A 122,029-nucleotide genomic window follows, 5' to 3' on the forward strand; every position below is an offset into this window, starting at 1 on the left:
GGCAGGACACCCCCATGCATCTGAGAGCCCTTCGGGAGACTTGGTGATAAGAACCCTCCTGCTCTCTTTCAGCCCCCTCCCCCTGCTTCCGGAGCCCATGTGTAAATGGGGGCACCTGTGAGGATCTAGGCACGGATTTCTCCTGTCACTGCCAAGCAGGGTACACAGGACACCGGTGCCAGGCAGGTGAGCCATCCAGGGGACTGGGCTAGGGGTCATGCCAAGGGTGGGACCGGGCAGAGACGGGAAGGAAAAAAGGAAGGAAACCTCAGAAACTGCCAGTGCCCAAAAGTCCAGCACCTTGCTGCAGAAGGGTGCGAGCTGGGCCTTCTCAGACCCTGGCCCAGCAGAGGAATGGCAGCTCTGGACAGGCTGCTGTGCTCTTGTTCCTGCAGAGGTGGACTGTGGCCGCCCAGAAGAGGTGAAGCATGCCACCATGCGCTTCAATGGGACTCGCCCGGGCTCGGTGGCTTTGTACACCTGTGACCATGGCTACAGCCTGAGTGCCCCCAGCCACACCAGCATCTGCTTGCCGCAAGGTGTCTGGAGTCAGCTCCCCCAGTGCTTAGGTGATTTCGTGGGCCCTCAGGGGAGGGTGGACGGGACACACACCCCCACCAGCCAGCTTCCTCCTGTGGAGGGACACAGATCCTTGGCCCAGCTCCAGCTTCCCTGTCTCCTCTCTGTGCATTGAGGATGTGGATCCTGTCAACTTTACTGGGGAACATCCTCACGAAGGGCTTCCCTATCCTCAGAGTAGCTCAGAACAGAGGGTCAACCACCTACAGGCCCACTCTGCAGATGAAGCTGCCAAGGCCGAGACGTGGCCAAGTGCAGGGTCCTCAGGAGCAGACCCAGGCTAGGACCTGCCTCGTACTCCCACCCACCCAGACCTGTGGTGTCAGAATATGTGTTGGCACAACATCCCCCACCCCCACCCCACCCCCCACAACACGCAGGGCACGGCAGAGGGCTGTCCCAGAGAGCACTGCCTCTGGGTCCTGCCTGTGTCTGTTCCGGAGCTTAGGGTGCATACCTGGAGGCGGCCTCAAGACGCAGAGGCTCTGACACCACGGCAGGAGTGTTGCACCAAGCCAAGGCATCCAGGTCTTCCTCCAAAAAGCTGCATGATGTTTAATGATTTTCATAAAACAAGGATTTCTAAGCCACAAGCTTAGGGCTGGTGGTGACATCATCCAGACAGGAATGGGGCACATAAGCCCATTAATATCTCCCAAATGTCCCCAAAGCCCAGCCCACCCTGTGCAGCCCTACCCAGGTGAAGAGCTCTGTGGATGCCTGGTTCACAACCATCTGTCCTCTACTCCTGACCTGCCAAGGCTCATGCCTGACTGTCAAGAGACCTTTCCAGTGCTGCTTCTCCCCAGCTTGTTGCCAAATGAGAGGCCAGTGTCCTCAAGAGAACAGGAGCTCACCAGAAAGACCCCGAGGCCCCCGAGAAGCACAGCTACTCCAGAGTAGGAAAGGAGGTCCAGACAGCATGCCCCGGGGGTGGAGGGCACAGAGAGCAGACTAACAGCACAAAATAGCAAGTACACTGTAGATCATGCCTGCTTCATATGGTACAGTACAAATACAGGATCCAAGTCCCGCTGTAGAGAGAGAGGCCTCAGTGCTTACAGCTACCGCACTATAAATAGTACAGAGTGACGCACAAGCTCAACTTGGCGTTGCCCCTACAAAACAGGATCAATAGTTTTTAAGGAGAAAGTATAAATCAAAGAATTTAAGACTACAATAGTTGAAATAAACATAATTTAGTAGTGGAAATAGATGAAGAATAAGTTGAAGACAGTTGGAAGAAGAGGGAAAGACTGTGCATCAAAAGGAGGGTGAAGCCCAGTGCACCCTGGATAAAGGGACCCAAGAAGAAGAGAGCTGTAATGTGTAGAGAAATATAGATATACAGAGAAGATGAATACAAGAGAGAAAACTCCTAGCAGCTGTGAGTTAAATTCCCAGGATTACAGAAGAAGGATGAGTTGGAAGGACTCATGGCGCATCCCACAGGAGGAAAGGGAGCCCAGCCACATGACAGGGAAATGCAAAGGTGCCGTGGGATGAGAACATCTGCACATCTGGAGAGAAGAGCAGGTTACAGAGGAAAAAGAACCAACAGCAGCATCAGAAGTAAGGCCATAGGAGGTGGTTTAAACCCCAAGGAGACACATGGATCATATGGACACTGGCATTCTGGTGTGACTTGGAAGAAACACTGCCAAGCCTAGGATCATGTCTGCTGACCTGTCCAAGATCTGGGGTGCAAGCACTTTGGGCAAGCCCTTCGCAGGTGAGAAAGACTGCAGGTGTGTCTCTCCCCACCATGGGCAGGTGCCCTGGGGAGCAGAGCAGTCCAGCCAGCACTCGATACTGTGGGCAAGCACGGTGGAGCCGAGCACAGGCACAGGGATTCAGGTCCCACCGGCTCTCCCCACATGACCTTCTCAGGTGCACAGCCAGGATCCAAGTCCAGCTCTAGAGAGAGAGGCCTGAGTGTTTACAGCCACTGCAAACTGAAGCCACTTGGACGGGGGCTGCAGCCCAAGCCAGCTCTGCTCCTGGGAGCATCAAGGAGAGTGAGAAGCTGTTCAGCCCACCTGCCTCACCCAGGATAGGACTCGTGCCAGGGAGGAGTGGTCACCCGAGTCTCCACTGGCTTTGTGTGCTGCAGGGCTGAGAAGGAACTCAGCCCTCACTGTGCTGTGAGCCCCACTCCCAGGCCCTGCTGTTTCTGTCCAAACTGTGTCTGAGAAGCAAGGAATTATGACGGTAATCTAGAAGGAAATAGTCAATCGAAATAGGCCTACATGCGCCCCAGATGTTGGAATTCACAGACAAGGAATTTAAAACGCCACTGTAGCCCAGAAAACAGAGGGGAAAAGAGGTGAAATGAATGAAATAATAGAGAACCCAACCAGGGAAAAGAAAGATTTAAAATGTAACAATATAGAAATTCTAGAACTGAAAGTGCAATCTGAAAGGAAGACTCAGCTGGACTCAAAGCCAGGACCACAAAGCTTCTTCACCTGTGGACCAGAGGGGAGATGACGGAAAGCAAATAATGGAAAGATGAATGCTGAACATCAGGCAGAGATCAGATGTCTGTGGGACAATCGCAAACAAGTCCACAACTGGGCCCCGGTAACAGATGACACAGTAGATAAAAGAAATATTCAGAGAGAGAATGATTTTTTTTCTAAAAAATGAAGAAATATGTCAACACAGAGATCCAAGCAGCTCAGCAAATCCCCAAAAGGATAAATATTAAAATAAACTTAAAATTTAAAAATGTGTACCCAATTGGTTGGTTGCAGGCTGAGGAGACAAACAGCAGAGAGGTAGAAGATTTGAAATGTTATGCAGGTGAACACCCAAGATACCGCATTCTCTGAACAAGCAAAAAAAGTTAGTAGTAACAAGGAACATTTTAAAATCTCCATGCAGATTTGAGCTACTGTATTCTATTCTTTGGTACCAGGGATTAAACCCAGGGGTGTTTTACCACTGAGCTACATCTCCAGCTCCCCCTGCCTGGCCCTTTTATCACTGTTAAGTGACTTGTTTTTTAATTTGTTCTTTTCTGTATACACGAAAGTAGAGTACATCTTAACATATACATCCGTGGAGTACAACTTCCCATTCTTCTGGCTATAAATGATGTAGAGTTACACTGGTCTTATATTCATACATGGACATAGGAAAGTTATGTCCAATTCATTCTACTATCTTTCTTATTCTCATTTCCCCTCCCTTTCCTTCATTCCCCTCTGACTAAACCAAAGTACTCTAGTCTTCCCTACCCACCCCCTATTGTGTGTTATCATCCACATATCAGAGAGAACATTTGGACTTTGGTTTCTTGTTTGGGGTTCGCTTATTTCACTTAGCATGATGGTCTCCAATTCCATCCATTTACTGCTGGCAAATGCCAAAATTTCATTTCTCTTTACGGCTGAGTAATATTCCATTGTGTATACATCCACATTTTCTTTATCCATTCATCTGTTGAAGGGTACCTAGGGTGGTTCCATGACTTAGCTATTATGAATTGAGCTGCTATAAACATTGATGTGGCTGTGTGACTGTAATATGCTAATTTTAAGTCCTTTGGGTATAAACTCAGGAGTGGGATAGCTGGGTCAAATGGTGGTTCCATTCCAAATTTTCTGAGGAATCTCCATACTGCTCTCCAGAGTAGTTGTACCAATTTGCAGTCCCAATGTATAAGTGAACAATGTGTAAGTGAACCTCTTTCCCCACATCCTTATTAACATTTATAGTTATTCTTGATAATTACTACTCTGACTGGAGAGATGGAATCTCAGTGATAGTTTTAACCTGCATTTCTCCAATTGCTAGAGATGCTGAACATCTTTTCATATATTTGTTGACCAATCATATGTCTTCTTCTGTGTAGTGCCTGTTCAGTTCCTTTGTGCATTTACTGATTGGGTTATTTGGGGGTTGGGGGGTGTTTTTGAGTTCTTTATATATCCTGGAGATTAGTGCTCTATCTCCCTAGCCCTTTTGTAAAGTTTATTTTGAGACAGGGTCTCACTGATTTGCTTAGGGCCTCCCTAAATTGTGAGGCTGGCTTTGAACTCATGATCCTCCTGCCCCAGCCTCCCAAGTTGCTGAGATTACAGGTGTGAGCCACCATCCCCATATTTTAAATGATGTTTTGAAATAGCTCATGAGCTGGTACCAAAACGAAAACAAAATCTATATAATTGTGTGGGTAAAATATAGGTAAATATCTTTTTTACTTTTGGGTAAGGAAAGCCACAAAATGCACTAAAAAAGAAATGAATGGACTAACTTGTTCCTGCAAGAACTAGGAACTTAAGTGAGAAGTGAAATGTCAGCTGGAACCTCAAGAGGGTACAGAGGCACATGCCAGTACACATGCGCACTGATGAGGGGCTGTTTCAAGATGGAGTGAAAAATGTCAATGTGTCCATAGGAGAGAACAATCAATCAGTATGGAAACAGGCAGGACACACAAACAGGCCTATGGTGGAAGAAGAGACACGTGGACAACGAACATAAAAAGTCGACTTCATTAGTAATTAGGAAAATGCGAATCAGAAGTACAACGAGACATTCTGTTGGCAAAATTCCGAAGTCTAAGAAGCCCATCTTGGTGAGAATGTGGGCCAGCAGTGTTTTGCAGACGGCTGGCGGGATGAGAGGAAGTCAGTATGAGCACTTGGATGTGGTGACTGGCCTGTTGAGCTGGCCTCAGCGACCCCACTTGGAGGAAATCTGGAGAGACTTGCACATCTACACTGGGGGCAGGTGGGGTACTTGCTGCAGCATCTGCTGTAATTGCCAGAGTCTGGAACCAACACGAGTGTCCACCAGACAAGGAAGGATGAGTCTGAGGTGGTCACACACCGCAGAGACCACTGTCAAAATGCTGGGTGGGAAAGAACTTCACACACTGTGATATTCTGCTAGTACAGGTCACAGGCAAAAGCAGAACCACCCATTGTCTAGCCATTCACAGGGTTTTTAAAAGGCAAAGAAATCATACTTGCAAGCCAGTTCCATGAGGAGGGAGGAAGCCCAAGTGCGAGAGCACTGAGCGCCCAGCTCCCAGGCGGGTGCTGGCTCCCGCCCCCCAGGCCGTTCCTGCTCACTTGCTTTGTAGGTGTTGACATGAGACTTTCCTCAGATTGAACATCTGAACTCAGGAGCACAACTCCCGGTTTCACCATACAGATTCACCACACAGAACCAGATTGGCCTCCAAATACACTGGTTCCACACAGGACTGTTGTATACTGAAATGGCAAAATTTGACACGGAACATTTTCTGCCAAACCTCGTATGTTTTGGACCTTTCCAAAATTGGAATTAAGTCCGCAGTGTCTTCCGTGAGCCCTTAAGATGACCACGATCATCCCCATAATTTCATAGCCATGGCCAGGCTCTGAGTCCTGGGGCTTCAACCTGCCCCTCCCTCCGAGGGGCTTGACCCCTGGTGGGCCTTTCCAAGAACTGCAGGGGGCATGGACTCTGAACCCTCGGCACTAGTCTGTGTTCCTCTGAACCTGGCTTAACTGAGGGCAATGGCTTTCTTCTTGGGGTCTCCCTCCCTCAGAAGTGGACGAGTGTCGGTCTCAGCCATGCCTGCACGGGGGCTCCTGCCAGAACCACGCAGCCGGGTACCTGTGCCTCTGCAGCAGAGGCTATGAGGGAGCCCACTGTGAACTGGGTAAGAGACTCCTGGGTGTGACAGTTGGAGGCACTGGGGCCCTGGCACAGCCTCCTTGCCCTAGTCATTCCTCCCCTGGATGGGTCTCTGTCCAGATGGCCAGCTGGGCCACCGCTTGCTCCCCAAGTTCCTGCCAGCTCCAGTGTCCAGGACAGAGATTTGCAGACATCTCTGCCTCCTCCTATCCTGGGGACTCAGAGCTCAACTGAGAGACACTTGCCTGAGGGCAGGCGGGGATGGCCTCACCCCTGTCCGGTGCTGCCAGCTGGCAGAGGTGGGAGGCCTGCCGAGCGTGGCTGGATGAGCACTATGCCCCTTATGATTCTGACTCTAAGCCCAAACAGAGACACTGGTCCCTAGGAGGAGGGGCAGGCAGTGGAGGTGGTGCACCTAGGAAGGGAGCAAGGGCTCAGTGGAGAAAAGGCCAAGATGCAGAGTGGTGACCCTGGGGCTGAAGGCTCCTCCAGGAGCAGCCAGAGTCCTGAGGGACATGCTGGTGCCTGGACTTTGTCTTCAGAGACAGATGAGTGCAGAGCCTAGCCCTGCAGGGACGGGGGCTCCTGCAGGGACCTCCCTGCCACTTGCGAACCAGTGCTCCGCAGCTTCACTGGAGTGCACTGAGGGACAGGTGGGGGCTCCTGGGAGGGTCCCCAAACAGAGCCTGGCCTCTGGAAGATCAGGGGTGGTGGGCTCCCGTTCCCTGCTGGACACCCAGGGCCAGTGACAGCCAGGGCTCTGGCCACCTGGGGAGGGAAGTTGTGGGGAGGGCTGAGGGGGATTCCCCAGGAGCCCCTTCCACCCCGTGGGCTCCCCACACCCTTCTCTCGGCCTATGCTCCTTCCCCCTACCCCTTCTTCCTGCTGTCCTCTCCTCCCTCCCCCAGAGCCCCCCCTGCTGCGCGGGCCAACCCTCTGGGTGTTCTCCAGAGGTGGATGCCTGTGCCTCCAGCCCCTGCCAGCACGGAGGGAGGTGTGAGAACGGCGGTGGGGCCTACCTGTGCGTCTGCCCCGAGGGCTTCTTCGGTTACCACTGTGAGACAGGTAGGGTGGCAGGCCTGCCTGGGGCCCACTCCCTGGGAGGTCCTCCTCCGTCCTTGGGCAGGTGGCCCTTCCTCTGACCTCCTTGGCCCCCAGACGGTGCTTTCCAAGAGCCCCCCCCCCCGCCCCCATGGGTGGCCCTCACCTTCACCATAGTCCTGGTCACCCTGAGCACACACCCACTCTGTGGCCTCATGTCCAGCCCTGGCCCTGCAGTCCCTGGACAGGCCAAGCTCCTTGTAGCGCAGACCAGACACTCTCTGTCCCTCCTAGTTAGCCCACACAGGGACCCTCCAGGTGATGCTCTCCCTGGCCCCTGTCTGCAGGAGCCCCACTGTCCACTCTCCTCAGCATTATCTGGAACGCCTCTCCCTACCTGTGTTGAGTTTCCCCTCCTGCAGGAGCTACAGTGTGGTGGCCCAACTCAGGGCCAGGCGGGGCCTGACCTCCACCATCAGCTCTGGGGAGGCAGGTGCTGTCCCTGGGCCAACCCTGCCACACCCATTCACCTGGGAGCAGCCCAGGTCCCAGGAGCAAGGGGCCCAAGGACACTGGGCCTCATTGCTGTTTCCCACCTCAGTGAGTGACCCCTGCTTCTCTAGCCCCTGTGGGGGCCGCGGCTACTGCTTGGCCATCAATGGGTCCCACAGCTGCACCTGCAAAGTGGGTTTCACAGGCAAGGACTGTGCCAAAGGTGAGCAGTTAGGGGTTCAGAGGGAGAGACAGGGAGCTGGGGGTGGGGCGGCCATCTCCTTCACCAGGGGGCAGGCAGGGGACCTAGAGGCCCCCAGGGCAGAACGGGCCACTGCTTACCCAGGCTCCTCTCCTGAGAAGCAGGGAGAGGGGTGTGACCCTCCAGGAGGCCAGTGCAGGCAGGAGCCAAGGACTGCAGGGGGAGGGCCAAGGGTGAGGCTCCCTGCCACAACACCTTGCTGTCCCGGCCCAGGGTCCGAAGAGGGGTGCCTGACAGGGACAAGGGTTCCTGCAGCAGCTGACCACTCCCTTCTTTTGTGTTTTGGCCCAAACCCTGAAGAGCTCCTTCCACCAACAGCCCTCAGGGTGGAGAGAGTGGAGGAGAGTGGGGTCTCCATCTCCTGGAGCCCACCCGAGGGCCCTGCCACCAGGCAGGTGCTCGATGGCTATGCGGTCACTTACGTCTCCTCCGACGGCTCCTACCGCCGCACGGACTTTGTGGACAGGAGCCGCTCCTCCCACCAGCTGAGGGCTCTGGCGGCAGGCCGGGCCTACAACATCTCCGTCTTCTCCGTCAAGCGCAACACCAACAACAAGAACGACATCAGCAGGCCTGCAGCCCTGCTCACCCGCACACGTGAGTGCCCGTCAGGCACGCCTCCGCCCTACACAGGGAGTCAGCAGGCAGGGGCCGAGCTTCCCACAGGAGCAGGCGTCAAAGGCAGAGACCAAGGCAAATGCAGGAAAGAACAGGCCCCCAGACTGAGGGCAGGGGGCAGACGGGTACTGAGGGCAGTAGCCCTGCGCGGGTTTCCAAAGTGAAAGCTGAAGGCTTGGGAGGGTCTGGGTAGGGGACATGGCCAAGGGGAGGGGTTCTGTCCTGTGGGAATGAGGAGTATCTCTGCTAGGACACGCCGGGGAGCCGTGTGGCCCCTTCTTCTGGTGGTGTCAGCTCAGGGCACTGATGGCTGTGACCAGTGGACGAAGCTGTAGAAATGGGCTCTCGGCTTGTGGGCGGGCGGAGGGGGACACGAGAGTCTGGGGAGCCAGACAAGGGAAGTTCCAGAGCCCGGGAGGCAGGAGCTTGAGTGGTGGCAGTGATGGACCAACAACACTTGAAAGAGGGGAGGGAGGCTGCAGGCCACTGAGGGTGGAAGAGGGAGCCTTCCGGAGCTGTCAAGAAAGGGTGTCAGACAGTGTCCACAAGGAGGGTGTGGCTATCAGGGGAGTGTGACAGTGGGTGTCGAGGTTCAGCTCCCTTGTCTGCTGCTGGAGACCATTCAGAGAGGAAGAGGAGTCCCTGTAACAAGCCCATGGGTGGCTGAGGAGTGGGATCTGCTACAAGGCCGAGGGCTGGCCCTCTACCAGGTGACCAGCATCAGCTTCAGCAGGAGGTTTGTGTCCAGATGGGGCCGTAGCTGATGTGGGCACTGGCTGTGCAGGCCACACCTGTGTACTTGAGAGGCAGGAGCAGAAAATGGGGAAGGGGTGCTGGAGTCTTAAGGAAGGAGGGAAGGGCTAGGAGCTTGGACCAGGAGGGGTGAGGGTGGTTGGTCCAGCATGCAACCGAGCACCTGCTGGAGTTCCTGCCGCTGGCCCAGCAGGCAGTGAGAGCCAGGGACCTGTCTCGTGGACTGTGATGGGTGAGGTGGGAAGCAAAGTGGCAGGAGCTCAGAGGCTCACACCAGGAGGCACAGCTCAGCCACGCTGGACTCTGGCAAACAAGGGACAGCCCAAGGTCCTCAGGACACTGTGCCCACTGCAGGGGGCCCATAGGACCTATTGTGCAGAAGGTGGCAACCAAGGCCAGAGGTACCCACACACTGAGGACACAGTACAGTCTATTCAGAGGAGGAGCCCTGCAATGCACACTTGGGTGGTCCTGAGCAGGAGGCCAGCAGGGCCATCAGAGGGCTGGTGGTGGGTGAGCTCGTCTTGAGCACAGTTTCAGAAAGATGCGCGTGGGCGGCTTCCCAAGATGGAGTCTGCCCTCCAAAGGCATCTGGAAGAGACTGCGTCTCTCCCCTGCCCCCACTGCAGTGGGGTCTCCGTCAGGAGACCAGGGTCCTGTGGGAAGGGCCACTGTGCACGCCACATCCACCAGGCTGGGCACTGTGCCAGGAGCCCGCAAGTCTCTCCTGGCCTCTCAGCAGCAGCTCTCAAGCTTCTGAGGACACAGAAGGTGAGGAGCTGAGCTCCTGAGCTTCCCTCCCTGTGGTCACTGCAGACTCTGCAGCCTACATCCCCTGGGCCCAGCACTGCCCAGACGTTAACTGCTAGACCAAAACGGCACAAAGGAAAGAGAGGGTGCCCTGGTCCACTGGGGTCAGGAAGGACCCCCACCCTCACCCCATCCTCTGCACGTCACTGTCACATCTAAAGAGGGAGGCGACTCAGCCTGCCTCTAAGGGCCTGGCTGGCTCAAGGTGCCCACAGTGGGCCCTCTGCAGTGGCCACCCTGGAGGTGAGGAAGCTGGGCACCTCCCCTATCCAAAGTCCCTGCTGGGCTGCTGAGGGGACGGTTCTCACCAGTGGCCTCTCTGTGGCCCCAGCACCCTCTCAGCCTTGTCTCAAGCCCTGCTTCCCCAGAAGCATGAATGTGCTGGTGTCTGCTGAACCAGCAGCTGTTGCCCCCAGGCCCCCGCCCCATTGAGGACATAGAGGTCACCAACGTGTCAGCTGATGCCATCTCAGTGAGGTGGGCTCTGCACAGGATCCATCATGCCACCGTCAGTGGAATTCGAGTGTCCATTCTCCACCCTGAGGCCACCGAGGCCCAATCCACCGAGGTGGACAAGAGCGTGGACCGACTCACATTTGGGTAAGAGGTGGCTCCTGGGGGACACGAGGTCTCCGCTGTTCTGTGTCTCTGCACCTGCTTGTCCCTTGCCTGGGAAGGGCTGGGGCCCGGGAAAGCCAGGCTGGGGCCCGGGAAAGCCGGGCTGGGGCCCGGGAAAGCCAGGCTGGGTTCTGGGACGGGCCCTGCCTTGCTTCCTCACAAGGACATCTCAGGAGGCCTAACGGCAAAGTGCCCAGAGAGCTTCAGGGTCCTGGGGCAGCACCTTGGCTGCCGGAAACCAGTCATGGGGGGTGGGCAGCCAGGTTCCTTCCAGGGTCCCAGGGTCCACCTGCCAGAGGCCAAGTTCTGGACCCCTGCTCCGGCAGTGCTTGGGGAGGCAGAGAAACTGGAGGGGCACCTGGCTGGCAGCTTCCTGTGGCTCCTGTGTCCACAGGGTGAAGGGCTTTCCTAGGGAGCAGCTGGAGGCCTCTCAGCAGTGCCCAGCTCAGGGGGCTCAGAGGGGCCATGCAGAAGGTGAGCACTGCAGGGCAAGCTTGGGGACCATGGCCAGGCCAGGTGGCCTCCAGCAGCCCCACTCCTGGGTGCCCTACCCGGGTACCTTGGAATCACCTGCACTTATGTGCCAAGACCCTTCCCCAGTGTGTGCTCCTTCCCAAGCCAGCAGACAGTCCTGGGGCTCAGACCAGCCTCCTGCTCTCCCCAGGCCGCTGGTCTCTGCGGAGCCCCTGCTCTGCCCTCTGGTCACAGGGCTCCCTTCCTCGCTCCACACCCCCTTACTTCTCTCAGCTGCTCCAGGGCTGTCCCTTCAGAGTCCTCCTCTAGTAGAGGTAGCCATCTTTTTCAGGGAGTTTCTGTTTTCCTTTGAATGTGCCGTGTTTCTTGATATACTCTGATTTGGTGGTGATTGTTGTTGAAACTGAATTTGAATCAAATGACATGGCACCCCTGGAGCTGATGTCCCCTGTTTTTCCCCACTGCTGGGATGGAACCCAGGGGCACATCCCCTTTTTGTTTTTTATCTGGAGACAGGGTCTGCTGAGTTGCAGGTCTGGCCTGGACTTGCAGTCTTCCTGCCTCAGCCTCAGAGTGGCTTGGGTGGCAGGCCTGCGCCACTATCAGGGCCCTGCTCTTTTCATCTGGCTGAGACTCCGGTCTCTTGTTTTGTTTGGCTTTGCTGCCAGGACAGTCTCTGAGGAGTTACCTTCCCATTTCCTGCCACCAGCAGTTGCTTTCGAATATCCTTGAGGAAAAGGACAAGGAAGCAGGAGGGCACTGGCCTTCAAATCACACAGCGCTGTCTCTGTGTCCCACCTCTGAGCAGAAGCAGCATCGTGGTCCCTACTATTGGGGAGAGGATCTTCTGCCTCCTGGCTCCTGTGGGCTGTGTGCAGGGTGACCCAGGAGCACAAGGCGAGGTGGGAGGGCAGGGCTGCTCTGCTGAGCGCTGAGACTGACGGAGAGCCACCACAGGCTCTAACCCCACCTCCTCAGGAGCTGCAGGCCCTCGTCAAAGTCCAGAGTGACAGGAAAGCAAGGCAGCCTCCCAGGGCTTCCTGCCCCACATCTGCCCAGATCCCTCTCCTGTTCACTGTTTAAATTCTGCTGTGATTTCTCTTGATTCACACCCCAGCTTCTTCCAAAGAATAACCCCATGTGGCTTATGGAAGAAACACAAGCAGGGCCCAGGTGGGCACTTGCTGACTGTCCTAGGACTGCCCCTAGCCAGGTTCACCAGGGGGACTGAGCACAGAGTAGCACTGGGAGCTAGGACCCACTCAGAGAAGGGACACGGGGAACATCAGCTCTCTGACCACAGTGTGGCTGCTCTCAGCACAGGACCCTGCTCAGTCCCTCACTAGACCAGACAGTGGAGGGCTTCCCACCAGAGGAGCACCTAGGACTGCCAGCCGCAGTAGGCCCCACCCTTGGTTATCAGAGCTGGCCACAGGCCCTCACATGTCCCTGTCCTCCTCCCCCCGGCAGGGCCCTGCTGCCAGGAAGGAGATACACCGTGTGGGTGGCCACCCTCAGTGGGCCTGGGGGAGCAGAGCAGCCTACAGAGAGTCTGGCCTCAGGGCCACTGCATGTGTGGACACGTAAGTAGGCCAGGGTGGCCTCTGCCCCACAGGCACCTTGGAGAGGACTGCTTCCGGCCAGCCTCCTCAGCCCTCTCCAGAGTGTGCACGGCACCGAGAGCTCAGACCTGGACTCGCTGAGGCCTCTCCACTTAGACCATCAGGAGGGTCCCTGCACCAGGCGGCTCTGGGTCCTCTGCTGGGGACATGTCCAATGTTGCCCTCAGCACCTGGCAGCCCCTCCAGGCAGTTTCCCACTGAACACTGACCAGAGAGTACAAGGATGCACACACAGTCCAGGGCTCCTGGACCACGTGACCAGCCCACTCTAAGCTCCCTGGTGTCACTGGCCCCCAAGTCCAGCCCCAAGTGTGGAGAGCACAACAGCCACTACATGGGGAGGGCAGGTGGGCAGGGTGGTGAGTCTGTGAAGGCCTGGCCCAGCAGGGACGACTCTGCCTCCCCGGGCCCTGAGCTGCTGGTCCACTGTCCATGGCCCACCTAGTGGTGGCTCTGGCACTGGGACCCCAGAGGGTGGCGGGTGCGCTGCCTGTGCCTGGTGGCAGCGGTGGGCTCTGACGCCATCTCAGAGCTACACCTTTGTCCCTAGGCACAGGCCTGGCTTCAGGTAAGGCTTCCGTGACCCTCTCAGACCCCACATGGCGTCCTTGTCAGAGCCCCCCCACCCTGCCCACCACCTCCTTCTGCTGCCCCTGCCTTGTCCAGGTCCCCTGCCTCCAGCAAACCTCACCGCTTCCCGAGTCACAGCCACCTCTGCCCATGTACTCTGGGACACGCCCACTCCAGGCACGTTGCTGGAGGCATATGTCATCAACGTGACCACAGGCCAGAGCACCAAGAGCCGCTACGTCCCCAACGGGAAGCTGGTGTCCTACACCGTTCGGGATCTGCTGCCAGGGCGGCGGTACCAGCTCTCGGTGACGGCCGTGCAGAGCAGCGAGCAGGGCCAGCTGCATAGCGAGCCCGCACACCTCTACATCATCACGTGTGAGTGTGCGGCCAGGGCCAGAGGGTGTGTGGTCAGCCCCGTGGACACAGTCCTTGTCCAGGAAATGTGGGTGGTCATCAGTCCCCAGGCCCCTCACTGGTCTGGACCACCTAGAAACAGGTCCAGTCTGACACAGAGGAGTCTGCGTGATTGGAGGCTTGTCCTACCTCAGGACTTTGAGGACAGTGACAACAAGTGTAGGAACCCCATCTCGCACAGCTCCTGGCTGAGCAGGAAGGAGAGGGAGTCAGCTGCACCACAGGGGCCACCCAGGCCTAGCCCACAGTCATTCTGGACACAGCGTGGGAGAGAGCAGCAGGAAGCGCCCTGAGGAGGCGGCAGAGCTGCTGGGGTGTGGAGGCTCAGGCACCAGGCCAAGGACCGGGTTTGTTCCTGGTGCGGAGGGTCCTGCCAGGGGCCATGGGCCCCACTTGTCTGGTGCTGTTGTGGGAAGATGGGTTTCTGGGGAGTGCAGGTGCAAGGTGAGACATCAGGGGAACAGGGAGAGAGGGTTGCAGACCCCAGCTTTTCTTAGACCCTCCCTCCGCCTCCCGGGCCCAGGAGATGCTTTGCAAACACAGCACAGGCTGTGAGGTTTCACACCCAGCCCTGCCACCCTGTCTGGCTCTGGGCACAGCTGCCAGGTAGGAAGGGCAGGCCAGCTGTGCACTGGGACCACGTCACAGCCCTGTGGCAGACAGAGGCCCTGGCGGCCTGGAGGTACCTGGGCCTGAGGAGGTGGGTCAGGAAGGCAGCCGGAGTCCACTTCCGGAGCCCCGCATGTCACATGTCAACATGCGGTCCTCCTCAGAGGCTGTGGGCAAGGGCCTTCTCAGGCCCACACATGCCTCTTGCCCCTTCCCCAAGCTTGGCAGTGTGAGCTGCCCCGTCGGCAGCAGGGTCAGATGCAGGGGGCAGCGTGGCCACTCCCCTTCCTCCCTCCTGCTCTGCAGCCCCCAGAGATGGCACTGACAGACGCTGGCACCAGGGAGGACATCACCCACGGGTGCTCAGAAACAGACCGCCCCCGGTGCACCTGCCAGAGCTGCGTCTGCTCCACACCCACGGCGCCCCCGGAACACCAACCCCGCCCCCGAGGTACCTGTCCCAGTCACCACCCCAGGGTGCCCAAGGGACACTGCAGCCCTGTGACCCTCCCACCCTCTGCAGCTTCTCGGAGCTTGTGGACGGAAGAAGAAGAGTAAGTGCCAGGTTCGGGGTCCTGCCCAGCACCTCAGCCACCGAGAGACCACGTGAGTGCTACGCTTCCCAGCACCAGCTCAGGGGCAGCTCGAGTGGCCACCCGGCCACTCTCACCCACTCCTTGTCCCACAGTGACAGTGGCAAGGCCTGGTCCTAAAGACCCCCAGTACCCAACCCTGTCTCCAGCCAGGGCCTCAGCCCCAGCCATGAGCAAGGCTCTGGGCCCTGGGGTCAGCACACACTGAACACCATGGAGGGTTGGGCTGGTGGGGTCTCCACGTGGTCAGCCTGTGGGCTGGAGGTGCAGGTTGCTGACGTGCCGGAGAAGACGTCAGCCATAGGTCTAGGACACTGGGAGCTCTGCTTGTCAAGTGTGGCCTGCAAGTTCTGCTAAGGAGGCTGGGTGCTCTCGTTCTTTGCTACTCAAAACGTGGTCCCTGGACCAGCAGCCTTGCCCGGGAGCTTCCAGAAGGATGGACCCTGCCCAGAACTTCTGGCCACACTATCCTGAAACAAGGGAAACATGTCCCTGTCCCAGGAGTATGCAGCTACCTGGGCCTCTGGGCTCCTGCTCAGGCCTGACGAGCCTCCGCCTCGCCCAGCACCACAGGACTGGGCACCCCTACAGACCGTCCCTTGGAAGGTTGGCCCAGCAGCAAAGAGGCGTCTGAGCCTAGACGCCCTGTGCTCTTGCCTTTAGCCCACAGGTGAAGGGGTCTAGGAACCTGCCTGAGGCAGGCTTCCCGTGTGACTAACTCAGAGCTCCCTGAGATGCTGCAGGACCTGCTGAGTAGAAGAATCCCCATGGGACTCTCCAGCAGACAGCCTCATCACTGGTTCAGTGGGAATCTCCAAGGAGAGGGAGAGGAGGGCAGGGCACGGGGGCCCAAAAGCAGAGGGGCAGCAGAGGGGCCACTGCATGTGGTGAGCCAGGTGAGGGAGAGGCCGGGCCAAGGGCCTGTGGGGACAGGCAGGTCGGGCTAACCACAGGATCCAGGTGGTGGGCAGGGGAGGTCTGGGGTATAGAGGCAGAGCTTATGGGACTCTAGCCACGGGGACAAATGTAAAATGCTCAGGGGCACAGCGAGAACACTGTACGGAGGGGACATCCCACTGTGGGCCCAGAGCACAGACGGCAGAGCAGGGCAGACACAGAAGCAGGGGAGGGGAAGGAGCAGGCAGAGTCTGACACTGGGAGGCACAGTGCCATAGTGCCAGCCGTGAGGAGGGTGAGGCTCCTGGGGGAGCAGTCACTGGCCTTCCCCAGAGCAGCCTGATGGGGCCTGGGAAGTAGGAGCTGGGCCCTGCTGAGGGGCAGAAGGAGAGTGGGGCCTGAGCCCATTGGGATGCAGCTCTGGGGCCGCAGGGCTGGTGCCAGAGCTGGGGGAGCCAGGGGTGGATGGGAAGCGGCTCAGAAAGCAGCCCTCTGGGAACCTGCGAGTGAAGCAGGGTGCCATGTGGTCGCCTGGCTTCTCCTAGAACCCACAACCCCAGTGCCACTCGGGAACACAGAAGAGGCCCCCCAGCAGACCCACGTGGTCCTCCAGCTCCCCAAAGACAGCGACAAGGATGCTGAAAGTAAGTCGACAGTGGTGGAGGGGACCTAGAGCTGACTGCTGCTGGGCCCCCAGTGAGGGGTCCACAGGGCCTGCCTAAGGGACAGCCAAGCACCCCAGCCTGGACAGGGCAGGGCAGGGCACACTACACCACCTGGAGTGGTGACTCATCCTGCCACAGACAGCGAGGAGACCAGGGCCTGTGCTAGAAGGGCTGGCCCTGCCTCCAGCAGCTGGCCTTCCCCTCCCCAGGCACCACTGCCTTGCTCCTCCACAGGGGAAGCCCAGTCAGCAGAGTGAGAAGGGCGGAGGGAGTCACACCGAGCCTCGCTGGTGGGGTGCCTCGCCGGTGGGGTGCCTCGCCAGCCTGGGCAACATGCGGGCCACACAGCGCCTGGCCTGCCACTGTGCCTGGTGAAAGCCACGGCCAAACACCACACAGGGCAGGGACAGGACAGATGCCAGTTCCTTACACTGACTACCACTCTGCTCCCCGACTTCTGCCCTCTAGGACAGTCCTTTCTCTCCTAGTCACACTATGGACTCAGCTTAGGCTCACCCATCAACCCCACCCCAGAGAAGCAGGTCCTTGATAAAAATGTGGCCTCTGTGGGTGGTCTCACATCCAGGCCCTGCCCCTGGGCACACCTGTTCAGGGCAGCTGCAGCACAGAGGGTGCCTTCCAAGCCTACATCTAGCCCAGCACTGTCTCCTCACCACATGAGGTCTGACAGACTCCTGGGCTGTGAGCACCAGGAGGGCGGGCTTGTGTGTCAGTGGCCAGCAGCGAGGGACACTGTTTTTGATGGAGTAAAGCAAACTTTCCATCACAGGGTTTGTGTATGTCAGCCCTTTAAGTACCAGATGTTCCATTCAGTAAAACCCAGAAATGAGAAGAGCACAAGCTGGCTCATCTGGCTGCCCCCACAGGGCTGCCCCCAGGCCACTGCCATGTGCAATGCTTGTCCTGCTGAGGTGCAGGAGCTCAGCTGTGCAGGACTGGTCACCATCCCTGGGCTTCCCTGCACTCTCCTGTGGCCCCTTTATCATTCCCGGTGTGTCCTGATGGGGTTTCTTTGCAAAGACAAGAGCCTTCTCTGGGCTTTGGATAGGGCTGGCTAGACCCTAATGGGCGGTGCAGTGTCCTCACATGCTGCGGAGCATGGCGGCATGGAGCGGGCTCCCGGGTCTCCCCACCACTCCCTGCGCCCAGTCCTGCGGCTTGTGAGTGACTGGCATTGCCAGAGGTGCTGTGGATGCTCCTGACCAGGTTTCCCAGGAGTCCCACATCAGGGTTCCTTCTCCACATGCCAAAGAGTAGACACGCTGGATCTTGGTGTGTGAGGACATCAAGCTGTCTCCTAGCAGTGACGGCTGCCCGTGGGCACTCAGGCAGGGACTGCCAGTCCCCAGCACTGGTCTTGCTGGGTCAGGAAGTCTTATACAGAATACAGATGTGTGTCTAGGTATTACACAGTTTCAAATTACTATAAATAGTAGTTTTCAAATTGCATTTCCCAATTATTTATTCTTGGAGTATAGATATTTATTTGGCCTTTACATTGTGACCTCCCACCCAACCATCCTGCCAAATGCTCTGATTCTTATCATAGATTCTTGGGGTTTTCTATATATACAATCATATCACTTAAAGCTTAATTGTCTGCCTTTTAAACTCAGACCTATAACTCACTTGATTGTCCTACTGTCAAGCACAAATCAGGCTGAGCGTAGTGGCACACACCTGTAACTGCTGCAGCTCAGGAGGCTAAGGCAGAAGAATCACAAGTTCAAAGCCAGCCTCAGCAACTTAGTAAGACCCTGTCCCAAATTTTAAAAGAAACCAAAAAACAAAACAAATGGCTGGGGATATAGCTCAGTGGTAAAGTGCCTCTGGGTTAAATCTCCAGAACTGGCCCCCCCTCAAAAAAAATAAATAAAAACAGTATAAATAGCTCTTTTTATGGACATCTGTCCTTCCAGGGTCCTTTCTTGACTGTCCTTCCCATGCTGCCAATCAAGGGTTCATGCACACGAGTCCATGCTGCCCTGGCTCCTCTGATCCACTGGCACTCTCTGAGCCAGTCCACCCTATTTAATATTGGAACCTGACATCTGACTTGCTAGACTCGGCCAGTCTTCCCACCTTGACCCTGGAGAAAGTCTCAGCTATCCCTGACCCTTTACACGTCAGCTGATCAAGTTCTACAAAGCACTTGTGGGGACTCCGGAGACCCTGTGTACCCGAGGTTACTCTCATGAGCCCCCACACATGCAGTGCAGTGTGGTGGAAGTGGAGTCCCACGTCAGGGTTCCTTCTCCACTGCCACCCCGGGCCCAGTTCTGTTACCTCTGGTATCCATCATGCTCCTGTTTCTTTGCAAAGCAATTTGCTCCTTCTCTCTCAAAGCTGTTAGACTGATTTCTCAAGAAAAGGAGGACCCCAGAGAGCCCCCACCCACAAAGCACAGTTAATATTCCTAATGAGCTTGCCCTCGCCAAGCAACCATCCTGTCCCGGTGCACCTTCCAGCCTGAGAGGGGACCTCATTGAGAGGAGCTGGGTTCCCAAGACCAGAGTCAGTGACCCTGAGGGTTTGCAGGTGCAGGAGTCAAAGAGTGCTAAGACCGGTCAAATGATCCCCTCCACCCCATTCGCCCCAACTCCACTCGGGGGCTTCTGGTCTGTTCTGACTTTATCACCATGGACACTATCCCAATGGTCTGAATAGATGCCACCAGAAGGACAGGCAGGCACTGCCCCTAGGTGACACCAGGCAAGGGACACTGTCCCTAGGTGAAACTAGGCAAGGGCAGGGACTGAACTGCACTGCTTGGTCATTCGTCCTGCCTGGGAGCAGCTCAGTGCCCAGCCCCCAGGGTACATCCACACCCTGTTCCCTACCCAGTTCAAAGCAGCCTTCTCCCTGTTTGTGTATGAGGGTGTGACAGTAAATTTGGGATGTACTGGAGATGGCCACAGGGAACAGGATGCAGGGTCAGCTCTGCACCCTCCTGCCTTCTTGTGGCCACACAAGTCCACAGAGGAATAAGTTCAAGCCTGGTCTCTGTAGTCACACTGTCCCATTCCCGAGGGCTACAAATGATGACTGTGTGAACTGGACATTAGGTGTCCTCCCCAAAGCTCATTCTAGACAATGCAGGAATGTTTAGAGGCGAGATGATCAGATCAGGAGCACTATAAACTCGTCAGTGGACTACTCTTTTGATGGGTTAATAATGAGAATGGACTACTGGATGTTAACTACAGGCAGAATGGGCGTGGCTGGAAAGAGGTCACTGGGGCTGTGATCTCAGGAACCAGGTCATGTATGTCCCTGGCTCCTCTCCCTCTGTGTTCCCTGGCTCTGCCATAAGCTCAGCAGCTCTTCTCCAACATGCCCTTCTGTCAAATGGGGGCCCACGTGGTCTGTGGACATCTCATTAAAGCTGCCTCATCTCAGGCCAGAGCACAGAGCTGACCAACCATGGACCCACCTTCTGAAACCATGAGCCAAAATAAACCTTACCTCCTCTAAGTTGTTTTTATCAGGTATCTTGGTCTCAGCAATGAAAACTTGACTAACACAATGACACAAGCTTGTAGATTCTTAATACCCTACACACTGCCATATTCTGTAGGGCTGCTGTAAAATCTCTCTAGACAATTGTGTATAGTGTCTAAAATTCAAATGGAATTGCAAGGGAAGGAGGGAGGGAGGGAGGGAGGGAGGGAGAGAAGGAAGGAGGAAGGGAGGAAAGGAATGAAGGAAGATGGAGCTGAAAGATTCAGAAAGTAGAAGGACTCCATTTCTAATGTCAAAGCTGACTATGAAGCCGCAGAATCAAGTCAATGTGGTCCTGCTTCATGGTGAGCACTTAGGTCCATGCTCAGGTAACTGGACGTCCACACGTGGAGGTGAAGCAGACCCTCACCTCACACCCATGACCTAAGGCCCTAAGTCACACAGGATGGAGCCATGTGTTAGAGTTGAAATCGAAACTCTTGGTAGAGTGGGTGGGGGTGATGGTGCTGGGGACTGATTAGAGCAAATTATATTCCATACTTTAATAATTATGTCAAAATGAACCCTAATGTTATGTATAACTAAAAAGAACCAATAAAAAGGAAAAAAGCAAAACTCTTAGAGGAAAACAGGAATAAATCTTCACCTTAGTTCTGACAGAGGATTCTTAGATAAAACACCAAACATATAACAACAAAAGGAAAATAGGACTTCATCAAAAATCCAAGACTTTTGTGCTTCAAAGATCACCACCAAGAAAGTGGAAGACAGCCACAGAATGGGTAAACAAGGGACGTGTATCTAAAATACATCAAGAACCCAGTTTAAAAATGAGCAAAGAAAATGAACACTTCTCCAAGGAATGCACATAAATCACCAGTAAGCACAGGAAAAGACACCTCATGTCCCTCACCAGAGGACAGCTGGCCCCAGGACAGCAAGCACTGGCAAGGGTGTGGACATGGCACCGGCTGACCACTGCCAGGAGGCCAGTGCTGTGGCTCCTCAGAGGAGTCAACCAGAGGGACCATACGGCCAGCAAGCCCACTGACACCTGCCCCCAGGAGAAATGGACACTGCACGCACACGAGGCTCACACGTGGATGGACACAGCAGCAGCAGCAGCACCACCACCACAGGCAGAAACACCCATGCCTGACGGCTGCTGGAGGGAGGCCCCCACGGCACCACTCCAATCAGAGGACAACGCTGCTACACACCACCACCTGGGTGTGTCTGGAGACACGCTGAGTGGAGGGCCAGCTACAAAAGACCACGTGCCAAAGGCTCCTACGTGCAGCCAAGTCCAGAAGGAGAGACTGTGAAGACACAAAGCCGCTCAGGGGCTGCTTAGGACAGGGTGGAGGCTCAAGGTGGACAGGGGGAGCTATAAGCCACACCTTCTTTCTGGAGGGGACTGACTATGGTGACAAGGCACTGCACAGGTCAAATGGAGGCCCACGTGGTCTGTGGACATCTCATTAAAGGTGCTGTAAAGCCATAGGCTGCAGTGGGTTTGGTGTGCTGTCGTACGGGAAACAAGAGGGGAATATGAATACATGTTTTTATTATGTTTAGGAAGAAAACTAACAAAGAGGGTGAGCTATTCATGGAAGGAAAGAGCAGGGAAAGGGATGGAGAGAGTCTAATCTTCTCTGAATATATCGACCTTGTTGCATAGTTTTGACTTTTGAACCAAGAAAAATATTTTTAAACAATAAAAAAGAAAAGGCAGGGGGCTGGGGCTGGGGCTGAGTGGTAGAGCACTTCCCTAGCAGGTGTGAGGCCCTGGAAATACCAGAATAAATCCACGACTTGTTTATTTTTTAAAACTTGTCCTATTCACTGGAAAGCCTGAGACAGAGGCAGCTCAGGAGTGGTGATCTCTCAGAACACCTGACTGTGGGTCCAAACCCATCTCTTTGGAGGAAGGGGCTCTGGAGAAATGGCTGATTCCAAGACTGCAGCAGGATGTGGACAAAAGTGACCAGGCACAAACCGTCAGGCAACAAGCGCACATCCAAAGTCAACAGGCACCTTGCCAGGGGCTAAAGAGCCAGCCTGAAAGGGTTCCCACCACCCAAGACAGGATGGCTTGAGCACCAAGAAACGTGACAGCACCAGCCCGAAGCAACAGCGGCATCCAGAGCTGAGTACACCAACACTCAGGAGGAAAGACTCACCAGTCAGCATGGACACAGCCTCAGTCTTCCACGCTAGAGAGTTCCTGGTGACTGGTCATGCAGAGCACTGCAGTCGACATACAGACAAGCAGCAGAGGGAAGACAGGGTTGAGCACTGGCCCTTCTTGCAGGTGTGAACCTTCGTCTCAGTCCTCAGGGCGGTGAGGAAAGCACATCCTTGCAGGCCCCTGGCAAGCTGGGAAAGGCAGGAGCCACAGCCAGTGCAGACAGGGCTACCTGGCTTAGGAGGACCTGGGTCTCCAGGGAAGGCTGCCAGTGCCCAACTGTGATCTGTCGCACACCACTCAAGTGGGCCTTGGCACCTGGCTGGCCTCCTACATGTCCAAGGATGACAAGCACCCTGCGGAACAGTCCTGCCAAGGGCATGGAACCTGAGTCCCCTTGCGCCCTTCTCTGATGAAGAGGGTTTGTGGGGTGAAGAACAAGTTGGTCCACTAAAAGCAGTAGGTCAGATCCAGGAGGGCACTTGAGGGAAATGGCCTTGCTTCTTTTAACAGAGGTAGAAGACCAGGGGTGCAGACGGAGACCCGAGACATATCAGGCACAGGCAGCAGGCAGGCCCTCACAAACCCTCGTCTGTTAGCCCAGCTGTAAGTGGCACTTTAAGGTGGACACCGCCCCAGTCTTCCACACTAGAGAGTTCCTGGTGACTGTTCACGCAGAGCACTGCAGTCGACATACAGACACTGCTGGCTGTCCACAGGAGAAAGGGGACATGAGAACGGCCCTGCGGTTACTCAGGGTAACAGATGAGTGTGAAGCGGAGGGGCCCAAGCTGAGCGCCTGGGGTCAGTCTGGAAAGTTCATTTTAAGTACATCAAGAAGAACATAAGGAAGGCCCAGAAGACAGCAGGGGGAGGGAAGAAGGCAAAGTGGATCCAATGGGGATGGAGGAGGGGGGCAGTGACCTGCAGGGGCAGCAAGGTCTTCCCACGGCCATGAACCATGGGATTGGAACTTGGAGAAGCCTTTGAGGAACATGCTGCAAGTGTCGGGCAGGTGGGGCTCCATTAGATGGTGCGATGGAGACTGAGACTCCTTCAGGACCAGACATGGGGGAAGGCCAATTCTTACTCTTTTGTGCTTTAAGTTAAAATAAAATAACAGGTGTCTTTAAAAATAATGACAAAAATGGGGCCAGAGTGTATTCAGGGATGGAGGCGAGGCCAGGCCAGGCCAGCTCCTCCCAGGCAGCACTGCTGACCACCTTGGCCTCCACTATAGCAAGATGCGACATGCTAGGAGGTGGGCAGCCAGCACTCACAGGGCACAGGTGCCAGTTCTGCACACAGGGCTGTCTGGGGCTGGGGATGTGGTGGAGAAGTCTCTGCCAACTGGGGGCAGACGCTCAGAGACAAAAGGGTCTTGAGTTCCAGGCAGAAGCAGCCGTGTGTAGGGGTGAAAGCAGAACAACCTGGGGGTGGCCGCAAGCCAGGTGGCTCACCAGGAGGCCGTGGGCTCTCTCCTCCCTGCTCCCTGAGTCATGAGGTCAGGGCCAGCACACCGAGGCCCATGTTCCCTTCTCTGCTGTCTGTGTCACGAGCCCACAGCAGCAGGGCACAGAAGGCCACAGCAGGAGGGAAAAGCCTGTCACGGCTGCCGTCGAGCACCCAGTCAGGTGCCAGCAGGCTCCCTAGGACTGGGGTCTGACCTCTCCTGGTCTCTGTTTCCAGGCGCCCCTGAGAGCTGCTCAGAAGGTGCCTGTCAGAATGGAGGCACCTGTGTGCCAGGTGTGGATGCCCACCACTGTGACTGCGGGCCAGGCTTTAAAGGCAGGCGCTGTGAGCTTGGTAAGTCAGGGCTGGCCACCCAGCTGGGAACTGGCCTCCAGGCGCCTCTTACAGCAGTTGTCACCAGGCCCTGGCAGGCTGGGCACAGGTGGCTTTGTCCCAGGCCTTCCAAATTGAAGGGCCAGAACAGAGGCCTAGAGCATCTAGGAACAGAGGCTGACAGGCAAGGAAACCGAGGAATGATCTGTGAGTCCCAGGGTGAAAGGTGGCCCTTGGCTGCAGGGGCTGAGAAAAGTCAAGAACGGCAGCCATAAGCAGCAGCCGTGCCACAGTGGGGTGAGGCTGCAGGAGACAAGAGAGTCCACGGGAGGGACATAGGCTCCTTTGGACTGAGTGTCCAGGTTGGGGGCAGAACCCCCTATACGACTACACTAGCCTGCAGACTACGAGGTCACCCCAACCAGGGCAGTCTCTGCAGATGCTGGGCAGCCCTGGGAGGAGGTCACTATCCCAGGGGGAAGCTGGCACAGATCCCCAGGCCCAACAGGGTCTAAGAAAAGCTGCTTGGGTCTCCCTCGGGCAGGGGTCTCTCGCGAGGACAGGAAGAGAGTTCCTGTGGCATGGAGCCTCCTCCTAAGCCTCTGCCCTTCTCCTTTGTGCCGGCAGCCTGTAAAAAGGTGCCCCGCCCCTGCACTCGACTGTTCTCGGAGACAAAGTCCTTTCCAGTCTGGGAGGGAGCCGTCTGCCACCACGTGTAAGTTGGCTGCCGATGATGCTGACAGGGTCTTCACTTTCCAGAGTGCTGTCTTACTAACCCCGAGGGACGGAGGCTGCAGAAGACACTGCTTGGATGGCTCATGCCCACCACATAGCAAACCAGGGGCTTGAGGCAGAGGAATGGGCCTAGGCCCCTGCGGCTCAGGAACAGTGGCTGAGAAGAGCTGGTCCCTGTCTCTCAAGCCCTTGGCTCTCCTCTACACCCCCTAGGCCCCAGTGGACAGAGGGTCCTATGCCCAAGGATTCCAGGACCTGACCTCCCTCTCTTCATCACAGTCCCTGGAAAACAAATGGCACATGGTAACTTTTAGTCCAGCACTGCCACTGACTCATGATGTGGTCTCAGACAAGTCACCCATGTTTCCGTTTCCTCATTTGTAAAGCTGGCTGTGGAGGGACAGTTGCCTCATTCATCTCTTGGGACCTCCCCCTAAATCCTGTGACTCTAGGTGGTACTCAGTCATTTAGGCACACCCTGACAGCACTGTGTGTGCCAGGGTGCTGCAGGCACAGTCCACCAGGGACATGGGCATTCAGGCTGACAGGGTGCTGCAGGCACAGCCCACCAGGGACATGGGCATTGGTGCCATGCAGTCACAGAAGGTGGTGAGTGCTAAGGAAGGAAGGGAGAGAGGAAGTGAGCCTAGGGGAGCCAAGTGAGGGCCATGCTACATCAGACAGGTGACTAAGGTGGGCCTCAGGGGTGAGATGACACTGAGCAGAGGTGGAGGCAGTGGGAAGGAAGAAGGTTCCTGAAGGAGCATCCCTTTCTGGCCCTGCATCACGTATGCCTGGCATGTCTGAGGACAGCAGAGGAGTGACACGAGGACACCCCATAAGGATGGTGGTGTGGGTTGTCCATGAAGTGAGGAGTGACTGAAGGTCACTCAGCAGAGGAGGGACATGTGACAGCACTTCACAGACTGCTCTGGAGGCTCCACAGAGGAGGAGAGGTGGCAGCCAGGGCAGAGAGCTTTGTTGGAGCTGGACGTGAAACCAGGCTGAGGACAGAACAGAGGCAGTACCAAGCTGCAGGGCACAGAGGCTGTGTGATGCCACTGACCTGGACTCTGTGGGGGCAGGCCCCAGCTGCTGGACTGGGCTGGTCTCAACATTGCCTGCAGCCTTGTCATGTCCCCAGCATGCCTACAAGAAAGCCTTCATTCCCAAAGGCCTTCTGCCCTTTCATTGGGAACCTGCCTGTACCTTTGAAGTGACCTTGTTCTGAACATACGGCAGCCCTGCTTCACATCCAGGGTGACATCTCTGCTTTCTATCACTGTTCAGACCATTCACATCATTCTTAGATAATGGCGATGTGGCTGTTGGCTGCTTTTTTCTATTTATCCCATCTGTTCTGCATGACTTTTTCTTCTTTCCCTCCTAGTTCAGGATTAATTGTTCAGGGTTGCTGGTCCCTCCTCTTTGGCTCATTGTTACTCAGGAGTTGCTGCAAGGTTTTCAATATGCACCTTCAACAAGCCAGGACCTGCCTTTCCTGTCTGTCACCGATGGCAGCTTAGGGGAGATCCTGCAACTGTCATCCTTTGAATCACCCTCAGCTTCTTCCTTCACACACACCACCAGCTGCTCTCAGCACTGTTTTCCACATGCTGAGTGAGTCCTCTACAGCCAGGGCACACCCACCAGCCCAGCTCACGGTCCTGTGCATCACGCCCTCAGCCTAAACAATGGGACTCTTCTTACAGCACAGGTCTGCTGGCGACCAATTCTCTGCTTGTTTGTCTGAAAAAGTTATTTCACCTTTTTTTCTGAAGAAATGTGGTTAGATACAGTATTACTGTTTGATACAATTTTTCCTCCAGCACTTTAGCTGCAGAGACACGGCCCCTCTCACCGGGGCCCCACTCCACGCAATGTGTCCTACCCCCTGGCTCTTTCGCACTCTCTCGGGGACTGTCTTTGGCCAACCTGATGATGTGGCTCTCGGTGTGCACTCTCTGGAACTGTTAAGCTCTTGCATCTCGGGTGTTCACTTCTGTCACATCTGGAATGGGTGGACCCTCTTCTCTGTGCACTCTTCCTGCCCCTTCACTTCTCTCCTGTTAGGACAGTGCTGGGCTGGTGCTGTCACCACATTCTTCCCATTGTTCAGACGTGCCACTCTGCAGTCAGGGCCGTCGGCTTTGCTTTTGCATCACCCACACAGCTGTGTGCAACTCTAGAAATTCCACTCGGCTCCTGCTCTAGCCCACCACCACTCTCTTCATCACAAGAAGCTTTTCCTTTAGATCACTAAACACATGGCACAAACTTAGATCTGTCTTCAGGGCCGTTTCTGGTCTTTTTCTGTTCAATTCTTTTTCTCCAGGAAAGGGGTCATTTTTTTTTTTAATTCTTCACATGATTCTTTGAACGTCTTATAAATTTTCATAGAATGCTGAACATTAAAAAGGTGCCAAACTGTCTCACGTTTTGTATTTCTTTTCAAGAGTATTTTCTCTGCAAGGTACTTCTGGTATGATTTGGTCTTCCTGAGGCTTGCTGTGGAGCAGCTTTGTCCTGGCATGGTTTCACCCTTCTCCGCTTTGGCTCTCAGGATGATCGGCTCCTAGGTGGACTTGCCCAGCTTCATGGGTACTCTGGCCACACAAAGTGTGACCCTGAGTTGAGCCTGAACCTATCTGCAACTCTGCCTTAGCCCAGCTGCCGGCCAACATGCAGGTGACCCTGTGCCTGTCTCCCTCTTCCCAGGCTTGCTGTTTCCTGATACCTGAAGACAGTTACTTCCTGTATCGATCCAGCTCTCTGGGAGTTCCTTCCATAGCTGGCCACTCTCTGGAGGCCAGAGTGGAAGTCTTACCAAGGCTACAGACTGGTGTGGGCTGCAGCTTTGCCTACACCAGCACTGCAGCTCCTGAGGCCTCTTCTAAAGGGCTCTCACACTAAACACTTTCCCCTCCTATCATCTTCAGATTCCTTGTGACAAGAGGTGGCATAAGTCTCCCAAGAACACAAAATGGGTACGACAGAGTCAAAGAAGCCTGATCAAGGCGCCCTGGCTAATAATGGGAGAGGAGGCAGAAACCAAGTCTCTGGCCCTCCACTGCTGCCTCTGCAGCCTGCAGCCAGGTGGCTTGGCCTTCTCCCCAAAGTCTAAACAGCAGAGCAGGAGGGTCAGAGCCCAGGGACAGGGCCAAGGGGCCTGCCCCCCGCAGTCATTGTGTTGGAACTCATTTCACTTCCGGTGCCACGTGGCTTTGCCAGCAGTTGTGAAGTGCACTCTGAAACGGTATACCTCACATGTCAACTGTGTTCAGTACAGCTGATCTTAAATCACATGGCTTCTGCCTTGGGCACTTTAACACACCCACAGGCAACCTCTAGTCAGGAAACAGTGGTCTTTCCCTCAAACACCTCTGCACTCACAGGTGGTCCACAGCCCAAGTAGGTGGGCAGCACACTCTTCGGCGTCCAGTTTCACAGAATTTTCTTGTGACAACAGGTACAAAAGAGTCTACAAAGTTCACCAAGATGTCTGCTTCAAAGAGCACTGTGAGAGTACCAGCCTCAAGAAGCCCCATACAGGTAACCCGGGCCCAACCTCTGTCCTGCATACGGCTCGCAGGGTGATGGGCAGGGGTGGTGCCATGCACCTGAGACTGTGTGTGGGTGAGATTTGGGCACACACACAGGCACAGTGGGCATGGTGAGTGAGGGTGTCACTCAGCTCCTGCAGGAGCGAGACGCTCTGGGGAGAAGCATAGAGCACTCCTGGCAGGCCAAGTGCACAACAACAGAAACAGAAAAGACCTTTTTAACCTTTGCTCATTTACACCCAGGTTCCGTCCCCAAAGGGTTCAAGGTGCTCACAAGTACTCTTTGGGGTTTTACTGAAAGAAGTGCCTGAGAACGTTATATGCTTTCAAAATCAGAGCCCCAATCTCAGTCTCATTCTTCAAGACCCACTGTGGCCCCACACCTTTGCTGGCTTGGCCAAGGACTAAGCCCCGGCGCTGCTCAGCCTGAGTATGAGGCCTCACCCCGAGGCCACTCCTGCTTCCTCCTGCCCACCCCCCCACTCTCCACGCCCTCCCCAGGTAGGCTGTGTCCTCTCCTTCCACAGCCACGGCCTCCAGACAGGGGCAGGGAACACATGAACAAGAGGGCAGAGTGAGGCAGGACTAGGGGCACAGAAGTCTCCTTCTCATTAAGCCCTTTCTTAGTTGTTTCAGGAAACAAAGTAACCGTCAAACACTGAAGAAACAAAAGGTACCATTCCCCTGTGCCCTGAGAGCTGCTGGGAAGAGGGAGAGGAGCCCGCCTACCCTGGGCCTCTGGGAGCGCGGCCACTCCCTAGGCCCTGCTAAACCTCAGGCCAGGTGGCTTCAGGATGCCCTGACTCAGGCCTCCCAGCAGACCCAGACTCATCTCCAGGAGGAAGTGAGGCTCTGGGCTGAGGGCATATCCTACCTTCTCTCAAGGGAACATGGAGCAGCTGCCACAGGGGCTCACAGAAAGCTGGAAGACCACCCGGCACCAGGAGGGAGGAGACCGCATGGAGGGAGGGCCTGAGGTGCTGAGGAATTCTGGGGAAACCCCAGAATGGTATTATACTGGAAGCTAAAATGGAGGCCTTAGTCAAGAAACATTTGGCAAATCCTGAAGACGGTCTCCGACCAGGATGGTCACATGAGACACTGGAATTCTAAGCATCGTGAACTCTGGGATGGGAGAAATTTTACCTTTGTTCAATCCAGTATTACCCAAACTCTTTTGGCAAACAAATCCCACCCAACCCCTGTCTCCCTCCACGCCACTCTGCTGGTTCTTACGGAGCACTGACACTCTTCACAACACTGTGGAGACACCGGGCCACACGACGAGACCCCATGAAGCTCTCAGCTCCACCTCTCCAGGAGCCCACAGAGCCTGCCTTCCTAGCACTGGGGGACAGGGCGGCTCTGTGGTCATGGGCCCTTTCAGGTCCTGACTTCTGGGCTGAGAAAACAGAACGTCTAAAAAGCCAAGGAACATTCCAGCTGGCTCACACATTGAGGGAAAGACAAGCTCCCCCGGGCCCCCAGGAGACCTCGAAAGCAGCAGGGTCCCATCTCAAATGGGACTTCTCTCTGCAAAAGCAGCCGACAGTGCTGGGCTCCTTCCACTCTGGGCACCACCTCCCCTGCTGACTCTGCCTCTAAGGACACACAGACAGACAGTGGAGGGCTTGCAGGCGGTCCAACCCTGGTGAGGTCAAGAGCCCACATACACCTTCTGGGTGGGAAATATCTGCATGGCAGTAAGTCTCCTGAAATATTATGCATCTTTTTAAAAGCTCACCTAGCAAACCCATTTCCATAGAAACAAATGAGAAACCCCCAGCTAATGATGGATCACCAACTGTGGAGCACACCTGTTCTTACCACACGCTGGGGCAAACACAAGCAGGAAACAGGAGCACACCACTCAGAGGCCACCAGGAACCACATGGAGACTCCTTCAACACAGAGCAGTCTGGTCGGTGCCCTGTGGAGGTGGGTGGAGGGGCAGCCACCTGCTGGTGCCAGTCTAAGAACCCAGTGCCCGCTCAGGTTCCCAGGGTGGGCACAGGTCCTCCCCCACTCCAGGCCCTGCCTCCCTGCACTCAGGCCAGGCTTGGGCTCAAAGGGCAGCAGGGAGGGCATGCCTGGTGCTCTTCTCATGTCTAGATCTGTTGATCCTTCAAAGGACTCGGGACGAGCTCACTGCACTCCACCCACCTTAGGATTTTCCAAAACCTAGGAAGATGAGCTCTAATAACTGGATTGAAAAGCATACAGAAACAAGGCCCTGGATGGGTCAGTTCCCTTTGTGACCTCTGGCCTCAGGCCTCTAGAAAACAGATGGCCAGGCCTGTACACACATCAGCCCCCAAGAGTCACTGAAGCACCTACGATCTAGCGCAGGGTATGGCATCCCTGAGCATGGTCTATCCTCCACACAGCTGGCCTAGCGGGGCCGTTAACATCACTTCCGCAGTGCTTAGAAACCAGCCCTCAGATTCCAGTGTGAGAAAGGTCTCCCGAACCAGGAGGAGGACAGACTTCTACCACAGACGTGGGCAGTGGGGAAGTGGAGACAAGGTGAATCCTCCTACCTGCTGCACATCATTCATGCTGTACATGGTCCATGCATTTGGAGGTGGAAGTGTTCAATACTACTAAAATGGAGCTTGGACAGTTTCAGGCTGCACCGTGATGGCAGACTCCTTGTGCAGGGCAGTGAATGCTTCTGGCTTGCAGATCAGAGGCTCTGTGGCCACTGCTCAGCTCTGCCCCTGCAGCATAGCCATGGATGTGCAGCTGAATGTGCGTGGCTGTGCTTCCCTGAAGCTCCACTCAAAAGAATAGTCACAGGGTGGACCTCTGATCTGTGAGGTCACCTAGGCTTTGGCCTCATGTAGTGGAAGCCATCCCCTGGGTGACAAGTCACCACCAAGGCTCCAAAGACCCACAGAAGACTTACACAGAAAAAAAAAAAAAAACCCTCCTCAGAAAGCCAAGGCACACCACCTTGAAGCAGCAAGGTCTTCTCGCCAGTCTGAAGGTAACAGAGGAACGCTCTGGGCAGGCTGGGCGAGACCACATGCAGGGGTCCTTTTAGTTCATGACCAGAGCAGACCTCTGGGGCCTCCAGGTAGAAACAGCCTACCACACATCATAGAGCACGTGTGCGCCCAGCACCGCCCCACACAGCTGTCTTCTCCCTGCAGTGTGGGCACAACTGGAGCAGTCAGGCCCCCTTTCTCAGTGGAGGACTGCCACTGACACAACCAGAAATGGAGCACAGTCACATCATGGCAGAGGCCTCCTTCCTCCTGGGGTCTATCAAAGCATTCTTTGAAGAGGTGCATTTTAGATTTAACTGAAAAGTGTGCACAGCTGTGCACTATGAAGTTTGCTGTTTTCAGAAGGGAGGAAGAATGATTCAAGAAAAACCCTACTGTGCCCTGCAAACATCCAAGGACAAATGGCCCCAGACACAGTTAGTCAGAAGCCAGTCCACAGACATGCAGGCTGACCTCCACTGCAGCACCAGGCCCATCACCGTCCCTCTACATGACACCCCAGATCATTAGGAAATAGTAGGACCAAGGTCACCCCACTATAGGAGATGAGACTTTCTCCACCACCCTGAAGACCAAGACCCTTAGCCCCCAGCCAGCCATGACCTGGACCCGGGTGTTAGCTCAGAGTCTTTGTTTCAACAAGAGACAGAGCAGGATGCTGTGCTGTCACGCTGTCAACCCACACTGAGGCCACACAGGTGGAGTGTCTGGTAAAAGAATTTACCAGACTGTGTCTGGGTTACAGTCCACCCAGACATCCCAGGGAGTGGCCACTGCTATTCTAAAATGTCCTTCTTAAGACTAACATCTTCCTCAGAAACACTTCAAGTCCATCTCAGCAAAGGTCACATGGGACCAGAACAAGGAAATCCAAATGCCAAGGTCACCGTCTGCCACCAGCAGTTGGGATAAGTGGCCCTCTAACCACACTCAGGCCACCGTCTGCCACCAGCACTTGGGATGAGTGGCCCTCTAACCACACTCAGGCCACCGTCTGCCACCAGCACTTGGGATGAGTGGCCCTCTAATCACACTCAGGCCACCGTCTGCCACCAGCACTGGGGATCAGCGGCCCATCTAATCATGCTAGGCTTAGGATTCTTCTCAGCTCTCATGGGGCCCAAAAAAGTGATGGTCACTGGATAACACAAAGTGAAGAGCAGTGAGCACCTGCACTCCCCGTCCACCCACAGCCACAGACAGCCCTCTACCCACTGCCTTCACTCATGTGCTCCCTGTGGAGACCCATAGGCCAGGGCCAGCTGACCAGGCCCTGCACCTTCCCTAGCAGGACCTCCTCCACTAGCAGCTACTGCTTTTCTTTGCAGTCCAACCCCGTGGTGCGTGGAGAGCACGGGCTCCTCCACACCTCAGCACTGGACCCCCACAACCCAGCCTAGGCCTGCCACGACCCCACTCTGAAGGAGGAACACAGCCTGGTCACTCACCTCCTGCAGTCCTCACAGACAGCTAGCTGCACTCTGCTCAGCCAGGCTGCAGCAGGGTTCTGAGCCTTGGCACTGACACCTGGGGCTGACCACGAGTGTGGGGCTCCCTGTATGTCAGGGTGTTCTGCAGCATCCCTGGCCTCTGTCCATAGATCCTAGCAGCACCCTACACCAGGGTCATGGCAACCAGTATGTCTCCCAAGACTTCCAGCTGTCCTAAGGATCAAGGTCACCGCCAGGTGAACACTGTGGCCTTGAAGGATTCTCACATACATGAGAAGAACGAGGCCAAGCATCAGAGGGGTGTCATGTGACTAATCAAATGCCACCAAGCAGACCCAAGGTGCTTTCTGTAGCACCAGTCCTCGCAGTACCCTTAGGAAAAGCAACAGAGAACCTTCTAGGAGGCCCTAGTCCTCTGGGCCCTCTGAACACTCGCACCATCAATGCCAGGCTTCTACCTCAGAGTTTGCCTCACCCCATTTCCAGCATGTCACACTGCTCCTCACACCCCTGTTCCCCAGGGTGATGTCCACACCCTGGGCATTTGAGGAGCCCTCTGGAACAAATCCACGAGCAGTCCTGGGCCTGCGCTCTTCTCCTCTGGTCCTCAGAACCTGTGGTCGCGCAGTGGGGTATGACTGTCTAAGCCTGCTCCCCAGCCCCTCCCAAGCCAGCACTCTCCAGGCCATCACTCTGGCAGGCAGCATGAGCAACAGGTCAGAGAATCAGGCCTGGAGTGACCACCAGGAGCTGGCAGAAAGCCAACATGACTGAGCTGGAAGGACGGGTCTTCAGCGACAAGTGCTGGAGCTCTGCGGGCCTGCAGAAGCCATGCACAATCCCAGAACACATCACCAGCAGCGCCTTTCATTCTGCTATACACTGAATGCAACTGAGTAGCAATGAGATGTTTTGGATTAAAAACAGGAGTATTTTTATGGAGACTTGCTACTTGTTTTCATAAAATAAAGTGCTATGATGTACTATGGCCTTGATTTTACCTTTATCACCACAGGACATACACAAGGACTCTTCAGCCAGCAGGCCCTCCTCCACTCCCTCATGGTATTAGCACTGACATTTTAAGACAGGAAAAATCAAATCAAATTTGCAAGTACTGAGTCCCATTTTAAAAGTTGCCTTTTATTAGGATAGAACAGTGCCTCCCACAAAACCTGGTGACAGACCACACCAGGGCATCCTGTGCGGTCTGAATGACTTTTTCATTAGAAGACCTGTGTTAGAATGAAAAACATTGAGAAAGTCCAAGTGAAGCTCCCAAGGCTTGGAAAAGGTGCATGTCCCCTGACAGGCCCAGGCCCTGCTCCCCATCCTTCGTCACAGCTGCTCCTCTTTGTCCTCAGATGTGCTGCTCTCAGGCTCCTCTTCCTCTTCCTGCTCCTCCTCCTCCCGAGCCAAGAGCTTTTTAAAAACCTCAAACTCTTCAGCAGAAGAACAGGCTGTTTTGGCCAAAAACTCACTTTCTGACACTCTGAGAATGTCCTTAAGCAAAGGGTTAGTGATTTGCGTCTGCCCTTTCTTGTCAGGGGTTTGGTACCGTCCTAGGCGCTCCAGGTAGCTGTGTCTCTGCTTGATCTTGTTTACTGAGTACTGAAGGAAGTCAGTCCTCACTATGTCCAGGTGCTTGACTCCCATCCTGAAGTATGCATACTGGGAGACACACACAGTGAGGGCTCCTCCCCACACACTCTAAACCACACTCTAAGAGCACTGAGAAAGAAAGGCCTGACTAATAACAGCAGAAACTCACTACTATACTGACCCTTGTGTGGAAACTGATGGTTTTCAAAGCGATTTCAAAATCTAATACTGAGAAAAACGCAGCAGAAAGTAAATTAGTGGGGAAGAAATAACACTATTCTTGACAAACCCAGGAGGAGGCTATACGCGTGGAGGACCATGAGTGTGGAAAGTGCAGGCAAGACTCAGAAAGCACCCAGGAATCCGACCCAAGTTGTCATAACTTACTCAAACATTAGGCCAATTATCACAATTACATTTTCAAAATCAACTGCAAAAATATGTTCTAAGGAAAGGAAAGTTTCAGCTGTTTCATAGCTGTTTTGGATACCCACCTAGGACTCAGAGAATGTCATTATTATGGAAGAAATAGAGCTGGTCTGATCTGGAAAGGAGGAATAATAGAACCAGCAGCATGTTTCCTGGGACCAAGGATGTCATGGAGAGGCCCTTCCCCTGTCCACTCAGAGGCTCCCTACACACAGAACCAACCTCACTACACCCAAACCCTTGCCCTTCCTGCTGGCTGCTGCAGCTGTGCTTACCTGGAATTTGTATTCCAATTCATTGGGGTCCTCCTGAAGAACACCGGGGCATCTGTGCAAAATCTCAGTGACCTGCTGAGCTGTGAAAAGGCACTTCTCCTTGAGCAACTTGACAATGTCATCAATGTCCTGCTGACGCATGGTGAAGACCTCAGGGCAACCGTGGAGCATCCGCCTTAGTTTCCCTGAAGAACATGAAGAAAAGGACAGCACATAATTTCACGGTATGCCAGAACCAAGGACTAGCTCCAACAGCCCTGACCGAAGCCTGCAGGAGAAGAAGGAGGAAGGTCCTTCCCCAGAGCACGAGTGCTTGTTCCAGCTCACCACAGAAATGACTTCTAGACTCACAGCCCACCCCACCTCCCCGCCTGTTTCTGGCTTCCCATCTGAAGGTGCTAGCTTCATGTTCTAGGTCTCCTCTTGCCCTCCTCACCTAGAAAAGAATTTTACAGGGTTTCACCAGGAAGATCAGACAGCAAGATGGGAAACTGGCTTCCTCAGGGTGGGACTACAGACTGTGGTTTCTCTGTTTAATAAAAACCATCACTGAAGCACTGTCCACCAGCACTCTCAAGACCTGGGAGTCGGACCTCAATGAAAAGGCTTCCATAACAATAATGATGATGTTGAGAACACAAGAAAGATGTTCCCAATACACAACCACAAACAACAATGCCCTAACAGGGTGACCATGTGTTCTATCCAAACCAGGTCACCTGGGAGTGAGAGAGGCCTTGAGAGGCCTTGCATTAAGATGACTTGTACAGAGGGGCACAGCAGCACCTCTCATCCCAGCAACTCAAGAAGCTGAAGCAGGAAAACGGTGAGTTCCACACTAGCATCAGCAATTTAGAGAGTCCCTATCTCAAAATAAAAAAATAAAAAGGTCTGGGGATGTGGCTCAGTGGTAAAGCACCCTGGGTTCAGTCCCCAGGACCACACACAAAGGCAGATGGTCTAAATTGGGACTATCCCAGGCAAACTAGGGTATATGGTCTTCACAGGAAACACTCAGGAAAATTCAATAACTAGAAACTGAAAGTCACTTTCTTTAAACATTTCAGTTTCCCAAACACTGTCTTACTAAAAAGTGAGAAATGGATTTGGGAGTTTAGGTGTTATCTTCATTTCTTATAGCTATGCTGAGTTGCTAATTAATAACCATAGCACATACCATATTAAATCTAGTATCTCATATTACTCTTTAAGAGAATTATACAAGACTACCTTCTTGTTTATTTTCTGGACAAAGAATTCCATATAGACCCTAATAAATAATGGACCCAAAAATATTCCTTTTCAATTAAAAAAAATTTCTAGGAAGTGAAAAAAAAATAATAATGGAACATCTCTGGTCAAAGTGGTTGGGGTCCTTGAAGCAGACAACATCCTCTTTCTCCAGAAGGGTCTTAAAGTGACCCAAAAAACTTCAAGGATCTCTGAGGTGTAAACACCACTGGAGGAGGGGGACAGCTATAGAAGCCATTCTATCAGCTTCCCAGGAACCTGAAGGATCTCTCAGGTTCCCCTGGATTCTCGGTCTTTATAAGCGATGGTGTCCTCAGCCCTACAATACACAAAGCATAAAGAACACATCACGTGGGCTTGCATGTCAGAGCCTCCACATATGCACACTCACAGAGAGACCAGCACCACACAGCAAGAGTAACCTACTGAACACAGACCATGTGCCAACACTGTCCTGGAAGCAAGAGATCCTAGATCAACACACTACACAAGGCCTGCCCTGGCCGCGGTTCTCACTTCTCCTCCTAATCTCCCCACATTCTTTCTGCAATGGCTTCTGCAAAGGCTGCAAACAGTCTCCCCTGGGACACTGAACTCTCCCTCAGAAACCTCTCCTAAGCCATCACACCTTAAGCTCCTCCTTCCCCAACTCTGACTCTTCTCACACCACAAAAATCTGCACCCTGTACCTTCCCCAAGGCCCAGCTTTCGCAGGTAATCGGAGCGCTTCTTCATTTGTACCACTGGCAGTTTCAGTAACTGGGGACTCTTCTTCAAGACCACACACACAGGCTCGGGATTCAGACCCAGGAGTATCAATTCTGAAATGATGTCCAGCAACTGCTGAAGATTGGCACCTGGCAATGTGCTGAGCAAATCCTTGACTTGGGCATCACTGAAACCCATGTCCAGGAGGGAACTGATGACCTTTTCTGGCTCTAACGACCCACTCTCCACAGGTGTGCTCTGCTTCTCAGGGAGGCACTGAACAGGATTAGTGCTGCACCCCGGTGGCTGCACAGAGTTTCTGGGTCCCGCACGGAACGCCTCCTCCAGGCTCCCTCCAAGGGAAGCGGTCGAATGTTTAGTCCTTCCCCGTTCGGGGGGATGAGAAGTCCGCCTGGCCCAGCAGGCCCAGGAGAGTGGGACTAGGCGTCGCCCCCCGAGGACCTGTAAGACAGAAGCCACCTGCAAAGCGGGAACCGACCTCGGAGCCCCAGGCTCACCGAGGGTCGAGGACGCCGGCGCCCGCCAGGCTGCGGGACTGCGCGGTAACCGCGGGAGCCGGGGAGGGAGAGGCAGCTGTCTCCAAGCCCCCGGGCATCACCTGCCTGAAACCCCAAACTCGTCCCCCAGACCCCTCCCACCACGAGCCGGCCAGCGAGCCTAGGCACCCGCCACCCGCTCCCCAGGCCTGCCCGGCGCGGCTCCGCGACCCAGTGCCCGGTCCCGGTGGCGCCCTCACCTGCCGGCCAAGCGCAGCCATAGCGCCGAGGCGGCGCCGCAGCACAGGAAGCGAGGCCCTGCCCGGTCCGCCACTTCCGGTCCGCGGTCCGTCCCCCCGCGCCCCCCAGCGCCAGCGCAGGTGCTCGGGGCGTGGGTTCCGCCCGGGCTCCCAAAGCCGGGAAGGCGCGCTGGGCCGGAAGGCACCCAGGCACTCGCCTCCTGGAACACCGCAGCCCTCCCGGCGGGCGCTGCCGCTCCAGACGTGCTCGGAGCCAAGCCTGGGAACCAGAGCGCCTTCCCAGCCACCTTGGAGGAGGACGAGGTTTACTGCTCAAAAGCGCCATCTTCGAAATCCCCGAGGACGAGCAGGGCACCGCGTGGCCTGAGCTGGCCTGTGTTGGGCCTGAGCAGAGGCCGTCTCCACCGAAGGCCTCGGTGGTGCTGGTCAGGTGCATGGCGGCAGCAGGAAGTTGTTCCCCAGGCAGCCTTACTTTATAGGCCTTTTTTGTTTTCTCGACTGACTAAAGGACTTAATTCTTGCAGGGATACCTGTTTGTGCCAGACACTGAGCTGGTGCTATTTATTTAAATGTGTCTTTTGACAGAAGATGAAGATTGTGTAGAGTGATGTCTGGCTGCAGGGGTTACCATGAAAAATGGGCAGCATCTTCAGCGTTTTGTGAAACTTTGCTTTCTTGAACCATACTTGAAACATGCAGAGGAACAACTGTCATCTGCAGCCTCAGAACTTCTCTCTCCAGATTCTTTCTGCAGAGAACATCTGCAAAGCCTCAGACCACCTACTGCCATCCAGCCAGATGTTTTCATTGCTTTTTCTTATTAAAACAATGCATTCTGTGATATCTTGTGCTTTATAACCATCATGAACACCAGGGAAAACGTTTAATTCATGAAAATAGTATTTAGATCATCAGAAATCTCATTTTAATTCTGAAGCAAAAAAGGTCACTAACTCCTGGTAGCTGGGCCTGGAAACCTCACACAAACTCAGAGATGGGGCTGGGTCTGCTGTAGGGCATCTGCAGAGTGTTAGCAGGCCACCCTGGGTCCTCAGGAGTCTCCTTGAGAGCTCAGACACCTGGCAGACCTGGCCCTGCTGAGCTGTGCTTAAGAAGGGAAGTGTCCAAGGATGTTGCAACTCCCCAGGCATCTGAGGGGGAAAAGCTTCCAGCACCCTGTGAGACTGTCTCCCAGACTGACAGAGACTAGACTTCTCTCCAGCTGCAGTAAGCTGTGCATAAACAGAAAAACAAGGCAAGTCCTTCTCACACCAGGCCTGGTGGACAGTTCATAGACTTCCCATTAGGGGGATCATTTATTAACAAAATGGCTTTAATTGGAAAGTATTCAAGGAAATAAATTAATGAACTAGTCTGGTTATCTGCTAACCGGTTCTATAGATTCCACACATCAATTAGCTGATCACTTACCAAGTCACAGGGAACAAAATTTGTACATATATATACACACACAAAAATAGATAATTAAAACACTCTTCCCTTTATAAGCTCACAAATAAAAGAACTTTAATAAAGTAATTGTACATTAGAATGCTTTCTCAGGGTCACAAAAAAAACACGGACTCCAAGTTTACTTTATAAACCTAAGAAAACAGTCACACCTGCTCCCATTGTAGCACTTGTCCAGTTGTATGTGGGCTTTTAGAAGGTAAATTGGGCTCCATTCTTGAGAATTTACTTTCTTTTAAGTAGACAGGACCTGAAATCTATGATTCTCCAACCTGAGTGAAGAAGAGCAGCAGGAAGTGTGTGTGTTCAGCCCACTGGTGGGGAGGGGTCCTCAGGACACAAGCAGCACTGGCCACTGGGGGACTCGCTAGGGGTAGGAAGCCTGCAGAGCCCCCGAGCCCGAGGCACGTCGCTCAGGCTCCTGTTGCCCAGCTCCAAACTTGCAGTGGACAGGAGGTTGCTCTCTGATGGGAGGAAAAAGACTTTGTGTCCCATGCCAACAATTGGAGATTTTATTTGGGGGGCGTGGGGAAAGTGGGGGTACTAGGGATTGAACCCAGGGGAACTTAAACACAGAGCCAAATCCCCAGCTCTTTTTTTGAATATTTTATGTGAAGACAGAGTCCTGCTAAGTTGCTGAGGCTGGCTTTGAACTTACACTCCTTGTGCCTCAGCCTCCCAAGTCACTGGTGTGCGTCACCATGCCTGACAACAGAAGATTCTCACTACAAGTCTGAGGAACAAGGAGGGGGAGGGAGACTTTGGAAAAACCGCAGTCAGTGTTCTGGACATGACAAGGTGCTGGGGGATTTTAAGCCCAGGGCCACTGGTGCCAACTTGGTCCACCTGCTCTGAGCAGTGGTTCTGGCTTGTACCAGAGCCTTGTCCCCATGATCCCCAGGGTATCACACATCTGCAGCCAACACCAGCTGCACTCCTCAGGCCCTGGCCCCCACTGCTCCTGCCAAGGGCTCTCCTGGGCACTTGCCCTCCCTCAAGGCCACAGCCATTCCCTGAACCCTGGTGACATCCAGTGGCCTCTGGCACAGAACCCATTCCTTTCTCCCAGGCAGCTGTGAGGCCTGACATGTATCCAGGAAAGCAAGGAGGAGGGGGCTTCCCCTGGCCAGATAGCCTGGGCACCTCCCCACACCAAGCAAGCTCTCACCTGGCTGGCTTATTCGACACACCTCTTCCCAGGTGTAAGCAGCCAGATTCACAGGCTGTGTTACCCACGGATCCGTCACCAGCTTCTCCAGAGTGGTGCGCTGCTCAGGGGCAGGCTGCAACAGCCCAGACACAAGGCTCATGAGTGCTGGAGATGAAGAAACACAGGTGGATCCAGGCTGGGGCTAGCAGAGCACATCTCAGACCCCCACAGAGGGGGGAGAGGTAGGAGGAAGAGGAGGCTGGGGCTCAGGCTGGGCCTGGAATGCCCAGGGAAGGCCTCCTGGGGAGAGAGACACCCCTAAAATGGGAGCCTGGAGCTTGAGACCCAACTCACTCGGTCTCAGAGGCCTGGCGCCCCAGGTGGCCTGCTGTCAGGAGCGCAGCTCTGCAGAGCTGTGAGTACTCGGGTGGACACAAAGGCTGGAGAGAGGCAGCTGGCCCCCGACTGGCCCCATGGGAAGAGCGTGGACTCTGAGAGAAGCTGAAGCTTTGGCTCTAGATTTGGGTTCCATTTCCTCCAACAATGTGGGTGTCGGGGACACTCTGAACCTCACTGTCCCAGGGGAACCTTGTGAACCTGTGAGAACCCTTGGGACAACCTCTGTGGATGGAGCAGCATGCCACAGAGCTGTGACCTTAGCACAGCTCTAAAAATGCTCTGCTAGGGTGCCCTAGCTGGGTGGTGTCCCCAAAACTGTGCATGTTGAAGTGGTGGGACCACCAGAGGCCATCAGGGTTAGCTGAGGCCCTGAGGTACAGGGTGAGCATCCCTATAAGAGAGGGAAAGGACTAGGCTTCCAATCCACAGAGGACACCTACAAGCCAGGAAAAGAGCCCTGACCACGAAGAGAACCCAGGGCACCTCGTCCTCAGATTTCCAGCTCCCAGACTGAGGAATCCATGTCTGCTGTTTGAGGGCCTATCTGCGGTGCAGTCACCCAGACAACAGTCTCTAACAAGGAAAGAATCCAGGCACAGATGTTGAGCACGAGGATGCTCTTGTCTTATAGATTTTAACGTGGGAACCCTGGTGTCCAGTCTCCTGGCCAACACCTGACTGTTCCTGCCAGTCCCTGGGGCATCTCCTGGTGTGGAAGCACGGAGCAGCCCACTCCAGGCTGGGAAGCCTTTCTGGCCACTGATCCCACATCTGCCTCACCACGCTGGTCCTCACTCCAGAGGCAAACAGCACGCAGCCTGAGGGGAGCTGAGCCCTCAACCCTCACCTGCTCTGGAAGGGGAGGCTCCAGGGTGAGCTGTCGGGGTCTAGTGCTTCCTCTGACCTACATGCCTGATCTTCCAGGTGCTGCTCAGAAAGGGTACAGCTGTGAAGTCGATCACTGACAAAGGGCCTCTAACACCCAAGAGACACTAATAAGAACTAATCATCCAGAGTTTTTTAAGTCTTCCTCAGATCACTCATCTGCCTGTGTGTGCAGGGGTTGAACCTAGGGTCTGTGCATGCTAGGCAAGTGCTCTGTTTTACAGGGTCTCACTAAGTTGTGCAGTCTGGGGCAACTTGGGCTCCTCCTGCCTCAGCCATGGTGTGCCACTATGCCCGACTCAAATTGTTCTTATGTTCAGATCAAAACACAGGAAATGGAAGAGGAAGGTAAATAAGATCACTGGTATGAGAGGAAACAGAAGCAAGAACTGACAGCAGCTCAGGACACATCTCCCCACCATCTGGTAATCCTGCTCACCCTGGGAAACAGGGCGTGGGGGGTGGATAGCTGCCTCCATGGTCTCCTCCACTTCACAGAAGGGATTCTCCTCGAAGATCAGTGTGTACAGTGTGACCCCCAGAGACCACATCTCCAGCTCCGGACCTCTGTAGCTGTGGGGAGGAGAGGGCATCTCAGGGCTTCATGGAAGAGCACAAGCTTGCCCAGCCCACCCACAGTGAGTCCTGGGCCCTCTGCCCCCAGCTATGGTTTCCCTGCATGGGAAGGCCTTCAGGGGACCGCAGGCCGGGGGGAGGGCTTCCTGGAGAAGGTAGGGAGGTCAGGAGCGGCCCCACGAGGGGTCATCAGCACAGAGTGGTGTGCTTTGTAGAAAGACCACATGACAACGAGGTCAGGCTCAGAGCACTGAGAACACAGGACAAGTGGACAGAGCAGGCAGAGGACAGTAGGACAGCAGGACAGGGTGGGGCCAGGAACTGGTCCAGAAGGAAGAGGAAGACTGGGGAGGGGTAGGGCACGGTTATTTCCTGTTACCACACAACCTCACGCATGCTGCCAGCTATACCAGGCCGTCAGGTGGTTGAGCCCTAACCCTCCCAGCAGCCTAGCAAGAGGAATGTCGTCCTCATTCTACACCAGAGCACACGGGGCTTGGCAAGGTGGAGCAGCTGCCAAGCAGGCCCATGGCCCTGCACTGCCCTGTGCTGTCCCATGCTGCCCAGGCCCTGAGTGTCAGTCTGTGGAGCTCAGAGCAGTCTGAACCATGCACCAGATGGGAAGCAACAGTGCCCACCAGAGCCACCATCAGACATGGAGCCCTGAGCAGCCACAGCATGAGAGGGGCCCAGGACAGGGCCTCTGCTGTCCAGGGACCACAGGAGCCTGGGCCATAGGAGGCAGAAACCCAGGCAAGGGCAGCAGAGGCCACCACAGAGCGAGGGAAGGGGCAGCTGCAGGAAGCTAGAGCAGGTAGTCAAGTCAACGACTTTGCCTTTATGTCATCTCATGGCAGAGATTTCAAGAATGTTGGAAAGAGTGGGACTGGGACTGGCCAAATGACACATGTTCTAGGCTCGCAGGTGTGTGGCCTTGTGCCAGCTACTCAGCTCTGCTCTGATGGCAAGAGCAGCCACAGAGGATGAGAAGGCACATGTGCACATGGCCATGTTCTAATAAGACTTTTATTTGCAAAGCCAAGGGTAGGAGCTACTCGCACACAGGCACAGGGTTCACAGTAGCCAGGTGGCGGCAGCAGCAAGCACCCACAGCAGCTGGTACCAGCCCACAAAAGGGAGACCGTGCCCCAGCGGCCATGTGAGGAACCTTGAGGACCTGATTCTGAGCCAGAGAAGCCAGCAGTAGGAGGGCAGAATCCCACTCCTGGGAGGTGCAGTTCCTAAAGGAAGCAGGTCTGTAGAGACAGAGGTGGGACACCAGATGCAGAGGCTGCAGAGGGTCATGGCTGTTAGTGTTCAGGAAGATAAAGAGTTCTTTAGGGGACTGGGATTGTGGCTCAGAGGTGGAGCACTCGTCTAGCACATGCAAGACCCTGGGTTCGGTCCTCAGCGCCATATAAAAAAATAAAGATATATGTCCACCTATAAGTAAAAAATAAATATTAAAAAAACAAGTTCTTTGGGGAGGTCGTGGCTGTGGTTGCAAGACAGCATGAATGTGCTTACTGCCCCTAAGCTCAGGCTTAAGATGGCAAATTTTACATTATGTATGTTACCATAATTTAAAAAAATTATAAAAATCAGACTGGGGGCTGGGACATAGCTCAGTTGGTAGAGCGCTTGCCTCACATGCACAAGGCCCTGGGTTCAATCCCCAGCACCACAAAAAAAAAAAAAAAGAAAAAAAGAAAAAGAAAACAAGAATCAGACTAGATACGGCCCAGGAAGGAAGAGCACTGTTACTGAAGGTGGAAATCGCAGCTCAGACAGCCTTTTCAGGACAGTGGAGAGGACGGGCAACAGGACACAGCCAGGGCTGACCCAGAGGCCAGGAGCAGGATTGTCCCCCTGCATAGCTAATAGGAGGCACGGTATGAGAAGAAAAGGCAAGACTAGGGCTCTGAGAGAGGTGAGAGCAGGACTGGGGCTCCTCTAGGTTGAAGCTGGTCAGTCTGATGAGGTCACTGAGCAGCTCAGAGCCGCAGCCCAGGTTGGAACCCACACCCCTCACGGAAGCTGCACAGCTGGGCATAGGGACAGGACCTCCTAGGCAGCCCTGTCCTGGGCCAAGATTGAGACATTTAGTTTCCCTCCCACACTGGAGTAGAGTGACCACCCCAGCATTCACAGATGCCAGGGTAACGAAATCAATCTGAAACGTCACTTATGGAGGTTCCAACAGAACCCCACACTCCACGCAGGCAAAAAGTCCAGTCACTGCCCACAAGGGCCAGACAGGCCCAGGAAAAGGCTGGAGCAGGCTGAGGGCTACCATGCTCTGGGACTGCCATGAGCAGCCTGGAACCTGCACTTCCAACCCAGGGTGAAGGGACCTGGGAGACTGTGGGTCCTCACTTCCCAGCTCAGGGTGAAGGGACCTGGGAGACTGTGCTCTAGGCCCTCACTTCCCAGCTCAGGGTGAAGGGACCTGGGAGACTGTGCTCTAGGTCCTCACTTCCCAGCTCAGGGTGAAGGGACCTGGGAGACTGTGCTCTAGGTCCTCACTTCCCAGCTCAGGGTGAAGGGACCTGGGAGACTGCTCTGGGCCCTCACTTCCCAGCTCAGGGTGAAGGGACCTGGGAGACTGTGCTCTAGGCCCTCACTTCCCAGCTCAGGGTGAAGGGACCTGGGAGACTGTGCTCTAGGTCCTCACTTCCCAGCTCAGGGTGAAGGGACCTGGGAGACTGTGCTCCGGGCCCTCACCTCCCATGTGAGCCTTCGGAGTGTGTGGCACAGTGGTGACCACAATCAGACACTCTGGATCCAAGCCAAGGGTCAAGTCCAGCTCCAGCCAGCCCAGCAGGGTAACCCTGCACCCTGCTGACAGGAACATACAGGCGGGTCATGCCCAATCACCCACTTCCCTCCAGAGGTGCATGTTAGCTGCATTTCTCTTAATACCAACGTGTCTGAACCTGACTTAATAAAATACTTCGTATGTGGAGACACCCAATTTGTGCATGCAAGACACTGTGCGGATGTGTATATAGCAGAAACCACTGTCAGCAGACCCCTCTGGGGACTCCTAGCACTAGGACGAGATGCTGCGAGGGCCATCCCCTGCCACCCACAGGCTCCCCCACCTGAGGAGAAGCAAACTCATCTTCCCCCAGGGTCCACTTCCTCCCCAGCAGGGGCAGTACCCTGGGGCTGACTGTGGCCAAGCAGTACCAAAGAAGGGCCTCTCAGGGACTGAGCCCCTACCGTCCATCCTCCCCACAACTCCTAGAGCTTCTATTCTTGCTATTGCTTAATTTCTAATACAGCCAGCCTGATAAGACTTTATTGAAATAGGTTATTATTCCTGTCACCAAATAAACCTAGCTAAAGAAGAGTTTTTCGGGCTGGGGTTGTAGCTCGGTGGTAGAGCTCTTGCCTCGCCTGAATGAGGCACTGGGTTCGATCCTCAGCACCACATAAAAACAAATAAATAAAATATAGACGTTGGTCCATCTGCAAATAAAAATTAAAAAAAAAAAAAGAAGTGTCTTCACTTTTACATAAAGTCCCCTCTTTTATTTTTGCAGGGTTTTGTGCATTTTTTTTGTTTTGTTTTTGGTACTGGGGATTGAACCCAGGGTGCTCTACTACTGAGCCATACCCCCAGCCCTTTATTAAGTTTTATTCTGAGACAGGGTCTCACTACGCTGCTGACGCTGGCCTCAAACGTGTGATCTCCTGCCTCAGCCTCCCAAGTTGCTGGGGATACAGGTGTGTGCCACTGCTCCCAGCAAGTCCCATTTTGGGGGACCCTCATCTTTACTTTCTGTATTTTCCTAATTTATATCAAACTCAAGAAAAACGAAAATTGAGAAACAAAACATAGTAGAATGAACCCATGTCCACTGCCCAGCACCCTCTGACCACTTTGCATGTTTGCCCACTTATTCTCTGAAACATAACCCTTTATCACTCAGCACCCTTTTACAAAGAGGCACTGACCAAAGCCATTTCCCCTAAAATCACACTAATCCTGAGGCCCAGTGGAAAGGGAGGCACAGTGACAGGCACACACGAGCTACGTACGGATTCCCCATGAGAACCTCAGGAGCACAGTACTCGATCGTTCCACAGAAGGTGTAAAACAATTTGCCCCTTTCCAAGTAGGCGGCCGAGCCAAAGTCAATCAACTTGATAGTGAAGTCCTCCGCGATCACAATGTTCTCATCCTTGATATCTCGATGCACGATGCCCTTTGAGCGCAGGTAACCCACCGCTGACACCAGCTGGAATTAGGCAGAGGCATTTATTGTTAAAATAAATGCTTACAAGAGAGGCTGGGGTTGTGGCTCAGTGGTAGCATGCTTGCCTAGCATGTGTGAGGCACTGGGTTCGATTCTCAGCACCACATACAAATAAAATAAAGGTCCATCAACAACTAAGAAAAATACCACCAACAAAACTCGTTTGCCAGTGCATCATGCTGGGGGCTGGAGACCGGATCTGGTCCCCGTGGGAGGCACAGAAACCAGCTCAGCAGGAAGAGACGTCAAGAACACACGGAGGGCAAACAACTGTATAGACTGGTGTCCAACAGGAAGTGCCCACAAGCAGCTCACGGGGCAGGAGAGCCACTTGCCCAGGGTCCAGTCAGCAGGGGGTGATTGAGAAGGTACAGATGCTCCTGCCCAGGGCTCTGAGAGATCTTCAAAGAGCAGCAAGGCACACCCACAAGGATTCCCCACGGGGGCAGGACTCTGACCATCTGGAACGAGGGGTTCCACTGGAAACAAGCTCCTCTCCAAAACTCAGAGACCCACCTACCTGGCCCCCTCTGCACCTCCAACGGCAGAGGCCCCACCTCTCCTGCCTCTCCATGGATTCCAAGAAGACACACAGTGGGTCTGACTGCATCACAGTGTGAGTAGCTGGACCAATCAACTCAACAATCCCAGAGTGCAGTCAATCATTTCAAAATCAATCAGAAGCAAAGTAATGGCAGGACCACTAAGCCCACTAAGTAACTTACATTTAATAAACAAATATATATATATACATAAATAGTACATACCTACATACCTACACACACACATTCACATGCACAATACATGCACATGTGTTCACACCTGCACATAAATAAGTGCATGTGCATTCATATGTAGACAGAAACCAAACAGACATGCATATATGCACTGAGTGGGGAGGAGAAGCCAACCTCCTGCCGCTCTCCCATGCCTTGCACATAAGGGCTGCTCGCAGGACTGGACAACAATTCAAAGGCTTTGGCTCCCACTGCACCCCAGGCAGCCAGGGAACAACACCTTCTACCTCCCAAGGCAGAGTCCTGCCCCTCCCACCACTCTGCTGATCACTCCCTACCCACTAAAATGACAAGTGGACAGGGACAAATGCACACTTCAGTACAGAACAGAGGAAGGCAATGAGTGAAAGTAACACACCAGGATCTCACCTGCGCTCGCGAGGGAGCCAGGAACTAACCCCATGGGCGTACGCCCCCCAGGACACGCTAGGACCTACAGCCCTGTCCTGTTGGTGACACAGTGACACCACCAGTGACACAGTGACACCACATGCTAGGACTAACAGCCCTGTCCTGTAGGTGACACGGTGACTCCACCTGTGCTCCTGGGACATCTAGGACTCACAGCCCTGTCCTGTAGGTGACACGGTGACTCCACCTGTGCTCCTGGGACATCTAGGACTCACAGCCCTGTCCTGCAGGTGACACGGTGACTCCACCTGTGCTCCTGGGACATCTAGGACTCACAGCCCTGTCCTGCAGGTGACACGGTGACTCCACCTGTGCTCCTGGGACATCTAGGACTCACAGCCCTGTCCTGCAGGTGACACGGTGACTCCACCTGTGCTCCTGGGACATCTAGGACTCACAGCCCTGTCCTGCAGGTGACATGGTGACTCCACCTGTGCTCCTGGGACATCTAGGATTCACAGCCCTGTCCTGTAGGTGACACGGTGACTCCACCTGTGCTCCTGGGACATCTAGGACTCACAGCCCTGTCCTGCAGGTGACACGGTGACTCCACCTGTGCTCCTGGGACATCTAGGACTCACAGCCCTGTCCTGCAGGTGACACGGTGACTCCACCTGTGCTCCTGGGACATCTAGGACTCACAGCCCTGTCCTGCAGTACTGATTTTCCTGTGGTCTCCTGGTCTGCGGAGACAGGACTTCAGAACTAACTCACAGGCTCAGCCTCCGTGACGCTCTGAATGGTTCTCGTCTGTGACCTCTGAGGACACTCTACACATACAAAGGAAGCTCAGTCACTTAGCACCTCTCTCTGCTCACGCCACGTCACTCTGTGGCCTCTTCTCTTAGTTTCTCTGTCTCAACCACAGGATTCTCTTCTCAAAGTAGGTATCTTACTCCACAAAATCCCAAGGCTGAAGACCAGGTCCCGCTCAGAAAGAAGTGAGTTCAGTCAGAGTCCCTGGCCACCCATGTCCATCAATGGTGCCCAACCAGCCCACACAGCCCTGGACCCTCTCACCTGCCGGAAGATGTAGCTGGCCAGGGGCTCATCCAGGCTAGGGTGACAGTCAATGAAAGCAAAGAGGTCCAGGCCAGAGCCATGCTTCTCCATCACCAGCTGGAAGAAGCCCTGGTTTTCAAACACGTCCAGCACCTGGGAAAGGCAAGGCCAAGGGAAGCTCTGCTGACGTCAACCACCAGATGAAGGGTGTTCTACAGGAGCCACGCCAGGGCTCCGTCCTTCACCTTGATGATGTTGGCATGCTCCACTCTGGAGAGAATCGCGATCTCCAGAGTGACTTTTCCAAGTTTGGGGTCCTCCACCCAACAGTCTTCCAAAATCTTCTCCTTCTTAATGAACTTCACCACCACCTGTGGAAACAGTGAGGACGTAATGGACAGTCCTCTGGTGTCCCATTCCACATGAGGTCCACTACCAGCCCCTGGCCACAGCAGAGCGGCAGTGTTCTCCTCCCCCAAGCAAACACCAGCCCCGCAGCAGGAAGAAGCAGGCAGTCAGCAGCTGAGCAGAGGGGGGGAGTCCCTGCCTGTCCTTCTCCCGCATGGACTGGAGTGGAGGGGCCCAGGAAGCAGGGCCTGAGAAAAGAAGCCGTGGAGGCCTCGGGGTGGTGTGGCCCAGAGCACCCACGCAGCCTCATCCTCCTTCAAGTTCTGTGTCCTAACCAGGAGAACAAAATAACAAGCCCAGGGAGAAGAGAAAATAAAGGACCATCCATCCTGAGACACATTTCAACACTGACTCTGAGGCCAGCCAGCAAGTCCACAAACTGGACGGACAGAGCAGAGCACACCGGACCTTCACAAAGTGAGGCCCGTGCCGGAACATAACACAAAGCGTGTTCTCAGACTGTGGGTACACGAAGCTAGAAGTCGAAAACTGAAAGGGACCTGAACAGCTCCAACTACCTGGAAATTAAACAACACGTTTCCACATAACCAAAACATTTACAAGTGAATAAGAACAAAACACAGAATATGGCAACGTGGGCCACAGACGAAGCCAAGCTGGAGAGGAATTCCGAGCACTGATATTTACTCTAGAGAAGAGAAAAGCTCAACTAAGCCTCGTAAGAAGGCACCCCAGAAAAGTAGGAGCCAGGCATGGTGGGCACCTCTGTGCCCCCTGCCACCGGTGAGGCCAAGCTGGAGGGCACAGCTGTCGACCAGCATGGGTACCCCAGTGAGACCCTATCTCAACACAGAAAATAAAAAGGGGTATGCACGTGGATCAGTGGTAAAGTGCCCCTGGGCTCCATCCCTGGTAACAAGAAAAAGAAAAAGAAAAAAGAAGAAGAAAAGCAAAGCAAATTAAATCCAAAATAAAATAATAATAATAATAAAGAATCGAAACCACAAAACCAAAAACAGATCAATAAGGACAATTAATGAAGCCATAACATTAAGCCTCTAACCAGACAGATCAAAAAACAATAAGACCCAATATCAAGTATGAGAGAGATGATAGAATCACAGATGCCAAAGACACTGAAAGATTCTGAAGTATCACAGACAACTTTATGCTGATACATTTGATAATCTGGATGAAACAAAGCTCCCGAAAGACCCGAACCATCAAGGCTCACTCAAGAAGCCAGAACAGAAGTCACCTTCTATTTCAGAATCTTGATTTGTAGTTTAAAACTCGCATTTAAAGAGCAACCCACTCCCACACCATTCTACTGTTTAATCCTACAAAATATTTAAGGAGGAAATTACATTGTACGCCATTGTGCACAGACTCCTGCAGGGGACAGAGGAAGGGGCTACTTCCAGGTCTGTCTTTACAAGGCCACTCCACTGACCCCAGAGCACTGACAGAGGGGATACGGCAGTGTTTCAGGACAGCAGTGACACGGCGGACCAGGGGCACTTAATTCAGGACACAAAGTTGATGGAATTCGCAGTCCACACCCAAGGCTGGTGGAGTGGTCCACTGATGTCTGACCACGCTCCCAAAGAAAGGACACCTTTTAGCAACTGTGCCGACTGGTGCACATGCCCATGCAAAGATAACCCTCAAGTGTGTTTTGTGCCACGTGCAAAATCACTCCAACTCCATCACAGGCCCAAAGCAAAGCTTCAAACCCAGAACCTGAAGAAAGAAACATGGAATCTTTGTGACCTTGGATCACATAGGACAGGGAGCACATGATCCATGGGAAGAAACTGATAAAATTGGACTTCACCAAAATCCAAGCCTCTGTCCCTGAAAGGCACTGTCGCGGACGAGAAGACAGGCTCTGACTGGAGAACACATCTGCACAGCAGGCCTCTGACGAAGGGACCCGGCATGGGGCCAGGGTCCCAGAGCTCAGGAGGCTGAGACAGGAGGACAGCAAGCCTGGGCAACTGAAGAAGGCCTGGTCTCCAATAAAAAATAAAAAGTGCTGGGGAAGTAGCTCTAAGATTAAGCAGTTTTTTAAAAGTTCACAGGAGACAAAGACACTTCAGCAAAGAAAATAAGCAGATGGCAAATAAGCACATGAAAAAGTGCTCAGCACCCCAAAAGCACAGGTGCTGCGCTCAGTCCACACAGCTCAGCACCCCAAGAGCACAGGTGCTGCGCTCAGTCCACACAGCATCCAGGCAGGCAGGGCTAAGCCCCAGGGTCTGTGGCCAGCACACGGGCTTGTGTGTGGCAGACAAGTTGTGCCCCTTGATTAGGATGGCTGTGCCAGGGACTGTGCTCTGTACTTAGTTTCAAGTATACCTTCTGGCCTGCTCAAGAATGTTGGGAAGATTTCTTTCCAGGTGAGAGGAGGAGGTACAAGTTTGGTTTAAAAGTAGGCATGTGGGCGGGAGAGTATCCCCCATGCCAAGAGAGCTGGGGGCCTCAGCAGGCCAACACTCAGGAGCCTGGCTGCAGCCACCTGGGCCACGTGCAGCAGGACTGCCACCCCAGCAGCAATGTGCCCTGCAGGGAGTGCTCTCCTTAAGACCCCTCTCTCCCACTGAACCCCAGAGGGAGAGCAAGAACAGAGCCAGGCCCCCCCTGAGAGCCAGAGCACCTCCTTGTTTTGCGCCTTATCCACTGCGGTCCAGACAAACCCAAAGGCCCCACTTCCAATCGGGCTGAGGGTGCTGTACTTGTGGGAGTACTCCCCCTCACAGGCGGCCAGCTCTGCCAGCTCCACGGGTGTGGGGCTCTCCTCAAACCAGGGCTTGGCTCTGAGCATCTGCAAAGGCAAAGGAAGGTCTGAGGAAGACCTGCCACCACAAAGCCAGGTGGCCCCCCGCTAGGACCACCATCCCCAGCAGCACAGCCCTCCTCCCGTGCCCACAGGGAGCTTTTCTAGGCAGCCTGGACACCCTGATCCAAACTGGCACCCCGAACCCTGGACACAAAGCCTGTGCACTCAAAGGCCTGCATCTGCTCTGCACACGGGGTGTGAGAAGACAGAAGACCACGAGACCCCACTCCCACCGCCGGGAAACAAAGCCAAACAGCAAGGCCCACTGGAAGGCCAGCCAGCCAGTCCAGGCCAACAGGAGGCCCAGGCCAGCTGCAGACACCAACCTCCCCAAGGCTGGGCCCAGGGAGCTCGCTCATGGAGTGGCTGGAGCTGGGCAGGCTGGCGAGGAGCAGGCGGGTCCTGGTGGCCGAGTTGCGGTGGCTCTGCAAGAGGTTCTTCACCAGCCAGCAGCAGAAGAGGGTCGCAGAGCCCTGGAGCTCCACGCGTTTCACTTCAAACTGTATACCTGAAGCACAGAGGAAAGGAGGAGGGACCGCTGACGCTGCTCCCCGAACAGCACGCAGACCACACACAGCAGTCCACATTGAGGGCAAGCAGCCCCGGCCCGGAGACCACCACTGCAGCATGTGGGGCAGCTGGGAGCCAAGGGACGCCCTGCAGAGCACCAGAGACTACACAGCCACCTCAGAACAGCCAGGCAGAGGGGACAAGAATGTGACAGTCTCCATCAAAGCCACGATGCCAACACAGGCACTGGTCACGCAGTCACACAAGGTCCAAGCCACACACCCACTCTGGGCTTTGTACAAAGCACCGGTGTCGTGTGCATCACCAGGCACTTTTACAGGGCCCTCTCGGGACACCAATATGAACGTGGTATTTTAGATCAGCCGTGTTTCCACACATCAGTGATGGGAAGCAATATAAAAAAAAAACTACAGAACTCTAATAAGAGAAACTGAAGACCTGAAGAGGGAAAGATCTTCATGCTCTTGGATAGACAGAATTAATAGTCAAAATGACCATACTACCAAAAGCTCTATACAATTCCTATTAAAATCCCCATGTCATTCTTCACAGACATACAAAAAACAATCATAAAATTCATTTGTAAAAATAAGAGGGCCAGAATAGCCAAAGTAATTCTTACCAAGAAAAGTGAAGCAGGAGACATCACAACACCAGACTTTAAACTATACTACAGAGCTATAGTAACAAAAATGGCATGGTATTGGCACCAAAACAGACGTGAAGACCAATGATACAGAATAGAAAACACAGAGACAAGCCCAAATAAATACAGTTATCTCAAATTAGACAAAGGCACCGTACACATAATTGGAGAAAAGAAAGCCTCTTCAAAAATGGTGCTCAGAAAACTGGAAATGTAACAAAATGAAATTAGACCCCCATCTCTCACCATGCATAAAACTCAAATCAAAGTGGATCAAGGACATAGGCAGACTACAGGGTCTGTGCCTACTAGATGAAAAGGTAGGCTCAATCACCTATCATCAGCTTAGGAACCAAATTCCTCCAGACTCCTAAAGCACAAGTAAAATCAAGAATCAATAAATGGGATGGTATCAAACTAAAAAGCGTCTTCACAGCAAAGGAAACAATCAAGAACATGAAGAAAGAGCCTACAGAATGGGAGAAAAATCTTTACTACCTGCACCTCAGATAGAGCACTAATCTCCAGGATATGTAAAGAACTCAAAAAACTTAACACCAAAAAAAAAAAACAAATAGAGGCTGGGGTTGTGGCTAAGCAGTAGAGAACTCGCCTAGCACGGGCGAGGCCCTGAGTTTGATCCTTAGCACCACATAAAAATAAAGAAAGATACTGTATCAAACTACAACTAAAAAATGAAAAAAAAACAATCAGTAAATGAGCAAAGGAATTGAACAGGTACTTTACAGAAGAAGTAGTAAGACTGGTCAAAAAATATGTAAAAAAATGTTCAACATCACTAGCAGTTAGAGAAATGCAAATTAAAACTACACTGAGATTCCATCTAACTCCCGTCCGAATGGCAATTATCAAGAATACAAGCAATGATAAGTGTTGGCGAGGATGTGGGGAAAAGGTACACTCATACATTGCTGGTGGAACTGCAAATTGGTGCAACCACTCTGGAAAGCAGTATGGAGACTCCTCAGAAAACTTCGAATGAAACCACTATTGGACCCAGTTATCCCATTCCTCGGTTTATATGGAAAATACTTTAAAATACTACGGTGACACCGCCATATCAATGTCATAGCAGTTCAATTCATGATAGGTAAACTAGGCTAGGTATCCTTCAAAAGATGAATGGATAAAGAAAATGTGGTATATATATACACAACAGAATGTTCTCAGTCATAAAGAAGAATGAAATCACGGCATTTGCCAGTAAATGGATGGAACTGGAGACTATCATGCTAAGTGAAATAAGCCGACCCCAAAAACCAAAGGCCAAATATCGAGTGTTCTCATTGATATGCAGATGCTAACATACACTAAGGTGGAGGGGGGAGAAGAGAAGTTCACTGGATTAGACAAAGGAAAATGAAGGGAAGAAAGAGAAGGGAATGGGAAAGACAACAGAATGAATCAGACATCACTTTCCTATGCTCACGTGTAAACACATGACCAGGGGCACTCCACATCATGTACAGCACAAGAATGGGAACTCACGCTCCATGTAGGATATAGCATGTGTATGGTATGTCAAAAATGCACTCTATTATCATGTATAAAAAGAACAAATTAAAAAATTTTTTTAAAAATCCTGGTGTCTACTTTCAGGTGGTGGAATTCTGGTTAGAGCTGATTGTATTTCCTCCTTATTTCTTAACATTTCTACAAATAATGTGTGTTAGTCACATTTTTTTTTTTTAATTTAGAAAATGGAGTAAGCAATCAACACCACAAAATCAGTAATGTCGAAACAACTAGCTAGAACAAGGGGGACCCAGAGATTAGGAAAAGTCAGAGCCTGGCTGTAGTGCCCATGAAGAAGGGGCTTCAGGGCCCCTACAGAGAAGCAAGGAAGCACAGGGCGGAGCAGATGTCTGCCGTGCACACAGCACTCTCTGCCTGGCAGCTCAGTGTGACCTGGGGACCAGTGGGAGCTGGAAGGACAGGCCCCAGCACGAGACCCCCACCCCTTCGGAGCCTGCTGGAAATCAAGACTAGGTGCCAGAGCACGGAGCACCACCAAGGGGACCCAGGCTCCCTCTCCTCAGGCAAATGTGCCATAACCCTAATGTCAGACGACAACACATTACCCTTTAGCAAACCTTCTCCAAGACGAGAGCTGCACAGACCCCAAGATGAAGACCACCTGTGCTCTGCTGTGATGCTCTGAGGCAGCAGTGCCTCCCTAGGTCAGGATGACACACAGCCCCAGTCCCACTCAGGCCAGAAACACACTCAGCCCCAGACCCACCCAGGACACACTTAGGCCCCCCAGCCCACAGATACCAGGGACACACTAAGCCAAGGCCCCACCCAGGACTAGCTCAGCGGCAGGCCTTCCCAAAGGCACACTCAGCCCAAGCCCCACCAAGGACACACTCAACCACAGCCCCATCCAGGACACACTCAGCAGCAGGCCCTCCCAAGGCACACTCAGCTATGGCCCTACCCAGACACACTCAGCTGCAGGCCCTCCCAGGCACACTCAGCTGCAGGCCCTCCCAGGGCACACTCAGCTGCAGGCCCTCCCAGGGCACGCTCAGCTGCAGGCCCTCCCAAGGCACACTCAGCTATGGCCCTACCCAGACACATTCAGCTGCAGGCCCTCCCAGGCACACTCAGCTGCAGGCCCTCCCAGGGCACGCTCAGCTGCAGGCCCTCCCAGGGCACGCTCAGCTGCAGGCCCTCCCAGGGCACGCTCAGCTGCAGGCCCTCCCAGGCACACTCAGCTGCAGGCACTCCCAGGCACACTCAGCTGCAGGCCCTCCCAGGCACACTCAGCTGCAGGCACTCCCAGGCACGCTCAGCTGCAGGCCCTCCCAGGGCACACTCAGCTGCAGGCCCTCCCAGGCACACTCAGCAGCAGGCCCTCCCAGGGCACGCTCAGCTGCAGGCCCTCCCAGGGCACGCTCAGCTGCAGGCCCTCCCAGGGCACGCTCAGCTGCAGGCCCTCCCAGGGCACGCTCAGCTGCAGGCCCTCCCAGGGCACGCTCAGCTGCAGGCCCTCCCAGGGCACGCTCAGCTGCAGGCCCTCCCAGGGCACGCTCAGCTGCAGGCCCTCCCAGGGCACACTCAGCTGCAGGCACTCCCAGGCACACTCAGCTGCAGGCCCTCCCAGGGCACACTCAGCTGCAGGCCCTCCCAGGGCACACTCAGCTGCAGGCACTCCCAGGCACACTCAGCTGCAGGCCCTCCCAGGGCACGCTCAGCTGCAGGCCCTCCCAGGGCACGCTCAGCTGCAGGCACTCCCAGGCACACTCAGCTGCAGGCACTCCCAGGGCACGCTCAGCTGCAGGCCCTCCCAGGGCACGCTCAGCTGCAGGCCCTCCCAGGGCACGCTCAGCTGCAGGCCCTCCCAGGGCACACTCAGCTGCAGGCACTCCCAGGCACACTCAGCTGCAGGCCCTCCCAGGGCACGCTCAGCTGCAGGCCCTCCCAGGGCACGCTCAGCTGCAGGCACTCCCAGGCACACTCAGCTGACACTTAGCTGCAGGCCCTCCCAGGGCACACTCAGCTGCAGGCACTCCCAGGCACACTCAGCTGCAGGCCCTCCCAGGGCACGCTCAGCTGCAGGCACTCCCAGGCACGCTCAGCTGCAGGCACTCCCAGGCACACTCAGCTGCAGGCCCTCCCAGGGCACGCTCAGCTGCAGGCCCTCCTAGGCCAAGACATACTCAGCCGCAGTCCGTCTCGGTGGTAGCAACTCCCAGAGTAGGTGCCCTCCTGGATCTGCTGCTGCAGGCTGGCAGCCCTGGGTGCCACAGGTGTGGAAGTGACCTGAGCGCTTAGCCTTGGGTCCTCTGCTGACGGGCACGTATGCTCAGGGCTCACATCCAACGTGGGAAGGATGTAGTCCGGGCTCTCCATGTCATGTGCTTTGTGATGTTCAGGGGACACCAAACAAATCTCAGAGAGTTCTGTCTGATCGTGCCCTAGAGGGCTTTCCTGGAACTGCAGGCCATCACCAGGGTCAAAGTAGGTGCCAGCCAACAGCAACAGTTCCCTGTCCCCCAGGATATCTGGTCTCTGCCTATGGAGATGGCCCACCTCCTCATCAGAGCCCACCACCACAGGAGAGGGTGTCTCACTGAGTTCAGATGTGGCACAGGAGCAGCTGGACGAAGCTCGTTCCGCCAAGTCACTGAGGAAGAGCTCCTTTAGGTTCCAGGAATAAGAATTCACATCGGCCTCCTGGGCCTCCTGGGCCTCCTGGGCCTCCACCACCTCGAGGACACCAGGAAGGTCAGTGGCCAAGGCATAGCAGGCCGAGGAGCTGCCCAAGTGGCTGCTGTGAAGGTCTCTGCCTCCAAGATCGCAGAAGGACATGGGGGCGGAGGGTGGGTGCTCTGCTGGGACCTGCTCATGGCAGGAGAGGCCCAGAGGCCCTGTGCAGCTCAGCTTAGACAGCCTCTCCTTTGTCAAGCAAGTCTGCAGCTCCTCTCGGTTGTCCTGTGCCCCCAGCCAAGGCTCATCCAGAGTGGGCGTCCCCAAGGAGATACTTGCCCTCCCTGAGGGGCTGGGAGCCAGTTGCCGTAGGGCCCACTTGCTGCTGTAGAGAGGGCAGTGCATCAGGAGGCCCCCCGTTGCCAGCTGTCCTGCAGTTTGGGGCTGGAGTCTGGCAGGATCAGTCCAAGGGCTAGGGCTGAGGACACCAATCAGCTCCTGCTGGGCCTCCAGACTCAGGCCACTGTCCCTGTCCTCAGCAGGTCCTGGAGGCTCAGAACCCCCACACGAAGCCCAGGAGTTTGTATCCACTGGTTCAGACCTGCTTTCTCCCAGGGGACCCTGCCTGGGGTCCTCTGTTGCTGCAGGCTCCTCCTTCCCCAAGGCAGCACGTTCCTGGTCTATGAACAGTGACTGGTCATCTTGGGCTGGTGGGCTCCCTTCTGGGGCATCTTGTTGGTCCTGGAGCAATGAAGACTCACCGTGGGTCACGGAGCTTTCTTTTGAGGTACTCTGCTGGTTCTCAGGCAGTGACTGTTCCCCATGGGCTGGCGGGCTTCCCTCGGGGACACTTTGTTGGTCCACAGACGACGACTGCTCCCCATGGGTTGGCGGGCTTCCCTCAGTGACATTTTGCTGGTCCATAGGTGACGACTGTTCCCCATGGGCTGGCGGGCTTCCCTCAGTGACACTTTGCTGGTCCATAGGTGACGACTGTTCCCCATGGGCTGGCGGGCTTCCCTCAGTGACACTTTGCTGGTCCATAGGTGACGACTGTTCCCCATGGGCTGGCGGGCTTCCCTCAGTGACACTTTGCTGGTCCATAGATGACAAGTGTTCCCCATGGGCTGGCGGGCTTCCCTCAGTGACACTTTGCTGGTCCATAGGTGACAACTGTTCCCCATAGGCTGAAGGATTTTCCTCGGGGACACTTTGCTGGTCCATGGGTGACAAATGTTCCCTGTGAGCTGGAGGGCTTCCTTCAGGGACACTTTGCTGGTCCCTGGGTGACAACTGTTCCCTGTGAGCTGGAGGGCTTCCCTCAGGGACACTTTGCTGGTCCATAGGTGACAACTGTTCCCTGTGAGCTGGAGGGCTTCCCTCAGGGACACTTTGCTGGTCCCTGGGTGACAACTGTTCCCTGTGGGTTGGAGGGCTTCCCTCAGGGACACTTTGCTGGTCCCTGGGTGACAACTGTTCCCTGTGGGCTGGAGGGCTTCCCTCAGGGACACTTTGCTGGTCCGTGGATGATGACTGTTCTCCGTGGGCGGGCGGGCTTCCCTCAGGGACACTGTCTACCCTGGAAATAGGAATTCAGATGTCAGTCATTAGCAGTCACAGAAAAGGAGACAGGAGGAACCATTCTGTTAAAACACAAAGCATTTAACACCATAAAATTTACAACAAAAGAGACTAAATTTTGCAACCAAGTCAATACATAAAGCACCTACTCTCCAATATTGTCAGACAAATCCTCATTTAGCAAGGCTTTATCAAAGATGGTACTGAGACTGCCACAGTGCAGAGACCCAGGCCCAGTGCTCAGCTCAGCCTGCTGCCAGTGTGCAGCTCACTCTGCCACACTGAAGGCACACTACCCCAGCAGCTCCCCTGAGGCCTGAAGTGAGGGGCCTGACTGGCTAGGTTGGCCACCACCCTCACAGTCACGTGGGGAGATGGGAGGCCAGCCAACAGGCTGAAGGGAGCAGGTGGGGGTGAGGACAAACAGAAACTCCCCCAAGTGCCTCCAGCAAGTGGTGAGCAGGGAAGAAGCTGCGACAGTTGACATAGTGCCCCCAGGGCATAGGCCCACACCACAAACTGTACCCTGTGCCTGGCCACACCAGCCAGGACTGACGCTGAGCAGCAGGTATGCCAAACAAGTGCACGTCCTACAGGGCACAGAGGCGATTCACACCTGCCACCCAGCAAGAATGCAGCAGTGATTCCCACTGAGAGAGGCCAGGGCCAGCACAAGGACAGTACTGCAGAGGAAGGCACTGTAAGCAGGGGTCTGAGAAGCAGAGCTGACCTGTGGGAGTGGGGGGTGTCTGCAGAGGTATCCACCCATCCCCACTCCCACCCTCTCTGGAGGAATGCCAGCTGCTGCGTCACGAAGTCCAAGTGACACTGCATGCTCAGAGATGAGCCTCATGTGGCTCAGGGGACCATGCATCCTTCTCCAGGGCCAGCAGAGGGGGGTCCACACCCAGGAATCTGGGCAGCCTCTGGATGTGGTGTTCCATGGTCAGGACATGCGGCCTTGACCTCAGGGCAGCTCTGTACTTTGACTCACCCCCTGAGGATCTCTGAGGTGCTAACCACTGGTGGCCCCCAGTGTCCATTTTCCTCTCTTAGATCACCCCATCCACAGCCCTCCCATCTTAAATCCCTGGGCCAGATGTGCTCTTGGACTTCAGAAAGATCATCAGTCACTTGAAGGAACTCCACAGGAAAACACAGCATGAGGCCTCTACCTACCCCACTGTGGGGTAGCAGGAAAACACCAATGGCTGCCCAGCAGCTCAGGGTGGGTCTAATCATCAAACATGCTCCAGCATCAAATTTAGGGAAAAATTTCCATGTTGGGGACTTTTTAGATTTCAAGATGTGGGTTAAGGCTGTGAGCCTGCAGAGTCTCTACGTGTTAGCATGACCACAGAATGGCCTTCCCCAGCTCCCCTGGAGACCGCACTCTGCCCTCTACTCAGCACGGGAGCAAGGGGTGTGGCTGCCACGTGACATCGGGGAGTAGGGCACCTCCACTCCCACCTCCCAGAGTCCACACAGCGTCAGGAGCTGCTGGGACCTGCACCCAGGTCACCCCAGGGATCATAGGCCCCGAAGCAGGGACACCAAGACCTGCCACCGTGGAGACCCCTGAACCAATGTCACTTCATGTGGAGTCCTTTTGAGCCTCTGCCTCTCAGAAGAACCCACTCAGCATGAGCATCAATTCACTAGAACAGCTGAGCCTGAACGTGAGTGCCGGGGCCAGAGGCGGCAGCGGAGGAAGCCCTACAGAACCCCAGAACATGTGCCCCCTCCTCCTTCTGCACTTCCCTCTTGGACTTCGTGACGCAGCACCTTGCATTCCTAATTAGACCACAATGTCACAGAGAAGCCTCGACTCTCCGCCCGTTATCTGTTGAACAAGTGAGTGGGAGACTGAAGGGCATGTGACGCACTACTCCATGCTGCAGGTGGGATGGGTGCCAGCCGAGCTGCAGAACCTGGGCTGGGAGCAGCTCCGCGGCAGAACCTTGGCCTTGTGTGAGCAAGGCATGGTTCCATCCTCAGCACCACCAACGATAACTACGCAAACCCCTAGGATCTAAAACTGTCCCACCTAAAAGAAAATGTAAGACTTAGCCAATGCAGGGCAGCTTCCTCATTGAACAACACGAGCCTAGAAGAGGCCCTCTGCCCTGATCCTGAGGAGAGCGGCTGGCGAGGGACCCCACTGGACACCCGGTTCCTGGCAGCTGGCATGAGTAAGCAGCCCAGCCAGGCCGGGGCACTTGACAAGCATCAGCCACTCATGCCAGCTCCCAGCTCCCTCATCTGCAGAGGAGCACAGAGAAAGAAGAGCCATTGGGTACCCTTCTCATGCCACCCAAAGCAAACCTGAGCCAGGAGGGAGCCAGGGAGACAAATCAAAGGAACACCCTGACACCAAACAGCAAGGAAGGAACAACAGGTGCTGTTGGGGGTCTTGCTGGGAAGAGGTGCTGCCTGGGAAGAGGTCAGCAGGCATAAGCACACCAGCCAGGACAACATGCAGCAATCCTGTCCTGTTAGACAAAAGCAAGGCACAAGGATACACACCACACACATACACACACACACACACACACGACACACATCCATGCTGACTCGCATCCACCTGTCACTGCTGCTCTGTACTTGAAACACACTCATGTACTCCTTTAAAACGAGTCCAGGAAGCCTGGGAAGACACAGTGGTGTGGATCCATCTCAGAGCCACAACAACAAACTAAAGAAGGCAGGCCCAAGGACAAAGGGGACAGCTCAGGCCCAAGGACAGGAACTCTGACGTATGCTCCAACGCATGGTGGTAAGGGTGCAGAGCAGGAGATCCGGGGGCAGAAAAGACCATGGATCTGCTCTCCATGTGCACACCTGAGGCTCAGGCATGCTCCTGAACACTGTGTGTAAAATAGGATTTTAAGCCGGACATGTGACACATACCCTAAATCCCAGCCACCTGGCAACTAGGCAGGACGAGGACCCCTAGTATGAGGACAGTCTGGACAACTTAACAAGGCCATCAAGATAAAAATAAATTTAAAAAATTAGGAATGTAGCCCACAGCTAGAATACCCCAGCTTCATTTTACTTATATATATACACACATACACACACACACACACATACATATATGCATTTTACATATACATATTATAATATATGTTATATTCAATAATAGGTATATGTATTTTTAATGAAGAAAACTAGCTAAAAACACCAAAATACTGAGCACAATAGGACTGAGAAACAGAATCAGTGAGCTTTTGTTCCTGTTTTCCCAAGTCATCTAACATAAACGTCCTTCACTCCATGTAGGATACTTTATTTAAAAACATGCAAAGAAAACAGCTTCATACGATTTCCACAATGCTCAGGCCAGGCCAGCCTCAGCCCTCATGAGTCTACCTAAATGCCCCTGACCTCCGACAGCCACGGGATGAGGTGGCATTGTGGGCACCCTGTCCCAGGGCAGAACCCTCAGTGGGCCACCTGGGAGGAACATGTCACCATTCAGACAGGGCAGGTGCTGGGTTTGTGGGAGCCAGGTGCATCACCGAACTGCACCCCCCCCCCGAGAGCAGCTCCTCCACCAGCCTCCACTTCCCACCAGCACTCACCCTGGGGAGGGCTCCGAGGAGGAGGAAGGGAGCCAGGCTCCTACTTCCTGCCGTGTCTGAGCAGGGGCGATGCCTTGACTTCTTGCCAGCTTCAGGGTCTCATCTTGTGGCAGCAGGTGGTCACTGGCACGTACCACGTTCACCTTCAGATCTGAGAGCAGAATCGGGAAGGCTTGCACCCTACTCACAGCGCTGGCTGCCTGAGCTGCTGGCACCCGGCGTCCCAGGAGAGCACCACCCACCAGGGCGACGGCCCAGCACGATGCGCACAACGCACCCTGCTCGTACCTGACACTCGCCTCCTGTCCCCACTGCTGCTTCCCACTAGAGAGCAGAGACCCCGCCCAGCACCCCCACACGACGTCACCTGGATCCTCAAACCCCATCAGGGCCCAGGGACTCCAGAACCACACCTGAGGGGTCGAGGGCAGAGCGTGACCAAGGGTGCCAGTGCCCCTGTCACAGGCCCCACACCCTGCCAGTATCCTGAGCCAGAGCAGGCTGCTAGGCACAGGAGGCTGGGAGCTCCTCCCCAGAGACCAGCAGCTGAGACTGTCCACACACAGGGCTCAGGAACACTGTTGACATGTTTAAAGGGCCAAGTAAAAACCAAAGGGGTAAACATCACAAAATCCACAAACGTGCTAGCAATATCTGACTTAGGAATAAACAGGACAGCTCATCAACTCCATCTCGGGCTACATGGACCTACACGAATCCCCTCCCAGGAGAGGGCACGACTCATGGCTTCTTGAAGACCTCTCCTGCAGCTTCTCGCTGCCAATACATTTGTAGGAATAGCCCCCACACCTTGCTCTACCCCTGGCGAACGGAAGGCCTGAGAGAGACACAAACACTGAAACAGGACTGGTGCCCCTCACTCAGTCCCCAGCCACGACCCTCAGCCCGTGGAAGCGGCTGCCTTGGTAGGAGGCATGGGCCTTGGTGGGGCTGGGCCACCAGGGGCACACTGGGGACAGGAAGGCCATGTCTCACCCTGGGCTCCACTGCCTGGGTCCCAGCTCATCTGCCCAGGCCTGCTCTCACTGTGGATGTCCAGGCAGTCGGCCAGGTCTGGTAGCTGTGAGGAACTGTCACAGGCAAGGTCCATGTAGTGGTAGAAACCAGGAATCAGGAAAGTGATATTCTGGGAGGCAAAAAGTGACAGTTCAAGACCTGGGGGACCCATTATGCCCCCTCCTGGACACATCCTTCTGGGGCTGAAATGAAAACAACTGGCAGGGGGCTGGGGATGTGGCTCAAGCGGTAGCGCGCTCGCCTAGCATGCGTGCGGCCCGGGTTCGATCCTCAGCAGCACCACATACCAACAAAGATGTTGTGTCCGCCGAGAACTAAGAAAAAATAAATAAATGTTAAAATTCTCTATCTCTCTCTGTGCCCCCCTCTCTCTCACTCTCTCTTTAAAAAAAAAGAAAAAAGAAAACAACTGGCAAAAAAATTAAACAAACGGAGCAAGTCTCTGGACAGTTCCTCCTAAGATCAGGAAAGACACTGGGGTCAAATTCCAGACATTAACCAGTCTGAAGCCACTGCAATTGTGACCCAACCCTGGTCCAATCAGCCAGACCAGATCTCACTGGGAACAGTCTCCTCTCCCTCCCCCGGGCGACCAGGTGGCTGACAGCCAGGCTCCCCGCCAGGGCCTGCGGTGCTTCCTGGGTCAATCTGTGGGCCACCACCCCCATACACAAGGGCCAGCCTCCCAAGTGGGTGGAAAGCCCGCAGCCCGGACAAGCCCACCTTGCCCAGGAGCTCTGTCCGTCCATAACCAAACAGCGTCAGCGCAAAGCTGTGGTTGATGCCGTAGATGGTGCCATCTGGCAGAAGGGTCACAAGCCCACTGATGGTGCAGAACACCCAGACTGATGCCCAGTAGTCCAGCTCGGGGGCCTCCTTGCTGCTGGCCACCTCCTGGTCACTGAGCTTGGCCTTCAGCTTTAGGCTCAGAGGGAAGGTGGTGCCGTCCCTGGCTCTGCCAACAGACCTCTGGATCTGCAGACTCTACGAGAGAGGTGCCAGGCTCAGCAGGGCAGCTGGGCTGGGGGGCTGAGCAGGCATCCTCTGCCGTGAGACCCCCTCAGGAAGCACAGGCGCACCTCACACCCACACCTGCTGTCCCTCTGCCCCACCCTGCCTGGGGAATGACAGCAGGGGACAGCCAGGACTCAAGAGTGGCCTGGGTATAGCACATGCCAGGGCATTCGAGAAAAGCCTAGTGAGCTAACCAAGACATGGGCAATGAGGGACCAGGGCTCCGGCTGTCCAGGGCGGGCAGCTGTGCCACCCGCACTCTGGGCACTGCCCTCAGGTCTGTGTGGAGGAAGAGCTGAGTCCACTTGGACTGGGGGCCCCCGCTTCCTGCTGTCACTGACTCCCCATGGCCTTCTCGGCTCCTCCCTCTGCCACACCACCAAGTGCACGTACCACACTCCTCCTGCACGTCACTGTCCCACCACGTCCCTACTAGGACTCCCCACCAGACACTTCAGAGGCCACTAGAGAGTGAACCAAAGAGCACTTTACCACTGAGCTACATTCCAGACCTTTATAATGATTTTTTCTTTGGAGACAGGTTCTCACTAAGTTGCTGAGGCTGGCCTCCAACTTGCCTCCTGCTTCTGCCTCCCGAGTCGCTGGGATCACCATGCCCAGAGAGTCCTGTCTCTTGACTAACACAGTGTTCCCAGCCAAACACTTCAGAGTCTTCAGGGGCTTCGGGGTGGTAAGGTAGACCCAAGCCTTGGCCCCCACCCTGTTTAAGCGCCCACCCTTCAAGACTGGAAACCTGTAGCTGCCAGGCCGCAGACAGGCAGCACAGTGCCCTGACCCAAGCCAGAGGCAGGCCCAGGCCCCAGTGAGCCCTGCGAGGAACAAGGGTACAGGTCCCTCTGTGTTGGCTCCCAGCATGTCCCTGTCTACTCCTGAGGGACATGGTAGCCCACCTGGGGCTGAGAACACACTCACTTGTGCTTTCTGCCATGCATTACCAGGGTGTGTCTCTGGAGGAGAGGGCTGTGAGCAGGTGCTGCCAGGCAGTGCCCAGGGTAGACAAGTGGACAGCCCTGCCAGCCATGAAGCCCACGTGGCCAATGCTCTGAGCACAGGAGGTGGGGACAAGGGCTCCTCCTAGAAGCTGGAGAATCTGATGTAGCAAAAGAGGCTCAGGGGCTGAGTCTAGAGAGCTACACCCAGGGAACACTCCCCATGACTCTCGTCTCGCCAGAAAGACCAACAGAGCACTCAGTCCCCACCTGAGGAAGACAGAAGTGACCTTGGGACCAGTCCCGGGGGAAGGGTTGCACATTGGCTGAGCACTCCGCCATGCCCAGACCCCACCACCCACTCCCTGTGGGACACAGCCGTCCTGCCTCCAGGGAGTGAGGGCCACCTGAGGTGTGGACTTGCCTGGACAAGCAACACCCAGAGCTGAGCAGCACGGCTTCTAGTCCTGTACAGGGGCTCCCAGGACCCGGGCAGGTGCACACACTGATGCCGAGACGCTGGGGGGGCTTTGGACTTCAAAGCACTGCTCTCGTTCGTGTTCCCAGGTCCTCAGGCTTTCAAAAGTGTGACAAGTCCACACTCGGGTCAATTCCAGAGTCTCTAGCTTATAGATGGCGGGTCGTGGGATATGGCCTTGTGACCTCGAAAGGCAAGTCCCTAATAAATCCCCTCTGGTCTCTATCTACGTGCATCCCATTGGTCCAGGTGGAGAACTCTACTGATACCCTGGGAGCACGCTGCCCTCCCTGTGCCACACTGACCAGAGAACGGAGGAGACCACAGCGGTCAGCTGGGAGAACACACAGGCTTCAGCCCTTGGCCACACCTGGGAGCACAGAGAGCTGGAGGCTGTCCTGTGGTCCTGTGGTCAGGTTACGGATTCAGAACTTGACACCCACCATGTGGCCCAGGTGGTCAGCATCCTACCTTTGGCACAGGCTGGCCAGGAGGAGGGAGCTGCACAGATGGAATGAGGTCTGTGAGATGCTGTCCAACCACATCCTCCCCCGAGGCAAACCCATGGAGATGAGCGAAGAGGCTGTCACAGGCCGTGATGGTTCCCTGGAGAAACACGGCACCCGTCAGGGTGGCAACAAGAGCCCTGTGCACCTGGGCTTGAAGCTGCCTGTGAGCCAGAAGTAAGACCCTTCTCATGTGGGGCAGAAGTTCAAGAGGCACCCAGAGGGGCTTTCTCAAGAACACCTCCTCCTGGGCCAGACGAGCCTCGGCCTCTGACTTCCTCACGCGCTGCGCGCACTCTGGAAGCCCTGGCCGCAGGAGAAGCTCTTTTTCATAACAATACACCCAGGTGCTGCCTGCCACCATCTCCTGAGCAGGTACAGCCCCTCCCCCCACCTCACGGAGAGGACAACTGAGGCATGGGCACTGAGTTCCCTGCCCCAGGGCACACAGTGAGGGGCGCCACCGGCAGACCCCCAGACACCTTCCTACTCTGCTCTTCTCGGCCAAGCCATGGAGAGCACTGGCTGAGGTGCGTGCAGAAGGCAGGACTGGGGTCCTGGGCCAAGGAATGGACACACTCACGTCACTCTGGAAGGCGACCCAGGCGGAGACCCTCTCCACAGGCTCCAGGACTACCACACAGCACAGGCCCCGCTCCTGCCGCACTCTCTTCATCCACACAGAGACCGGAACCTTCTCCCCACTGCGGCTGACGATGTCCACCTGCATACACAGACAGGCTGCACTGGGGACCCTGGCGGCAAGCACGGGAGAGGGCTGCCACCAGGAGCCACCCTCCCACACCCCACACCTCAGTGTGTCCGACTTCCCACGCCCACCTTCCATCTGGGAAACTCACCAAGGGTAAACGAAGGGTTTTGTTTGTTTGGGGGCGTGGAGGTGGGGCCAAGCACACTTTACCACTGAGCACACACCTAGCCCTGTTTTTCATTTTGAGACAGGGTTTCTCTGCATTGCTGAGGCTGGCCTGGAACTTGTGATCCTCCTGTCCCCAGCCTCCTGAGTCGCTGGGATTACCAGTGTGCACCACCATGTCCAGATGAACAAGCTTCTGATACTTAGGGTTGTGGTGTCTGAGTCAATGTTTTACTAAGATTCTTTTTTTAATCCTTAGGTCATGGTTCATCTTGTCTAATTGACTAGATTAAGGGATACCTGCAGAGTGGTAAAGCACACTGCGGCACGTCTACGAGGTGTTTCTGGTGGAGAAGATGCACTCCTAGCAGACTGGGGCGAGGACGGAACCAAGGGGTTGGAGAAGGGCCCTCACACACACACTCGGTCCTTCTTGGGTGGGTATGTGTTTTGCTGCCATTGTCTGTGGACGTCAGACTGCAGGAGGTTCTTCAGCTTTTAACACAGACTTGCACCCACAACTCTGGGGTTCTGGGATTATCAGATCTGATTGGGCAGCATGGACGCCCATCTTGTTCTCAGGCTCCAGCTTCTCGGGCTCAGCACATACTGGTTTCCCAGCTCTCTGGCCTACAGAAGGACACTGTGCCACTCTCTGGTCTCAGATGATATAAGCAGCCTAATAAATGCCCATTATGATTAGATACATCCTATGGGTTCTATTCCTCTGGAAAAATCTGACCAATACACTCAACTCCATGGTAAAACAGCAGGAAAAAAGATCAACACCTGGTATCTCTTAAAGCGGCAGACACCAATGTGCTAAGTCCTACAATTTCCCTCTATAGCAGCAGGCCTCTTAAACCAGGAACCTCCTGTTGCAGCTGACCCTCTCCAAGTCTCTTCTGTGCCTGGGGCTCAGTCCTCAGCATCTAACAGCTCAGCTCACCCATCAACATCCACATTGGCCCCAGAAGCACAGAGGAGAGACCAAAGCTCTCCAGGGAAGCTCTCCCAGTCACACCAACCACACACACACCAAACAGAATACGTGGATTAGATGTAAGAACTGGTCCAGACAATGAAATCACACCCCTCTTCTGGGATTCTCACGTGGTGCCTGCAGGTTTGCCATATGCCAGCCACACCGCACCCCCCATCACACCAAGATGGGGCTCTCCAGGTCACCCGGTGCTAGTCCTGAGTCCCCATGCCCAACCAGCCAAAGACGGAAACAGAACCCAGGGCCGTGTTTTCAGTTGAAGATGCTACAGTCGCTGCTACAAGGGCCTCACGGCAGAAGGCAGCTGAAAGATAGAGTCCAGGCAGGGAAACCAGGGCTCTCCCGCCACGTGCTGCTCGTGCCTCGAGGCCTGGGTGCTGCACCCCGCTCACCACTGTGCTGAACACTACGGCGGCGTGGCCATCCGCCTCCACATGCTCCTGGCTGAGGGCCTCCACCACAGCAGAGTCCGACTTCAGGAAGAACTGTGCCAGCTTTTGTCCAATCAGGTCCTGGCTGCTGTACCCCAGGAGACTGCAAGCTTTGTCATTAGCAACCAGGATCTGAGGAGGAGCAGAGAGAAGACACAGACATCACCAGCAGCCCCTCTAATTCCCAGAAGCAGAGTCGTGGACAACACAAAGCTGGTATGGCAGCCCAGGGGCTTGTCCTCCCCCAGCAGGGCCCATCATCATCATTCACATCCCATCAGAGGTGAAGACAACACCCACACAGGCACCCAGAGGGCTCAACCTCACAGACACAAAACCTGGCCAGTGCCGAGGGCAACCAGGACCCCTGAACCAGGCAAAATAGCACATGGCAATCAAGACCCTAGAAAATATGGGCATTTCCAGCAAGCTCTGATCCAGGCTAGCAATTCCTATAGGTGCATTTCACACAGATGGTGCCACTGTACTGAACATGAACACCGACTACCCATTCTCCCATAGTTGTGCCAATATGTACAAACACACAGTGCACCTGAGCCTTTCCCAGAATCTGTCCTGAGAAGAGAATCCAATTTGTTCTAGTTGATTATACTTAGTTCTCCAACTTCTCATCTTTTGCTACAACATAGCTAAAATCAAATGTTTTCCTAATTGCACTTGAAACACAAAAAACCGTTTAAGGTTCCAGGTACAAACCCCAAATCACATCCATGGCCTGGTCACAAACCAAAGCCAATACCTCTGTGGTCTTGGCATCCACAGTGAAGACAGCCTTGTTAGGGTTGCACACAGGGGCTGGGAACGGGGGTGCAGTGCCCCCGGCAGACAAGCCACGCAGCAGGGAGCAGCAGGACGCACTGCCTAGGGACCCAGCGGCATCCACGAGCTCAGGCGCCACAGGGCAGCGCAGCTTGCTTGTGCAGATGTTCTGGGCAGCTAGTGATGAGAGGCAGTAGGAGCTCCATCTGTCTTCTGAAGAAAGAATGAAAGGAAGTGTGAGACCTCACATAGCTGCTGGGAAAGAGCACCAGCCCTCACAGGAGCCAAGGGTCTGGTCCCCCTGCAGGGCTGACTCCCACACTGGACCTAAACCAGTCCTCACGTCCATTCAGACAAGCCTCAGGCACCCAGTTGGAAGGAAAGCACTGCCTGCTCAGAAGCACCAACAGCCTGAGCTCAACACTTGGGTCCAGTCACACTCCGAGAGCCAACACTTTCCCAAGGAGCCCAAGCACCTCTCCAGTGACAGTCACTCCAAGGCCCCACCATCCTTCCAAAAGCTGTCACCCAGTTCAAGAGCTGCCTGCACCACACCTCCCCGTCCTCACACTGGCTCCCTCCCTGCTGCTCCAGAAGAGCTATGCTGCTGACCCCTCCCACGGTTCCCAAGGGACCTGGCCCAGCCTCTGTCCTCACCCCACTCAACTGGGCAGACAGAGCCACCAGGAGACTCCTGCCTGCCCCTCCCCTCCGGCACAGGAGCTCTTTCCCCTTCTACACTCTCCACCAAGAGTGCACGGCTTCTCAGTGCCACGGGCTCCCTCCTCACCTCCATTTTTGCAGGGGCTCAAGGCCAAACACACACAACCTGAGTCCCTGCTGCCTTTCCTTTGGACATCACCTCCTGTCCCTCACCCAAGGTCCAGACTTCTTCAGCAAGTAGCCTCTCCCTGACCATCCCCTGCACTGGCAGCCAGAGGGCCGTGCTCTTCCTCTCCTCTCCCAAGAAGCAGTTGGTTCTCAGGTCTTTGGCTCTTGCCCTGTTCCCTATGCAGCACCAGAAAGATCATCCTAAAGCCAGTCAGTGTCAGCGCCATCTGAGAACCCAGCAAGCCTCACAGCTGGCTCCCTGCACCACCTCTAGCCCCTCCTAGGACCACGTTCAGCAGCCTCAGGACCAAGGCAAACTTGGTTCCCACACCTGCTGCCCCATCAAGCTTACCCTTGGCCTCGAAGCTGAACCTTCTCCCTTCCTTACCACTGTGCTCTGGCTCCTGGTTGCATCTGCTATCCCAAAAGACTTCCCTGATGTCCAGGGCCACGGCAATTCCATGCAGACACCCTGCTGTCTCAAGACCCCACCATACGACGTGCCTCTTACGGGCAGGCAGCACTTCCTTCTCGGCCACAGCCCATCAATAAGCTAGCTGTGGGGTGGGGGGACACACTGAAGTGGCTGCCCTTGTCCTGTCCCTGTGATGTGAAACCCCAGGGCAAGACCCTGTCTTCTGGGGCTCTAGGCCAGGTGGAAAGCCCCTTCTTCCTGCTCAGGTGTCTGTGGGCTGAGGAGAATGGCTTGCTGGACCCAGAGGCAGCCTCTGCAGCTGGGCCCTCAGCGGGCACTGGCACAGGTAGGCTCCCAGACAGGCATCTCTGGTCATCATCGAAGGCCAGCAAGCCTCTGGCTTCCAGAGCTAATCAGCAAGCTAATACTTTCCTTGGGATGTGGCCCAGTCTCAGACAGTACCCTGGTCCACTCCTAGTAAGAACTACACTTTGTTCTAATCTGACCTTGAAACACAGAGTTTTCACATGGAGGAGATGTCCACTGTGTGCCTGAAGCTCCCAGCAGGAAGGCCAGAGGCACCAGGAAAGTGCTTGGCCAGGCCTCGGCACGTGAGCTTTCCCACAGAACCACTTTACGTCACTGGCAACAGGCTTCCTGGGGAAAGCAGTGACTCCACATTTCCAAGCTGCGGGGCTGATGCCCCTAATGATCAGAAAGGAAGTCATTACCAGAAAGCGCTATTCTGCTCTGGCAGAGCTTAGAAAGCCCGTTCTTCCTGCTCAGGTGTCTGTGGGCTGAGGAGAATGGCTTGCTGGACCCAGAGGCAGCCTCTGCAGCTGGGCCCTCAGTGGGCACTGGTACAGGTAGGCTCCCAGACAGGCATCTCCGGTCATCATCGAAGGCCAGCAAGCCTCTGGCTTCCATGGTAGCAGGTGGGACAGGCACTAAGCTCCCTCCTCTACTAATTCTCACCTAGAAAATCAAGAGCATCTGATTATCATCAGCCACACAAGAATCCACTAGCAGACTGTGCCATAGTTCAGCAGGTCCCACACACCCATCGCTGTCCCAGGTCAGGGCTGCTGTCAGTGCAGAGCTGCGCTAAAAGCAGCCCTTGTAGGAAGGCTGGGAAAGCAGGACGAAGCAAGAGGGAAGGGACCACAAGGAAGGGCAGGAGCTGCTGTCCACACCAACAGAAAACGCTCCTCGGTCAAGAAGATCCCCAGGGTGGCCACAAGAAGAGCCACTGTACCACCTTCTGGCCCAGCTGCATCTAGAACCACCTGGGCACATCCCCAAAAGCCAGGCAAGAGTCTGCTTCCCTTGGGGGCAGGACTAGCACCAGAGGTTTGTGGTTTTGTTCTTTTGTACTTGTAGATTCCAATGCAGACATGGGGGAAAACACAGAAAGATTCCATGTGGCTGTCACTGAGCTTCCTCCCAGTATCACATTTTGTACACATTATGCCACACCAGGAAACGGACATGGCCACAGCACTCACTGCACTCACCTGCGCCTTCCATTCTGTGCAGTCTTGCCATGTGCAGTCATGTGACCAGCTCCCAAGGGAGACCCTGAACCGACCAGCAAGTGGAACCCAAGCACACCTTCTCCAGTGCTCCAGTGCCACTAAGAAAAGCTCCTCTGCTCGGAGGAGGCACAGCCCCATTTGGGCACCCACAGGTAGACAGAAAAGGCACTGTGGTCAGTCCCAGGGCCACTCGTGGGAGTTCCCACAAAGTGGAAGGCCACAGGGCCAAGAACACCCAGAGCCTGTACTCCTCCTTACAGATCACCTTTTGCATGTCTGGAAGCCCAAAATTCCTGACCAAATGTCCTGGACCCCTCTTCCAAGGCCCACATGGCTCTGCACATGCCATACCCAGACCCAAGAATTGGCCGAGGAGTAGCATCACAAGACAAAGCCTGGACATGCAGGTGTGGTGTTCCCACATGCTCACAAGCCCCTCCCAACACAGGACAGACCCGCAGCAGGAGGAAAAGGGAACTGACCCTTCTGAAACCCCCACATTCCACCAAGGAAGTCCAAGGAGCCCTGGTCCTCCAGTTCTAACCTAGCTTTCAGGTCGTGATAAAGATGTATCTATCGAGACTGGAGGGGCACACCTACTGCAATTAACAGGTTTTGAGTCTGATAGTAATGATATACACTCATCACAACAGGGGGTCTCCACTGCACTCACACCCCTGGTCCCTTGAGTCTAAGGGCCTGACCGCTGCTCACCTCAGCTGTCAGCTCCTGAGATCAGCAAGACTGGTACCACTCAGACAAAAGGAAAATGAACAACCCCACCCAGACCAGTTGTGGGAGGGTGGTGACATCAAAACATGCCACCAAGCAATACAAGTTAAACATGCAGGGCTGGGGATGAGGCTCAAGCGGTAGCGCACTCGCCTGGCATGCGTGCGGCCCGGGTTCGATCCTCAGCACCATATACAAACAAACATGTTGTGTCCACCAAAAACTAAAAACTAAATATTAAAATTCTCTCTCTTTAAAAAAAAAAAATTAAACATGCAAACAGGACCGGACCATCAATTCCAGGAGACAGGCCACCGGAGCACAGGAGTCTGGCACACAGCAGAGGGCCCATCTTCATTCTCAGGAATTGATGGGGTACTCAGCAGCACAATGTTCCAAGGATGGCTTCCTTGGGTAAAATGCAGGTAATGGTGACTCACCTGGTAGCACCCTCGGGAAAACTCAAAAAGTTAAGTTGGGACTGGCAGGTTGGTGCCTAATAATTGTGATCTGCTTATTTTAAATGGAGTTAACAGTTTGAGGTAGAATTGCATCCCTCTGACTTCCCATGTACAAACAAGCCCAAGAAGCATCAGGGGCGAGAGCATGAAGAGCCACACGACTCGGCAACACTGCATTCTGCGACAGGAGCGCGGCTTCTGTGCACCTCTGAGGTGCAGGGGAAAGGAGGCACTTCAAATATAAAAGAACACTAAGACCTGGAAACAGGGCAGGGAGAGCAAGCCATCCTGAGGGGCCATCCCAAGCCTGAGAAGCCAGGGACCCCGGGAGACAGTGCCCAACGCTGAGCTGAGCATCACTCCAGCTTCTGGCAGAAGCCGTCTTCTCAGGAGCCAAGCATCCTGGAATCACGGAGAAGAACTGAGACAACCAACCAAGGAAACCTGACTGGAGAGAGAATGGAGAAAAGCAAATACTGGAAGAGATAATTACACATGAAGAAGAAAATGTACTGAACCAAGATTTCTGTTAATCAAGCAAGAGGGGAGTGAGGGAGTGGGGCACTCAGTTTACCGGATGTGAAAGTTCAATAGAAAACTGGAGTTCTCGTGTGCTGCAATGGGCCAGGAATAAGAAGGTCCCCCAAAGGGGCCAAAGCATGCAGACGCTTGTCAGGTGATGGGGGGGACACCGGCTCTGAAGGACAGACAGCTATTCAAGCAGTGGTGCTGAGATAATTCATATCCCAAGGGGACCACGAAACACAGCCATTGACACTCCACACACAAAGCCAGTGTCAGAACACGAAGCTTTCGGAAGAAAACGAACAGAACATCTGTAAGACTTGGAGTAGGGGAAGCTCTTAAACAAGAAGCAACAAAGCTCTACTATAAAGTCTGATTGATAAAGTTAACATTAAAATTGAGATGGGGCTGGGGATGTGGCTCAAGCGGTAGCGCGCTCGCCTGGCAAGCGTGCAGCCCGGGTTCAATCCTCAGCACCACATACCAACAAAGATGCTGTGTCTGCCGAGAACTAAAAAATAATAAATATTAAAAATTCTCTCTCTCTCTCTCTCTCCTCTCTCTCTCTCCTCTCTCACTCTCTCTTTAAAAAAATTAAATTAAATTAAATTAAATTAAAAAATAAAATAAAATAAAATTGAGGACATGCGTTCATAAGAAATGCGCTGAAAACCTAAAATGAGGCAGGGTGCAGTGGCACGCACACACCAGCCAGGAGGACTGTGAGCTCAAGACCAGCCTGGGAAACACAGGGAGGCCTAGGGGTACAGTTCAGTGGTAGAACATATGCTCAAGTCTCCAGACTTAATTGAAAGGAAGGAAAAGAAAGAACAAGGTACAATTTGGGAGAAGACATTTGCCAAATGCATAACAGAAAATATTCAGAAGCTTTCGAAAGACAAATGATTTAACACTTAATTTAAAGATGCAGCCACACGTGGGATGCAGGCCTGTGACTCCAGAGACTCGGGAGGCTGAGGTAGGAAGATGGCCTGTTTGAGGCCAGTCTGGGCAACTACGAAAGACCCTGTCTCAAAAAGGGCAGAGGAGGGAGCTCAATGTATTGAGTACTCCTGGGTTTAATCTCTAGGACACCCCCACCCCAAAATTGAAATATGCATAGACAAAGAAAAATAACAAGAAATAAGAACAACAGCTTGTAGAACATGAAACCTACAACCAGAGTCTTAACATTATCAGTCTCATCATGATGTTATACCAAATAAATCAGTAAAGATGAAAAATTCGATAACACCAAAGGTCGTTAAGGATTTAGATCAACAAATCAATAGAAACTCATTAAGTAAATATAATCCGCATAGGAAACAAAGTCAAACATTTGCTTACTCCAACAGAGCTCTTTCTATTCTTGGATTGATATTCTAGAGAAATACTTGCACATGAGTAGCAAGACACACACAGGAATGCTTAGGGCAGTAGGTTTACAATGGCAAAGACAGGCAGACAAGCAGGAAGAAAATGAAATAAACACTTATCAACAAGCAACAGACTTAAAATTTTGGCAGATTCATGTTATGAATTATAAAACACCTACACACAACATAAATCCTAAATATAAGGAGTGGAAAATATAAGGAGTGAAAAACTACGAGTTTCAAAAGACTATCAACAGTAGGATTCCTTTCTTGTAAAATAAAATAATCTAAACACATTGTTTAGGGGTGCCCACATATAAGACTGTTTATTCAACAAGAGGCTGGTGTGCCCACACTTGTAGCAGGCAGGGAGCTGAGATGTGGAAGACACGATGGCAAGGGGCTTCAGGTCCTGACTTGGGTGGTGGGTTTAAACGTGTCCACTTTACTATCATGATTCATGATCTACTGCCTTTTTTCTTTTGCATGAATCACTTAACATACCCTGAAAAATCAAGAGGTGTTACACGCACAAAAATCCAGCCTGGGATCCTGAAAAGCCATGGTTCAGTGTAAACTGAAAGATGTAGGGGAAGCTAGAAGTAATTATTAGAATGTGTTGCTTTCCTTACCTAACACCATTTAAATGTTACAGATTTGCATCTCACATCTAAATGCACTAATATTGCTACAATAAATCCCAAGGCCAAGATCCTATTATACAGCAGTTTTTACTTTTAGAACTAACTTATAAAAAAAGCTTGGAACCTTAATTATGACTTCAGAATACACTGTTATAAAATCTTAATTTTGTTTTAAAAAGTAACATAATTTCAGATACATCATTACAAAACCTTAAATTTGTCTTTTTAAAAAATTTTTTTGACTACATTGTAATTGTTATAAAACTTTATCCTAAAAGTAATATAACTCCTCAGAACACATTGTAAATGTTACAAAAGTTTACTCTGTAAAGTAATATAAAACAGGAATACAGAAAAGAAATACAAAAGGAGGGTAAGAGCATGGAACTTTTGTTTTTCATGGGAAAAAGGAAAATACTGTCTGAGTTGATGCAGTAAGAAGTGGGGTGGATGTTCAGTTCTATTACCAACAGTTACAATAGTATTTAGGGAGGAAAGTCAATGCTGGCTGACAGATGTGAGGCACTGGCTGCAGGGAAGACGGACTTTTTCCCTGCGTGTATCCTGTACTGCACAAGTCCACATGGCTGCTGAGCACGCACCTCTGCACATGGGAACAGAAGGTCCCAGCCTCACATGTCTCAGCTCCACAGCCAGAGGGGTGGCTTCTGAGAGCACAGGCTAACTTCACATGACCAGAGATCCCTTAATTTTTCACAGGTTTAATTTTAACTCAGATGTTATTCAGAAACACTTCGAAACCCAGATCTAGGGTTTTAAAATTTACTTTTTAAAATCCTCTCTAAGCAGTAGAAATAGGAAGATGAACCCAGACCATACTCCCTTGGCTAGTTATGAGTCCAGAAGGCACAAGGTACCCCACCTCCCAAATACAGAGCTCTGCAAATGCACTCTTTGCTCTTCTGGGTGAACCTCTGGAAGCAACCCTCTGTCCCACGTGAACAACTGTACATACTGACCATGTACAAGAACAGAACCAGCTTTTCAAGGGGATCCAACCAGTAGACAACAGACCAGCAAACATGAGGACTTCAGGCTGGAAGCCTGAAGTACTGAATCAACCCACCCTGAAACCTGCCTTCCTCTAGACTTTGGGCCTGACAGCCCGTTGTCTTCCTCTCTGTCACACCACCCTGAGCACACAGCTCTGTGTGTCGCATCAAGGCAGTCTAATGAACACATAAAATGACCGCCACTTGGATGGTGGGCCCCTGGAGTCCAGAATGGTGGAAAGGCTTGGGAGGGTGTCAAGGCAGCAGAGCCCTGCAAGCTGAGTGAAGCCGTCCAGACAGAAGCACAGGAGTTCGATGTGCAGAAGGACCGGGGAGAGGAGCCTGGAGAAGCCTGAATAACTCCCAGGGCTTCTTAGGCCTGACTAAGTAGCCTGGATTTTTATCCTAAAGATTAGCTTTAAGGGATCAACAGTTAAGGAAAAACAACCTGCTATGCATTTTACAAAGATAATTCCAGGGGCAGTATAGGGGCAAGGCTGGGAGGAAGAAAGGTCACAGCAATTCAAGTCAGAAATTGTGAGGTCTTAAAATGAAGATCATAGGAGAAACGTGGAGAAAGGAACCCAAAAGAGAAGAACAGACATGGAACTGGCTGGATTTGCTGAGCAAGGAGATACATGTGCAAGTACCCCAAGTTCTCAGGCAACTCCTACGCTCTGAGAAAAGGAAAAGCAGGGAAGCCAGGACTGGGGGCGAAGCCTAAGGTGAAGGAGGCATTCAAGTGCTGAGGTCGGGCGCAGAGCTCGCTCCTCGCACAGAGTTGCAAGACGGCGGCGCTGGGGTGCAGCTTGGCGCAGGACGCGCACTCCCTCAGCCTCGCAGTAGCGCAGGCGACGAAGGAGTGAACGAAACGCGCAAAGCCACCCCCAGGCCAGGAGACCGAGAGCCTGGGTGGCTTCCTCGGACCGGGCGGGTTACCCTGCTGGGACGCTCGGGCACGGGCGGCCCGAGGCGCGGGGCAAACGGCCAGTCTCCGCCGCGCCGCCGGCCGGGGCCGCGATCTGCGTACAGGGACAGGCCGCAGGCCGTAGGGGCCCCTAGGCCGACTGCGCGGGGTCGCCGGCCGTCCTCCGCAACCGGCTCTAGCTCTCCGGAGCAACGGCGTTTGCCTCACCTGGGTCGGCGGGGATCACACCGCCAAATGCACTTCACAGAGCCGAGAGCCGACCGCGCTTCCAGCCCACTGGCCAATACCAGAGCGAGTCGTATCGATTGACAGATGCCACGGGCCAACCACGGCTGCCTGTGGGCGGAACTCAGCGAGCCAGAACGGTGGCGCCCGCGCAAACGGTTGCCAGGGACGCACCGAAAAACCCCTACGGCACCTCGGAGGAGCCAAAAGAGAAAGGCGCCTCTGACCCGCGACACGGTGGACGGCATTTTCTCCAGCCGTAGGATCGAGGAAGGTGAGCGGCCAGCAGCTCGCCTCGCGGCGGCCTCGTCCTCAACACCTGGGTCGCAGACCGAAGGCAAAGTAAGCAGCGGCCGGCGAACGTGCTGGTGCTAGCCCGCGGCCCTTCCCGCCCTGCGCTGATCGTCCCCTGAAGGCAGCCTTTCGCAAGAGCGAATCCGTACGCGGACTCCCGGAACCTTGGTCGCTCTGGCCCCTCAGCTCAACGTGCAGATACCAGTGCGAGTCTCCCGAGTCCGAAAATCACGTGCTGCCTGCCGCATCTGCGGCCAGAGATCGCCTGGCCGCAGGCCCTCTGCGCCTCCAGGGCGGGCACCGGGACGAACCCACGAGCGCGGAACAGCCCGCGCGCAGCCTGACGCCCCGCCGGCACGCCAGCTTCCGTGCAGCTGAGCCCTGCGAGCCCAAGAATCCTGCGGGAGGCGGGATCCGGCCTCCTGAGGAACTACGGCTCCCATGAGGCGTTGCGCCCGCGCAGGCGCGGGGGAGTCGCCGCGACGGGACCCGATTGGCTGGCCCACGCGGAGCCGGGAGCTCTGATTGGCTGAGGGCTCTGAGGCGACAGATTCCGGAAAGGGGGAGAGCAGCCAATATGGCGGCAGAGCGAGGCGCCGGGCAGCAACAGTCGCAGGAGATGATGGAGGGTGAGCGGCTCCTGCGGGCGGCGGGCGGCAGGGGTCCGGGGGGATGACGGCGAGTTGGCACGGCCCCTCACTCAAGAGGAGCTCGACGTCCAGGGCACCGCCGCGGAGCCCTGACAGCTGCCTGCCAGGCTAGACACCGAGGGGACCTTCAGACCCGGGGAGCCCTGGCCCGAGGGCGGCAGCGGCCCGAGGACCTGAGCCGAGAGGAGCGAGCTGCGCGAGCCCGGTCCGGGGGTGGGAGCCGGCGGGGACCGGCGGCGGTGGGAACCCGGCCCCGAACCTCCGAGATTGACAGGCCGGACGCGGTCCTCCGGCGGCTCGGGCGCGGGGACCTGCCGGGAGTGCGCGGTTTGTTCTCGTGGCTGGGCGGACCGGGGTCCTCTCTAGGAAGTGCACGGGTGGTGCAGGGATGACGAGGAGCTCCGGAGACTGAGCTGTACAAGGCAATGCCTGTTTCCCAGATGATCGTAGTCTCGAAAAGACTAAATTCAACTTTCTTTCTCCTTTACCACTTTGTTGGAATTGTATTTTACAGTTACGTGTGTCTGCACTTTATACAGACGCATGTATTTGTACTCGGTTACATGTATGCTTTATTCTTACATGCGTAGAATTGTGCACCCGCACACTTGTTCCCAGTCAGAGAACCAATCGTTTCTTGGAGTGTTTCAATGCTCTTGATTCTCCAGATCTCCAGAAAAGCAGTCACTGCCTCATGTGAAAAGTGCTAGGGAAGTGGGTCACAGAGATAGGAGGGAGGGTGCAGAAGGAAGGACTGGCGTGTTTGGGAGCGGTGAAGGCTGCTTTGAGCTGGACCTTAAAGAATCCTTAGACTGGAGTAGGAAGAGTTGGGGTGGGAGGAATCAAATATTATTCCAGCCAGAGGAATCCCTGTCAAATAAAAAGTGGGGTGGAGAAGAGTTTGAGCCAGGATGACCACCATACATGATGTAGGTGGGGGTGACCAATGAGGCTGGCCAGGGAAGATCACACCAAAGTTCCTGGACTTTGGATATCCTTGAATCTTTTTAAGCAAGGGATGCCTTTTCTGTATCCCTCTTCTCCCCACTCCCCCAGCCACTCCTTCTCCCACTTCAGCTGTTTCCATTTCTTGGTAAAGGGCAAATACAAAAGTCAGATTTTTCACTGTTCTACTCCCACATGTGTCATTACAAGCCCTGACACTTCTACTGCTTTAGTAGTTCCAAATCCTCAACATCTCCTCTGTTCTTACTGCCAATGCCTTAACTGAGACCTTCATTTTCTCAGGGCAATTGTATTGCCAGCCCATTGTACCAGCCAGAGCTGCACAGTCACTCTCTTTGCTGACCCTCTGTCCCACACTTCACACTCTCTGTTGCCCTCAGGATAGTCACAGGTTGCACACTGGCTGCCCCTCCTCTCTCCTGGGAGGTGTGCAGAACCTGCTCTCCCTGACCCTGGACCACAGAGTGGCTAGCAGTCACTTATTTGTTAAATTCTCCTGCATGTCATACATATGTAACTGCTCTTGTGACTTTTCTAATTTAATATTGATAGCAGCACTGATGTATGGGTACTCTGCTAGCTCCCCCTGCAGATGAGGATACTGAGACTTGGAAAAGAAAATGGTTTGCCAAAGTTATGTCTCTAGGAGCAAGCTTTGCAAACTCAGGGAGAGCCATTGATATTCCAGAAATTTTTGGAATCACGGATCAGATTCCCACACAATGGAGAATAGATTAAACTGAGCAAGACAAGCCATAGAGAGACTAATTAGGGAGGCAGGGCAGGATCCCAGGCCCCGGGAGAACTGGAGGCAGAGTGAACCTTGGTTGAGCCAAGGCAGCTGCCAGGTCAGAGATAAAGGAATGGAAGTAATTTTTAGAAGGGCTTGTTTTATCCACTAGTCCTTTCCTGGGTATAGTTTGTATTTCCTGCAGAGCTGAGCAAAGATGAAATGGAACTTCACCTCAGAGAACACACCCCTCTATAGAGTAAGCCATAATCAGAACACTTTCCGTGTGATTGATAATTCCATGTAATTTGTTGGTGTCTCAGACCTTCCAGACACGCTTCCAAGAGAAGTCATGGAAAATGTTATGAAAAGGAATAATTATCTAACAACCTTGCCAGAGAATTTTTACTAGCCTGCCACATTTAGTCATTGCCTTTTTCATTAACTCAAAAAATATTTTTTTTACCAGCCTTTAAAACCCTTAAGTTGGTAACTCTCTGTCCAGTGACACTTAACTTCGGTGACCTTCGCTGGAGTGTAGTGGTATGGGTGCATTCTTATTTTTCATTAAAGCTCCTCCCTGCCCACAGTCTGGTTTGAGTTAGTCTTGATATCTTTCAGGATATGGTTCTGTGCACTGATTTTCTTGACCAAATGGATAGTGGAATATCGATGAGATGTGTGGCCAGAGGGTCACAATGATCCCCTGTGGTTTGTATCTAGGCCCAAGTGAGAGCTGCCCAGGATGCACTTCACCATGTGCCTGTTAACACCTGTGAACACAGAGGGGTCTGGGGCTTTCTGAACACATGGCAACTCTTCACAAGACCCTGAGGGAAAGAGTATTATATTATTTGCCCAAGTGTCCAGGTGACCTTCTCGCTCTGCCTCCAGTTCTCCCTGCCACTGCATGCCTCAGATGGTGCTGAGACACAAATCGTCACCAACAGAACTCAGTCACTATTTCTGAGTGAGGTCTTGCTGACTGACAGCTGAGTGTTAGCCTGTTAACATTCCTCATGGGCATGCAGAGTGGACTGAATTCTCACTGATACACATGGGTTCAGTTGACAGGCGGGTGGAATCCGAAGAATCCGGTGATGAGGAAGGAAAGAAGCGCAGCAGCGGCCTTGTGGCAGACCTCAGCGAGCAGAGCCTGAAGGACCGAGCAGAGCGTGGCGAGGAGGACCCAGAAGGTACTGGGTGCAGCCAAGAACCCTAAGCTTACCGTGACGGCAAGTGTGTCTGTGTGGATGACAGCTGTGTGGCACATGTGTCCTGCTCAGGTGGTGTCTTGCCAGTCCTGAGAAGGAGTGCTGTGCTCCTCAGGTCCTCAGCGGGCTGGGGCAGGTAGACATGCTGTTGGGAGCAGTCTGCCCTGGGGTGCTTCCTTAGCCAGCTAACTCACCTGTGGTACATGCAGGAAGAGTGTAGTTCTGACTGCACTGATGGCAGTGTGTCCTCTGGCACAGAACCAGAGGAAGTAGACACAGTGGCTGACCTCTCACAGTAACAGTAGCACTCAGTTTGTTGCAAAGTCATTTCTGACCCTGCTTCCTCGTGTCCCCAGGCCTGGGAGTCTGGTAGGTGGTGGTTAGGATGGTCACCTCCGTAGAAGCAGCCACACGGCTCCTGAGCAGTCTGCACCCTCCCTGCTGGGGCGCTCGCCTTTCTACTGGTTTGCTTAGAAAACGAGCCTGCGTTAGAGAGAATGAGAGAGACCACATGAACACAGAGAGGTGTCTAAGACAGGTGATGAGGTTTAAAAAGGCGAGTTCCTGAACAGTATACATGTCAAAGTCATATTTTCAGTTTAAAAATATGAATATGTAGTTTTTCCTACTTAAAAAAGAAAACGCATCCATGTTGCTGAGGGTCTCTGGATGATGTGACTTCAGCCTTCTGTGTTTTCCAGATCGTAGGCAATGTATAGGTTTTTTAGGTGTTCATAATCACACATTACCCTGATATATATAAATAAGTTTATAAAAACAAAGCTGATTTTTAAAATAGGATTGTGCTCTTTGTGCCAGCAAGATGATTGGTAACTATGGCAACTGAATTTTAAGGCAAAAGGAGATTACCACAAAAATACCCATCACATTTAGTTTGAAACTTCAGAGTCTGTTCTACAAGTGACGTGGGTGGATAAAGCCATGGGCACGGATGTCATCATCTGACTCAGTCACGAAGGGCTCTGGCATGTGCTCGTGCCAGCAGTCTGTGGGGGTCCTGGACTTCTCCGTTCCCAAGGTAGTAATGTCATCTTGGTGGATCATGGTAACAAGGCTCTAATTTGGGGTAGATGAGAAGAGTAAGACACCCCTCGCTTGCCCAGAGGGCACATTGCTCGGGGGTGGGCCAGCTGGATTGGAGCCCAGTTTATCTAAACCTCAGGCTCCTTCTTCTAGAAGACTAAATGATTCTCCATTCTCTGGGAATATGCGTTTGGAGTCTTTTTAGAGAAACTGGGACTCACTCCTCCCTGTACTTTTTTAAGTCTTAACTTCCAACTACACAAACTCAAACATATCAGCCTTTACCTTTTATTTATTTTCTCTAACTTGTATTTTTGTGTCAAGGGGTTTTGTTTTGTTTCTGCAGTACTGGGATTGAACCCAGAGCTTCACACATGTTAGGCAAGCACTCTACCACTGAGCCACACCTCCACACACACTTTTTTTCAGACAGTGTCTCACTAAGTTGCTCAAGCTGACCTCAAACATGCAGTCCTCCTGTCGTAGCCTCCCAAGTACCTGTGATTATAATGTGCTGTGGCTCCTGACATTCCCTTTCCCTTTTTTTATGGTAATCATGATAAATTGAGAAGAATGGCAGGTAACTGCTCTCAGTTCCGCTGGCATTTCAAGTGGTGGGGGCAGTGTGTACTCCCTTGACTGTAGACCACAAGTCCTATGGAGTTTGGAGCAGCCCCTGTCCCCAGCTGCTGGCCCAGCACCACTGTCTGTGTGTCTTCTTTCGTCTCCCAGTATCCTGGTTAGACACCAGATGCCTGGGCACCCCAGCTTGATTGCAGTGCTTCTCATCCCACAACTTCCTGAGCGCAGGGAGAGTGAGCTAATGCTATCTTTTGTGGGAGGTTTGGGTTGATCTCTTGGCAGTTTTCAGTTCTTTTTAATCAACTGGCCACTGTTGATCATTATAGAAGAGACGTCATGAAAAAGCAAATCAGTGTTGGGCCACTGCTGCTTTGTTTTAAGCTGGTCCTGTGCCCAGTACTCCTCTCCAAGGCTCTAGTCCAGGTGCACATTAACTGGCATGCAGGCTCCTTATCCTCTGGGGAACCAGCCATGGACATGAGGTCCAGGGCTGTGTCAGCCAGCTCCATTGCGGAGGCAAGTGCACAGAAGAGTGAGCCCAGATAGACTTGAAAAGGTGATGATCAGTTTACAGGAACTATTGGGGTGAAAGCCTGGTCATCCCAGCCACTCAGGAGGCTGAGGCAGGAGGATTGATAAGTCCAAGGCCAGCCTAGGCAACTTAGCCAGAGCCTGTTTCAAAATGAAAAGAGCTGAGGATGACTCAGTGGGGAAGCACTTGAATGGCATGCTCAACATCCTGTAAGTAGCCTCTAAAACCACAAAAAGTTTAAAAATTAGTAAGAGCCTCTGGGCATAGAATTCAGAATCCAGACTGCTTCTCCACTATAAAACAAACAGCCTGTTTTCTTCCAGCCAAAAGTTGCAAGGTAAAAAAGAGATTTAACAGAAATGCATGCAGTCACACAATGTGTAACTTTATTTGGATTCTATTTCAAGTAAACTGGGGGAAGAAATTATAAGACAATTGGGAAAATGTGAGCAATGATTGGACATTTTATAATATGGAAGAAAAACTATTGCTCTTCAAGTGGGGGTTTTTTGTTTGTTTGTTTTTGTTTGGGGCGGTTCCAAGGATGAAACCGGGACCTTGAGCATGCTTAAGGGGTGTGCATTGCCTGTGTGTGCTCACATGTGTCTCTGTGTGTCTTAGCACCTGGCTTGGAGGAGCCCAGCTCTGGGGTAGATAGTCCTTGTGAAATCTTGAGTGAGCTTCTCTGCTGGAATTAGTTCACCGTCTTCCAGTTGAGAAGATGTTTAAATTATTCATTGAGGCTCCTTAGTCCTGCTCTTAGCTGTGCCTCATTTTGTTTGCTCTTTTCAGAGAAGAGCATTCATAGATGCAGGGCTATTTTCTAAGCACTAAAAGGCTCATCCTGGAACACATGGCACACCCAGCATGGTTTGTATTCAGATGGCCTGATTTACTGCCACAGACAAGAGGGAAGGAATGCACAGGAGGGCAGGCAGCTGCCAGCAAGCACTCTGAGGTTTCCAGGAAGGTTCTGAGTCTGCATCCCCAGCAGAGACTGGGCTCTCCATGGCTCAGGCAGCTCCTTCTTCCACCAGTACCTTCAGGCTGCATTTCCTTTCTTGGGAAGTTTGGAGGCACTGATGGAAGTTTGGAGACCTTTGCCATAGCTGGATTCAGGAAACTCAGGATGCTTGAAACATCAATCTTTACCCTTGGTGTCCTCTGCATTTCAGTTAGGTGCATGAGCCAGATGTCTCAGACCCTTGCAGAATAGCAGCTCTACACTGACTCAGGACCACTGCCTCTCGTAAACCGTTCTAAATGAGCTCTTTCCTTCTCCTTTTCTTTAGAGGAACATGAGCTGGCTGTGGATATGGAAACCATTAGCCTGGACCGAGATGCAGAGGTAATGCAGCCTACTCGACCCAGCCTCAGGGGGGCATGACATATCACCCTGACTGTCAGGTTATTGTTTATGAAGGTGACAAATTAGTAAGTGATTTCCCTAAAAAGGTCACCTAAGCCTCCCTTAGTTGGGTCATTTTTCTGTATTCTTGCTTTGTTTAACACCAGTGATTGAGTCTCATTTCTTTTTAACCACTGAGGACTATGGCCAATGAAATCCTTTTTGACTTGTGAATCACACGAGCACAATGACTACTTTGTCAGTGGTGGGACCTTCACATCCCCAAAGGCCAACTGTTAAGAGATTGAATAGCTTGGGGTCTTCTCTTCAACCCACAGCTGCTCATTGATGCTGACATTAAGAAGTGCATCTTCTTGGAGCTGGAGCTGTGCTTTATGCTCAAGGGAGCTAGGAGTAGCCCAGAGAAAACTGCCACATGCCAATCATTTGGAGGGTCAGTCTCAAGTAAAACTAATATGAACAGTAGCTAAACCAAGAGCATCAGATTGACAGCTCACCCCACATCACCATCACCCGTCAGTCACAAACCCAATCTGGGTCTCTCACACTCACCCTCACCTCATCCACCTGACAGCCTCCCTTGGCAGCTCCTGTTCCAGGAACCAGGTCACCAGGCATTCTGCTGCAGCTGAGCTATATTTTGTGTGTTTCAGGATGTTGATCTGAATCACTATCGCATTGGAAAAATTGAAGGCTTCGAGGTGCTGAAGAAGGTGAAGGTGAGGAGGTTCTGTCCTTGTTCCCATCCTGTGGAAGGCACAGACCTATGTGTGGACCTTTCACGCACCTCCCTGTCTTCTAAACATAGCCAGCATTTTGCAGTAGCGGAGGAACCTGAGAGGTAATCTGGGCTTAGGCCTGCCTTGGTTCTGAGCCTCTTTCAGAGGGGCACTTGCCTAAGTCTACAGTCTGGACCTCTGCAGTCAAGTTTGCTTCTCAAGGACCAGGGTACAGCTCTTGCCTAGCATGCACAAGACCCTGGGTTCATCCCAGCACCACACACAAAAAACATGTCTGCTTCTCAGAATGGAGCCTCCAAAGGCTCATTCTGCCAGAACACGGCTTGTGTTTCAGCCCCAGACCTTTCCTCCCTCCCCAATAGGCCTACTTGGTATGTGGCCTACAAAGCCTCCTCCCTTTGGCCTCTGCTTGTCCCCGGGTGGGGAAGGACAATTCCAGCTTCATACCTCTGCCCACCTGCCTCTGGAAGGACACCACTTTTCTAGGAAACAGTGAGAAAAGTAGACCGTGTCTTCTGGCTAAGAAGGCTGGCTCTGCAACCTGCCCATTGCCTGTGTCAACTGTCCTCTTCCTGTCCCCAGACTCTGTGCCTTCGTCAGAATTTAATTAAATGCATTGAGAACCTGGAAGAACTGCAGAGTCTTCGTGAGTTGGATCTATATGACAACCAGATCAAGAAGATCGAGAATCTGGAGGCACTGACACAGTTGGAGTGAGTGGGAAAACCCAGAGGAGTTGGGACTGGTGGGGGAGATAACTGGATAGGGGGCAGCCAGCCTCCCTGAACCAACACCCTCCGGAGGCCACCTCTGACACAGGGTCCTCCCCTGCACCTGGCTCCCACCATTTTTTTGCCTGCTGTGTCCAGGGCTCCCAGTGGGCACAGCAGCTCCTGTGTGCCATCCCCTTGCTAGTCGGTCTTAACTAGAAAACTGGCATGGGACTCTGGCCAGGCTCCAGGGATGAAGGCAAAATCAGGAAGATGAGAACTTAAATCAAAAATGTCCTTTTGCCCTTTGAACCCTCTTTTAAAATAAAGAATTCACTGTCCTTCTAATTAAAGGAATCAGGTCCTGATAAGTAACTTTACCTGGACTTCTGCAAACCCTCTGTTGCTTGTTGATCTTTGTTTGTTTTCAATTCAGCACTTCTTAGGTTCATTCTGTGTGCAGCACCTGGTGCTTGGTCCTCCCCTGGACCCAGTTGTGAATGGAACCTGGTTTCTGCCCCACACACAGACCTAGGAGACAGTGTCAGGTGCCTGGGCTGCTCTAGTGCACTCTAGGTCCTGGCAGCCTCACCACTGTGTGACAGACCATTCAGGGCTGTGGTCAGACCCTGTGTCCACAGTGGTGATGCCACCTCTGAGCTAGTTAAATTCTAACTCATGTGCATTCTGTTTTCATTTTTATTTAAAAAAAAAAAATGTTTTGCTTATTCCCAGGATTCTAGATATTTCTTTTAATCTACTAAGAAACATTGAAGGGATTGACAAATTGACACGGCTGAAAAAACTCTTCTTGGTCAACAATAAAATCAATAAAATTGAGAATATAAGCAACTTACACCAACTGCAAATGCTGGAGCTGGGGTCTAACCGCATCCGGGTAGGTGCAGATAATGCCTGTGGGTGTCCTGGGGAGCCGCCGGGTCTGCCTGGGCCACCTGGGCCACCAGGGAGCACACCAGAGGTGCACTTGGCTGGGTTTCTCTCACAGTGTTGTGGTTCTTCAGAAAAAGGGAAATTATTATTATTATTATTTTTTAAATTGCTAACTAGAAGTCAATATTAATCAGAATACGTGGGGTTGGGGATGTGGCTCAAGCGGTAGCGCGCTCGCCTGGCATGCGTGCGGCCCGGGTTCAATCCTCAACACCACATACAAACAAAGATGTTGTGTCTACCGAGAACTAAAAATAAATATTAAAAATTTTAAAAAAAAATATTAATCAGAATACGTGCCCATACTAAGTGGTCTGCCATGTCTTCAGCACATAGATTTTGGGGGCCCCAATTCACACCCTTCCCAGCTGGCGTTTGCCACAGCCAGCCAGCCAGCCTGGAAACCCCGCTTCTGAACTTGTTCCCTGCTTATGGTTTTCTCTAGGGAGCCTCCAAGATAAAGGTTCCCCAAACACAGCTAGGTGTTCCCTTCAGTGATCTGCCCTCTGAGAAGCAAGTGGCATTTTGCTGAGAACAGTACTGGGCTGGTGCTTCTCCTGGACTGGGTCCCCTGGCAAGGTCCGATCTGCTCTTCTCCAGGATCCATTTGACCTTGAAGACAAGGTGCAAAATGGAAAAGGAGGCTTTGAAAAGCAAAGGTAGTATTCCACAGAACCAGGATCAAGTCCTTTACCAGCTGAGAGTCCTGTGAAGAGTCCCCGCATCTGATGGAGCACAAACCTGGGAGGTCACATGTGGATTGATACTGGGGCATGAATCTGCCCAACAGGAAGAAAGGAGGGTCCCCCTGGGCAGGAAGGAGAACCATTCAAGCCCACAGCAATGGAGGAGTGTTTGGTAGTAAAGCCTTGGAAGGAAGAGAGCCCAGCCCCCAGGATCCTCATGGAAGTTTCAGGATCTGGAGATCTGGAGGCCTGAGTCAGAGCTGCTAGCATCTCACTCTTGGAGACCTAGGCTCAGGGGAGTGAGTGCACTTTGACACGTACAAGATAAGATGAATATGCCAGCCCGGGCCAGAGAACTGGAGGGACACAAGAAAGCTGCTCCATGAGTTTCTTTTTTTTTTCTTTTTTTTAAAGAGAGTGAGAGAGAGAGAGAGAGAAATTTTTAATATTTATTTTTTAGTTCTCGGCGGACACAACATCTTTATTGGTATGTGGTGCTGAGGATCGAACCCGGTCGCACGCATGCCAGGCGAGCGCGCTACCGCTTGAGCCACATCCCCAGCCCCGCTCCATGAGTTTCAAACTGTTCCCTGGAACCCCAGAGGTCTAAAAACCCTCTTGGGGTTTGAGAGTCTGGCCAAGAGACAGGGCCTTGGACCCCACCCCATCGTTTTCCCGTTTTTCATTATATATTTTCCAGTGAGATTTCATTGGAAAATTCACAGAGCAGATGAGAAGCTGGCCTAGTGTCCTTGCTGAAGCCCAGGTTGCCTTGCCTCCTGGTCTCGGGCCTCACTGTCCCACATAGTCCCCAGCACAGTGCTGACTGCCCTTCTGTCCTCTTCACAGGCAATCGAAAATATCGACACATTAACCAACCTGGAGAGTTTGTTTTTGGGGAAAAACAAAATCACCAAACTTCAGAACCTGGATGCACTTACCAACCTGACCGTCCTCAGTATGCAGGTACTGGTACCCCCAGCTTCCTGGCAGGGCCTGAGCCACAGCTACACCCAGCATCCACAGACCACATACTCTCATATGTGTGCCCAACTAACAGTTTGTTTTTTGATAAATGTTAAAAATTTCAGGCTGGCCTAGTGGTAGGGTATTTGCCTAGCATGTGTGAGGCACTGGGTAAATTTTTTTTTTCTTTTTTGTGGCAATGAGGGTAGAACCCAGGGTCTGAAACATGTTAGGCAAGTACTCTACTGCTGAGCCACGGTCCCAGCCCCCATACCCCCACTTTCCCCCTAGACAGGTCCTCACTGAGTTTTCCAGGCTGGCTAGAACTTGGGATCCTCCTGCCTCAGCTCCCAGGTAGCTGGGACTATGCGCAACCATACCCTGCTAAAATTTCTTTCTTTAAAGATCATGTTCTTTTTTTTTTCCTATTAGCAGTTAGATAATGAGGTAGTTTTCATTTACAGGTCAGAAGACCCTCCCAGAGGGTCCAGGCCCTGTTGACAGCAGCAGAGGGGCAGCAGTCAACACTCAAGTGTGCCGGGCCTCAGATGACCAGTTGGGGTTTTGTTTGGGGGGTTTGTTTGTTTGGCTTTTGTCAGAAGCAAATTTGTGAAATGAGACCCTTGAAGGGAGTTGTGACTGGATGCTCTAGGGACAGCCTGGCATGGCAGGTCCCACTGACCACCAGTGATGTACATACAAAACTACTCTGATCCTTTGTAAAGCAGATGTTTGCAGAGTGAAAACAAGTTCTTCAGGTCCAACTTTTAAAAGAAATGATAATTTGTTTCAAAATATTCAGTGATTTTGATATTTTAAAGTTGTTAAATTTAATTCAAGTAAATCTTCCTAAGTACATCTAAAAAGAGTTCCTAATGTAAGAAACTGAATTTCCATGTATGAATTTTAGTGTTGTTTAACAGACTTGGTCCTCTTTCCAGTCTGCACAAGCTCCATTCTAGCACATTTTAAATGAAATACCCTATTAGGATTCTTCAGAATAATAAGGAGCTCCACGTCCTAAAACCCTTTATCTCTCACTCTCTGCACTGCTCCTTGCTCTTGTGACTCTGGCTCTCCCCTCACAGAGCAACCGGCTGACGAAGATCGAGGGCCTGCAGAGCCTGGTGAACCTGCGGGAGCTGTACCTCAGCCACAATGGCATCGAGGTCATCGAGGGCCTGGAGAACAACGTAAGCACCTACTGATCTGTCTGGGGCGGAGTGGGGGGTGCCAGTGGGCAGGCAGCTGGCGGCCTGCATACCCTGCCTTCAGGACTGGTCTCAGATAGACACTCTGCCCGAGTGCGTTGAAGGGCCCATGCGCTACACCATGGCCACGTGGGGGATTTCAGGAGGCCTTTGCTGGCATGTCCACCACGCAGTCTAGGCACAAATGGGAATGCTGGCATCAGCAGCCCTCTCTCCCTCCTCCCTCCTGGCCACTGAACTCACTGCCCCATGCCTGCTGCCTCAGCCCCTCCTCAAGCTGCAGGGGTCTCTTGGGGCCACAGGGCAAGGGGCTGTCAGCTGCTCTCAGGAAGCTGCTCCTCTCCACCTGTCCACTGCCCCTGCTACTTCTCACCAGTCTGCTCCTACTCCCCGATCCACCCTGCTCTCCCCTCACCCTCTAGACCCTCTTCCGCAGCTGCCTTCAGCTCATCCTGCTGCTGCTCAGTGCAGAAGTCAAGACAAATAAAATACTTTTTCTCACTCAATTTTACTGTATTTTTTTTCCCCCTGTTTTGTTTAATTGCCAGCAAATGTAACCAGAAGGGTCACTTTTGTACTGTCAAGGCAGTGTTTCAGTCTCATCTCAGGCTCCTTTGGCTTTTGCCTCAGCCAGGACCTGGATGCCATTATTACTGTTATAGAAGGAAAAAGATGTTTCTAATTTCAGTTCACCAATATCTAAAAAAAAAATATTGGAAAAGTTGGACTATACCTGTGGGAAGTTTGGTCACCTTCCTTCAGTTTTGCACTCAAGAGTTTATAAAACTGGTGTGCAGGCCAGGTGTTTGCTTCTGCAGTGCAGGATGAGCAGGAGTGGGAGCGTTCCTGGTGGTGGGATGGGGTTCTGGCTGTAACAGGGGGGTTGCAGGAAACAGGTACACAAGCAGCCCCAACAAGGAGCCTGTGCCAGCAGACCCACTGCTGCGGAAGATGGGACCTGTTCAGCAAGCAGGAGAGAGGCAGGAGTGCAGAGTCTTACCTTGGCCAAACACCAGACCCTCCCTGGGCCTCTGGAACAAAACAGTGGCATCAAAGATGATCTCGTGACTAAGACATTCACTGTAACTGAATGTACCAGTGTCTTCACTGGAACGTTCTCAATAGAAAGCCTATGTTCACCTGGTTTTCTTCTAAGTTTGATCTCTTGGTTGAGGGGAAGAAGATAAGGGAGTATGTGATTTTTCCCAGATGGCAGATGTGCTGCCACAGATCCCCCCACCTCCGTGTCCTGTGCCCTGGGCTTTTCTCTGCACTGGTCTGGCTCATGCTGGCACCAGCCTTGGCCCATGTGTTACTTGGCACCACAGAATGCCATGACCTCTGTGTGTGTGCACTTACCTGTTACTTTTCTTTTCCCCCTTTGGTACCAGGAATTGAACCCAGAGGCACTTTACCACTGAATCACATCCCCAGTCCTTTTTATATTTTATTTAGAGATATGGTTTCGCTAAATGGCTGAGGCTGGCTTTGAACAACAATCCTCCTGCCTCGGCTTCCTCAGTCACTGGGGTGACAGGCGTGGGCCACCGCTCCTGGCTTTACTGGCTGGCTTTTGATGTCCAGCTCCTAAAACACATGAAAGTCTTTGAGTGTGCAACTGAATCCCTGAGTTCAGTGTTGAGGGGCTAGTTCTGAGAGCCAGCACCCAGTGCTCTGTCCGAGTGCCAGGTCTTCCTGCTTCACAAGGCCTAGGTTGACCATGCAAGTTTCAGACCCACAGGGCAGGCAGAGTGCTGGCAGCAGGCAGCTCCTAAGACCCTTTTTGCTCTGAAGCTCCCTGAACTCCTGCCCTGTGCACTCAGTGCTCAGTACTCTGATCGGACATAGCTGGGTCAGCAAGAAGAGAGAAGTAGAGGAGCCACGTGGCTGTGCCCACACCAGTCCCACTCGAGGCGCAGCATGGTGACCAGGTAGCTTGCTGCAGGGTGGCAGCTCTCACACCCATGCACTTGTGTGACTCTGCTGGTGCTCTCAGATGTTAGGTGTGCAGGCCAGGGAGGAGTGCCAAGGCCACAGCTGCCAGCCCAGCACTTGCAAGCGTTTGTGGGGTTTTATATTTTATTAAGATGTTTCTTAACTTTCCCTTAAAATCCAGGAGAATTTGTTGGGTATGGTGGCGCATGCCTATAATCCCAGTAGCTCAGGAGGCTAAGGCAGGAGGATCCTGAGTTCAAAGCCAGCCTCAGCAAAAGCCAAATGATAAGCAACTCAGTGAGAACCTGTCTCTATGTAAAATACAAGATAGGGCTGGGGATGTGGCTCAGTGGCTGAATGCTCCAAATTCAATCCCTGGTACCAAAAAAAAAAAAAAGGAGAATTTGGAATTAGAATACCAGGAATACAGTAGAAAATGGAAGACAAGGCACCTCACTCAGGAGCACTGAAGGGCAAAGAGGAGGGGAGGGACTGCTGTCCAGGCGTTTGGCCAGTATGAGTGATGGCCTTCATTTAGAAAAACTTGCTGGGTGGCTTTTAAGTACACTGTGTCGAGCAGTGTGACGACTTCACTTTCACCATGAGATTGTGGTTTTTGAAACCTTGAAGCTCTGAACTTTAAAAGTCACCCAGGCTTAGCTGATATGTTAGAAGTGTCTCACACACATCTGTAGAACAGAACCCAAAACACCAGGCTGTGTCCTCCTGCACAAACCGTCTGTGTCAGTGCTCAGCCTGCCCAGACGCTGTCCTCTGTGGCTGAATGTCACAGTCCTCCAGCTTCCAATCCCGTCATCCCTGGGTCCCAGCAGGGTGCAGCTCCAGCCTTTGCTCAGCACTGAGCTTTCTGGCCTGGCTCCTGGTCACTTCACCCCAGGTGGAAGGGCCTCTGTTAAGAAGACAGGTGTAGGCCAGAGTGCCTCCTCCCACCTCTGCTGTGTGCCTGGCCAGCTTCTTGCCTCACTGGGCCCCAGGCTCTTTTCTAGTGAGAGGTGTTTCATTTGCAAGAATGGAACACTGAATACTTGTTGGCACAGTTGTCACCCCTTCTTCAGAGCCCAAGGTCTCGTCTCACTGGGGCCCTCAGTAGACCTAGGGCTTGGGAACTGACATCGCCAGCTTAAACTGCCAGGGAGGGCTCTGTGGGCAGCACTGAAGCCAGAGCCTGGCTGGGAAGGGCTGCAGGCAGGGGGCAGGCTACCTCCTCTGGTCAGCATGGGAACTAACTTACACCATGCAGCCCTGAACTCTGTACTGCCCACTGTACATGGTCACGGGGTCACTGTTGAGCTGTGGTAATCCAGGAAGAATCTTATTTTCTTATTTTAGAACAAACTTACGATGTTGGACATTGCATCAAATAGAATCAAGAAGATTGAAAATATCAGCCATCTAACAGAGCTGCAAGAATTCTGGGTAAGTTATATTCTAGGGTTGGTGGTCCTGAGCTGAGTGGGTTCTATTGAGTGAAATGTGCTAGAGGTCATGAGAAGCCCTAGGGTGTCTATGGCCTTGCTCCTCAGTGCAAGTCACAGACCAGTAGCACCCCCAGAACTGGGAAGCAGTCCCACCACCCCCGTCTCCCAAGTGCAGAATCTGCACCTTAACGAAACCCCAGGTGGTTGTTGTGCACATGCACATGGGAGAAGCCCTGTTGTATGTACGGTTAAGCCTAGAATTGTCCACTGACTGAGAGGCTTCTGGATCCAAGTGGAGAGGCGGATGCATTTAGTGCAGACACAGCCCAGCACAGTGGAAGGAGTATCAGGTGGGTTGGCCACCACCCTGGGATTTGCTGTGTTCATCGGTAGTTGTGGTGTGGCTCTGGGTGCAGTGTGGCAGAGCCCGTAGGAGGAAATCAGGATAAGAGGTCTTTGCAGCTGGGCGTGGTGGCGCATGCCTATAATCCCAGCAGCTCAGGAGGCTGAGGCAGGAGGATCATGAGTTCAGAGCCAGCCTCAGCAACAGCAAGGCACTAAACAACTCAGTGAGACCCTGTCTCTAAATAAAATACAAAACAGGGCTGGGGATGTGGCTCAGTGGTCAAGTGCCCCTAAGTTCAATCCCCGGTACCGCCCCTCCCTAAAATAAAAAGGAGGTGTTTCCATCCTCTGAAGAGGCTGAGAAGTGACTGCAGCATTGAAGTCCTTGGTGTTGGGATTCCACAGGATCCTCCCAAGTTTTGCCCTCCCCTCACGTTGTCCCCTGCAGGAGGCATGGCACATAGCACCTGAAGTGCTATGGACTGATGTCCTTGGATGCAAGGTCTGTGTGAATTCTAAGGGGTGATCCCTTCTGTCTTCCACACTGTTGACTGCAGTGTTTTCCTTTTCCCATCTTGAAAGATCGTCCAAGTTACCCCAGAACACAAGTAGCCCACTATGAAAATGCCCCTTGCCCCCTATTAAGAGACTGAGTCTTGGGTGGTGTCAGAACATGGTACAGAGCATATCTGGAAGAGTGGAAACAGTGGCGGGTGGTGAGAGTGCCCAGGCTGAGGGAGTCCATTACCAGGTGAGTCTGGGTGCCTGCAGCTCACCCCACAGGGAGGTGTGGCGGCCAGTAGGCCGACAAGAGCAGCCCAGAGAACCACACAGAGGAGCCAGACAGGAATGAGGAGCCCAGAGAAGGGACTGGGCATTGGTAGGAAATGGTACCGAAACAGACTTCTAAAACAGGATTCTTCTGAGTGTTCTGCCAGTGGGCAGGGTGTGGGCTGAGGCACAGCCAGGAGCCAGGGGGCGTCCCAGCTCAGGGAAGCAGGTCAGCTGGTACTTGATCACTGGGGCCAGACAGTACCTGACCCTGGAGCAAAGAGTCACCCTGTTTCCGAGACCACAGAAAAAGGCCATGGACAAAGCAGAGTCCATCCAGGGCTCTGAGTGTCCCCTGCTCCCCGGCTCCTCTCACAGTGGCAGCCACCTGTGAACAAGGCGGTTGGCCTGTTTTGCAGATGAGGAATCAGATCCAAGAAGGGAAACTGCTGACTCTGAACTCTCAGACTAGGTTCCCTGCCCACATCACATGTGAGCTGCATTGGGTCCGTAGGAGGAAATGGGGAGCCAGTCCTCAGAAAGGTTCAATGACCCAGAGATGGTAACTAGCGGCTATCCACTTGTTATGCCTTGACTGACAGAGAGCGTGCAGTCTTCCCGCTGTACTGGTGGGTACTGTTTCTTCTCCCAGAGCTGCCTGTGCTTTGGAGGTCTGTCACCAGGTACATGCACATGCAGGGCTGTGGGGTCTAGTGCAGTTCCCTCCTCACTGTTGTCCTCTTCACCCTAGTTCTGGGTGCTAACAGATCCCCTGCATCTGTCTAGGACCAGTATTTCAGGGACTCTGTCTCTACTCATCTGCTTTCTTTTATTTATTTATTTATTTATTTATTTTTTGTAGTGCTGGGCATCAAACCCTGGGCTTATGCATGCCAGGCAAGCACTCTACCACTAGCCCCACCCCAGCCCCAGCCATCCGCTCTGACCTTGTGTCCTTATGATTTACCTGTTGCTCCCTGCAGACAGTGTATAGTCAGGCTTGCTCTTTTGTCCAGGCTGGCACGGCCAACTCTAGACTACTGCCATCTAATGCAATTACATTTACTGTGTTTCCTGCCATTTTGGTATTTGCTTTTTATTTGTCTCATCTATTCTTTGTTCCTTTTCTCTTTTCTTAGATTCTTTTAGAATGAAAATATTTGTTTTATTTTATCTCTATTATTGGTGTATTTGATATACCTCTTTTGGATTTTTGTTGTTATTGTTGTTTTATTGATTGATCTAAGATGCAAAGTATATTATTAATTTACCACATTCTTTGAACAGATAATATTGTGCTACTGCACATATAATGGAAGGCCCTTATAAAAGTATACTCTGTTCTTCCCTCCAGTAGCTATGTTGTCATACATTTCATTTTCAAATATCTTATAAGCTTTATGATCTATTGTCATATCAGTTATCCTTTAAATTTAAAACAAGAAAACTCACTTATTTTGCTATTTCTGGCATTCTTCTTTTTTGTAGATCTGAGTTTCCACTGGGTATTTTCCTTCTACCTGAAGAATTTTAATATTCTTCATTTTTAATCTGCTTGATTTGTCTTCAGAACCTCTACTTGGCCTTCCCTCTTGAAGGCTGGGGCTATGGGTAGGCATGGTTTTCTTTTCCTGTTCCATGGTCCTCTGGTTTGCCTTGTTTCCAGGGAGAAATCTCTGATGGTTCTTATTTGTGTAACTTGTCTTTTGTCTTCTGACTGCTTTTTTAATGTTCTTTTAATCAATTTTTATTTTGTTTTGTTTTTACAACTCTAATACGAAGTGCCAAGGAGTAGTTTATTTTCTTTGATGTGTGAGAGTTCATTGAGCTTTTTAGATCTGTGAATTTATAGGTTTCATCAAATATGAGAAATGCCTGGGAGTCACCCTCTGAAGTCTGGCCAGCCCCAGGCCCCCAGCGTCTTCCCCTTGGGCCTTCTAGCAGCCAGCTCCTGGAGGCCCGTACCCGCGCCCCCATCTCGCCCCTGCTGTGCCTCCACTTACTGTCTCCGCCACTGTTCCTCACGATCATTCCTATCGTCTCCAAGGTCTGCGTCTCTTCTGCCATGGCCAGGTGGCTGCTGAGCCGGGGAGTGGGTTTCATACCAGATGTCATATTTCCCGACCCTAAGAAGAGCTGGTTGTTTTCAGAATCGGCTTCCCTCCTCCTCAGTCGGGTGCTCTTCTGGGAGGGTGCTGAACTGTGAAGTGTCTGGATTTGAAGGACACTGACTGTTCATCTGGCAGGAAGTGGAGCGACTGCTGGACCTACTGAGGCTTCTCTAGGCTCCCAGGGCAAGTCTGCACAGTCCTCTTCTGGGACCAACCCACCTCTGTTCCCAGGCCACTGCCCCCTGGTGTTGCTAGTGCATGTTCTGGGTGGACACACACGTCCCTGCCCGTGTTTGCTCTGGTAACTGTTCAGCTCCCTCTGCCTGGTGTCCCTACTGTGTGTGGCTTAGCTTCAGTGCAGGGTGCAAGAGGACAGACACATGGGCTTCCTGGGGCTCTTCTCCCTGCACAGCTCACACTTACCTGGAAACTCCAGCCACCTCTGCCTCCCTGGTCACCTTCTCACCTCAGCATGACCCCGGGCCTGTCTGGGCCCCTCCTCCCAGTCCAGAAAGCTCCTCAGACAGAAGCTTACGCATCTGCTGCCTTCCTCAGAATCACTGTCCTGCATCGCCTGAGGTCCAGTGTGTAGAAGCAGCTGCTTCCTGTGTCCTGCTGGCGCGTGACAGAAGTCAGGCCCAGCGCACGGCCTTCACATATCTTGAGGCAGATGCCCTCTCTGTCTACTTTCTGTTTGTGTCTGTGCAGTCTTCATGAGGGTGAGGGGATTTATCTGCTGTTGTCTTTTTTTAATTGTTAAAAACAGTACATAACAAGAGGTATCATCTTCACCATCTTCAGGTGTCCCATCTCATGACACTAAAAACAGTCATACTGTGCAGCCATCACTCCTTCCTCTCCAGAACCCAGGCTCTGCCCTCCCTGGGCACTGGCACCAGCAGCCCACATGAGTCTGGCGTGCACTCTTCTGGGCCATCCTGCTCCTGGGGTCTCACAAGCACCCAATAATGCTGGGGGCAGGCTGGCGGAATTAGAGGAGTGGACTTGGGAAGGGAAGGTGGGTAGTCAGGTGGAGGCCACTGTGAATAACACTGGACACCACACTTACCGGCATCCCATGCATGGGATCCCCTGCGACTCGGCAGCCTGACTGAAGCAAGAAGATGGCACATTTGAGACCAGCCTCAGCAATTTAGTGAGGCCCCGTCTCAAAAAGGGGTGAAGAGACTGGTAGAGCACCCTGCACTCCATCCCCTACGGCAGAACGACAGAAATGCCCACACTGAGCCAGTGGTTCCACATGGGGACCTCCCAGCAGAGTGAGAGGTACAGATAAACGCTCACATGCTAGAGCATGTAACTGCAGTCGCGTTGCTTACAGCAGAGTGCATCTGAGAAAAGTGTGGCCAGCGGCCTTGTCATTGTTCAGGCATCATAGAGTGATTTAACCATGATGGCTGAGACATTACAAGTGCCAAGTCCTACGACACTTGCCACAGACGCAGTCTGAAGTCACCTGGACCGTCCGTGTGCCCTGTGGCTGCTATGAGAGTCACCTTGCGGTGTAAATCGCTGAGCTGTGTTTTCTTCTGGTAGAAGTGTATTTGTTGATGGTAAACGTGAAAAAGGTCAGATTGTAAAAAAGTAGAGAAGAAGCTCCTGGAGGACTCTTTTACGTAGTGCCCTAAGATCGTTTTTCACTGAAGATGTCATAGAGATCTTCCTAACCAAGTTTAGAAAGCCAAGAGTGAAAAAAGAAAACATAGACATCTCTGATTTTATAAAAATGCAGAATATCTTGCTGGTTAAAAAAGCACACCTGCTCTCTGAAAGGTCTGTCCTTCTCTGTGGTGTACAAGGTCTGTAAGCGCCATAAGAACACAGCCCACAGGAGCTAAGAGTACAGGGGGAAGGCAGGTGTGGGCCCCAGCATGGGCACCTCGCCTCTGCCTGACACAGGCTCCCTGGTCCCTTCCTCAGGGGAGTGCCTGTCTCTTTCCTCCAGCAAGAGAAGCTGCCGTCACCCTGACCCAATGCAGGAGCAGGGCAGTAGGAATCCTTGGCAAGAAGGTGCTCCTGTCCCAAGCTGTCTACTGCAAGGGTCTGTGGAACCAGCTCCCTGCCTCTGGGTAAGCAGGCCCTGCATGCATTGGCCTGTGACCAGCTCAGGCCAGATGGTTGTGGTGTGACAGGCTCCTGCTCAACAGAACAGAATTTAAGAATTTATCCTAGAACTGCCACTTTGCCTTGCGCCCTCCGGTGGAGGCAGACGGGCCAGCAGCAGTGTGCCACTTGAGCTTCAGCTCTCATGACACAGCTCTTCAGATCAGCCCACATGGCCTGAGCTCTGGGTTTTGGAAATCTAGATTCCCCAAAGCTGGTGACACTCTAGTCCCATGAAAAGGTCTGTGAAAAGAGGAAGCCTGCCTGTCACACCCCTCTGCAGGAGACCTTGACATGGAGCTGGGCTGCTTCGCCCTCCCACAGGGTCAGCTCTCTGGAAGCCACAGGACTACAGACTGGAGAAGAGAGAGTTCAGAGTAAGCCAGTGTCACTCCCTTCTGGCCTAGAACACTTTTCCAAGCAGAGCAGGCCCTTCTGCCAGCAGAGGTCAGCTGTGACGTCAGGAAGCTGTGATATGGGCATGGTGGAGGGGTGCTGCACAGAGCGGAGCCTCCCGAAGCCCATGTGGACGTCCCTCTCCATCTGTGGCTGAGAGCAGGGCAGCATGGATTTCAGACCAGCGACCAGAGAGCTGCCCTGGCTGCCCCTGAACTGGGCTCCTCCTGCCTCTGCCTCCCGAGGAGCTGGGATGTTGGCCTGTGCCACTGCCCCTGGCTTCAATAGACAACATGTGATCAATCTGTTCTTGAAATACTTGCTTCATTAACTTCTGGGAAATAGATCAATAGATGTGGATAACAGATGATTAGTGGACAGATGGATGGTAGGTAGATGATGGATAGATAGATGATGGTGATAGGCCAACCTGGCTCTGCTGTCACCTTCGTCACACCTTGGTGGTCTTTGCTGGTCCCTCCTGGACTTTTTGCACCCACAGATCAAGGGAGTGCTCCAGGGCTGAGTCCTCAGCCTTCTTCTCTTCCCCATTACTGTGTGCCTGGAAGCATCTCTGGACAGCCAACTGCTACCCCAGCAAGATGTCCAGGCTTGGGCTCTTGAGTTCTCTCCCTATCTCCTCTATGTGCTCATCTCAGTGGGCAGCATCTCTGTCCTTCCAGCTCTTTGGGCCCCAAACCTTGGATTTCTCCTGTACTTTCCCCTTCTCTTACCTGCCACATCCAATCCAGCCCTTGCCTCTGCCTCCAGAATGTGTCTAGAATTCCACCTCCTCCCCTCTGCTGCAGATGCCTGGCCCAGGCCACCAGCATCCCTTCCCTGAGCCATTTCAGGGGCCTCCTGACTTGCAGCCCTGTGTGTCCCCTCACATAAGATGGATCCTTCTCAAACACGAAGTTCCAAGCCCTTCCCTTTCACTTCAGAACAAAAGCCAAGCCCTGCAAAGCCCTCAAGATCAGCCCCTTCCCTGCTCCACTGGCCCCTCTCTGTCCTCTCCCTGGCCCCTGTGCCATCTGCTCAGTGCTGAATCCCAGCAGAGCAGAGCCTCCCACATGGTAGGCACCTCTGCAGATAAGGCAGTTCTGTGAGCCAGTGTGAGAGATGTCATGCCCGGCTGTTGAGGCTACAGGCCCAGTGGCATGTGCCACTGCCCCAGCTTCAGTAGATAATGTGTGACCCAGTGCCATGCCCACCAGCACATCTGTGACACTAAGACTCGGAAGCCCTACAGGGGGACCTACCCCACAGCCCTGGAGTGTGAGCCTGGCCAGCAGGGCCTTCCCCTCAGGGCCCTTGGTGTCTGTATCTGCTGTCCATTCCAGCTGTGCACAAGTCTCATCAAGCTTCTCGAGGCGAGTCCTCTTGACCTCCTACCCGCCTGGTTCTGCCTGCCAGCTTCCAGGAGCATCCTGCTCTCCCTCCACCATCGGGTGGCAGGCCCTGAGATGTGGCATGTGTGAAGAGTGACTTGCATAGGGCAGGATAGATATGGGGTCAGACTCAGGGCTTCGTGCTGCACCAACTCCTTGTTCTGGACTCTGCTGGGCTCTTCTCTTGGTGCCCTCTTCTCCAGGGAGCCTTGTTAGCATTGCCAGCCCAGGGCCTGGCTGCTTCTCCCACACCTGCCCTTCCCAGACATCCCACGTGTCTTGTTAGCTTCACAGGTGCTCAAGCTCTTACCAAGATAGCTTTGTTGTCCTTGCATGTCCCTTGGAAAGTGTGGGCCACTTGTGCATTGGTCACTTAAGTCTTGCCTGAGGGCTTGTTTGAGAAGTGGGAGTTCTTCCTGCTGCAGGCAGCCCCTCCAATGGACCTTGGCAGAGTGTCTCTTTCCCCTGGTGTGGCGGCATGGAAACAGCAGGGGTGGGCCTTGGGAACCAATGTGAGGTGGTTCTGGGAGCCTGGGAGCCGTGCAGTTGGGTGGAGCAGCCTTGCCTGCTGCATCAGCCTTGGGAACAGCTGTGGAGAACTGATCTGTCAGAGAGGGGCCCAGGCCTGTGTCAGCACCTGCCTGCAGGAGAGAAGTTTTGAGGCGGCACTCTGCACTGCTGCCCTGAGGCCAGACCACAGGGGATGTGGCCCCAGTGCCCAAGTGAACAGGTATATTGCACTGGAACCTGCTGCTGAGAGGTGGACAGGAGGCATCCAGGGGACAGAGGGGATGCCCACACCGACTCCCACCCTCTCCTGAGGGAGGACTTGGTGCCTCGCACCCCTTCCAAGGTCCTGAGGGCTATTCTCCCATGTGTCCCCAGATGAATGACAACCTCCTGGAGAGCTGGAGTGACCTCGAGGAGCTGAAGGGCGCCCACAGCCTGGAGACCGTGTACCTGGAGCGCAACCCCCTGCAGAAGGACCCGCAGTACCGGCGGAAGGTCATGCTGGCCTTACCCTCGGTGCGGCAGATCGATGCCACGTTCGTCAGGTTCTGAGTCACCCTGCTCCTCACCTGGTCCCTCTCCTCGGAAGAATGTCCCAGCCACGGTTTTCTAATCCACCTGTTGCTCCTGAAGGCGTCACTACACCAACAGTCACAACCCAATGGCAATAAAAAGGCCCTGGTGGTGGCCGCGTGTCTGATGCTGCGCACCTGGAGACGCCAGTGCCATTAAATCCCGCCACAAGGTCCCGAGAGGGAGCGCACACCTTCTTGCGCTCACACAGCTCCACCTCATGGTGCAGCTCGGGGTCTGAGGGTGCCCTGAGGATGTCCATGCTGCCCTGCCCTGGTGGGTGCAGGGCATCCTGATAGAGGGCTCACGCAGCCCTGGCCTGCAGCAGCCATGACCACACCTCTTTCAGACCAGTCCATGCCAATTTTGAAAAAATCATATATATTAAAAACAAAACAGGTGTGGACAGGAGGTGGTCCAGCCCTGTGTGCCCTCAGTGCTATGGCCTGGAGCCACCGCTGTTGCACAGCATGCCCTGGCAGCCTGCACGTGCTCCTCGCCACCTGTGGGAGGAGTGGAGGTGTGCAGAGGCACCCCCCAGAGGCAGGCTTTCAGCAGAGCATGAGCTCTTCTCCAAAGGGCCAGACTCCTGACCTGCTCGTGAGGCCTCCATTCCTACCCACTGTCGCCTTGGCTTCTTTAAATATGAAATTGACATCAACAGACCTACATTTAATACTTGGAGGGCATTGTCCCCCTCGGGGCCCCTCGTTTCCCCTGAAAGACATGGTCAATAGAGGTACCTTTTTCTCCCAGACTCCAGAGCTGCACTGTCCAATGTGGGGCCACTCACTGCCACCCGTGGCTTTCTCAGTTCAAATTCATTAAAAATGAATTAACAATTAGCTCCTCGTTTGCACTCACACACCCTGGGTGCTCAGCAGCCACATGTTTCTGGGGGCCTGTTTCCGTCATCACAGAAGACCCTGGGCAGTGCTGCTCTAGATTCTGCCCAGCATCACGGGGACAGACTGCCCTGGGAGCTGGGGAGAGTGAGCTGGCGCATCCCAGCTGACTCCCTGATCAGCTGCCAAGGAGGTTGCAGACGTCAGAATGGTTGGCCTGGAACTGAATGTCCGTTTCCTGGTTCTGATCCTCACCAAAATAAAGTGTGTGACCTGAATCTGTGAAGCATCTTCCTATTGAAGCAAACTCGGAAAGGAAAGCGGGCAAGGCAGGGTGTGCCCCAGAGAGAGCCTTTGCCCCACGACCCTGGAGTTCTGCCCACAGCCAAGCGCTCGTATCAGGACAGGAGAGATGTTTCTAGACACAGACTGAGATTGAGGTGGGGTGCCCCAGAGGCAGAATGCAAGCACAAGGCCAGCAGAGCTGTAGTCTGAAGAACCACAGTCTGATGTGGACAGGCAGCTTTTGCAAATGCTGAGAATCTTGAGGAGACACAAAGTGTGCACCACAGAAGCAGTCATGACCCGAGGCATGGGCTGGAGCTTTTCACTTGGTGCAGAAAGAGTGACCACAGAAAACCAGGTTGTGCCACCTGTCCTCCTAGCAGGGAGGGGAGAGGCAGTCATTTGTATCTGAGCTTAAAATAACCCCCAGTTAGGCTGGCTGGGGGGTGCCTGCCTGGAGTCCCAACTGCTAGGGACGTGGAGATGGGAGGACAGCTCCGGCTTTGGAGTTATAGGCCAGCTTGCAACCCAGCAAGACCCCATCTTCAAAAGAAGCAACCCTAGCGGGGCATGGGAGCCTTTAGTGTCCACTGCTCGGGAGACAGAGGAGGGTTGCGAGTACAAGGCCAGCCTGGCGCAAAGCAGAAAGTGAAAGGAGCTGGGATGCAGCTCTCTGGGTTCAGTCACCAGTACCAAGAAACAAAGTTCTGGAAACCTCTATAGGGCAGGAATGTGTTCTGAAACACCAGCTCCAACAGGCAGCCCATGGGGACTCCCTGGGGGAGCAGTAGAGGACCCAAGGGGCAGCCACACCTTGCCCCACGCAGGAGAGTCCCCTGAGGGAGAGGCCCTAGCTGCTCCAGCCATCTGGTTCTTACTGTGCTTGCTTGTTTGTTTCCAGGTTGGGGTGGAACCGAGGGCCTTGCATATACTAGGCAAGTGCTCTTCACGGAGCTATAGCCCCAGTCCTGGCCCCCGGGTTCTTCATCAGATGGTTTTTAAAATATACCACAATGTTGAAAAGATGAGAAGTGCATTAAATTCAGCACAGTCCTAATCAAAATACCACTTAATTTTTTTAGGCATCATTAAAGGCTAAAATGAACATAGAAGAGAAAATCCCACGATATGGTTTAGTTGCTTAGGGAAAGAGCATGAGAGACTGTACCCTTCCAGCCACAAACCCTTCATGCAGATGGTGGGAAGCCAGAGCTGCGCAGCCTGAGATGCCCGGGACCTGGGAGAAGCCTGGGTTGGGACTTGTCGGAAGAGCAGTGGTGTCCAGGATGGAACTGGAGCCCTGCCCGTACTCCCAGGGAGACACCCCTCTAACCCCAGAGCACAGCATGCAACAGACTCCTGTAGAAAGGGAGCGCCTGCATGGAGACCCTGGGCAGCAGGGAAGGGACGTCTGTGTAAAGGTTCAGTTTTGACAACCTCGATGCCTCTCGTTACACTTGATCTCATTTTGTCAATGTCTGCATTCTGTTAAAAAGTCACAAGGGTACCTAATCGAAGGGGTGCCAGGTGATGTCCATCACATCTGAAGTCTTCACCTGGCCCCAGTCAGTGAGTTCCCCACCATGCTCCTCCACAGGATTGTGCTGGCACCTGCTGCACTCCAGTGACTCCCAGGGCACCTGTCCAAAGCCCTGGCTTCCCAAAGCACGCTGTCTCTCAGAACCATTCATCCAGATAATGTTGTTCATGTCAGACCTCCTGCCTGGTGCCTGATCATTCCATGTCAACCATGCTCTGTGCTGGACACTCTAGGGCAGGGCTTGTGAATCGGCTGCAGCCGTGATGTGACCCAAACTCCCAGACATGGGCATAGCCTGGATATGTGCTCTGATGCCAGCTGTGGCCACCACTCTGTGTCAACCTCACTTCTGTCTTCAACTCACCTCCCTCCCTGTCTCTGCTACAGAGCAGACAGCCCTGTGGGGTGGAGCCTGCTGACACACTGTTGTGTGCAGGTAAAGCTGGCAACATCTGCAGCACCACATTTTCTGTGATTGTGTCCTTCGACAGTGCCACCGGACACACAGTGAGTGAGCAGTGCAGGTCCCTGCTGGGGTCTGCATCTTCTACTCCACACATGCCATGGTCTTCTTGGCTTGGGGTTGTTCTCGACCTCAGGCGGAGGGTCCTGGCTCACTGCTGGCCTCCATCCGAGAGGTGCTCTCCTGTCTGCCTCCAGCAAGGCCCTTCTCTGGCGGACCTTTATCCTTCAGCCCCTCTGGAGAGACCTGTCTGCATCTTCAGCAGCCTTCTCCGTCCCGGGCAGACAGAGGGAGTCCAGCTCCTGCACCTCTGCCACCCCGTCTCCCGCCATCCCATCCAGCCAGGGCTCCAGTCCTTCTGGGCAGCCTCGCAGACTGTGGCACGCCCTCACTGCCTCTCCGTTGGAATGCCAGCTGCCTTCTGTGTTTGAGGAGTTCCTTCTGTCTGCGTCCCAGCCCAGGCAGAGCCTCCCTGCTCTCCCCAGTCTCCATGCAGGTGCTCTGTGGACCCTGCTGGTGAGACCCATGAGCAGTCTCCATGCTGCCTGCCATCCTCCAGCCTCAGCCTCCCCAGCACTGGGGTCACAGCGTGGGGTCCACCCACCCACAATGCAAACATTTTCAAGAATGAGAAGGAAGAGGAAAGCAGAAGGGAGGACAGTGCAGGAGGGAGAGGGAGCAGGAGGGCGGACACTGTAGGAAGGAGGGGGAGTAGGAAGGAAGATAGTAGAGGAGCGGGGACAGCAGAGGGAGGGGGAAGAGGAGGAGGGAGAGGAGAGCAGGAGGGAGGGGGAGCAGGAGGGAGGACAGTACAGGAGGGGGAGAGCAGAGGGAGGGGGAGCAGGAGGGGGAGAGCAGAGGGAGGGGGAGTAGGAAGGAAGATAGTACAGGAGGGGGAGAGCAGAGGGAGGGGGAGCTGGAGAGAGGAGAGCAGAGGGAGGGGGAGCAGGAGGGGGAGAGCAGAGGGAGGGGGAGGAGGAGGGAGGACAGTACAGGAGAGGGAGAGCAGAGGGAGGGGGAGGAGGAGGGAGGACAGTACAGGAGGGGGAGAGCAGAGGGAGGGGGAGGAGGAGGGAGGACAGTACAGGAGAGGGAGAGCAGAGGGAGGGGGAGGAGGAGGGAGGACAGTACAGGAGGGGGAGAGCAGAGGGAGGGGGAGGAGGAGGGAGAGGAGAGCAGGAGGGAGGGGAAGCAGGAGGGAGGAAACTGTAGGAGGGAGGGGGAGCAGGAGGAAGAGGAAAGCAAGAGGAAGAGGGAGCAGGAGGGAGGGGGACAAGGAGGGAGGACACTGTAGGAGGGAAGGGGAGCAGGAGGGAGAGGAGAGCAGGAGGGAGGGGAACAAGGAGGGAAGGGGAGCAGAAGGGAGGGGAAGCAGGAGGGAGGACACTGTAGGAGGTAGGGGGAGTAGGAGGGAGGACAGTACTGGAGGGAAGAGCAGGAGGGAGGGGGAGCGGGAGGGAGGAAACTGTAGGAGGGAGGGGGAGCAGGAAGAAGAGGAAAGCAGGAGGAAGAGGGAGCAGGAGGGAGGGGGACAAGGAGGGAAGGGGAGCAGGAGGGAGGGGGACAAGGAGGGAGGACACTGTAGGAGGGAGGGGGAGCAGGAAGGAGGACAGTACAGGAGGGGGGAGAGTAGAGGGAGGGAGAGCAGGAAGGAGGACAGTATAGTATGGGGGAAAGCAGAGGGAGGGGGAGCTGGAGGGAGGGAAACAAGGAGGGAGGGGGAGCAGAAGAGAGAGGGAGCAGGAGGGAGGGGAGACAGAGGGAGGACAGTGCAGGAGGGAGGGGAGCCCTGGAGGGGCTGGAGGGTCTTGGCCTGCCCTTCCCACCCAGGCCCGCAGTCCATGGCTCTCTTTGGAGCAGTGGAATGTCAGGAAGTCAGAGCCCTTGGCTGTCTCTCAGTGCCTCCCATCAAGATAATGTTGTTCATACCAGAGATCCTCCTGTGGGTGAGGCTTGTTTGTCTCACCTTGTCATTGGACCCATTGCTTTGCAGCCTTCCTAGCTCCTGCTCAGCCAATGACACTGCTTCCCTGAGCAAAGTGGCCGTTGCCCCTTTGAATGTGGGCTTGGGCTAGATCTCTGCAGCCATCCTGCAGCCTTGAGGCACATGGGGTCCTACCATCTTGGAGTCATGGAACCAGACCAAGTGCTACACAGAAGGCCTTTCTTTTGTTAAACCACAATAGTTGGAGACTTATTTTTTAACTTTTACTAAATGCCTGTCTATCTTTTCTGGTTCTGGGGGTGCAAACCCAGGGCCTTGCACATGCTAGGCAAGCACTTTACTACTCAGATTCATCCCCAACCCCCCAAATGTATCTCTAAATGTTACATAATTTGATATAAAAATTATAGTCAAGGGCTGGGGATGTGGCTCAAGCGGTAGCGCTCGCCTGGCATGCGTGCGGCCCGGGTTCAATTCTCAGCACCACATACCAACAAAGATGTTGTGTCCGCCGAAAACTAAAAAAAAAAAAAAATTAAAATTCATTCTCTCTCTCTCTCTCTCTCTCTCTCTCTCTCTCTCTCTCTCTCTCTCTCTCTCTCGTCAAATAGAACTCCCATAGAAGATTTTGCACTTGGGCTCTCCCTGGTACCTGGGACCCAACAAGACGACGACTATGTTTGCTGCTCTGTTTGTCTCTGTGTGTGTCTCTGTCTCTCCTGCAAAGACCAATGCAGCTGCTGGGTGCAGTGGTGCTTGCCTGAAATACCAGCATCTCAGGAGTCTGAGGCAGGAGGATCACAAGTTTGAGTCAAGCCTAGGCAACTTAGTGAGGCACTAGGCAACTTAGCCAGACCCTATCTCTAAATAAAAATAATGCAGTGCAACTTGGAAAAAGCATCAGAGCACTTGGGCTCTAGAGCATATACACGGAACAATGCATACAGGGTGAGCATCCTAGATATTTGACACACATATGCCCCTTGGGGTCCTCTTGGTGTGAGGTGCCTCCAGAAGCCTGCTCCAATGCTGTTCCAGGGCACACAGCCTTGGGGCCCATGGAACCATGTTGCTACCATCAGCAGAGACCAGGAGCCCTGGGAGCTGATTCTTCCTCAGCCTTTGCAGCCAGAGCAAGAGAGCAAAGCTGCAGGAGGCTAGGGAAAGCTGAGCTTCGCCTGACACTGCAGTGTTCCCAGCTGACACTCTGCAGGCTATGAGATCAGGCCCTGCTAGCACTGCACCCTCCCATGTCCTCTCCTGCTACTGGGAGGCTTCTTCAATGCAGTCCTGTACAGAAATACCCTGTGCCTGCTGCTGGCCAGGCTCGACAGCCTGCAAGGCCTTTGCCTGCTGGTCAAAGCCAAGAATGGGGCAGCCTGGGAGGTACTAAGGGCTGAGGCCACTGGGAGGGGACTTGGTGATAAAGGAATGACTCCAGCCAGGACGAGGGCATGAGTAGAGGAGGCTCTACGGCAGGCAGAAGAGGTCCCAGAATGGGCCTGGTGCCAGCTGAGCTGAGGGCCTCCAGGGCAGCTGGTGCCAGAAGACAGCCAGCATTGGTACCACGAGAAGCTCCAGCTCAGGGTCAGCCCAGGACCTGGGAGGAGAGGGTGGGCCCCCTCCCACTGCAGCAACAAGGCCACACCCCACCACAGCAGCCCTGAGCAAGTGGGACATGTCTCCAGGAAGTGCTGACCTGGTCTTTTGATGTTCTTAAGTGACACCGGGGCCCAGCACTCAACACAGCTTCATGACAGAGGAGGGCCTCAGCTCAGTAAGTGGAGCTGCACTGGCCGGAGGACCCTGTGGCTGTCCCCGGCAGTGCCCCTCCCAGCCATCCTGACAGGCTCTCAGAGGCACCTTGCACTTGATGGGGATGTGTGAAGCTGCCTCTGGGTGCAGGCACCAGGCTCCACACCCCCTTTTCAAATAAAGGCAGGTGGTCCAGGCTGGGGAGACCTGCCATGGCCACAGCCACACGGGGTGTCTCTCTCGGCCTGTTCCTGGGCAGTCTGCCAGTGCCGCAAGGGCCGGCATGTGGCTGCCACCACCTGGGCAGGGCCCAAAGAAAAGCTCCCACCTACCCTGTCCTGGGGGCTGTTGGACTGCTGTGGAGACCAGCTTCCTGCTAAGAGATTGGCCATGACCTCTGAGGCCTCTCCGAGAAGTCACTGTACCAGGTAGAAACCCATCCCAGATGCCTAGGCCCTGGGCAGGGTCTCCAGCACGTGCTAGAACAGAGGTGGGTGCAGAAGCCCTTCATGCCTGCCTTCATGCCTGTAAAATGGGTTTTTTGTGGGGTGTGGGGTGGCATCTGGGCCCCGTCTCATGTGTCCCCTCTCTGATCCCCACACTATTCCCACTGCGGCCCTGCCAGGATGTAGGAGAGGCATGCAGCAGAGCCGAGCCCAGGAAGAGGACTCCACTGTGCTGACCAATGTGACCTGCTCCGGGGCAGAGGAAGGGGGCTCTCACGGGAGTATGGCCCTCTTCTCCCAGGCCCAGCAGGCAGGGTGCAGCATCCTCTTCCCTCCCTGGGCTCTAGCCACAGCTGCCCTACCACAGTCAGGGCCTGCACGGCCCCCGCCCTGGCCAGAAGACTTTGAAAGGTGGCTGCAGGGCTGGGGATGTGGCTCAAGCGGTAGCGCGCTCGCCTGGCATGCGTGCGGCCCGGGTTAGATCCTCAGCACCACATACAAAGATGTTGTGTCTGCCAAAAACTAAAAAAAAAGAAAGAAAGAAAAGTGGCTGCCGCCCCACCAGCAGCCTCCAGTCCTGGCCCCCATGGTGAGGCAGGAAGGTATCCTCAACACACGGTCGGCCTCCACCACCTTGCTGAACTGGGAGAGTGGTGCAAATCCAGGCTAGAGGGAGGGAGGAAGCCAGGTGGTGTCCATGCGTTCCCAGGTTAGGGTCAAGGCAGAAACACTGCTCCTCCCTGGAGTGTGAGCACTGTGTCCCAATGTGGGCCGAGAGAGCAAGTGGCCAGTGCCAGAGGCCACCAGGGCACAGGGACTTACTACATACTGAATATCCCATTGCCTAAGAGGTGACAGTGGACAGCAAGGGCGGAGAGCTGCTCTGCAGGACGCCTCTGGTGCTCGTTACACACTTGCCGTCCGTGCGACCCCGAAGGCCTGCCGAGCAGGGCAGTGCTGTGGAGTTGGGCCTGGGTCGGGGCAGTTAGGACTGCCGTTAGTGAGTGGGGGCAGGGGCAGGGCTGGGGCTGACCCAGTGAGATGGAGAGACGCCTTTTCTTAAGGCCCCATGTGTGGCACCCTGGGGAGAGCATCGTGGCCCACGTCAGGCCCCTCAGAGCCCAGGGCTCCCTCCCAGTGCCCCCAGCCTGGGGCTCTGGCTTGGTTCAGATGTTGGTCTCCTAAGTTTAAGCAGAGTAAGAAGACTTTGGCCCCCTGGGGAGACAGAACCCTTCCTGCTGCCGTGTCCTGGCCTTGCCCAGGTCTGTGTTCAGGCCCTCCTGAGGTGGACACAGGCCCCACCTGCCCACAGCGCAGGGAGATGAACGCAGCCTCACTCACAGCTGCTGAAAAGCCAAGAAGCCATCCTCTGTTGTCAGGGCCACCTCTGGCCAGTGCTGGAGGCTTCCCTCTACTCCTGGAGGTGGGAGGGACAGGCACCCTGGTCCTGGCCCTGCTTCCTGCTCACCTGACCCTGGCCACAGGCCCGAAGAGGGGCTCAGAGACTAGTGAAGGCTGGCGGGGATGGGGGACCCAGGGCTGCCCTTGCCCTCTGGTTCTCCTGCCTGCAGCCCTGTGCCCACACACAGGGTTCAGTTTTCCTCCACCCAGTCTTCTGTGGCCTAGGGTGTCTGGGGCCTGGGGGGGTCAGACATGGGTGCAGCAGAGAGAGGGCATGGAGGGACGTGGTGGAGGGGAGCCATCCTGGGCTGGGTGTGGACACCCCTCCTGGTTCTCCCAGGTGGCCCCCAGCAGCCCTGGCAGCCCAGCCAGGCCCAGGATCAGGATCAGGGAGCCCATCCCTGGGTCTGCAGCCTGCCGTTACTTGTCCTGGGGGTAGAGTCACGGATGGGCCTGGGGTGGCCGCAGGGGTCTGCAAGCCTAGGCCCCCACCCATCCTGCATGAGGGGCTGGGAGAGAGCTGCCTGGGGGCGAGCCATAGCCGGGGAGACGGCAGGAAGAGAGGTCCCTCCTGTGGTGTGGGCTAGGAAGGGATCTTGGCCTCCAAACTCATCACCTCAGGAGTCCTCTGCACCCTCCATCTCTTCCCCTTTAGACCTCTCTTCACTCCCCCATCTGCCCAGGGGACTGCACAGTCCTACCTGGGCCCACTGCCTGCTCCTACACCAGGTACCTGGGGCAGACCGCCCTACCTCCATGCATCAGGACGGCCATGGGTGTGGGGGGGCCATAAAATGGAGCAGCTGCTGTGGAAAATAGTAAGGAGGTGTCTCAAAAATCAGGCCCAGGGCTGGGCTGTGGCTCAGTGATATGCAAGGCACTGGGTTCGAGCCTCAGCACCACATAAAAATAAATAAAATCAGGGTATTGAAAATAATCAAGCCCAGAGTCTCCAGAGGGCCCAGCGGTTCCCCATCTGGGTGAACACCCAAAGGGCTGGAAGCCAGTCTCCTGTGGTGTGGCCCTGCGTGTGCAGTGGCCCTGCACCGAGGCCCAAGAGCCCCGCAGGCTCCAGGCCCAGCCCACAGCGGCCACCCCACAGCCCAGCTTCCACAGGGAGGGCCTCTTGGCCCACTCGGGACTTGGGACACGTTTTGTGTGAAGCTCTATTCACTCAGTCTGTCCTCTTTTCTGTCTGTCCGTCCCGTTCACACTCTGTGCCGTCTGGGTTCCTCTGTGGATGTCCTGTGCTTCTCCCTGAAGAACTCACACTCTTCCCTTGGGTTCAGGTGGCTGGCGGAGGGTCCTCTGCTCTGCGATGTCAGTGTATTGTGCCTCCTGCTCCTCAGGGTGTCGTCACCGCCTGTGAGGGGCTGGCTTGGCCCGAGTCGGCTTCCCACGAGCCCAGTCTTCGGGCAGTTTCTGTGAGCCCACCTGTCACCCTCGCTGCCGTCTTGCTGCAGGTGCTATGTCTCCAGCTCAGTTTGGATATGTTTGAGTGTGTCCCACGAGTCCCAGGTCAGAAGCTTGGTCCCCAGTGTGGCCTGCTGAGGGGGTGGGCCAGGGTGTCCCCAGGGTCTGATGGAAGGGTGTTCCAGGTCTCTTTCTCCTTCTGGCCACTGTCTGGCCCTGTGAACTCTTCTCGCCTGCTGTCTCTTCAAAACCTTTGCCCATGGGGCTGGACTGTGGCTCAGGGCAGGAGCCCTTGCCTGCCAAGTGAGGTCCTCCCCAGAGCCAAGCTGGGCAGCGACCCACCAGCCTCCACAACAGTGGGCTCACGGGCCTCTCTCCTCATAAAGGCTGACTTGAACAGCATTCCGTGGTGGGCGTGCCGCAGGGCCTGTTGCTGACAGATGGTGGACACTGCTGTTCTGCGTGCGGCTGAGATACTGCCTTCACCAGCCCTGTGTGGACAGTGTTCGTTTCTCCCCAGGACACCCCTTTGGAGGAGCGGCTGAGTTGTGTGGTACCTCTGGACCCAGGGCCACAACCCCAGCCTTGGGTGTTTTGAGACAGGGTCTCCCTAACTTCCTTTGGGTCTGGCTAAGTTCTGAGGCTGGCTTTGAACTTGTGATTCTCCTGCCTCGGCCTCCTGAGCCTCTGGGATCACAGGCCTGCACCAGCACGCTGGGCCGTCACACGGTCAACCCCACATCTGACATTCTGCTTCCTGAGATGACGGGGCCACCTCAAAGCCTGGGGCTGGCACGCTTCAGTCACCCGTCCTCCTCGTCCCCGCCACAGCCTCCTTTAGGACAGTTGCGGTGGGTGTGAAGTGACCCTCTGGGCGGGCACTTGTACCTTCCCTCATGACCGTGACGGTGACCATCTTTGTGGCTTACTGACATTCATGTCTGTCTCCTCAAGGTCTTTGCCCAGGGGCTGGGACTGTGGCTCAGGGTAGAGCACTTGCCTACCTGTGTGAGGCACTGGCTTTGATGGTCAGCTCTGCAGGTAAATAGGTAAAGGTCCATCGGCAGCTGAGACGGACGCCCATTTTAAAACTGGTGTCCCCTTCCATGCCGAGCTGTAGGAGCTCTGCAGTCCTGGAGGGGGACCTGTCTCACACACAGCCGGCAGCATCTCCTCCTCCTCTGGCTGCCTCCCCTGTGTGGCGGGGCCCTGGGGAAGTCCGCCAGCATCTGTGCTGCCGGGCTCTGGAGCTCTGGTGAGGGAGTTGTGGAAGCAGGTCTCCTCCTCAGTGGGAGTCAGGGGTGCACCCAGCCCTCCATGCCCTGGGCCTGAAACACGGAGGGACAGGCAGACAGGCTTCCCACAGGGCCCTGTGTGCAGAGGCCTGCATCCTCACCAGCTGGCTCTCTGAGCAGCCTTCATCGTCCTCCGGGACGAAGGTCTGAGCCTGGGTGGGAGCAGGACAGAGCCACCCAGGACAAGACAGACACACGCGCGTCCTGGAAGGAGACCTTTCTGGAAAACCTCTGTGCAGCTGCATTGCGTGTAGAACGGTCACCTGGACAGGGGGCTGTGAGCAGATCCCAGGGACCTATGGCCTTGCCCCTGGGCCTAAGGGCCTGGTGTCCAGAGCCCTGAAGAAAAATATGTCCCCAAGTCCTGCTGGACATCCTGCCCCTCCGCGGGTTCCCTATGGCTGGGGACCACTGGTCCCAGGCCAGCTTGATGGCAGACCCCACGCAGCAGGCTAGGCTCACCACGGAAGCCCCCATCTCTGAAGTCTTGGCTGCTGTGCTGTTCCCACTCATCACTCCTGGCGTGTTCACGCTCTGACAGTGACCTGTCCTGCACGTGAGAGGCCACTTGGAGGAGTTAAGCACCATTCCAGAGGTCAGGAGAAAGCAGGGACTGGCTCTGGGTGCTGGGTGCACAGAGAGCGGGGCTTGGGCTGCCGAGCTGCCTCGTCCTGTGACCCTGCTGCAGGCCTCTGGGGTCTCCTGCTCTCCGGTTCCTGACCACCTCCCTCTGTTTGGAGCAGCAGGGCGCTGCAGGCAGCTCTCCACCCTGGGGAATCGGCTCTGAGTTTTATGTCCGTCACCCTGCCCTGCCTCTCCTGGGCACCAGCTTCCCTGGCCTCAGGCTGGCATGACTGTCTGTCCTACCTTGATAGACCTGTTGGACGCATCTCCTTGTCCAGGGCTCCGTTCTCCCACCTGCCTTCTGACTGAGGCCCACCTGCTGGGGCAGGGCTGCTTCTGGCTGTTGGACGTGTGTGTGGCGTGGTGGCCTGGGCTTCGTGACCCTTCCCCGGTTCCAGTGGGGCCCCCACACCCTGCCCAGGTGTTCCGACAGGAGGCCCAGTGCCTCTGCCGTCGGTAGCAAGTCAGCACCCTGTGGCTTGGGGTCTCCTCCACACTTGGCCTCTCAGTTCCTACCAGGCAGGAGGCAGAATGGAATCTCACAGTTTTTGTAACTACTTCATTTACTGAAATCAGCTGCTCCTCGGCTCCCTGTGGGACTGACCACTCCCTGTGGGACCACCTCCCGACAAACCCTTCCTAAACTGCAAGCCACAGGCAGGGGGTAGGCCCACCAGCTGCCCAGGGTGGCCACCTGTGCCCGTAGGCTCCTGGCTGCCCCCTGAGAGCACCCGGCCGGAGCCGTGCTCTTAGTCTGCTCACTGGGGAATGAACCCAAGGGCATTTAACCATGAGCCACACCCCAGCTCTTTTCATTTTTTATTTTTGACATGGTCTCACTAAGTTGCTAAGACTGGCCTTGAACTTGGGCATAGGCCTTGGGAGGACCCAGATGACTGCTGCCCCCTGAGGGCTGAGAACCCCTGGAAAAGGGGGTCTCTGGAGAACACACACTCAATAGAGGCTCTTGCTCATGGAACTGCAAGTCCCACCTCACCCTGCCCAGGGCTCCGGGGTGCCTGTCACACGGTGCACCCACACAGGAGGGACAGGCAGCAACTCCCACCTGTGCACACACACACTCCAACCTGTGTGCACGACAGGTACCGACTGCAGACGGGGCACGGAGAGCCATGCTGAATTCCTGGCCCCTCGACTCAGGAGATGCAGGGGTCTCAGAGCCAGTGGGGCCAGGTTCCCTCGACTCAGGGAAGCATCTCCTGGTGCTGGAGGAGGCCCGTTGCAAGTCGGCTGCTGACCTGCTGGCTGCAGGCAGAGTCCCATGCTCAGACAGCAGGCGGCCACCAGGGCCAAGGAGACGCGGTCCTTCCCTAGGAGTGCACCAGCACCTGCCATGGCCAGGCCCTCACAGAGCCCTCGGTGCCCACAGTGCCACATGCAGGACCAGGCCTCCGGGGCGCACTTCAGCCCCCTGGGCGTCCTCTGGGCCGGGCCCTGGTGCTATTGGAAGACCTGCACCTGAAGCTGCCCCTGCAGGACCGGGGTGCTGGGGCCAGGCCCAGAGGTCCCCCAGCACCCCGACTCAGGATATTCCCCGAGGACAGGTTCAAAGCCAAAGCCAGCAGCCCTGGAGGGCTCCCCTCTCGGGGGCACCCTCCACGGCTGGCCTGGGAGGGAGGGATGGACTGACAGGTGTGAGGTGGCCAGCTGTGTCCCCTCCAGGCCCAGTCCACCCTGGCTGCTTGCCAAGGCAGCCCCAGCCTGGTACCTGTAGCTAGAGAGGTCAGAGACTGGAGTGACCCCAGGACCATATGCTGGACACAGGTCTGCTGGTGTGGGGACAGACAGGAACATGCTGTGTGTCCTCTGTTGTCTCCTTCCTGCCCTGATGGGCTCTGGCCTCAAAGGCACAAGCTCAGCAGCCCAGAGCCTGCCACAGGCTGAACCCAGCGCTCCTCCTCCCTGCCAGGGCCTTTGCCCAGGGCCTAGCTGGCAACCTGCATCCACCTGCCCGCCATGATACTTCCTCTCGGGAGTGGAGCCACAGCCCAAGTGTCCTTGCAGGAGCTCCCCAGCCAGGCCTCCACTGGGCGTCAACACCCTGCTGGAGGACCTGCCCCATATGCCTCCTGAGCACTATCCTTGCCGGTTCAGAGTGAGCAAGCTGTCACGGGAAGGCCCAGCTCCCTGAGGGCCTGGAAGGACGGCCTCTCCCAGGTAAGCCTGCATGAGGACCAGGAGTGCGTGCAGGAACGGCCCAGGGAAGGAGCGAGCTACATGGTGCTTCCCCAAATCCTCCCCACACCTGGGGTTTTAAACAAGGTGATAGATTCCAGGCCAGCAAGCTTTATTGCACATCTGCTTACCCATGTCTCCTGCATCTGTGCTGCGGGACACACATACCCCAGTTCCTGGTGATTGGACACACAAGATCCATGTCTGGGTCCATCCTAAGTTGCTATAAGAAAACACCTGAGCTGGGTATTTCATAAAAAGAAGAGACTTATTTAGCTCAAGTTTGGGAGGCTAAGTTGGGCAGCCTACCTGTTTCGTCTCTGGTGAGGCCTCAGAATATGGTGAAGAGATGGAAAGGGACTGGCCACATGCAGAAGGGACCAAGCATGTGGTCCCCCCATGTCTTGCTTTACAACACTGACTCACTCCGTATGACCTGCATCAGCCCTTCCCAGGATCAGGCCCCATGACCTCATTCCCTGGCTCCGGCCTAGCTCTTAAAGGTCCACCACCTCAGCACGCCACAGTGTGAACCTGGCAGGACACTCTCAGGCCACGTCCTGCCCAGGGCCTAGCTGGCAAGCTGCATCCACCTTCCCGCCAGGATACTTGCTCTGGGCCTCATCATGGCCTTCCCTGACTGCCCTCGCGGGCTCTGGAGTTCCTGCTGGAAAGGACCGGGCTTCGTGCACATGCACCGGACAGAGCAAGGTGCCCCCAGTGCAGGTCAAGGAGCTGGCTCGCTCGCTCTCTCTCTCTGCAGACCTCCTGCAGACCTCCTGCAGACCCACCGGCCTCCCCCCCACCGAGGAGGTCTCCTATCTGCCTGGTGGGATATGCAGCCTGGTCTGCTACTTCCCTACCAGTGCTGTTCCCAGGACTCCGGTGTCCTGGTCAACCACAGGTGCTGTCCATGAGCACGTTGGCCCCAGCTCCAGCTCCAGGGCAGGGCAGGGGCTCCCTGGCCAGCCTGGTGCTTCTCCACCACTGTGCCTTCTGCTGGGGCCCAGTCCTTCCTTCCCTGCTCTGTGTGCCTGCTGCCCCCCCACCCGGGGGTTTGAGGGGTGCTGGTGGCAGCATGCTCTCAGGGCAGGGTTGGAAGTGGGTCATGCACCACAGCACAGACCTCTGGGCCTCTGGGCGCCCCGTGCTCCTGCGTGCTGCTCCTGGGAGCTTGCACCCTGTGTGTGCACAAGGCCCCGTGCCCCACAGCTCTGTGCTTGTCACATGCCTCCATGCTTACTGGGAGTGGCAGCCAGGACACCTTCTTTGCTGACACCAAAGGTCACCGATTGTGAGTGGGAGCCCTACTGCAGGCCCCAAACTCTCACCAACCTCCCAGGGAGCTGGGGACAAAGACTTCCATGGGTACCTCAAGACTCCTCTGTGATCAGAGGGCCAAGAACTTAGAGGCTGCCCCTTGTCAGGTGCAGGACAGGCTGAGTAAGCTGTCTGCAGAGCAGGGTGACCTGGCCACTCAACCCTCTGCCTGGCTCTTTATCAACTATTTGCTTCAAGCCCAAACGCCCAACCCCCCCCACCCCACCCCCCCACCTCCCCGCTCAAGGCTGAACACTCAACCCCCCTTGGGCCAACAAGGCAGCTTGCAGACCAGAGGCCCCATCAGATTTGGGCTATAAAAACTCCCTCCTGCCAGGCCCCTCTCTCTTGCTCTCTCTGTCTCCTTTGCGCACGTGCTCTCTCTCTCTCTCTCTCTCTCTCTCTCTCTCTCTCTCTCTCTCTCCCCTTCTCTTTCTCTCTCTTCTCCTCTATTGTACTGCTGCCATAAAGATCTCCTGGTTGCTCTGAGTGTTGTGGTCACTTTTCTTTCATTTGGTGCCGAAAACGGGAGAGGGTTAAAACCCACTTTTGGGTCCCTCTTCCTTCGGAAGTGCCACTCACCGGACGACCTGAACCCATTTTCTCTTTTTTTTTTTTTTTTATAATAATGATGATTCTTTTTTTTTTTTTTTAAAGAGTGAGAGGAGAGAGAAAGAGAGAGAGAGAGAATTTTTTAATATTTATTTTTTAGTTCTCGGCGGACACAACATCTTTGTTTGTATGTGGTGCTGAGGATCGAACCCGGGCCGCACGCATGCCAGGCGAGCGCTACCGCTTGAGCCACATCCCCAGCCCCTGAACCCATTTTTTTGATCGCCAGAACTCCATCCACCACCGGCCTTCGAATGGTGCATTTGCCCTTCCTGGACTCCTGAACCCAATGGTGGTGTCAGGAGGATTTGACCCTTGATTGTCCAGCAAACCTCTCTGCCCACCTGCGGGGAGGAAAGCACCCCACCACAGCCTTCAAGGCCACGGTGGCCCTCGGGGACTAGGGCAGAATAGACTCCTGGGTTCAAACCTGTTCCCTTCCCTTCCCAGCTGGTAGTTCACCAGCGTAGGCTTTGCCGGTCTCCCTCAAAGGACTGTGTAACCTCTGGGAACACAAAACAGAGAACCAAACCTCACACCCTCCCAGACCTTCACGGTCTCGGTGGCTCTCCTAAAGTCCTAGTCCTCACCTTCAAGGCTGCTAGAGAGACACTTACCCTCCCCTTCCTCTCTCTTCCCCTGTCTCTCTCTCCCCTCTTTCTAGCCCTGGGAGTATCTGACCTCTCCAGGAGGGGTCCCGAAAAGCCTTGGCCAAGGTCTCCCACGGCTCTGGCTCCGTCCAGGACGAGAGCTTTGACTGTCAGGATTCGGTGACGACCAATCTCTGCAGCTCGAACCTGCAGCTAAGGCACCCCTGATTTTTGGCTCTAGCGGGGACGCCCCTTTTGCCAATAAATCAGTTTCCTCCTTCTCTCCTGCACTATCTTTGCGTCTCCTTCCTTCTCTCCTACACTACGTTTGCGTCCCCTTCCCTCCTCCTCATACTATGTTTGCAACATGGGTAATGTGTCCTCTCTGCCAGTCGACTCTCCCCTACAATGCCTCTTGGATAACCTCAAAACCCTCTCCTTGACACCAGACATCAAACCCCCCAAATTGATCAAATATAGCACCCAGGCCTGGCCCACTTATCCCTTAGACAACCAAAGCAGATGGCCCCCTTTTGGGTCCCTGGATCCCTCCATTCTAAGGGATCTCTACAATTACTGTGAGCATTCGAAAAAATGGGTAGAGAGCTGCTATGTCCAGGCTTTCTTCTTGCTCCGTTCCAATCCTGCTCTCTGCACCTCTTGCAATCCTCTACAAATTCTTCCAGCCTACAAACCAACTCCCCCAACCACGATCCCCAACTTTCTCCTCCTCCGGACTCATCCCCCACTTTTGACCCTGCTAATGAACCTCCACCCTATCGCCTGGCTGGAATAGGTCCTCGGCCTCGGCCTTCTGCCCCAGGCTCTCCGCCGTCACTCCCACCTCAGTAACCTGCTTTCTCCCTCCAGTTACTAGATCAAAAACCTGCGCCACCGCCCTTCCTCGGACGTTGCCCCTTGCTGAGGTGGCAGGTTCTGAGCTACCCCTGCACCACTCACTCTCTCTTCTCCTGCCAGTGCCCACACCTGGTCCCACCAGGTCTTTTTACGAGCTGAGGAGAGCCCTCGGACCCCTACCCAAGATCTGGTGAAAATGGCCTTAAAGTGGCTTTGTCATCACTGAAAACAGGTCACTAAGAATTAAAGTCCCTCACAGGCTTTTGGGGATACTCACTCCCGTCTTCCCCTCTGCTCTACCTGATCTTCTGCTCAAGTTTCCTTGCTAGGAAAACCCCAAACCCCTTTCCCATTATTGTTTCCCATCTCCTTCCTCATTCTCAGATCCAGAGCTGCTCTCAGCCCGCCTTCCCGTCTTCCCCTCCCTACCCAGGCCACAGAAAAGTCTTCACCGACCTTCTCCAGCAGTGTTCACCGTGCCTGATTTTAGGACTTGCCGCAGTCTGGCTGGGCACAAGATGATTGAGCCGCCATGAGGAACTTGTCAAACAGGAACTACTTTATTGCCGAACTCCATGCGCTCTCCCCCGGAACTCTCTCCGCAATCAACCAGGCTCCACTCCACGAGAACTCAACGGGAACTGAACGGGCACCTGAGGCAGAAGGAGCCGCCCTATTGCCGGACAGCAGGGTCCATATACAACTGAATACACAGCCTGTTTCAATCCAGCATCATCCAGTTATACACAGCTCAACTTAATTATCATCATCTTAATGGCTCCTGGCGCCACCTCTCAACCACTCCTTCTGGTAAAATGCCAGGCGCCATTCCGACTTGGCTGTGGCTCTCAACAAGGACTTTCAGCAAAAGAATGTCTACAAAAGAGTTTAATGTAGATAAACTTCCTATTTTCATGTTTTACTTGGCCACTGGCTGGAAAAATCAGCAATCCCAAAAGCTAGACACCCCCTTACTAGTTTTTCACAAAAATATGTGAACAAGACCTCTGGCCTTGAGCGGGGCTTCACAGAGATGGCTACATGTCTAAGATAAGGAGGTTACCAACTGGGCTCCATGGTCACAGCTGGCAGGGGTGGGGAGAAAGGGGAGAAGAACTCTCCCCTCCCAGGTGCTGTCCTTGAAGGGTTAACAACTGCTTTTTGTGAACTTCTGCAGACTGTGAACTTCTGAGACCCTCTCCTTACAAGCTGGGTGTAAAATTCTGAAACTACCTAAACTTGGGGTTCAGGGGATTAATTGATTACGACAGAAGCTGTGTCCTCTGAATCTGGCTGCAACCAAATAGGACTGTTTCCCTGTCTTCACTGCTATCCTAGGTGCCTTGCCTTGTCCGTCCCTACAACAGTATAATTCTATACACTTAAACATTTTCATGTTTTCATGAAATGGTCAACAGATGTGATTATTGTGTACTGCAAATAATAAAATATCTCTTATTAAAATGGAATAATTTGCCTAAGTCCAGAAATTTACAAGGATTATTTCAAAATGTAAAAAAAGAGTTAACAGACGGGAAAGAGAAATTAGAAGGTTCTAAGTATGGATTTAATAGAAGGAAAAGGTGTTTCTGGATAAGAGAGTCTATGTGATTAAGTAAATAAGAGGGTTTAAGTAAGTGATAAAGAAGGTCTGTGTACGTTGGTTATATATGAACTTTTTTGAGCAAGTAATCTTGAAGGAATTAAGCATTATACAACTATGGTTAAACAACAACTGTTATTTTGCAGTATTGTAATATGTTATTTCTTTAAGAGCGAACCTTGATTAATATAAAAACATCTATAGCAATTGTGGTACTATTACTCTTCTTTGTATATTAGATGTGTTCATAT

The 122,029-nt window shown here is 54.0% G+C and overlaps 5 protein-coding genes across 36 annotated transcripts in view; 3 read left to right on the forward strand and 2 right to left on the reverse strand.

Moving 5' to 3' along the window:
• Sned1 (sushi, nidogen and EGF like domains 1) overlaps window positions 1-33,856 on the forward strand; it is a 66,934-nt gene extending 33,078 nt beyond the window's left edge. For 6 of the 21 annotated variants that reach the window (XM_021719625.3, XM_078018419.1, XM_040268207.2 and 3 more), the window contains 16 exons: window positions 73-186; window positions 396-569; window positions 6,128-6,241; window positions 7,168-7,281; window positions 7,859-7,972; window positions 8,312-8,608; window positions 10,609-10,792; window positions 12,755-12,867; window positions 13,573-13,854; window positions 14,809-14,953; window positions 15,026-15,108; window positions 16,538-16,636; window positions 24,018-24,134; window positions 24,741-24,828; window positions 28,318-28,400; window positions 29,039-33,856. In XM_021719625.3, the coding sequence (XP_021575300.2) occupies window positions 73-186; window positions 396-569; window positions 6,128-6,241; window positions 7,168-7,281; window positions 7,859-7,972; window positions 8,312-8,608; window positions 10,609-10,792; window positions 12,755-12,867; window positions 13,573-13,854; window positions 14,809-14,953; window positions 15,026-15,108; window positions 16,538-16,636; window positions 24,018-24,134; window positions 24,741-24,828; window positions 28,318-28,400; window positions 29,039-29,073 (2,156 nt within the window). In that variant the 3' untranslated portion in view covers window positions 29,074-33,856. The other 15 variants (XM_078018420.1, XM_078018422.1, XR_013424483.1 and 12 more) reach the window with 15 other exon arrangements.
• Window positions 33,857-33,995: 139 nt separating this feature from the next.
• Window positions 33,996-38,012, reverse strand: Mterf4 (mitochondrial transcription termination factor 4). 2 transcript variants are annotated; one of them, XM_013364901.4, is made up of 4 exons: window positions 37,896-38,012; window positions 37,288-37,600; window positions 35,180-35,364; window positions 33,996-34,544 (listed from the first exon to the last, which is right to left on the reverse strand). In XM_013364901.4, exons 1-4 carry the CDS (start codon window positions 37,914-37,916, stop codon window positions 34,212-34,214), a joined length of 852 nt encoding a protein of 283 aa, XP_013220355.1. In that variant the 5' UTR covers window positions 37,917-38,012; the 3' UTR covers window positions 33,996-34,211. The 2 variants fall into 2 exon arrangements, with proteins under 2 accessions (XP_013220355.1, XP_005339691.1); XM_005339634.5 differs by having other exon boundaries at window positions 37,120-37,600.
• Window positions 38,013-39,396: 1,384 nt separating this feature from the next.
• Pask (PAS domain containing serine/threonine kinase) lies at window positions 39,397-79,020 on the reverse strand. 9 transcript variants are annotated; one of them, XM_078018412.1, is made up of 19 exons: window positions 78,327-79,015; window positions 71,637-71,880; window positions 69,640-69,872; window positions 68,841-69,011; window positions 67,152-67,292; window positions 66,534-66,668; window positions 64,344-64,604; window positions 63,579-63,729; window positions 62,583-62,733; window positions 56,925-58,993; window positions 52,388-52,569; window positions 51,879-52,046; window positions 49,096-49,221; window positions 48,869-49,003; window positions 46,423-46,622; window positions 45,100-45,213; window positions 42,239-42,372; window positions 40,534-40,680; window positions 39,397-39,829 (listed from the first exon to the last, which is right to left on the reverse strand). In XM_078018412.1, the coding sequence occupies exons 2-19, from the start codon at window positions 71,830-71,832 to the stop codon at window positions 39,672-39,674; spliced, it is 4,872 nt and encodes a 1,623-aa protein (XP_077874538.1). In that variant the 5' UTR covers window positions 71,833-71,880; window positions 78,327-79,015; the 3' UTR covers window positions 39,397-39,671. The 9 variants fall into 9 exon arrangements, 8 of the variants coding, with proteins under 8 accessions (XP_077874538.1, XP_077874534.1, XP_077874533.1 ...); XR_013424479.1 differs by adding an exon at window positions 40,024-40,098 and having other exon boundaries at window positions 39,696-39,829; window positions 66,534-67,292; window positions 78,327-79,017; XM_078018408.1 differs by having other exon boundaries at window positions 39,397-39,637; window positions 66,534-67,292; window positions 78,327-79,017.
• A 53-nt stretch (window positions 79,021-79,073) lies between these two features.
• Ppp1r7 (protein phosphatase 1 regulatory subunit 7) lies at window positions 79,074-108,562 on the forward strand. 3 transcript variants are annotated; one of them, XM_040268212.2, is made up of 11 exons: window positions 79,074-79,267; window positions 82,052-82,180; window positions 85,649-85,704; window positions 86,379-86,444; window positions 87,048-87,178; window positions 87,911-88,073; window positions 89,665-89,781; window positions 90,870-90,974; window positions 94,278-94,364; window positions 99,535-99,683; window positions 102,390-102,525. In XM_040268212.2, exons 1-11 carry the CDS (start codon window positions 79,216-79,218, stop codon window positions 102,391-102,393), a joined length of 1,059 nt encoding a protein of 352 aa, XP_040124146.1. In that variant the 5' UTR covers window positions 79,074-79,215; the 3' UTR covers window positions 102,394-102,525. The 3 variants fall into 3 exon arrangements, with proteins under 3 accessions (XP_040124146.1, XP_040124147.1, XP_005339689.1); XM_040268213.2 differs by lacking the exons at window positions 99,535-99,683; window positions 102,390-102,525 and adding an exon at window positions 108,277-108,562; XM_005339632.5 differs by lacking the exon at window positions 99,535-99,683 and having other exon boundaries at window positions 102,390-103,710.
• An 80-nt stretch (window positions 108,563-108,642) lies between these two features.
• Window positions 108,643-118,291, forward strand: Ano7 (anoctamin 7). Its single transcript, XM_078018487.1, is given in 4 exon segments — window positions 108,643-110,332; window positions 112,617-112,785; window positions 114,096-114,131; window positions 114,134-118,291. Coding segments are annotated over 4 exon segments (726 nt in total). The 5' UTR covers window positions 108,643-109,996; the 3' UTR covers window positions 114,319-118,291.
• The last annotated feature ends 3,738 nt before the right edge of the window (window positions 118,292-122,029 follow it).

This window comes from Ictidomys tridecemlineatus, chromosome 7 (assembly GCF_052094955.1).
Source record: "Ictidomys tridecemlineatus isolate mIctTri1 chromosome 7, mIctTri1.hap1, whole genome shotgun sequence".
Lineage (NCBI taxonomy): Eukaryota > Metazoa > Chordata > Mammalia > Rodentia > Sciuridae > Ictidomys > Ictidomys tridecemlineatus.

Bases quoted from the DNA above. Each gene is read 5' to 3' on its own strand.
- Pask (XM_078018407.1), bottom strand. From the start codon at position 71,832: ATGGAAGCCAGAGGCTTGCTGGCCTTCGATGATGACCGGAGATGCCTG. The intron at 64,605-66,533 runs GTAGGATGCTGA...CCTCTCTCGTAG, and splicing joins CTGGCCAGCCTGTGCCAAAG to AGTCTGCAGATCCAGAGGTC. The intron at 39,830-40,533 runs GTGAGAGCTTGC...TCCTCCCATCAG, and splicing joins GTGTCGAATAAGCCAGCCAG to AGAGCAACCTCCTGTCCACT.
- Ppp1r7 (XM_005339632.5), top strand. From the start codon at position 79,216: ATGGCGGCAGAGCGAGGCGCCGGGCAGCAACAGTCGCAGGAGATGATG. The intron at 82,181-85,648 runs GTACTGGGTGCA...CCTTTTCTTTAG, and splicing joins TGGCGAGGAGGACCCAGAAG to AGGAACATGAGCTGGCTGTG. The intron at 87,179-87,910 runs GTGAGTGGGAAA...GCTTATTCCCAG, and splicing joins GAGGCACTGACACAGTTGGA to GATTCTAGATATTTCTTTTA.
- Mterf4 (XM_005339634.5), bottom strand. From the start codon at position 37,916: ATGGCTGCGCTTGGCCGGCAG. The intron at 37,601-37,895 runs GTGAGGGCGCCA...TCTGTCTTACAG, and splicing joins TGGCTGCGCTTGGCCGGCAG to GTCCTCGGGGGGCGACGCCT. The intron at 35,365-37,119 runs GTACAGGGTGCA...CATGTTCTTCAG, and splicing joins AAAGCTGGGCCTTGGGGAAG to GGAAACTAAGGCGGATGCTC.